At 47.9% G+C, this 102626-nt stretch overlaps 3 protein-coding genes across 16 annotated transcripts; 1 reads left to right on the forward strand and 2 right to left on the reverse strand.

Moving 5' to 3' along the window:
- Positions 1 to 3191: 3191 nt before the first annotated feature.
- Positions 3192 to 28807, reverse strand: EWSR1 (EWS RNA binding protein 1). Of its 4 annotated transcripts, none has more exons than XM_061602915.1 (18): positions 28620 to 28807; positions 23466 to 23502; positions 23211 to 23262; positions 21786 to 21909; positions 17524 to 17710; positions 16159 to 16323; positions 13962 to 14173; positions 12914 to 13091; positions 10031 to 10068; positions 9437 to 9469; positions 8736 to 8854; positions 8225 to 8354; positions 7589 to 7711; positions 7321 to 7495; positions 6780 to 6877; positions 6639 to 6701; positions 3848 to 4097; positions 3192 to 3620 (listed from the first exon to the last, which is right to left on the reverse strand). In XM_061602915.1, exons 1-18 carry the CDS (start codon positions 28630 to 28632, stop codon positions 3581 to 3583), a joined length of 2037 nt encoding a protein of 678 aa, XP_061458899.1. In that variant the 5' UTR covers positions 28633 to 28807; the 3' UTR covers positions 3192 to 3580. The 4 variants fall into 4 exon arrangements, with proteins under 4 accessions (XP_061458899.1, XP_061458897.1, XP_061458898.1 ...); XM_061602913.1 differs by having other exon boundaries at positions 10031 to 10065; positions 28620 to 28790; XM_061602914.1 differs by lacking the exon at positions 6639 to 6701 and having other exon boundaries at positions 28620 to 28787.
- On the forward strand, positions 28211 to 38877 carry RHBDD3 (rhomboid domain containing 3). 8 transcript variants are annotated; one of them, XM_061602926.1, is made up of 6 exons: positions 28211 to 28296; positions 32819 to 32980; positions 34633 to 35025; positions 35876 to 36044; positions 37302 to 37619; positions 38035 to 38855. In XM_061602926.1, exons 2-6 carry the CDS (start codon positions 32824 to 32826, stop codon positions 38189 to 38191), a joined length of 1194 nt encoding a protein of 397 aa, XP_061458910.1. In that variant the 5' UTR covers positions 28211 to 28296; positions 32819 to 32823; the 3' UTR covers positions 38192 to 38855. The 8 variants fall into 8 exon arrangements, with proteins under 8 accessions (XP_061458910.1, XP_061458911.1, XP_061458907.1 ...); XM_061602927.1 differs by lacking the exon at positions 28211 to 28296 and adding an exon at positions 28640 to 28847 and having other exon boundaries at positions 34633 to 34901; positions 38035 to 38871; XM_061602923.1 differs by lacking the exon at positions 28211 to 28296 and adding an exon at positions 28643 to 28847.
- Positions 38878 to 39184: 307 nt separating this feature from the next.
- EMID1 (EMI domain containing 1) lies at positions 39185 to 94122 on the reverse strand. Of its 4 annotated transcripts, none has more exons than XM_061602920.1 (16): positions 93371 to 93635; positions 80777 to 80890; positions 79615 to 79718; positions 70305 to 70391; positions 69289 to 69350; positions 68471 to 68615; positions 63766 to 63816; positions 62527 to 62634; positions 58812 to 58949; positions 58268 to 58348; positions 56217 to 56260; positions 55310 to 55372; positions 53572 to 53616; positions 51907 to 51951; positions 43611 to 43701; positions 39185 to 41789 (listed from the first exon to the last, which is right to left on the reverse strand). In XM_061602920.1, the coding sequence occupies exons 1-16, from the start codon at positions 93502 to 93504 to the stop codon at positions 41650 to 41652; spliced, it is 1452 nt and encodes a 483-aa protein (XP_061458904.1). In that variant the 5' UTR covers positions 93505 to 93635; the 3' UTR covers positions 39185 to 41649. The 4 variants fall into 4 exon arrangements, with proteins under 4 accessions (XP_061458904.1, XP_061458902.1, XP_061458901.1 ...); XM_061602917.1 differs by lacking the exon at positions 43611 to 43701 and adding an exon at positions 46771 to 46855 and having other exon boundaries at positions 39187 to 41789; positions 93371 to 94121; XM_061602919.1 differs by lacking the exon at positions 39185 to 41789 and adding an exon at positions 46771 to 46855 and having other exon boundaries at positions 43616 to 43701; positions 93371 to 94122.
- Between the last annotated feature and the right edge of the window lie 8504 nt (positions 94123 to 102626).

Below are 102626 nucleotides of genomic sequence, written 5' to 3' on the forward strand. Positions count from 1 at the left end.
TCCTTAGGTTCATTAATTTCAGTGGCTCTACTCTGGGTAGGACTTACTTGAATACAACCCATTGTGTTTGATTGTATTACAGTTGGTATTCCATAGAATTCAAACTGTGGTACAATATATAAAAATAAAAGAGGCAATAAAATGCAGTTAAAAGTCATATTGCACCTAGAGCAGCACATTGCAATTGCTACAACATGCAGAAAAATCATTAAGGGGTCCACCAAGACTCTTAGCAATTTTCAAGTGATCCACAGGGGGTGTGAAGGCTGGAGAACCACTGATGTAGAGTATCATCATCAACAAATTTCTGATTGTACAAATGGAGTTGTGGGTTGACAGCTTTTGTCAGCGCATAGGCCCAAGCTGGGCGGTTTCAAAATACACTGCTTGTGATCTTGCACGCCTCTCCCTCCGCATTTATTTTATTCCCTGCAGCTTGGGACGTAGTCCAAAACCGTGCATCAAGCCACGGTTTATTAAGCTTAACTGTGGTGTTTGTAGCTCTGAAGCCACCCGCAGGGCCACCAGCTATGGTTTGTTTGCGGCTTACCAACCAGAATACGAAACCATGGTTTAACAGGGCTTAACAAGTTGTGTTGCACAAGCCCAACAGGAGAAGTAATATTAAAAAGCTTGCACAGCTCTACGCAGCGCATACAGGGAGGTCTTTTGCACTGTCCCCAAGACATGCACCTAAGGTAGGCGAGAATTCGTTCCTGCCTCCTCTCTGTTTAACTGAGGGGCGGATGGGAGAGGAATAACATCACCACTTTGTTATGAAAGAACCATGTGCAACTCTTCAATTATTAAACAGTAACAGGGCCTTTCAATATCCAGCCCTCTCTCGAGCAATGGCAGAAATGCTCTTCATGCTAAAGCTGTTACAAGATGTGCGAGATGGAGGCACACAGGGGACTGAATTGATGTGTCGTGTGCTTTAGACTCTGGTTGTTATAACGTGGATAAAGTACTGCACAAAGTAAAAGATGCTGAAAATAGGTCTCTGCTGCAAAGAACTTACAATGTGCCTTTCAAATGGGGAAGGGAGAGACCCATAAAAAACAAGACATATGAGGGATAGGAAGCTGATTTAGACTGAATCACACCGATGGTCTATCTAGCTCAGTACTTCCAACACTGACTGGCAGCAGCTTTCCAGAGTTGCAGACAGGAGACATTCCCAGCTCTACCTGGAGATGCCACTGGGGATTGAATCTGGGACCTTCTGTGTGGAAAGATGCTCTACCCCTGAGATACAGCCCTTTCTTCAATGAATCTGCAAATGGATCTGGAAGATAGCATGACAAAAATATTGAAGGAAGGTACAGAGGGCTGGTGACAGGAACAAGGCCAGACAGATGTCTGGAGGGCATTTGGCTACTGGTCCTGAATTTCCATGCCCCCCCTTTGCATGCTTTTTCCTTTGTTGGGTGAAAGAGGTTGCACAAGGAGTGCTTAATTTCAGAGGGGCCTTCCATTCCACTGCAGTGTTTTTGGTTGAGCTTCTGTTGGATTTTGCTTTTTTCTTTCTGATCTTCTATGCTGTTCATGACATTTAAAGCAGCTTGACAGACTTACATTGGCCAAAGAGAAGGGGATAAAAATGTATTTTAAGGAAAAAAAACTATCAGGAAATCAGAGCGGAAAGGTTTAGGCACATACACACATGCTCCAACGCCACAGAAAGCTTTTTAAGAAATTTGTTCTGAACGGTTCTGTACTCTGTTACAAAAGTGTTTTGTAAATAGCTCTCATTTCTCCTTCAGTTCCAGGAAGGAAACATTTCATAATTAAGACAGAGTACTTGATCTAGCACAGATAGCACTTAAAATTAGGAAGCTACTTGGGGTTTTTGTAATGCAGAACAGTTTGCAGCCAGTTTAGATAGGAGAAATGGCATTGTTTACTGCGGACCTGCTGTCTCCCCACTGCATCGTAAGCTTTCCTGAACATTAAAGATCAGAGTAGGGGACCTCAGGCCTGGAGCCAAAGCGTGGCCCTCACACCCTTGAGTATTTCTGTCTGCCTGAGAAGTGTGCAGCCCAGAAGGAACGTGGCCCTCAGGCTGAAAAATGTTCCCAAGCAGATTAGTTCTCGGACAGGCCTCGTTTGGAGTCCCAGCGCAGTGAGAGCGCTTCAGCATTTGCAAACAACATTCTCAGGCATGTTTGGCAGTTTCTTAGACCTCCGTCACATGCAATCAGCTCTTACTGAACACGAGTGCCAAAGCCAATTAAGTCATGTGAAGGACATCAGAGCTGGAAGGGAAAGGTATCCTTTCCCATCCTTTACAGTCCTCTATGAATTCTTAGGCATGCAGGAGCACTGGGCAAAACCAGGCAGCCATTCTAAGCAATCAAAGCCCACAAATGGAAGCTTATTCCAATGCAGTTTCAAACCTGAGAATAAAGCTGCACTTCCAAATGACAAGCTGCCACCTGGTGGGCATCCCAACAAAAACTACCATAGTCACAGATGCTCCCTCTTCCAGGATCAGCAGTCTTTTAAAAAACGCAAAGCAACCCTGCTAGAATCCAAGGTGGTCCTTCCAGAACCACTTTCACTGCATCTTAAGAGACTGGCAGCTTTGAATTGGGATGACATGAAGTTGCCTTTATACAGACTCAGACCCTTGGGCCATCTGACTCAATGGAATCTACACCAACATTTCCCAACCTGTGGGCACCTGCCAAATGCAAGAAACCAAACACCTTCTTACAAATGGGTAGGGAACCGTTTTCAGCGTGAGGGCCACACGCTCTTCTGGGGCCCACATGCCAGTGGGGGTCCGGGCCAGAATAAGTTGGGCAACGGATGCAACTCTGACCTTTGTAAAGTAGGCAAGAGTCACAAAGACACGTTCCAGGGCAGTTGAGGAGGACACGAAGAAGGGCTAGTGAAAGGCACGGCCTGGGGAAGAGTGCCAAGGGTCAGAGAGACCTAAGGGGCCTGGGGTTCCCCACCCCTTCGACAAGAACCTCTGCCTATCATCATGAAGGTGCAGGCTGCACCTTACTTAGGAAGTACATTTCTAGTCCCTCTTCCATTTGCGGTGGCCTCAGGGCTTTGCAGACAACAGAGACACACCAAGCTATTTGGTGAACCCCAATGACCTCCACGCACCAGGGGAAACTGAAGGGCCGTTGCACACTCCTGCCGGAGCAGCTGTTGCGAAGACATGCTAAGAGGTGTTGCATTTATAAACATTTGGAAGTTTATTTAAAAAACATCACAACCATTAACAGTGTTACAGTCTTAAGTTTCCTTCCTCCTGGGTCTTCCACACAGATTTACTGAGCATGCTCACAACAATGGTTTTTCCTTATGGGTTTTTAAACAACCATTTTTAAAAAGGAAAAGAAAAAAAAAGGAAAAAAAGGAATAACTCGGCACACTACCATTTAACTTTGTTTTAATGTTTCTCCACAAATGGTGAAAAATACTAAGTACAGACAAGGAATCATCATAATGTTGTGGTCAACATTATAAATATGGAATTATAAATTTAAAACATTTTCTGGTTTAAAAAATAAATCTGGTAGTAAATGCAGTCCTGCAGGGGGAAGGGGGTCAGTTGCCACTAGTAGGGGCGGTCTCTGCGGTCTTGACGATGTTCTCCCCTGGCAAAACAAAAGAGATTGAGGGGGCGAGGGTCAGACTAGGAACAGCCTCCCAAACTAGGCAAAGGCCACCTGTCCCAGGAGAGGAGGAGGGGGGTTCAAACAACAGCAAATGGCTACCAGCACCCTCCCCCCTTTCTAGCTTCTGCTGCCCAGATCCCCTTCCCTCCAATCCCACCACTTCCCTTCTTTCTCAACGCCACAGCCCTTCTATCCCAGAGTCATACTTGTCCATTTTTCCTGGTCCTCCACGCCTGCCGCCTCTGCCTCCCATTTGCTCCATCAGAGGTCCAGGTGGGCCCCCGGGCCCTCCTCGCCGGCTCCCTCCAAAGCCACCTCGATCCATGCCCCGGCCTCCTCTGAATCCGCCTCTGTCTCCACCCCGGCCGCCTCGGAACATCCCTCCAGGGCCACCACGATCCATGAGGCCGCCTCGACCTCTCATGCCACCAGGGCCGCCCCTGCCACGGTCACCACCTAGTGCAGAAAGACAGCACCTGCTCAATCGAGGAAAAGGGTGTCCCAGAAGGGGGTAGGGGCAACACTAGGCAGGCTGCTGAATGCCTGCCTCAGAAGCGCAGGCAACAGGACTCAGTTACGGCACCAGCTCCAGACATGCTGGAGCCAACAAAAATGACCTAATGATGGATAAATGTGTGTGCGTGTTGTAAATGCATGCATGCGTCTATACCCTGCCACCTATTGTTTAGAACTATGGCACCTGTCCCTGTCACATGACAGAGCAGCAGCCACAGGAAAGGCTACAAACGAAATGTCATACACCAAACGCCGACCTTCCATGCCGCTCTCGCCTTTTCTGTAAGTCTCCAGAAGGAAGAGCCATCGGGAAGGATGGCCACATTTTAATGTGGTTTCCCACAACCTCTTGCTGATCATTCCTACTGGAAGCAACTGGCACGCTGAAGGGACTGTGTAGTCTCACTGACTCCCACAGTAACTGGAGGCTGAGCTTCTCCTGACGCAGTTCAATGTCAGGCCTCGGAAAAGGTTGGGTTTTTTAAACTGATCGTGGACTGTGTACAAGCGGGCTAGAAAACGGCATTCAGATCAAAGCTCGTAGGCCCCCAAAATATAGCTCAATGTCACCACCTCCCCCCCCCCAAATCAACCCCTCACGTGAAGTGTCAGGAAGTGGGCAACTGGCTTTGGGGTCAGGCTTGAAGCCAGGGGAAGCACATGAGAAGGCAGGCTGTGATTACAGGGAAAGAGGAACAATTTGCTTTACTCTGCTGGAAGGGAGTATGGAAAAAAACCTGTCACAAGCACCTCCCATCAAGACAGGGTAGGCAAAGCACAGACTGTATGGTGCAGCAGCAGTTAGGTCGCTTCACACCATACTCTAGGTCGCTTCACACCATACTCTAGATCAGCCTTTCCCAACCTTTGGGCGCCCCAGATGCTGTTGGACCACAGCTCCCATCAACCCCAGCCAGCGTGGCCAACCGTCAGGGATGATGGGAATTGTAATCCAGCAACATCTGGGGACCCAAGGTTGAGAAAGGCTGCTCTAGATCAGGCACGGGAGAACCTGTGGTCCTCCAGATGTTGCTGAATGATCACTAACAACTTCAGCCAGCATGGCCTATGGTTGGATGATGGGAACGGTGGTCCATCAACATCTGGAGGGCCACAGGTTCCCCCTGCCCCCCAGCTCTAGAGGATGTTTCAAGCAGTTCCCACTGAGAGCAGGGAGGCCCCATTTGTGCTCAAGGTTGGCACGTAAGGACCAAGGTGCCTGCAGGGATCAATGTGGCGCACACGGAGCACACACAGAGGGGCACCCACCAGATGGCACCATTTGCTGCTGGGCGATCATTACCTCAAAGGAGCTTGCAGCACCGCACCACACATGTCCTGCAACTGCCCTCCCAGTGTCTGCCATTTCGAGCTGAGCAGCACTTGCCCAAGTCCCTGCCCGCACTTTTCCCATCCTACAACCTTGAAACCTGCCCCGATTATTCCATCTAGTGGATCAAATCAACAGTTTCTTCATGGCTACACCAACTCCTGAACTGCCATGTTTTCAAACTGTGTGTGTGGGGGGGGGTGGATGGTTCCCCATAGCTGAGACCCCCCTCCAAGAAGCCAGGGTGGTGCCATTATTATGCTTGTGGTGTTATTTTAATGGACATTTTCATGCTTGTTATTTTAAGTGTGGTGTTTCAAAATGTCATCTCTGTCACTGACATGTATGCACCTCTCTCAGCATGGGGGGGGGGGAGCCATACAAGTGATGTTAACAAAGAAGCCCCACCCCCAGGCATTAATGTCCAGCACCTGCCAGCCTCATTACCCACCAAATCCAGCTTGGGAAGGTGAGCGAAACTGAAGCCATGTGAGAGAGATTGGTGATGGGAGCTGGGGAAAGGGGGGGGAGTGTGCCTGCTTAAGAAAACAACCTTTAACATTTCCCCCTCAGTGCTATCCACGAATCCTCACATGCAATGTGGCCGTACCCGGCTTTAAAAACTGAGTGTCACGTGTGCTCCCAGACAAGACTACTGCTGCAGTATACAAGAGATGAACATTACCATCATCAGAAATGGCCCCACACCACCAGCAGGAAGTTCCAGAGGTCAACAAGGATGGGCAATTCCCAAAGTGCCATCTTGGCATCACTTTCCCCTCCAAATGGGACCTGGCCAGGCCAGGTAACACGTGCGCTGCTTCTGGTCTGGCCAGGCCCACATGAGCCATGGGACAGGCCCCTGAAGACCCTCGGGCATACTACTCTCCATCAGCCCCCCCCAATAATTAATTCTGAGTGAATCCCTGCCCAAGGCCCCACCAAAACCAGGAGTTGGCGCCGATCCTAGCAGCATATCCAACGAACATGGCGTGACCCCCACCTCCAGCATAAACCTAGGCAGTGCTTCCAATTACCGACAGCGGCCATCTTTAGTAGTGGGCATCATGTGGCGTCAACTCCCCCATCCACTCTGCTGGAAGTGCATAGACAAACGAAGGAAAAACATACCACCTGTACAGGTCCCTTACCACTATTTGTCCCGTATATGAGCCCTCTAAGTGGCAGCGGCTTTCCAAGCAAGAATCCAGGACCTTGTGAACATCATATAAGCAGAGGTCAGTGTCAAATATTCCGAATCCCACCCCAGCTCGCTGACAAGAGGAACATACCTGGAGGGGGGAAAGGCGGGGGGAGGAAGCCTTCCGGTTTAGGAGCCTTGCACTGGTTGCACTCTGTTCTCCAGGCAAAATTCTGGTTTCCACATCCCCTAGAAAGGACCAGCATTTCAGTGAAGATGCCAAGTGCCTGTCACGGCTCGCCGTAAAAGAACCAAGGCAGCCCGGGGGGGGGGGGGGGGGAAGGAAGCGAGCAGCAAATTTATTTGGGCCAACTTCTATCTGCAGCGTTTGGTACTGTTGAGGATACTTTCCCACTCTGCCCCATTACTGATCCAGCCAAGTGGGGAGACCAAGAAAAAACATGGGTATATAAAAGCAAGGAATTCAATGGGCTGGGTTGGCAGCTGACAAAAAGGGTCTGGAAACTCTGTCTAGAGTCTTTTGTATTTCTACCCACAACGTAAAGGTTTACCCTAAATGAATTGCCCAACTGTATCCTGGGGTACCTACCAAATGAGAGCGCACCAGGGCTACGTGGACACTCGTGTGTTTGGGGGGGTGGGGTATCAGAGAATGAAGCACAGTGACTTACGGGTTGGGGCACTGCCAGTCTCCTGCTCTGTGCTGGACATTTCCTCCACCAGAAGGGTTTCCTCTAGATCCTCTTGGTCCTCTAGGGCCAAAGCCGCCTCCCCTGTCACCGCCTCGGCCTCCCATACGTCCCATTGGACCACCGGGACCGCCTGGCCCCCCAGGGCCTCCTGGGCCTGGGAAAAAAGAAGTCACCTGCTTAGTTAATGAACACACAAAACAGTGCCTCTCGGGGCCAAGCATGCAAGCTAGTGTTAACAAAGAGTTACCTCCACGGAGAGGTGGAGGCATGCCACGTGGCTCACGTGGGGGCATCCCTCCGCGCATGCTGTTCAGGGGCAGCTTCTTCCGAGCGAGAGAGACTTTGAGCTTGCTTCCCTGGAACTCTTTGCCTGAAACACACAAAGCAAAAAAATCTCTGTGATCAAGTCCTTCACTACTGCAGAGGAGGTGTTAAGTGTTGTCTACAGCTGAGGCAGGCAGATCCGAGCCACACTGCTCAGGTAAAGGCAGGCTCATCAGGTCTTTGGGGGGAGCAAGTCAACTTCAGGGCTTGCATGATTACGGCTAAAGTAAAGAGAGGAGCATGCAACACTCCTCCACCCCTCCGGCTTCTGAGATTTCAGCAGGCATTGTCCACACACTTCTACGCACCCCCCTGCAGCTGTAAGGGCAAAGCACTTATTTTAAAACAAATGAAAGTAGCTGAGATTTTACAAGGTTGAACTCTGCCCCAACCACGCTGCACCCCTGTGGAAATCACTGTGGTATAAGCCCACCTGCAACCCAAACGTGATGGAACAAGGCACGCAGTGCATTTGGTTTCACTACGTATACGTTAAGCTGAAACCCTGTAACCCCTCAACCTCTTGATCATCTAATCACCATATTTTAAATTTACTCACCATCCAGCCATTCTACAGCTGTTTTGGCAGTTGGTGGGTCATCATAACACACAGTAGCATCTCCCTTTGCCTTCCCGGTGTCCTTGTCAAGGTAGATTGTTATCATGGGCTGCCCGGTTCTTTTGTTCATCTAATATATCATAGAAAATAGAAAGTATTCACAGTACAGACAGGACTGAATTCCAAGCTGAAGCACCCCTCCCCCTCCACGTTCCATTCAATAAGATGTGTCAGTAAAAGTCCTAGAAAGACAAGATTTCTATGGTAATAACCAACCCTGAATTTCATGAAAACATCATCACACTGTGCTTTGCTACTATGTAGGAGGCCACGGCCATTTATGCCTTCCAAATTACTGAACAGAAGACAACCCTGGGACAATGAAAGATACATAGGAAAACTTGTAAGTCAAAATGCAAGTGGTATTGGTATTCACCCACCCAGGCCAGGTTTACCAAGTAGCATGAGGGGCTGCGTCTTAACAGAAATGCCCCCAGATTGTGTTACCTACCTTGACAACGCCACACTGTTTGAAGAAATCTGTCAGCTCCTCTAGGGTCACACTGTCAGTCAACCCCTGTACATACACTGAACTGTTGTCAGCGTCATCATCTAGGTCTATAGGTGGGCCTTTGGAGACAAAAAACCTTCATCACAACGACACCCTTATGGGCCCTGGAAGCAAGCACTGCCTCCTCCCTCTAACAGTTATTTCCCACTTTCCCCAAGAGCAAGAGATCCCAGCCAATCATAGCAATCAGGCTCTCTCAGTGCCAGAGGATCCAAGCAAGGAGTTGCATCAGCGGCAACCACAAATAGCAGCTGGCTACCAAGCCCAGCCAGTTTGTGGACTCTGAGCATCAAAGAATGCCATTTAATATAACTTCATAACTTCAGCCTGCATATGTGATGTCTAAAAATGCAGATTCAATGAAACACAGAAAAGGCAAGACAAGCTCCAGGCTTGTGAAGGCCCTCAGCCAAGGAGGCACACATACCTGTCTGTCCACCCAGACTAACCCAATGGAATAACCCAACATACCCTGGGCCCTGACAAGCGTCTGGCGCTGTCAATCTCCAGCACCAAAATGAACAAGTGGCATTTTAATACAAGCAAGAAGGCACGTGAGCAGACTGGAGAGATGACTGCAGTCTGCTGAGTAGAACTAATGATACAGGACCCCTTCCAGAGATTAAGTTATTTAAAGTTACCTAAATCAAGGTCTGGCCCTTCATCCATGTGTCCTGCCATCCAGGGAGAAAATCATAGAAGGCATTGTTAGTACACGCCTTGCAATCTATGCTACTGACAAACACACAACTACCTATTTACAACCGCCATTTGATGGCATGTGTTAAAACTCAAATTGACCGCACTGCAAAAAAACTTGCAATGCACACCCTTTATATGCATTTGCTGCCGAGACCAGCTTGCTATTTTAGCAGCTTTCTAAACCATCACCTGATGTTACACTTGGTTAAAGGGGCTTTCTTGGGCCAATCAGTGCTTGTTTAACCAATGTTACTTTATTAAAAAAAACCAAAGCCTCTTAAAATGATTCCTTCCCCAAATTAAAGAAGTAGTTCCTCTCCATACTTCCATCACCCTTCGTTTTACCCTTTGTTCTGTAACCACAGGTTAAAACCTTACAGACCCCTAGGCATTGCCGGCAGTACCCATTAAAAGTCTCGTTGCATATGGCATTTTAACCACTTATGAAACTAACAAAATATTATGGGCTTTTTTTATTTTCTGGTTGCATTTTTTTTAAAAACACTATCCCATTGTAATGCTCAAAAACTTACCACCAGGCTTATTGAAGCCACCTCGCTCTCCAGCGCTGCTGGGGGGATAAACGAAGAAATGAAGGCCTTTCCCTTTAAAAAGCCAGTACCGCTCGGAGCCTCTGGGGCTCACTGGGAAGAAGGGCACTGGCTAAACATATCCAAACAATGCATCTGTCTCTGTCTGTCTGTCTTTCTCTCTCTCTCATCTCGTCACTAGGCCTTTCTTCAGGGCAGCTTGTTCAAATCTCCTTTACACACGCAACCTTTGCTTGCCTGGGTTTGGATGCCTCACTTTGGCAGTTGGACCCTTTCGTTACTAATGGTATTAACTGTGCAATACTTGGCCCCCAAGAAATAAAAATGGAACTTTTCCATTTATTTGTTCGTTTATTTTTTTAAATAAACACCACACACCCAAAGATAGACCACTAGTCAACTCCCTCCTTATTTTGCATACATAAAGTTGCACCCTCAGCCTCCTGCGAATGGTAGAGCAAGCCAAACTCCTGGGCGGAAGACCTTTAACATTAACAAGATGGGAGAAAAAAAAGGAGAAATAACACAGCAAACCCTAGAACACAGTTTAGATGACAAGTCACTAAAACCATACATTCAGGTCACTACTGGATTTAACAGTCTCTGTGGAAGGAGAACTTACAGAATATACCAGGGTACTGTACACAGTACAAAGGTCCAAGGGTGCAACTTTGTGGATATAATACAAGGAATCAACACACAAAATATCAGTGTCTTAGCTTTTAACATGGGGGTAGCCACAAAATATAAGTTATGGGCAAAAATGTGCCCAGTTAGTAAAGTGCCACTAAAAATGGCTTTTTGGGGGGGCGTGGGGAAGAATTGTTTGGATGGAAGAAAGGAGGGAGAAGAACAACTAACTGTTAGCAAGTATTGCACCTTTAACCCATAAAAGATTTAATATACACAATTCCAAGCTGTTGCATGCAGCTTTGCTTCCTTTCCCAAAGTATATTTACCATATATGTAATGTCTCTCTTTTTTAACATGTTTTTTACACTTTAATGTTACACAATTCTAAAGTTATTACACTTCCCCTCTAGTTTCAATACCAAACATGAAGTACTATATGCAGTTACCAAAGTTACAGAAGGTTTCCATTTATACAATGAACACATTTGGTTAAAAATATTCTATGTATATTTTTTCCTCTCCATATGGACACCGTGTCTAGTCCCACTTTTCATTATGCTGCCGGCTGAGTACTGAGTACGGGTACTTTTTAAGTATTGAAGTGTATACAAGGCTCTCACTTTGTAACCTGTAGCATATAAATGCGACAAAGCATGTTAAAAAGTTTCCATGTTTAACAGCCAGTGAAAATATAAAAATATTGAGGCAATGAAAGAGGGCATGTTAAGAACATTGGGCTCCTTACCTGCAGGAGAGACACTGGAATGCATCACCACACCATGCCAAGGGGGCAGGGCTCCTCTGTCCTGGCCCCTTGGTGGCCAATCTAACTGCTTCATACAGCCACCCTGAGGATGTAGTATGTCTACTGCTTACAGCAGTTACACCTTCCCCTACCACTACCACCCCATGCTAAGTACATTATACATGAGCTTTTGATGACAGGTGTGAAACTGGAGAAAGCTGATTTCCCTACTTCCAAGAGAGCTAGAGGTGGGTTTGGGTGGTTTTTAAGGGGGGGGGGAAAGGTGTGGTGATACCCATTTCAAGTGTCTACATCTACTTTTAAAACACATCTAGGAACACCTAACAGGTGAAATCTTTATATAGAACTAAGGAGCCCTTTTCCATTCAAGCCAATCTGAAAGGGTTACTCTTCAACATGTTAAAATGGTTTGGTCATTAACTGAACAGCTCTGGAAGCAATAAAAGCAGTTGGACTTCAATAAAGATTTCAAACCATCTGGATTCATTTTAGTTATACTATGCAGAGTGTCTCTTCTGCTGGTCAAAATTGTTAAGACCGATGGAACTGGAACCTGGACAACCATGGCATCCTTTCCTGCCCCCCCTTAATCAAAATTTGTTCCCTTTTTGGGGGTGGCGGTGGGGAGATACTCTGCATAGCTTTATATACGCATGAGTGGAACACACACAAGAACGCCCTTCATTATCAAGTCTCTCGGTCAACCACCATCTTTTCAACCTTAAATAAACCTGTAGCAGAAAACAAGGAGCAACTAAACAGGCTTACCAAACCAGATTCTGCCATCAGTTAAAAATGGCCAAACGGACTTAGGAGACCTGAAAGCTCCCATATGGAGCTGTGCTCAGAATGGTGAGGGTTTCTTAAAAGTTGTTATTTTGCATCATGTTGGGGTTTCTCTGGAAATTCTAAAACCAACCTGCACACGTGTGGAACTGCTACACTAGAGCTCTGGGCTTTGTAGAGCAGTTTGACACCACCCATTCGGCTCTGACGTGAGCTCAAAGAGCTGCTGCCAAGAGCACACGCAGCTAGGGCAAGAGGGATGCCTTACAAAAGCAGCAGACACCATCGTACGTACCTGCAATATCAAACACCAGCAAGGAGGAAGGAATGGCATGCAGACCTCTCAGAAGGGGTGTGTGTTCAACCCAAAGGCTCTTAAACCCGCAGAGGATTTCCCCTCTGTTCGTTGTGGAAGGGAGCTGAAAGTTTCGCAATTTTAAACACCCAGAACCCCTCTAACCTCCCAAGCTCAACCAACTGCAGGTAAAATACATCCTGCCCCTAAGTCCCCCCTAAGAAAAAGCTTCCATGGATTAATTAAGCCGTATATGTACTTGCTCTTTATAATATAATCTCCATGGAAAAGTGGTTTGCATTGACATCTTTCAGCCCTTCTTTCCATTGTACACCTTATGGGGGAAAATCAAATTAGGTGAGAGGAAGAAAAGGTTTGCTCTTACCCCATTCCGCCGCGGCCTCCTCCTCCCCGCCCACCTCTGCTCACGCCTCCACGATCATATCCCCCTCTTCCCCTGCCCCGGTTATCGGGGCCACTCATGCTCCGGTTTTCTCCTGAAAAGCCTCCTGAGTCCTGGCCATACACACCCATGCTGCTAGGGTGGTCTTGACGGAATGAACCTAGGAAGCAATCAACACCACAAATTTAAGGGAAATTGCAAACTGCATCCACTTATTCCCAGACACTAGAAAGTTAACATGCAGCGGCCCTTGACAGCGGATTATGTTACCCATTGAGCTAGCCACAAGAAATGCAAAGTATCCACTGCAAAACGTTTCTGCAGTACTTTTCAGCTGACTTTTACACATTCCTGTATTCTGCAATCCCTACAGATCCAACTACTGTCCTCTTCTATTAATATCAAGTTCAAACAAGGCACACAGACACATCTTTTCTGGCTGCTTCACAATAATAAGATTCTCAATACCTTTTGGCAGACATATGGCCTTACGCCATATATTTATTACTTGTAAAGTGCCTTAAAAAAGCAAGAACTGTACTAAAAGCAAAAATAAATTGAGAAAACACAGCCAACAATATGATATACTTAAATACTCTCAAATTTGTTATTCGTTATATACTGCATTGTATCGTTCTGATGTTTGTACGCTGAAGACAGAATAAGAACATTTATACAAAAGAAATTTTAAACTGAAGGAGAACGAAAGCTTTCAAACAGGGTTGAGGCCCTCCAGATGTTGCTTGCCTCCAATTCCCATCACCCCAGCAAGCTTGGCCAATCGGCAGGGATGATGGGAGTCCAACAATCTTTGGAGGTCCAAAGGTTCCCCAGCCCAGCTTTCAAAAAATGTACAAGTATTAGGCATGGGCTAGCTGAAACACATAACCAGAAACATGCCACAGGTTCATTTTTTAAAATCTGGAAGCATCTCCCAATTCCTTATTTTTGTTTTGTTTAAACAGAATTCAAAGGCTCAGACAATCTCTGGGTTGAGAGACTCAGCTGGAGCCCCCTTGGTAAAACTCACTTGGTTGCCCATAGCTGCTGCTCTGCTGGCTATACTGGCTCGGGGCTTGGCTATAGGATCCAGTTGGAGGTGGGTAGCTAGTGGGGGGCTGCTGCCCATAGCTGCTTTGCTGCCCATAGGTACTCTGCTGTCCATAGCTGCCCTGCTGACCATAGCTGCTCTGCTGAGAGTAAGTGCTCTGATCATAACTGCTGGGCTGTGAAGAAGAATAACTGGAAAGACACGTGAAAGAGACAGGAAAACAGCGCTTAGTAACACACATGTATTTTTATCTATACAGGCACAAAAAATAAACACCACATCATTTGCTCTTGTCCAGGCGGATCTACTTGACAGTAATTCACTGGTTTTCTGTACAAGATGACACCCCACTGGCCTTCATAAAATCAATAGAGCTGCGACAAAAAAAAACCTGCCACGCTTCTGGTTTTGCTTTAGAGCATTTGCAGACTAGGAAAAATGCATACTCTTAGCAGTTTGCAACCACAGTTTTGCAACAATGTGGCAAATGCAAACACGACTGGTCTGGATTGTTTAAGACTGCTTTTTCGGTCATGTGGCATAGTAAATGGCAGCACAACTAACCAGGTGGCTTGTGGGGGGAGAAGCAGTGAAGCAACAAAGAGAAGCAGTCAAGTTGTGCTGTTTGCAGTAATCAGTAAAACCCTGATGGGTTTGCCCACTGCCTTCAAGGTCGCTCTGAGAAGCAGGGGTCACTAAAGCAAACCTTTACACGTGGTATTACAACAGATACAAAGAACCGTAATTGTTGTTCCTCAACATGCCAAAGTGATATAATCTGCTAAAAAGGGTTTGCAGTTTCTAACCATCCTCTTAAACATTCAGCCTGAGGCCTGAATTCCCTAGCGAGCAACCTTTTATGGGGGGCTGCATACCAGTGGTGGGAGGGGTCCAAGACTCAACTTTGTACCGTAGCCACATTCTAGCCACGCAAAAACTGGAAGTGTCCACACCCAAAGAAAAAAACTGGAAAAAATCAGCCGGGGGAGGGGGGGGAACGGAAACTGGTTTCCCCCCTAATTTCCCAGGATACTTTCTGGGGCTTCACATCTCTAACTCCTGGATGGGGTTGCACTCCCCCTAAAGGAGCAGGTTCGTAGCTTGGGGGTTCTCCTAGAATCATCTCTGTCACTTGAGGCTCAGGTAGCCTCGGTGGCACGGAGTGCCTTCTACCAACTTCGGTTGGTGGCCCAACTACTTCCCTATCTGGACAGGGATAACCTGGCTTCAGTTGTCCATGCTCTGGTAACCTCCAAATTAGATTACTGCAATGCACTGTACGTGGGGCTGCCTTTGAAGACGGTTCGGAAACTGCAGCTTGTGCAAAATGCAGCGGCCAGATTGGTAACAGGGACCAGACGGTCCGAACATATAAAACCGATTCTGGCCCGCTTGCACTGGCTGCCTTTACGTTTCCGAGCTCGATTCAAGGTGCTGCTTTTGACCTATAAAGCCTTACACAGCTTAGGACCACAATAACTGATGGAATGCCTCTCCCGAAACGAACCCACCCGTACACTACATTCAAGATCAAAGGCCCTCCTCCGGGTGCCTACTTCGTGGGAAGCTTGGGGAATAGCAACGAGGGAGAGGGCCTTCTCAGTGGTGGCCCCCAAATTATGGAATGATTTTTGTGACGAGGTGCGCCTGGCGCCAACACTGTTATCTTTTCGGCACCAGGTCATGTCTTTCCTCTTCTCCCAGGCATTTTAGCATGTTTTTTAAATTGTTTTTTTAAAGTGTTTTTAAATTCGTATATTTGTGTATTTGTTTTTAATGTTTTAATTGTTGTAAACCGCCCAGAGAGCTTCGGCTATGGGGCAGTATACAAATGTAATAAATAATAATAACAACAACAACAACTCCTCATACAGACATATCTCTCTCCGTCTAGGCAAGCAAGAGGCATTATCACAATTCAAAGACACACTCCAACCAGGAAAAAGCACTCAAGGAAGATACAGAACATGGCCAAGTGAGGGGTGTGGCCTTGGGAGAACCCTGAGAGTTAAATAGAGAGGCCTGTCCTCGGTCCCTGGCCCGGAGGTGTCCCCATAACTCTTGCTCTCAAGCATAATCCAATTGGGGGGGGGACGACGACACATATGACATTTCCCATCAAGGCAGACAGACCAAATACTTAGAGGAGATAAACTGATAACTCAGGTAAACTCACCTGGTGGGAGGATAGGATGGAGGTGCAGTAACTGGCTGCATAGGGTAACTGCCAGGAACCTGATAGCTGTAGTTACTCTGTCCATATCCTAGACTAGGCTGGCTGTAGCCTGTTGTACTTGATTGAGGCTGGCTAGTCTCTGCAGCCTTGGTGCCATCCTGAGGTCTAAAAATTAAATCCAGCAGTGAAGATAAATCTTATACAAGCCCCTGAATGTCTTTTCATGTCAGGCACTGGCAACTTCACGTACCTAGATGTAGGTGCAAATTACATTTCAGAAGATAACCCACGGCATAACCGGAGTAACTTCAAACCCTATGCCAAGGTTTGCGTTTGGCTAAAAACGTAAGACCACTGCTATTTGTTTTTTTATTTATACCCTCCACCTTCTTCATCACAGATGATCTCAGGACAGGTCACAACAATTCAAAATGCAATAAACCTATAAAAATGAACACTGAAGTACAATTAAAACCCTCAACACAACCCATCCACTGACTGCCAGGCAAGCCACAAAGGTGCTTCCTTAACACAAATGGGAAGAAGCCTACTTCAAATGCCAGTTAAATGTCTTACAAATCAAAGCACTGACAGCACACTGTAATGTGGTCTCCAAAGCAACGCCTCTCAAATGCTGGGTTTTAATAACATGTTTTGTTGCATTATATAATGTGGTGTCCAACTCACTGTTTTCATTAGTCATGCTTAGTAGACCCATTAAAATTTCAATGATTTAAATGGGTCTAGCCTAAGTATGACTAAGTCTGGATCCAACCCACGGGTTTTATGGTGCTTCAAGTGCCATTTCATCATTATGCTAGATCTTGCTGCCCTGGGCTCCTACTGTGAGGAAGGGCGGGATATAAATTAAACAATAAATAAATAAAATTGGATACTACACATTTTCTCTGGCAAGCACCAACACTGTATTCTTGCGCCTAGAAAAAATATTTTTACAGGCAGACACGTTTGCAGTTAGTACAAACTAGACATGTTTTGAGGCAATAGTGCCTTAGCTTTTTGACCCAGAGCGAAGAAGAGGACAAGGTTATTACTCCTCATGTGAGTTCTATTTCATTCAGGCATTACTTAGAGAAGAAGGGAATGGACTGGAGAAGAGGAGACAAAGTGATTAGGGACAAGCTTCCCTGTTTGGAAAGTACTTGCAAACCAGAAAAGTATCAAAATAATAGACAGGAGCACAGCGCTCTCAGTTATGTACCCAAGATATATACTCTACGATTCTATGTGGGCATGCTTTAATTTGGATTCCTGCACTGAACACAGGGTTGGACTTGATGGCCCTTCCAACTCTACAATTCCAAGAGCCCCTTCCAAGACCCACAAGTATGAGAATATTTTTACCTTGCAGGTGCAGTTGTTGCTGCCTGCTGCCCATAGGTGGGGTAAGCAGGCTGGGTGCCATAAGCAGATGGGGCAGCATAAGAAGCCTGGGTGGTGGTAACTGTGGCTGTGGTTGTGTCATAAGCAGCAGTGCCATATCCTTGGACAGGCTGGCTGTAAGCCTGGGGAGCAGCTGGTGTGGTATAGCCTGAAACAAAAGGAAGCCTTACTGAGAAGCTTACATAGCTGTGCTTCTCATCGCTTTTGATGACTGTATTTAAGCACACATATTAAGGCCCTGAAGTGTAACAGTTTCTGAAGTCAAGGAAACCTGAAAATAAATAGAACTTCTGCTTTTGGGAAGGGGTGGGTGCCTCACCCCCACTAAAAATACCAACCTAAAAAAAGACTAAATAATAGAAATCGATTTCAGTATGAACTTAAAGGGACCTACTTTCAGGACAACCACACATCAACAAACCATTTATATATCCAAAATATAGTTAGGTTATATTATAGCACCATTGCACTTCACAGGGGAAGGAAGCCCATCATATGCAACTGTCAGTGTACAAAGACTGAAGCCCTTGCAGATCTTAATCATTTCATGACACAAGATCCCAAGATCACAGAACAGACAGCTACTTTGTTAACTATTACACATCATAGCCTTTAAAGTCGTTAACTAAGTTGGGAATGCCAGCCTGACTGGATTTTCAAATGTAAATCAGTCGGCATATCAGTACTTTATGCTATCGAAAAATTTCCCATTTCTACAGGTGGGAAATAGACTGGAAACTATCAAGTTTTACTATGAAGCAGAACCATTTTACACACTGTGCAATACGATGTGCTAGTATCATTTCAGATTGCGGGGGGGGGGGATGTGTCACTCTTCTGAATCCTCCAGTACTGAATCCTCCAGTACAGAAATACCTTCACTTTGTGTACCAACCAACCAAATCAAGGAAAAAGGGGTTAGTGTAGGCCCCCATGCTTGATTGGCTAAACTTATTATGAGCAGGGAGATTTTGTAGGTGTGGGGCATTCAAAAATACAACCTCTTTACAAATATCCCTGCAGTCACTGCAGCCTGAATGCAAAGCAAAGGAGTGCAATTCCACCACCAGCACTAGGTTCTCAGACAAGAGAAAATGTTACATTCTCCTTCTCTGCTACTTTGACAAGACAGGTAGGAAACCACCATCATAATATTCCCTCCACAGGTGAGCTGGAATACAAAAGAATCCAAAACTGAACTGGCTAAAACTAGGTAAGGATCGTTAAACAGAGTGGAAAGCATTGTGCAATCAATAAACATTTTTAAATTTTAGACTGGCTTTCTGAATTAATTGCACAGGAAATTTTAAAAAGGCAACAAAAGATAAGACTAATCTCTCTCTGACACACACCAACTCCATATGCAGATCTTTGTAAAATTAAAAGATTATCACCAGTAGTCACGAATTCTATCAATGCATGCATACAGATGTTCAATTTCAGTTAACTGAGCTATAAAATGTCACTGGAAAAACAGATTTTGGGGGAAACTGAATTATGCAGTAACTGCTTTCACTGAACCCAACTTTACTATGACAAAAACACATACATGTTATAATTTATCATATGTAACTGTAGTAGTTTGCTATTTATCAAATATAATAGTATATTTTCTTTACTCAAATGATAATTAGTACACAGTGTTAGACAAGAAGAAACAAGTGGCTGCATCCTAACCATTTATTTTGCAGATTTGAAAAAACAAAAAGTTGGAGGAACTATTAACACGTGGAAACACATAACCTTTCTTTCAATTTTTTTTTCCAGCTTAGAAATGATGCCTGGGATTTGGAGAACCAGGCAACAAGCTCCATGCTCCTGAGGAGCTCTTAGGAAAACAGTAGCCTCTAAGGCTGAGAAGCAAACCTCTTTTTGAAATGGTGGAGACTCTCAATAGCAGCTTATAATGTGGCACAGCAATGTGCTACTCAAGGTTGGGGGGGGGGGAGGTCAGAAATCACACTGGGGACCAACCAAACCCTTGGGAATCCCTCAAGTAGCCACTATACAGCCTTAAAGAAATCATGCAGACCTATGTTTCTGAAGAAAAGCTCAAGACATAATTGTGTTCCACAGGAATATTAAGTGAGACCTTCGACAAAATGTTGCAACGTGGAGTGCAGCTATCCAGGACTTCAGTCACTCCATTATTCTGTTCCCCCCCATCTGACTGCATTCCTTGGCTCACTGAACACACTCAGTCTTCATTGAGCTAATCTGGGGTTCTCTCCCATAAAGTTTTTTTTTTTTTTAATTTACAATCCTTGGAGTTCCACCCAAGCCTGGTAGAGCCCTTCCTCTCCTGCGTGTGTCTGCACACACGCACCATTTTGGCTCCACAAGCAACAGCACTCACAGCCTGAATATCAGAAATAGATGGAATGATTGGGATTTTTCAGCCAAACTTTTTAACACTGGTGCACAGAATCTTTTGTACACAGTGGCAGACAAAGCTAGCCATTTCTAACATTAAATAACATTTCCCCAAAATTTTGGTTTTTCCATCTTGGGTCTCTGGACAAAGCCTTTCTCCAGATGTTTCCATTTCCTTCCAGAGTCTTCAGATCTCTGTGTAAACTCAGGACTAGACTAAATGAATGTCTTCTACATCCCTAAGCTACCAGCTTAATCATTAAAAAACAAAACTACAGGGCTGGTTTGCTGCTTATTGAGAAAGCCATAGTTCAAACGCATAGCTGATACATCAGCATGAGCATTCAGCCAGCTTGGTGTATGAGGACGGATTAGATCCTCTTCCTGCTAGGCCTGAGAGAGTTTAGGGAGCCTACTTTCTATTTCAGGTATCTACTTTGCTTGCACAAATGCAATCCCACCAGGCAACACCTTGTCCTCCATTTCTTCCCCTTGCTTGGCCTAATGTGGAACTGCAAGAAATATTGAGCTGAAGGGGGAACATTCTGTTCTGCTGGTTTAGATGCTTTGTCCTGCCTGAAGTTCACGACGCAGGAGTTCCATTCAAAAGGCCGAAACCAGGAACACAAATGACATCATGTGCCACTAGCACTGAACACATCTCTCTTCTCAATATTCTTAATGCAAAGGGGCCCCATCTTACAGTCTGCTCCATTTCCCGAAAAGCAGTAATGGTAGAAGTGAGATTTTTATACTAAAAACGTTGTAAGTATCAGCGTCACGAAAGTATTAAACGGCAAAATTAAAAACATTCTAACATATCTGAATTGTAAACTACACAGGTTTGGGTTCTTTTACTGGTTGATGTAAGCAGTCACTGCTCTTTTTGAAACCCTAATTTGCTACACAGTAGTTAGTTTTAAGTACAAGGGAAAAAACAGACCGTAGCAGGGATGCTTTTAGCAGTGTTTTTGCATGCATTTTAAATTCAAACCGTAGATCAAAGTGTTGCTGCACAACCTTTAAAGATGGTCTATTTTTCAGACATCAAAATAAAGTATTAGGATGAACAGAACTCCAGTTTTAACAGCACAAGCAAAAATAATTTACAGAGCATTTATGACAACACTGAAGTAGATGTCTGAAAGAGGAACCAACAACATGGAACATGCAGAGATGGTGGCTGCAACAGCTGGATGTGTCTAATCATGCTGTTCACCCTTTAGGAAACTGGGGAGACAGCTGAGTTCAGTTAACTTGAATCATCGTTGTTCATAGCTGTCATTTTAATACACAAGCTCTATCCATACAACACTGTAGCCAAAACAGGAGCTCAGGGATGGCACCCTTTATATAGCAGACATAAGGCTTCTAAGCGACGCGAGCAGCAAACGCTGAATGGCCCTGTGCTGACCATATTGCAAGTCTTGCTGCTAGACTAAAACCACCTAAAGGGTTAACACCATAAATTTAGACCAAATGAACAGCATTTCCCATGCAAAATTGAGCAGGATATTCAAACCTGTACTGGTCCCTTCTACTGTGGAAAGCACAAGACAAGAAGTAGAGGGCAGACCATCAGAACAGGCAGGCAGTCTTGTCAACTACTCATCCTCAAGCAACAGAAAGGTTTAGAGAATCTTAGTACTGGCACAAAAGACAAGAGTACCTCTTTCCCCAGGTCTGTTAGCATCTTGCTAGCAGCATTCTTCAGCAATGCCTCAATCTCCGTGTGAATCATAATATTAAAGTGCAATTTCATTTACAACACGTTCCCACCCTCATGTTATTTTAACGCCTGCAAACCATAATTTGGGGGGGGGGGGAATAAAAGACACAGTCGCACTTACCAGTTGGAGGCTGCGCATAAGAACTTGCATACGCAGTTTGCCCATAAGTGGCCGTTGTCTGAGCCTGGGTATAGCTGGCATCGGTGGGCTGCCCATAAGTTCCATAGCTTTGTTGCCCATAGGCCTGTTCCAGAGAGGAGAAAGGATTTATTTTGACTTTGCATTCTACACAAAGAGTAGATTTTAATGGTTTGATTTGGACCAAAAAGGTGGGAGAAATCCCACTTCCCATTTTATTTATTTATATATAGATACAGATATAGATAGATATAGATAGAGATATATAGATATATATAGATACAGATATATATAGATATAGATATAGATATACACTGCCCCATAGCCGAAGCTCTCTGGGCGGTTTACAACAATCAAAAACATTAAAACAAATATATAATTTAAAACACGTATTTTAAAAACAATTTAAAACACAATTTTAAATATCTTTGCTCAGGCAAACCAGGTCAACAAGCCCATGAGGATACAAAACCCACGAGATACCTGGGGCAGGGAGACAGGTGTATGGCAAGATTATCAGCTAAGAACTAATGAGTATTCTTGGCCATCCCATGAGTCCAATTCACCTGTTTTGTCATTCATGCTGTGTACTGACCAGCACCCAAGTGGTGGAGGAAGAGCGAAGTATTTGCATGCTAGCAGACAACAAACGTTACTAAAGCAAAACATTCTCGCTTCTAGCACCCAGCCAGAGGTTAACAAAATGAGAGGTCTTTGAGCCATCAATAGCTACCACTCAGTCCCCACACGTAAAAGGAGGATTATAATCTTCACCCTTCGTATATTCTGGATATGATGTGGCCCATGGAGAGGAGGCAATGGACTGACAAGGATCCTGTCTAATCCATGCAGAGGGAGGTGCTATCCCATAAGTTAGTAATGTCCTCCAGCATCATCTGGCAAATTTCATTTCTTTCCTGAAGTCCCTCAATACTGTAGCTTTTATCTTGCATGAGCTAGCATGTTGCAACTAGGGCTGGGTCTGGCAGCCATCATAGTGCCCTGTGCTTTGTTTCCATGGCTCAGAACTATGGTGGCTGCCCTTACAGTCTGTGGCATCTCCAGTGTCTTGATGCACTCCCCAGGGAGTCTTCAGAGCACTGAGCACCTAGGGAGGCAGAAGGGAGCTGCAGTGGCAGCATTAACAGGGTAGCAGCAACAGGACCGAACAGCCAGCATTCAGCTGCTTGCCCAAGAGCTATGGCTACTCACTCTAGGTGAGCAGCAGCCTCGTGATTGAATTGCAGTATACCTTGAATAAACACATATGGCGATAGAAACGTATTTTCAAGGAGATATTTTGAAAATTCACAGAAGAAAATATGGGGCAGATGCAATGTCATTTAACAATTTTTTGTAAATAGAAAGGCCATCGCTTCATTTCCATTCATGGAGGAAGTATTTTACCTGGGTGGTCTGCGCATATCCTTGAGCTGGCTGAGTGGCATATGCAGTGTAGCTGTAAGAAAAATGCAAGAAATGTGAAGATGTAGAATGCAATGGCTAATAAAGGCAATACCTACATGGATCACCTTTAAGATAGCAGAACTAAATCATTAAAACTCTGCAATATCCTCAAAACATGTAATACATTACAGGAATTCTAGAACAAGTCTTATTTGAATAATAGGCTATATCTATCGTCAGAAAAACATAACTTACCCCTGCTGGGCCGCTGCTTGGCTGTAGGTACTGTAATCTGCAGATGGTAAGAAGACAGGAAAAATCACTCTAAACATAAGCAGGAAATCTAAGTTACATCCCCCCTTCTGTTTTCCAAATTAAAACCTCCCCTGAGATTTATCAGTTTGTGCTCTCCTTTCACCAAGAGAAGCTGGACCAATTAGAAGCAACCTACTATAGACATAAAATGCAACTGGTTTTTTTTCTGTGCAAATCTGTGATGGAAGACTGAAATTGTTGTGTATTAAAATCCCAAACTAATATTTTGACAGCTTTTTCAACTACTCCACCCCATCCAAAATATTCCATGACCTCAAATACCATCTGGGTGGTGTAGTAACAATCTTATTTATTTATTTAATTTGTATCCTGCCCTTCCTCCCAGCGGGAGCCCAATCTTTTAGCCATACTCTGTGCAAAAGCTTTTTGATGATGAGTCAGATATACAATGGCTTTGCTTATCTCAAACCAAATGCCACTTCATTCATATTCTCAACTTCAATACGTCAAGAATCTCCTACTTTTATTTATATTGCTACCAAGACAGAAACAATGCAAAGCATGCTATATGTATTCCTATTGAAGTAGGGAATCACACTTTTGACCTGCTTGAAATACACACAAAAACTAAAGTTGTATTACTATAACAAAGTAAGAGAATCTGAAAGATGCTCGACTCGACAGATTTTACTCAAGACAAGGCCCAACCTGAATATCAGACATTCTATTTCATACTTTTTTGACATAACTGCATATCAACTAAGGCAATTCAAATGAATGACTTTTTTTCTCAGTGCAATAATTTAATCCCTGTCTTGTGATTCAAACCACATAAGTAGTCTGATTAAACATTGTGACACACTAACTGCTTTTGAAGGTGCAATTTGCACAAGATCTTTAATAACATGATTACCTATAAAAATCCAACCCTTTTGTAGTTCTTTAAAATAGGACTAAAAAGGCCAAATCCAACAGCCGGGGGGGGGGGGGGGATCCCAGGCTTCATTAAAATACCTCTCAAATCTAGGAAGGGGAGAATAGCACAATCACATGTGAATGAAAAAAATAAAGAAAACCTAAAAGCCACAACCTTCTGCTCATTTCATGACCAATTTAGATTTCATCAGCTCAGCCACACACAATGAGTTCTACTTCAAAAGCCACCACGTAACTGTGGCATTTAAAAAAATGAGGAACTTTGTGAGTAATTACTGACCTTCAGGCAAGAGCTTACACCCCGAATCAGACTGGGATTTTAAAGCGATCACTACTATGATTTGTACAACTTATGCAAAATCACATCAGCTAATAAAACTGAGGCCTACTTCTCAACATTACATAAGGGAACAGGCCAGCAAACATTACTTAAGAATGCCACGTAGGGCATTCATAAATGTAGACCACAAGTTCACTTATCCTGAGGGTAGGTTTCTACAAAGAGTGCATGCTCTGTACCACAAATTAAGAGAATTTGGCTTCCAGCAGGAATAAGAAAACACTTCATAGCATTAAAACAGCTCAAGCTTTCGTGTGACGCTCTTATTTAATAAATGAAATGGCTTTTGATACACATCCAATTTCAATGACACCATTAATGTGTAAGCTTATTCAACCAAACTGCACTACTTAAATAACTTGTTTTCTTAATAAGCCACCTTCTTTCATAAATGAATCCTTGCACTATTGAACCGGTTAAGACTGGGGGTTCTGCTCACATGCCCTAAAATCAAGCACTACCCAAATGGCCATGTACATTTTAAAGTTTACAATAAACTCTTGTCAGCATTTACGCAGCTACAATCAGGGCCCGGATTTTATGGTTACTACATAGCTGGCCTACCGTAACGTTCTAATATGCTGACAGCAGGTTTTCTCAGGGAGGCTAAGGGTCTGCCAGTTTGGTAACATGTTTCTAACTATGTGCTAGTTCAGTGACAAGCTCTCTTAAAAACACAATGCCAATTGTTATCAGTTGTATGAGTTCCTGGGTGCCCTTCTTTGGAAAAGCCCAACTGAGCATGACTTTCTAGTAAATGTGCTTAGGATCAGTCTGTAACTGCCCCAACTCTTGCCAGGTTGTTCCACCTCAAATTGTTGATTCCCCAATTACATCTGTCCTTAGTGGCCACAACCTAAATGGCCACCTGGAATAAGCAATATTATTAACACAAAAGCAAACTAGTCTACTCTTTCACTACTCTAAAGTAATTAACACTTGGTTAAGGTAATTATGGCATTACATGCCACTGAAGTTGAAACATGTTTGATCAGACAGTCAAATCTGCTAAATGAAGCCTGAGAGACACAAATATTTGGATAGCTAAGTGTGCCATGTGCTTCCAGGACAAGACACTTTGGATACAAAAAACACCACACACAGAATATGAATGGCAGCAAATTCCAGAGGCACAATCAACAAGTCCTCCCCCCTCTAACGCCTGATTCTCTTCCAAGAACACTGTTTCCTCCCCTTGGTCACTCCTGCATGACCTCCAGCCCTCCTCCTCCCTCATGCCAACAGAGGGGGCACCTTGCCTGGGCTAGGCCTTTCAAGTTTAGCATATTTTATGCCCACAGGAATGGGAGAGGAATTTGTTTTTTAAAGCAGTAATGGCACAGAAGTTTAATTTAAAACAAAACCCACAATCCAACTAGAGTCGGGAATGGTAAAGGGCTTTTTTTTAGGAGTGTGCATGGTAGGGAATAATACTAAGATGAGAGATTGGTGATTATTTTTCTTCTTTGTCTGGTGTGGCACCAAAAATGTCTTTATGTACTTTCATCCAAGTCTAAGATACATTTTCTAGATATATATTATTCCACTCCACTCCCCCCCCCTTAGACAAAACATATCCCAGGGTTTTTTTTGGTTTTCAGAAACAAAACTTAACACTGCTTCCCTGGATCAGTTTTGCTGCAAAATGTTTACCCTAACACATTGTAGGTTTACTTCTCACAAACTCTGCAATAAAAAGTGCACCCTGGAGTTAATTCCACCCCTCTTCATTGGCATAAGTTTTTAAAATTAAGAATTGTAACATGCTTTTGAAGATCCCCTAGCAAAAAAATCACACGGCATATAGCATTATTAATGTTTGTGAGTATATCCACACACATTTTGGAGACAGCCACTTACAATTCTTTGAACTCATTACAGATAGATGGCACAATCAAGTTACTTTAAAGTCCCATTGATTTCAGCGAGGAGAAGGAGCCAAGCAGGTGCTGAACTCTCCCACTGGAATCCACAGGCCACACAGCTTAAACTTATGCATCTTCACTCAGAAGGAAATCCAATGGAGTTATTCCCAAGCGCAAAAAACTGTCTGTAGAATTTGAATGTGCTTAATTCTGCTTATAATGTACCAAAAATGTTATCTCGGGAGAAAAGAGGCACGCTCATTTCCTATGCATCCACTAAGCATATACAGCAATTTCCAGCAGGGTAATCTGCTGCATTTAAAAAAACAAGTCTTGGGATACCTTAAAGCTAACAAAATTATTCCATTTGTGAAGTACAGTCCGCTTCATCTGAAGCACATGTAGCCAAAACACCTTGGGCACCAAAAACGATGAAAAGGCACAGAGAAAAAACACTTGCAATAAATATGGTCTGTCTTCCCTCCCCCCCTTTTTGCTGTAACTGAAAAGTGGATGAGTTTCAGTCTTTACGTGTGCCCTGCTCTGTTTTAATGGCTGCTTGGGGATCGCTTGATTCTGTTTTATGCTATTGTAGGCCTCTCTCTCTCTCTGTGTATGTGTAGTACGTACAGATGCATACATGGGGATGATGGGTAATGGAGAAGCACCAGACATAAGTTCATAACCACCATTAGTGTCATACAAATGCGGTTAAAAGGTTAGGGAGAGAAAGCAAATCAAAATCCACCCCACCCAACAATTTAAAATAAACAAATTATTAGCTGAGATAATGCCAAGGGCAAAGAATACAATGGCTCTATGATTAAGTAAAAAAAGTTGATGGGATCAGAAAAAGGAATAAATTATCCTAATAATAATTTTTATTATTGTTACTGGGTTGCCTCCGCTTAAGTCCTACTCAGAGTAGACCTACTGAAATCAATGGGCTCAAGTTACTCATGTCCATTAATTTTGCATACAAGTCATTACTATTATTATTGGCAAAAATGCCAGACATACAGAAGAATACATGTAACAACACCTTCAGAATTAAATAAAAAAGGGGAGGGGAAAAAGATTAAGGAAAGTAATTATGTCTAACACCCTTTTTCGGTTGAGGAGCAGAGTAAAATAAAAGGTTACATCCAATGTCAGTCCTACTTAAGAACAGACCCACTGAAATTAAAGGACCTAAACGAGTCCTGACCATTGACTTCAGTGGGTCTACTGTCGAGCAGAACCAGCACTGGATGCCACCCAAACGGGCTGCATCTAAAGCTAGCCCTCCTCAAGAGCTGACCCGCTGAAATCAACGGACCTAAGTGAGCCACGTCCACTGATTTCAACGGGCCCACTCAAGAGGGCGCCTACAAGGCTCTGCCTGCCTTTCTGGAGCCGCCCGCGCGACCAGCCGCATCTATTCAGCAAAGCGGGTCCCCTTCGTTGCCACTCCTTCCTTCCAGCGGTGTCCCGCCTGCCCTTCGCTACGAGGCCCCATGGCGGGCGGCACGCCACCAGGCCACCCCTACGCCCAGGGCAAGCGGACCCACTGAAGTCCGGGATCTGGGCCTTATCCGCTTCAGCGGGACTACTCTGAGTAGGGCCCAGCACTGGATGCACCGCACTGCACGCACCCCCGCCTCCCGCAAGGCCTGAAGTCATAAAAGAGGTTACAGTTGGGGGGGGAGTCTTGAGACTGAGCAGGGGCACCGCCAGCAATCGCCCCCTTACTCCCCCCCCGGTGAACGAGGCCTGGCCCGCGCCGCACGCGCTTCCCGCCGCCCCTCCCCCTCCACGCCGGGCCCTCAACGGCCGCCCGGCAACCATTCCCCTCCCCCCCACGTATACATCCGCGGGGGAACTTTCCAGAAAAGGCCTCCCCTCCCGCTCTCCCCCCACCGGCTTCTAATTCTCCTCATGTCGGGCTTCCCTCCGCCACTCCTTCCCCCTCTCCCGCCAGCGCCAGGCTAGGCCTCGCCCGGCTCTCCTCACCCGTCGACGCCATTTTCTTTCTCGCTCTTTCTTCCTCCTCCTGCGCTGCAGCCGACGCCTCCCGGTCTTTCTGCTTCGAGCCTCTGCGCAGGCGCGAAGCTTTTCCCAGCCCTCCCTCTCTCTCAGCTCGGGCTCGTGCCACAGTGCGCTGGCGGAGGGGGGGAGCCGCCCACTTCCTCTCGCTCCTCTCCCCTCACCCCGGTCCTCCTGTTTCTGGCAAATGTAGATGTAAGTTAGAGAAAGGAAAAGAGAGGGGAGGGCATATAGGGAGAGAGAATGACTGAGTGGTGGTATGGGTAAATGGGGGTGGAAGTGGTGACACCCCCCTCTTTTGCCGGAGAAAGAAGGATGGTTTCGTCCGGGAGGCTTTAGGGATCCTCGTGTAGGAGACGGCGTGTCTGAGAAACGTGGGGGGGGGTGAGTGACATTGGGGGAGGGAAGAAAGTGGTCGGTGTTGCAGGGACGATTTGCCCCAAAGCTGGCTTGGGAAGTAAGCCCTATTGAAATCAGTGCCACTTGTTTCTTTTATCTTCTTCGCTTAACGTGGCTTTTCCCCCACTCACTTTTTACCCTCACAACAACCTTGTGAGGTAGGTTAGGCTGTGAAATAGTAAGTGAAAATTTCTGAACATGGGTTTCTTCTGTCTTTCTCTGAAGTGCTAATCAACATTCCTCCAACCAGGTGCTAGGGTGTTATTGGACTCCCATCAGCCCTAGCCAGCAGGGCCAATTATCAGGGATGATGAGATTTGGAGTTCAATGACATCTGGAGGGCTGCAGTTTTCCCATCTGTGCATTCCCCCAAAGAATCCTGGGAACAGCAGTTTGTTAAGGGTACTGGGAATTATAGGTCCGTAAAGGGTAAACTCCAATTCCCAGGATTCTTTGGGGGAAGCCATGACTGTTAAAGTGCTTTAAATGTATGGGAATCAGGAGTTCCCAAACTGTGGTTCCTGAGCTTCATTCAGGTGGTATGTGACATGCCGCATTAAATATTCATACAGATTTTAATTGTGTTTTCATTGCTTCTTTTATTCTTATATTGCATTTTATTGAATTACTATTTGAAATCTATGCAGTACAAATTGTGGCACAATGAAATGCAATATACGAAATGAAAGACGCAATACAAATACAATTAAAACTTATTCAACCTCTAGCCCAGCGCATTGCAGTTCCTACTATAGGCAGAAAAATCATTAAGCAGTCTGCCAAAACCCTCAGCAATTTTCAAGTGGTCTGTGGGGCCCAGGCCCAGTGCCAGAGGGTGGCCAGGTTGGGCACTGGCTGAGAGCCCCTGGTGCTGAAAGGGCCCCCTACTGCTGGGGCTGGGTGGCTGTAGCTTCTGCTCCACGATCTGTGCTAGCATTGGGTCATGGGGTGTGCATCCTGTGACCCAATGCTAGCACGGATCGCGGAGCAACAGCCACCCTCCCAGGGGATACCCGCCTGCTGCCGGTGCAGACTGGCCATGCAACTTCCTGCAGCGGTGCAGTGGCACATCAGCATGCTGTGCACGCATGCTCACGATCACCCAAGACGGTGGCAGGGGCATCAATAACTCGGACAGATAGGCGACTAACAAATAAAAATTTATTTATTTATTTATTTGGGTGATAGGCGTGTGCACACAGCATGTTAATCTGCTCACGCGGCCCGGCCTTTTGAAGCTCATGGTGGCAGCGGCTACTGCCAGTGCTGCCAAGGACCCCTGCAGTCTGCTGCTGGCCCTGCGTGGGGAAATAGTCAAAAACACTGCTGGTCTAGATGTAATGCCCAGCTGTATGCACACTATATATTTAAAGCGCGTGGCTTCTCCCAAAGAAACCTGGGAAACCCGTAGTTTACCCCTCTGGAGCACCAATTCCCTGAGCACCCTTAACAAACTACACTTAACAAACTTGGGGGGAGCCATATGTTTTAAATCAGTGATCCCCAAACTCCCCCCCCTCCATCGATCACTTTAAAATCGCTGAGGGTCTTGCCTGGACCACTTAATGACATTTCTGCCTGTTGCAGCAATTGCAATGCGTCGTGCTAGAGGCTGTATGGTTTTTAACTATATTTTAACAGACACGCAACGGACCGCCTCAATGAAGCTCCTGGGTCACGAGGTGGCCCACGGACCACAGTTTGGGAATCCCACCTTTAAATGTGTGGTGCGGATTGATGGTACTAAACACTCTCAGCACTGAGCTGTGCATCAGGAACGGAAGAAAGTGAACAATCAACTCTCCCCAGAAGAAAAGAGATCTGGAACTCCCCTACCCACCCACCCACCCCCAAAAAACCCCATCCCTAGGAACTTTGGAGAAGCAAATGGGGACTTGAGTTCTAATTCTGTACTCATTTCCCCCAGTCTCTGGTCCCTCTTTAGCGACGCTCCCTTGCCTCTCCCAAACATGTGCCCAGGGCAAGCTCTAGCCTCCGAAGCGGGCCCTCAGCACAGCCAAAACGGCCGTGTCCAAAATGGCTGCACGTTGCTCCTCTCCAAGCCGATGCAGCCGCAGCCGCAGCCGCTTCTTGGAGGGATGCAGCAGCCATTCTTTGAGCTCGGGCAAAGGAACGTAGGAGGTCACCCCCTACTTTTCTCTCCAAGCCCTGCTGGTGCCCTGCGGGGGGGGCATTGCAAGCCCTGGACCCTCTGAGAGGCTGCCAAGCCAACGGGCGGAGAACGGAAGCGGGGAAGGCAAGAGAGCGGGCTGCTTCCTTTCCTGCAGCCGCGAGAGGTGCTGGGTTGCCGCTCCGCCTGGGAGCAAAAAATCGTCAGGATTGGAGCAGATCGAGTATGCAGGCTGCGCTTTAACACGGTTGTTAAAGGTGCAGGGATCCTCTCTCCCCCTTCGCATTTGGCCTCCCTAGTTATTTTACTTGGGGTCTCCAAAAAGAATTGCAGTGGTATGTTTTTGTTTGTTTCGTTTTAGAAGAAGCCATCTAAGCCACATCTTGTGGCAGTCAGTTCCAGCAGCGAACTGCGCATCACGTGAATTTTTCTTTGGGCTCACCTGAGCCAGCTGGAGATCACCTTCCTTGGGGCCAAATCTGCGTCCTTGCTTTGATAGGAACATAAGAAGCTGTCTTATACCAAATCAGACCCTTGGCCCATTTAGCTCAGCGTTGCCTACACTGACTGGCAGCCGCCCTCCAGGGATTCAAGCAGGACTCTCTCCCAGCCTTACCTGGAGATGCTGAGGATTGAACCCGGGACTCTCTGCATGCAAGTCAGATGCTCTGCCACTGAGCTACGGCCCTTCTCCGGGCCTTTAATCTCAGGATTGTGTTACGCCCAGTCCAGTCTTACGCAGAGGTGGGTGTACGTAAGCCAGCCTTCGCCAACCTGGTGCCTTCCAGATGTTTTGGACCACAGCTCCCAGCAGCCCCAGCCAGCAGCGTGGGAGTTGTGGTCCAAAACATCAGGGGGGGTACTAGGTTGCCTAAGCCTGATGGAAGCCCCCTGAAGTCAGTGGCAGTGTAGACACAAAGCCTACCCCTGCATGGGATTGGGCTGAAAACAACTTGCCATGGCTTAGTTGCTCAGTGGCCACCTTTTATGCCAAGCTCACAGTTACAGTCTCACAAATCTTACCTAGAGTCTTTACTAGGTATCAACTCCTCTGAGTAACGGATGATTAAAAGCTTTAGTAAATGGATGAATTGTGCCTTCAGGGAGTGCCGGATTTAGGCATAAGCTAAACAAGCTACATCTTAGGGCAGTGGTTCTCAAACCTTTTCAGTTCGCGGCGCACTGTAAAACATAAACATTTTCTGGCGCACTTCATTACAAAATTAAAAATATATTAATATATTTTAAACTATGAATAAAAATAACTTAAACTATAGAAAACTATTGCTTACCCTATACAAATGGGTTTCTTCTCATTTTTAAAATATACTTTCATAATATTTGAGGCACACCTAGCCACCTCTTAGGGCGCACCAGTGTGCCTGGGCGCACCGTTTGAGAATCACTGGCTTAGGGCCTCACAATCCGCAGGGGCCTCAAAAAATTTCAGAATTTTTTGGGGGGACTTTTAAAATTTTATGTGTACTGAATATATATATATATATATGGTGTAATTTTTTAACAAAGGGCCTCCAAGCTTTATATAGCTTAGGGCCACACCAAGTCTAAATCCGGCACTGCCTTCAGGTCAACATAACCATGACGCTTTCGCTCCCTCCCTTTTTCTTTCCCTTAGGGGGCATGCCGATCAAGAGGATTTTAACAAGGCGGTGGGGGTTGCCGGAGCCTCCCTTTGCTTCTGCCACCCTCATGGTGCTTCTGTGCCTATTCTGGTTGATGGGCGTAGGGGAAAGCTTAGCTTTAACTCCCACCCTCCTGCTCACCAGCCCCTTTCAAGGTACGTTATCTGTCTCCTGCAGATTGCCATTTTTGCCTTCGTAACCGCTGTGACATCCTTGGGGTTAGCTGGGCCCTTTGCAAGACAGGTTGTTTATGCAGTTTTTGCAACTGCAGGAATTTCCCGTCAGACACCCCACACTTAAAAAACAAACAACCCCCCACCCAAAGCTGAACAAACACAACACGTGTTTTGCTCCTTGCTTACTCCCTGTATCGGTGACAGTTTCTCTGTAGGAATTAGAAGTTCCTATTTACTAAACAGCGACGACTCATATATAAATCCACTTGAGTTCAGTAACAAATAGGTCCCAAAAGAGGAGAACTTTAAGGGTGTATTTTCAAGGATGCAATTAAGCATTACCTGCCTGAAGGTGAAGGAGGAGGGGTCTGGCCAAAAAAGAAGAATGTGTTTTAATATGCTTTGGGCAGTTTGTTTTAAGCGTGGAAACTGAGTGCATTATATAATTTGTGTACATGCTGTCCCTGGCCTTTAAGTGCTTTTTAAACACGTGTCTAATTCCAGCCCTCCCCCATTTTTCCACCTGCACCTTATCAGCGTTCCGAGTCCACAATCTTCTTTTCTATCGCTGTATTTTGTGGCCAACTGTGCACTAAAAACTTTTTTGCAAGGGACAAAAAGCGTTGCTGAGTGGCGTTAGGAGGGAGCAGAAATAAAGCACTCAGGCAAGCCGTTGACCCACCTGTGGCTCCTTCCCAGCGGCTTCTGTCCCCTTCCTAGCAAGAACGGTGTGTAATCTTGTATTTGAGATATTGGCCAAGATCCAGAGAGAGATCCATGGTTGTATACACAAATGCTTCCACGCATGCAATAAGTTGGGGGAAAGGTTGCTGATTCCACCCTCCCTTTTCAACAGCAGCCCCTTGTAGCTAAGAGAAAGCTGCTCTGAAGGGTCATTTGACCATCAGGGGTGGTTTTTGCAGAGTGGAGGGCTGTTGGAAGTGGGAGCTGAAAAAGCCTTTGTGCACAAACGGAAGAACCCCCACCCGTGGGTCTTGATTCATGGACATGGGAAGCTGCTTTTAAGTAAGAAGGTGATCCATCTGCATCGGTATTTATACCTGAAATGGGGAGCCTCAGACCTCGGGGGCTGAATGTGGCCCTCCAGACCTCCTTGTCTGACCCTTGGTACTCTCTCCAGGCCACGCCCCTCACTGGCCCTGTTTAATTTCACCCTCCTTGAGTGTTTTTGCCTGGCTGTTATCTGTCCCAAAACTCTTGCTTGCCTAGATGAAGGATAGAGAGCACGAGTGTGTGTAGAAACTAGCTAGCCTGCTGTACAAAGATAATGTTTGCACACCTTGCTCAAGCCACTTTTGCCTGTGGTCCAGCCTAGCACTGGCGTGTGGCCCCCCCAGAGGTTGCCCAGAATCCCATGTGTGTTTGTTTATTTAAGGCATTTTTATCCTCCTCTTCACCTCCAAAAAAGGCTTCCTGAGCCGTCGATAGATGTCAGTGATCACACAGTCCCTGCCTTCTGGCTTACAATCTACAAGGCACGACACAAAAGGAAAAAAGTTTGGGTGGGAGGAGGTGGAAAAACAAACAAATTCAGGTACAATGTCTTAGTTGCAGAACTCTTGGAATGATGGGCAGGAATGTTAACAACCCCATGCGTCTTCTCCTTGCAGCCTATCGCCTCCTGACCTACTGCCTGTACCCCACAGAAGCCCCCCTCTTCTTCTTCAGCCTGCTCCTCTTCCCACTGCTGGGCTGGCGTCAGGAGCTGCACTGGGGCACGCTGCGTTACCTCCATGCTTTGGCGCTTGGCGCCATCATCTCAGCCCTGCTGTACCTCCTCCTAACTGGGCTGGCGGGAGCTCAGCCCGGCTCTGCTGTCGGCGGCTACACACCTGTGCACCTGGCCTTGCTGGGATGGCACCAAAGACACCAGAGGCAGGTGGGTTCCTGGAGGTGCACTTTTCTGGCTCTGCAGGCCGGGCTACTGCTTGGGGTGACCCAGATGCTGTCCCCCAATTCTCCATTCCTCCTGCATCTGAGTGGGCTGCTGACTGGCTTGGCCTGTATCCTTTTTTGGAAAGATTTGAATCTCTAAGGTGGTGGTGAACTGCTGGTTTATGGTCCATCTGCATGCACGCACATACACCCCGAAGTAAATTTTAGTGCAGTCCTAGGGCCACATGTGACCCCTGGCCTGATTTCTGGCTGCCCGTTAGCTGCCGGGCTAAGTTCAAGGTTCTGGTTTTGGTATACAAAGCCCTATACAGCTTGGGACCAGGACACCTGAAAGATCATCTTACCCCTTATATATCCAGTTGATCACTGCGCTCTGCAGGTGAGGTCCTCCTGCAGATCCAATCTTATCAGGAGGTCCATTCCACACAACATAGGAAATGGACCTTTAGTGTGGCGGCACCTACCCTTTGGAATTCCCTTCCCTTAAATATAAGACAGGCGCCATCTCTGTTATCTTTTCGGCGCCTACTAAAGACCTTCCTTTTTCAACAAGCCTTTTAAGTAGAGACCTCATCCCAGTCTGCATCTGTGTTGGAATTGCTTTTTAAGACGTTTTTAAAGCTTTTTTAAAAAAGATGTTTTTAAAGATGTTGCATTTTAATATATTTTAATGTTTGTTTTTATGTTTTATAGGGTTTTTAATGTTTTTGCTTGGTGCCCTGGGCTCCTACCGGGAGGAAGGGCAGGATATAAATTTATTATTGTTGTTGCCTGCTGCATGGGGAGAAAAGTGAGTGTCAGACAGAGAGAGTGTTGTTGCAATTGGGGTCTGCATGTGGGCTTCCCATAATGGGCATCTGGTTGGCCACTGTGAGAACAGGAAGCTGGCTTAGATGAGCCACTGGTTGAATCCAATAGCTGGCTTTTCTGAGGTTCTTATTTCCCTTGACACCTCAGTCTGGGCTGGGACCTTCTCCCCGTTGGAACTGTCAGAGAGACGCCTGGAAAGGCTGCACGAGGGGGTCATCTGCAGAATCCTAAGGGTGAGAGGCCCTTTCCTCCACTTTGTCCGATCCCCAGCCTCTGAGATCCTGCCAACCTCTGACCCAGCAGCCAGAAGGGAAAGGTAATTTTGGAACCCAAATTTGGGGGGGGCAGGGGGAAAATGTTTGCATACTCTAAGGAACATTGCATAAAACTGGTAGTGCAATGGCACTAGTCCTCATGGAGGAACAAGGTCATGATGGATGGTGAGGGAGCATCAAATGCCAGTTTTGTGAAAAAAGGCTTTTTTACCACCTATCTGGTGGGAATGCTGGCAAGCAAATTAGTATTCGTTTAATGCAGAAGCATTATTTTCTACCCAAGGGCCACATTTCCTCATGGGCAACCTCCCAAGGGCCGCTTGCCAGTGGTGGGTGTGGCCAGAGGCAAAAGTGGGAGAAACAGAGAGGCTCTTACCGTGCAAAATTCAAATTTTTCTGTAGATGTTCACATGTTTCCATCCTCCACGCATGCTTGGAAGCAAAGGGCATCATCACAGGTTCAAGGCGCACATTGCAGCCAGGCAAAAGCGCTCAAAAGAGGGGATGGAGCAGGGCCAGTGAGGAGTAGAAAGTCCCATGGTCCAAATAAAGAGGTCTGGAGGGCTGCATTTAGTCCCTGCACTTGAGATTCTCCATCGACGGTCTACCGTTACCGCCGTTATTAAGAACGTTTTTTAAGTAGACATAGCCTGATGACCCACTTTTAAATTACACCCGCAGGGCAACAGAGCCACCACAAACTTCTAAACACAAGCTCTGTACCTAATTACATTTGCAAAGCTATTGTGTGTTTAATCTTGGAAGATAAACCATAAAACAAGCAAACGGAGTTTTGTCAGGAAACTAGGAATAGCTCGGAGGCCCAAAACTGGCAGTATGACAAAAACCAAGCAGCATCGGAATAAAATATTGAGTAACTCAACAGTAGCCTCGACCAGCCTGGTGCCCTCCAGCTGCTTTGGACTACACCTCCCATCAGCCCCAGCCAGCATGGCCGTATGATGCGAGGGTGATGGGAGTTGTAGTCCAAAGCAGCTGGGGAGCACTAAGTCAAGGAAGGCTGACGTACAGTCACAGTTTGAGCATCTCAAAAAGTAGCATGTGCATCCAAGTGCCGTAGGAATCTGCCTTGTATTGAGTCAAACCATTGGTCCACCTAGCTCTTTATTGCCTGCACTGACCGGCAGTGGCTCTCCAGGGTTTCAGGCAGGAGACGCCCCCCACTCTACCTGGAGACTCCAAGGGTTGAACCTCCTGCAGATGTTCTACCGCTGAGCCACAACCCACTTTGACTCAATTCACAGTCTTGACTGTCGTTTCCTCCCCCGGGATCCCAGGATTCCTCTTTCTCCAGAGTTCCATGCCCAGACGCTCTTTCCGAGGGATTTTCCCACTGAGCCGCTCCCTTCAGCTTCGCCACCTGCCTTTTACTGGAGTGAAAAAAGGGTAGGGCTGGGACAAGAATGTAGGCTCTTACTTGCATCCAGTCCCCTGCCCCCCTTCTCTGCTCATGGTGGGGCTTCAGACGTTCCTTTCTCGACTCTCCGGGAACCCCTGACAGATGAAGAGCTGCTGCAAGCTGGTATCCAAGCTTCTCTGCAGGACATGACAGAGGAAGAGGTGAAACTTTCCAAATCTTCAGTTTCTTCTCTCCGGTAAGGGCTTTGAGAGATATTGGAGGGGGAGGGGGCTGCCCAAGTTGCTGACAGAGAGAATCACTCCAGATCATGACAGGAAGCGTGCCAAAAGTGCATGTGACTAGGGAGGCTGGCTGGCGGTGCAACTTGCAATCACCAGGCATGCCTCGGGGTGACTTGGTGCCTCACTCACAATAACCTCCCAATTTTTGCGGTCCTGGAGAGGCTGCAAAAATGGGCTTTATTGAGGTTTACTGGGTTGCATTCAGACTTGACAGTTGGCACATTCTGCAGGTCAAGGGGGAGACAAGCATCCACACACCCCCAGGCTCTGTCCACAATATCATGCTCACCTGGTGGGGCCAAGCTTGCAATTTACTTGCCAGGCTTCTGACACTGTCCTCTCCCCGTTTGCTCCCCTCCCCGGTTTCAGGCTTCAGCAGCTCCAGAAAATGGGCTTCCCGACTGAGCAAGCAGTGGTGGCCCTGGCAGCCTCAGGCCACGTAGAGGGCGCAGTTTCCCTGCTGATCGGAGGCCACGTGGGAGACAAAGCCATGGTGACAGCGGACAGCCGATCAGCCCATCGCTAATGGTGTCCCTCAGGCACTGGTCAGCGAGTGAAACAAGAGTTGCAAGCCAGCCCCCGGATTTCTGACAGTGCTAAAGTGTCTGGGTGGAAAACTGGCCACGCACTGTGGAATGCGCAGTGGTTCGTCATGGATTTGACCGGTGAAGAGCAAAACTGGAAGACAGACAAGGCAGATAGTCGAACCTGGCACTTCAGTTTACTATGGGAAGTTTGCCATAAGGCACACCTGGGCTGGCTCAACATAAGGGAAAGGAGGCATCTGCTGTGGGCTGTCAATGTCCGGTCAATTGGGAAATCCCTCGCCTTCTTCCACCACACCCTAGAGAACCGTGGAAAAAAACAGAATCAGAGGTGTGGTGGCAATTGTGGGGCTGCCCCCCCCACTCCATAGTTTTTTCTGACTGCAGTTCTTTCCCCATCAAGGGTGTTTGTCCGTACATACCATCTCACTTGTTCAATAAATGTGCGAGGAGGTTGTGGAAACACTTGTGTGGACCTCAGCTGCAACCCACGTCCAAGCCCTCTGCAGCCACACATCAGGCGTGGGAAAGGGGCACCTCTGGAATGGCAAGCTCCATCCTTCGCCCACCGGGGGAGCATAACGCGGTCCTCATTCCAGGATTCAGAGGCTTGGCACAAAGCGTTAATAGCTCATGAGCTGGGCCTTCCATCTGCAGTAATTTTAGGTGGTTCCAGGGGACATTAATGTGCTTCTTCACCCCACGCGGAATAGGGTCGCACCCACACCGTACATTTAGAGCACACTAGTGCCACTTTAAACAGTCATGGCTTTCCCCCAAAAGAATCCTGGGAACTGTAGTTCGTTAAGGGTCTCGCCTAACTCTCAGCACCCTGGACAAACTACAGTTCCCAGGACTCTTTGGAGGAAAGCCACAACTGCTGAAAGCGTTGTGAGAGCGCTCTACAGGGATGGTGCAGATGTGACAGAACAGCATCCCCCAACCAGGTGCTGTCCAGATGTTTTGGACCATCTGTTGGGAGTTGTGGTCCAAAGCATCTGGAAGGCGCCAAGTAGAGCTAGGCGTTTAATAAACTGCAACAAAGGACATCAACAGAGAGCATCAACTTAGCTTGGGCTTAGAAGCGAGGCACATCACCCTCCCTGCGATTCAAACCGGAGGCCAGTGTTCAGTGAAGCTTTATTGAACTGTCAGATACCAGCCAAAAATCCCAAAGTGTACATACATTATATAGAGGCAGACATCACCACCCCCATCCCTCAGCTTCTGTGCCCTCTCCCCAGCCAATCCGCTTCACCCACATGGAAGCCACAAGGCTGTGCATTTACAGTAAGAACAGTCCGATAGTTTCCCACATGGGCTGGTCCTAAACCTAATGCCTCCTCCCTGGTGCCTCCGCTACAGCATGTTCAACTTCAGTCAATTATTTTTTCATTGCATTCGTAGCCCACTTGACAACTCTGATGCATAATCTCAATCCCATTCTTATAAAATGATAAACTTGACCCTGTGGATCCGATCACAAGGACTCCTGCGCGCAACCCTTTGCTGAATGGGCGCTGATGTGCTGTACAGCAATACCTGACCATCAATGCAACGGGAGCTATGCAGCTCAGTGCTCAATTTGCTTCAAGTAATTGAGCAGATAGTGGGTGACAGGCACCCCCTGAGCCTGGCACCCAAAGTGGCTGCCTCCTGCACATGTTGATCTTTTCCTCCCTCTTCTGTATCGGACAGCTGGCATAGAGTCCTGACTACCTCAGCTTTAAATGCAAACACGCTTCTAGTCCTCAGCATGGAGAGATATGCAAAGTGTCTCCAAAAGGAGAGAGAGTGGAGCTTCTGTAACCCTCTATAACTATCATGATTTTCTCACACCCATGGTTTAGCATCAAAACCCCAGGAGTATTGGGGGAGGGGCAGAGTCCGTGGCCCTCCAGATTTTGTTGGATTCCCAACTCCCATCAGCCCCAGTTGGCATGGCCAATGTACAAGGATGATAGGCAACATCCGGAGAGCCAAAGGTTCCCAGTCCCTGCTCTCTGTACATGACATGGGACGGCCGATGGGCATTCTTCATGGCCTACGCTAGTCTGTGTGGCCCTGTTTGCCAGTAGCATGCCTGCTACTAGAGGCTAAAACTACAGAGATGGACCAGGTAAGAGTAGAGGTCCTGGACTTGAGTGAGGAAGACACTGTTTCTGATCCCTGGAGTCTTGGGTGAGCTACTCTCTTCCACCCAGTAGCATAGTGGCAAATTCAGAAGTGCAGGGTCCCTTCATGTTACGCACAGCCACACCCCCTCCCCCTATTTTTGCTGCGGGGTTGAGAATGAGATCCTTGTGAATGCCTTTTCCCACAACAACAGACATTCCTAGGAGCCAATAAGCAGGAAAGAGTGTTAGCAACTGAGAATAGTCTTCTCCATGGCTGACTTGTCTCCTTTCACTCTGATTGTCTCCAAGCACCAGGAAAGAACAAGGAAGCATGTTAGAAGACTCTTTTCAGTGGCTAACTCCTCTTTCATGCCTATTGGCTAAGGACTATCCTGTTCAGGCCCTCCTTGTGGGCTTCCCGTTGAGGCCTCTGACTGGCCGCCAGGGAAAGCAGGAAACTGGTCTAGAGGGGCTTGCGGTCTGATGCAGAGCTTGGAAAAGTTACTTTTTAAACTACAACTCCCATCAGCCCCAGCCAGCATGGCCACTGGATTGGGCTGATGGGAGTTGTAGATCAAAAAAGTAACTTTTCCAAGCTCTGGTCTGATGTCAGCAGGGCTCTCCCTACGTAGGAAGAAGCAGGGTGGAAAAATATTCACCACAGCCCGCAAATAAATATTGCGACCTCCGCAAGGGGGTTCCTGCTTCCACAACCATGCAGGTGAAAAGAATTGGCTGGAAAAGCCAGTTTTCTCTTCCCCACACCTTTGCCAGGGCCAGGCTATGGAGGGAAGGAGCAATTCAGGAACAGTGGGGCAATTCAGTAGGAAACTCAAAACTCACGAGGATTCAGTATAGAGCTGCTGTGGTGTCTAGAGAAATCTGCAAGTTGATGTCCCAAGCGGCAAGCTACAGACCATTAAGGAGAGGGTACCATTGTAGGGCAGGACAGCAGGGCGGGGGAGATATCCCTATCAAATAGCACCAAGGGATAAACAGTCAGGCAACCACAAATCAGCATCCCCGGCTTAGCTGACAGTCAACAGGATGAGCGGGCGGGGCGCACCGCAGCATCTGTGACAGAAACAACAGGCACACACTTCCCCTTGCGCAAAAGGAGCAAATAAATATGGAAGCAAGGCTGTTAGCAAGCAAGCACCCCTCCTTGGCACACTGGCCACGCACCTCTCCACTGCTTCTCCGTGGGGACAGTCCAAAGCGGGAGGAAAAGCCTTGGGTGTCAAGTGCCTGAAGGAAGCCTCTGCGGCCGCAAAGATGCTCTTGGTCTGCATCTGCCCGTGGGGGCAGGCCAGTGTCCCTTTTCATTGCCTCTCGTCCTCACTCCTCTCTGAGAGGTGGCGGGAGATCATCTTGTACGCCGCCAGGCTTTCGTCGCGCTTCCCTCGCTCGTAGCCGGGCGTGTTCGTGGAGAAAGGGCCCAGGCCGGATCCCAGTTCTGGTTCTATCAACGGAGGAAAGATAAAGCAGAGTTAGAGCCAGGCTTCCTTCCACTTGCCATGGAATTTGGAAACCCAAGAATCTCAATTGTCATTTGTGCTTTTTTTTTTTTGGAAGTTTAAAAAAAGAAAGAAAGACAAGTTTCTGGTCCTCATGGTTTCAGAGGTGTGCAGATGTATTGGTGGTCCCTGGTGACCGTTCAGAAGCTTAAGGACAGGAGTGGGGACCTTACACCCATCCAGATGTTGGATTCCAACTCCCAGCACGGCCAACAGTCGAAGATGATGGGAGAGGTAATTCAAAAGCACCTGGAGGCCACAGGTTCCTCATCTCTGCTCGGGGAGAATTGGCAAGGCCTTTCCCTGCTGTGGGGCGCTGCTGAAGGATTCCAAGAATGCTCCCTGCATTCAAAGGTCGGCACCAATGTCCAAGGTCTTTCAGGAGCAAAATACTTCATTTGCCTTCCTTCCTTCAGACTACAAACTTTGGGTGGCTCCGAACAAGGAAGGTATGCAACGCTGAGCCTACTCAGAGTAGGCCTATCGACGTGAACAGACACAACTAATGTAGATTCATTAATTTCAGTGGGTCTACTTTGAGTCAGTGGAATGCAACCCAAATCCGCAAAGGAAAAGGGGTCAGCAGAATGGATCTCGCCTTCAAAGAGCCTCTCCCAACTTTGGGTTCTCCGGCCATCCTTGACCACTGGCTATGCTGGCTGGGGATGCTGGGAGTTGGAGTCCACCAACATCTGAGGATGGGGGGGGTCCATGGGAGAAAGCTGCCTTATTGGATCACTAGCCAATAACGATAGCTAAATGGAACCTCCCAGTACAGGGACATTCTATCTCTGAATGACAGGGAGAAAACAGCAGGGAGACACCATCCCCATCACATGTCCTGCTTGTGAGCTACCCAGAGATGGCTGTGGGAACCAAAAAGTTGCAAAGAGACAGCCATGGCCCTGATCCAGCCCGCGCTTCTCACTTTTTTCACTGGCGTTGGCCAGTTCTCAGTTGTGGTCAGCCGCTGACTTCCGCCCTAGCTCCCTGCTAACATTGTTCTCCGGAGGATCTGCGTATGCATACCCCTTTATACTCAACCCACAGGACAGAGCTGGAGAGCTGGTCGTGGATTGTGGAAATGCAGTTCAGCAACATCCAGGGGGTGCACTGGCTGGGGCTGGTGGGAACTGCAGTGCAAAATCATCTGAAGGGCCCTGGCTTGGCAAAGGATGGGGTAGGGCATTGCTAACGCAGCCTCCTCCAGGTAAGCTGCATCCCTCCACCTTGAGAGGAGAGGGCCACTGAGCACGTGCAGACTTCCAATCAAGAAGGCAGGTCCCTTTCCCCCCCCCGCCAACTCCACGCAGCTGGACACCCAGCAGCCCACTGCAGTTTAACCACCCTCGACCTGGCAGTGCCGCCACCCTTGCGTTTCACCTTTGAAGTGCATGCTGGGAGAAGGCGGCGAAAGGAAGAGGGGCAGCCCTTCTCCCCGCCCTGTGCTCAGGGGACGCGCCCTTTCCCCTTAAGCCTCCCTCTCCACCGCCTTTCCGGGAAGCAATGGGGCAAGAAAGGCCAACTCCCCAATAAAAGGGACTGTGACTCCAGCAGGGCTATGGACACACCAAGGGCCGGGGGGGGATGGGGACTGGACATTGAGGACTAGTGGCATGCAAAGTTTGGGGTGGAGTGATGGGGAAGGAGAGAAAGCCCATGTCTGCAAGGGGGAATCTCCTGGAAATGGGCTGTCTGCATCAGTGAATGCTGCATGCTGGGTAAAGGGGGGAGGGAGAGAGGGCAAGCCCCCCCTCGGTTGTTACCTGGCCAGATGATAGCTTCCAGCAAGGTGACCCTCCTAGACAGGAGTTCCAGCTGGGCTTGCTGCTCTAGGAAGCTTTGTAAGCTAATGGCCTAATGGAGATTGAGAAGAGCAGAGTGCAAATTCATTCACCCTTCATATGGGAAAAAGGAAGATTAGGGGGTGGGGCAGGGAGAGGAGAGAGGAAGGGGTCCAAACTGGGAATCAGGACACCAGGGCTCGGGGGGGGGTGATTCAGGCAGGGGGCTTGGAAGATCTCGAAGGGGACAGTCCCATGGTCATGGGGGAATGTGATACAGGGTGTTACGGAGCTTACTTTGGGGTTCAGGGAGCTATAAAGCATACACCTTTTTAAGGTTCTTGGATTGAGCTGTGTTTCATTTTGGAAAGAGGGAGAAAAAAATCAACACTCGCTTATCTGCAGGCCTCTGTTTTTCTCGGGGAGGGGGGAATGGTCCTCACCCACACTCCGGCCCTCTAGTTCTCTCCCTCCTTCACCGCTGTGGAATCTCCAAGGAGTTTTTTTCTTTTTCTTAGATTGCTCTCCCACCGCCCAAAGCGGGTTGATTTAGAACCAAGCAATTTGTAAAAGAATCACGGAGTTTCTCCATTCGTGCCCCTTGGGAAGATTCCCCCTTGGGGAAAAAGGCCATGAAAAGATGCTGCCCTCACCCCCACAACTCACACCAGTGGCTTACTAAAAGCCACTGAGTTCATTTGCGTAGGAGATAGATAGGACTGTTTGCAGCTAAATGGAGCCTCTACGTTCAGGGGCAGTCTAACTCTGAATACCTTATGCTCAGGACAAGCAACAGGGGGTGGCCTGCTTGTGAGTTTTCTTAAAGGCATCCAGCTGCCCACCCTTGGAAACAATTGGCTGCACTTTAGGTCCAATTCAGCAAGGTAATTCTTATACAATTTCCAGCATAGCTCAGTCTTGTGAACCAAAGGCTATTAAAATCTTTTTTCATGTTTGTGTGCATGCATGCACTCATTGGTCTGCGAAAGCGAAGCTCCTTGGAAAAATGTTGCCAGTGCAAGGAATAGGCATCACTGGAATCATTAAAGCATGCCCTAACTCTTCTATTGGCTCTAGAGGTGGCAAGGGCACGTTCTGCCATTTCCTCTCCCCCCCCCCCCGGCTCACTTTGCATGGAGAAGGCATAGATGGCTGGAGACGTATAAAATTAGGCACGGTGTGGAAAAAGTGGACAGAGATCAATTTCCTCCCTGTCCCACAGAACTAAAACTCTGGGCCATCCTATGAAGCCGAACGTTGGAAGATTCACGACAGACAACAAAGAAAGGACTTGTTCACAGGACTTATAGAGTTAAGCTATGGAATTCACTCCCACCAGAGGCAGCGATGGCCACCAACGTGGATGGCTTTAAAAGCGGATTGGACAAATACATGGAGGGTGAGGGTGTTCCACAGCTACTAGCCAGAACAGCGATGTTCTACCTCCACTGCGCTTCTGAACACCAGTTGCTGGAAACCACAGTGGGGGAGGGTGGTCTCCCTGCTTGCATCTGACTGGCCACTGTGAGGACAGGATGCTGGACTAGGTGGGCCTCTGGCCTGATCCAGCAGGCTCTTCTTATGTTCTTAATACAGGGATGCCCCATACTAAAACTATCAGACAGAAAACATCTCCCAACATTTTACGCACTCACAAATTACAGCAGCTCCAAGAGCTTTCTGCCCCCAGAATTTACACCGGGGCTCTTCTGATGGGAGGTACAAAACCGGAGTCTAAATTTGTATGCCTTTTCCAGGTCTTTCCTGAGAGCCCCCCCAATCCTGAAGACACCTCTGCTGTCCACCTTTCTAGATCCTCCTCCCCTGTGTCATCATCCCTGAAAGCTCCTTGGAGAGGGAAATGGGGGTTACAAATAGAATAAAGATGAGAAATGTGAGGTCTGTTAAAAAAAACGTAGACACAGCCTGACCAGAATAAAATAGTGGCCATGTTAAAATATCAGCTACATTGATCCAAGGCTGTTGGTATCAGCATTTAGACTGCAATCCTTTGCACACTTTCCTGGGAGTACCCCCAACTGAACATGATGGGAATTACTTCTGAGTAAATGTGCCTAGGATGGTTCACTCGCTGTCTGAAAGGGTACAAGCGACTGTCACTCGATGCTGCCACCAGAGGGCGCCCGGCTCCCACCTTATTGCAGGTGGAGCCTGTAAAAACCCACCACGTCAGTTTTCCCACTCTAATGCTACTGAGCATGCTCACTAGTGGCAACTGAAGCCCTGTGCCCACACTTGGAAGAGGATTTCACAACTTAAAATAGGACTAAATTGTGGAGTGGGGGAGTGAAGGGGTTTAACTGCTCTGTTTTATTATTTCAACTCAGGGCCTCAGTTTTCTGCCCCTTGTTTTACGTTATGCTTTAAATGTTTGTAAGTTCCAATCTTATATTCTGTCCTCCACATGTCCGCATCAATTTGCAAATTTTTCATTAAAAAAACCGTCCTGAAAATGCTCCAGCATTTTAACACATTTTTGCACAGAGCACTGACAAATCCACACACTTCCAAGACATTTCTGACTTATTTCCACTATTTATATGCACACTGCCTTAGTACATGCATTTTTGTCCATGCTGCTTTGCTGGAGACCTGTACTGCAACATTCAGAGAAATGCAAATCACAAAGGGTGGCTGCGTTTCGGTTCACGTGTGGTCTCGGAAAGTGCAAATTTGGTACGTTTGCTTTTAAATGCAAATAATTCAAATGCCTCCTCCAGCCCTTGCCACGGCTGATACACCCTCCATGCAGCGGAGACTGGTGGCGCCGATGTCAGTGGGGCAGGGAATCCGCTCCGGCTTTTAGCCCAAACTTTCAAGCTCTCAGAACGTTGGACAGCTCCTAGAAAGTTCAGACTAACACCCAGAGTGGATTCCCTGCCCCACTGGCATCGGCACCACCAGCCGCCAATGCACACATGCCCTAGAAGGTCAGCAGCCACGGCTGGTGGCCCCACCAGGGGCGCCCTCGAGCTCCTGCTTTTTGCTGGAGACTGCAGGAAATAGGAAGAAGCCCTGGCGGAGAGCGTTTGGCCTGGTGCCACCCCCGAGGCAGCCCCCTCTTTCCTGACCACGCCTGACCTGGGGGGAGGATTCTCTCCTTCTCTCTGTCTCTACTCACCATGCAGCCCAATCATTGTTTCCAAGATTAAAACCCTCTCAGCTAAAATCTTCAAAGCTTCTCGGAGCTGGTGTAAACCCTCCCCCTGCGGATGAAAGAGACAGACACAGCCGTGAAGGGAACGCACGCAGGGTGGGGGAGTGTGCATGCATGCAAAGGCCGGGAGGGGGAAGGAGGTTAGGGGAAATGGGGGGGGTGAGGCTTTGCCGCTACCATCTCCTCCTCCCACCTGTCTCCCCAGGCAGATACAAGGCTGTGCACAAAAGGGGCACCTGTGCAAACACAGCAAACAATCCTTGCAGGAAAAGTGCATCGGAGGTACATCATGCGCATTCAAGCTTTCCTGGGGCATTTGAGCATACAAGAGCATTCAAGCTGGCGGAGTGCGTGGAGAGGGAGCTCAACGCCCGGGGAAGAGTGAAAAGAGCATGCTGGTTGAACTTCTCTTCATTGCTGCAGGCTTCTCCTTGTGCGCAGAAAGGCCCTCCCTTTCGCTATGACCGGGGTGGGGAACCTCAGTTAGAGGGGCCAAATGCGGACCTCCGGGCCTCTCTTTCTGTCCCTCAAAACTCTCCCCAGGCCAGCCCTGCTTGAGTGCTTTTGCTTTGATCATGCTGCTTGCTTGCCTGGATGTATTTTGGTTGCTTTTTATCTATTTTATCATATTTTACTGTATTGCACTTTGCAGAATTCAAACTGCAAAGCAGTAAAACACAATATAATTTATTATTTATTCATTCATTCCATTTATATCCCCCCTTTCCTCCAAGGAGCTCAAGGTGGCATACAAACATAGTTCTCCCCCTCCCGATTTCATCCTCACAACCACCCTGTGAGGTAGGTTAGGCTGAGAGGCAATGGCTGACCCAAAGTCACCCTGTGAACTTCATGGATGAGCAGGGATTTGAAGCCTGCCCCCCCCCAGGTCCCAGTCCAACGCTCTGACCACTACACCAACCCTAGCTTTTATTTCAGCAACAAAAATGCAATTAAATGATTTTAGAAATGCAATTAAAATTAATAGGAACATTTAATGTTGATACGCCACAGACTGCCTGAATGAAGCTTGCAGACTATTGGTGGCCCATGGACCATAGTTTGGGAGCCCCTGTCATAGAGGAAACACAACGGCAGAGCACCCCAGAGATGGGGTCCTGGACAAAAGTGAGAAAGAAATGTTAGCTTGGCCTCGAAAGTCAGCAGCTAATGCAAGTCCAAGAACAGGAGGTGCGTGGACAGTTAGTAGCAAGGTGTGGTCCCAAATGCAGTGACTCAGTGAGTTGCATAGATGGGGGGGGGAAGAGAGAGAGAGAGAGAGAGATGGAATAACCAAATTTCCAGAGTGGTACCCAATCATACTCATACAAACATACATGGAGGGGAGACTGGCACATCCTTGTCAGGGCTTATTAAAACAGCAGCCCAAACCTGTAGGGGTGGAGGGAACATCTGAACATAAGGCAGGAACATCTCTCAAGGTTCTAGTTTTGACGTACAAAGCCCTACGCAGCTTGGAACCAGGATACCTGAAAGATCGTCTTGCCCCTTATATACCCAGTCGATCACTGCACTCTGCAGGTGAGGGCCTCCTGCAGATACCATCTTATCAGGAGGTCCGTTCTGCACAACACAGGAAGCGGACCTTTAGTGTGGCTCCACCTGCCCCTTGGAATTCCCTCCCCTTAAATATTAGACAGGAGCCATCTGTGTTATCTTTTCGGCGCCTGCTGAAGACCTTTCTCCTTCAACAAGCCTTTTAAGCAGAGACCTTATCCCAGTCTGCGTCTGTGCTGGGATTGCTTCTTAAGATGTTTTTAAAGCTTTTTTTAAAAGCGGTTTTGTTTTAATATGTTTTAAAGTATTTTGTTCTTGAGGTGTTTTAGAGCGCTTTTAGTGTTTTTGTATGCTGCCCTGGATGCCTTCTAGGAGGAAGGGCGGGATATAAATTTAATAAATAAACAAACATCTTGCCAGTTTCAAGTGTAGGCACATGGCTGAAAGCTGCCTTAAACTGTGAGTCAGACCGTTGGTCCATCTAGCTCAGGACTGCCGACACTGACTGGCAGGGGCACTCCATTCTCTCCTAGCCCTACCTGGAGATGTCAGCAACCGAACCTGGCACCTTTTGCAGCAAGGCGGGTGCTCTAGCACTGAGCTAAGGACCTTCCCAAGCGTGTGATTCCTTGCAAAAGGGCCAGTGTCCAGAGCCTCGGCGTACCACACAGGAGCTGGTACAACCAACTGAGACCTCAGAAGCACATCTTCCCATTAAAGGGAAGGAGCTGGATTTTTTTGGCCGGGAGTGGGGTGGGGTGGAGAAGAGGACACAGCAGGCCTCCTTCCAGCCCAGACCTCTCCAACCTGCTGCCCTCCACAGCCTTCAGACTACAACTCCCAGCCAGCACTGGATGAAATGCAAAGCAGGCTTTTCGTTTTGCGTCATGTGCAACAAATAGCACAGTGGCAAGAGGTCAAGATCCGTCCATCCCTCCCAATCAGGCCTAGAGAATGTCAGGCCCTGGGGCCAAATGTTGCCCTCAAGGCCTCTTTACCTGGCCCTTGGACTTTCCTCAAGCCATACCCTTCACTGGCCTTGCTTCACACCCTCCTTGAATGATTTTGCATGGCTGAGATGTGTCCTGGGACCCTGCTTATGCCTTTTGCTTGCTTGGATAGAGAGGAGTGTATGTAGAAACCAGCTACTGTACAAACAGGGGTGTAGTTGTCACGGGATTGTAGACCCCTTACTTTTTTGGGAGCAGGATTCCAGCCAAGTCCCTATGTACAAGCCAATCAGCATGAAAGGGGTGTGTGTTAGCCACTGAGAAGAGTCTTCTGATATGCTTCCTTGTCCTTTCCTGCTGATTGGAGCCCATCAGAGTGAAAGGAGGCGAGTCAGCCATTGAGAAGACTCTTCTCAGTGGCAAACACACGGCCTCCCCTTTCATGCTGATTGGCTCCTAGGGACATCTGTTATAGCGGAGCACAGCAAAGGGAGAAGAGGAAAAGGGAGAGTGGCCCGACTGTCACAAAGAAACCCTGCACTTTTGAATTTGCCACTGCACCACTGTGTACAAAAGGTAAAAGCTCACATTCATTGCTCCACCCAGTCTGGCCTCTGGCAAGCATGTGCCCCCCCAGAAGGGCAGAAGGGCCAGGTGCCAGCACACCAACCCCCTGGTGCAAAATGGGCTGGGGAATGGTTACAGCGAGGGGGAAAGGGCAGCCAGGGAGAGAGACAGACAGAGGGTCCACAGACAAGGCTACCCAGCTGCACGTTGCCATCTCAAGACTTGGAGGCGTATTTTGTGGGCTCCCCTTTAAACCACGGATGAATCACAGCCTTTGCTTCTGTGCAGCTTGGCACACGCCCTGCGCCGAAGGACAGTGTTGCTGGGCTTGCAATACGATCCTATATGTGTTTACTCAGATGTAAGCCCCACTACGTTCATTAGGGAGGAACGGATCTGTCCATTTTTATTCCTCTCATCTTCCCAGTTTCCCACTCTTTAAGCTCCTTTACCATGTTTTCACCTCATTTTGCAATTATTATTATTATTATTATAAGTCCACATGAAAATTCATCAGCAACTTAGGGTGCATTTCTCTTCATACACATTTTTGCATGCAGTTTTGCCTTATATACTCATTTTTGCAAGCAATTTCTCTCCAGTATTGTTTATTTTATTATTAAATGGAAATCCTGCCCTTCCAAAAGGAGCTACAGTTTGTCAGAGAGACAATTTCCAGAGTTCTCTGGGAAGAGGGATTTGACTGTTAAGCCCCCCCTGGGAATCGTAGCTCTGTGAGGGGAAACAGGAGGTCTCCCAACAGCACCTTTACTCAACTACAGTTCCCAGGACTCTTTGGGAAAGCCATGACTGTTTAAAATGGTATAAAAACACTGTGAATGCAAGGTGCGGATGGGTCCTCAGTGTCTGATGCTTGGAATGGTTGCATTTCAAGGGGCAGCAATAAAGCAGCGTGTGATCCAAGAGAGGTGCCCTCAAGGGGACCTTTGCAAGAGGATATTAGGGTTGCCAAATGGCCAGACAACTGGAGCTGTCCCCCCTGTTCTGTGCCTTCAACAGCTCATTGTTCTGCCGAAATCACCTCATGAAACTTTTTGCAGCATGGGTCCATGATTGGTTGCCAATGACTGCGCAGCACCTTCTTTTCAAAGGCAGAGCTACACCAGCTGGTTGAAAAGTTGGCAATCCTAACTGGGGGTCATGCTTGAGCATCCCCTCCTATGAAAGGTAGCCTCATATTTCTGATCCAGTCATCAGGCCGCGTTGGCCAGCAGCAAGGAGCCATGCGTACTTCTCCCATTGCACCATGCAAAGGGAGAATTTAGTATTTAGCATCTCCAAGCTTTCTTCTTTTTTAAAAAAAAAATCAAGTTTCTAGTCCATATGGCTATGAAAATAGGGTTGAAAGCACATGTGCAAAGACAACAAATGCAGACGCAAAGGGACTTCTCTCGCACAATCCATATAGGTCATCACATGTGGCTTTCCTTAGCACAAAATTTGGATTATTTTGGTGAAGAAACATTGGTGTGCACGCATGCAGGGCACACACAACTCCGAGCAATAAACTCTCTGGCAAAGTGGCTTCTGGTCCACGATGACTCGTGATGTCACTCGGCAAGCCTGTTAGCCTTCAAGGCAGCCATCCCATAAGCTGGCGCGCTTCAGATGCTCAGCCTCCCATCAGCCTCAGCTAGCATGGCCAGGTGATGGTGGGGCTGATGGGAAATCAGCCCTGCTGGTTGGAGCTGATGGGAACCAAGCAACGGCGTGGGGGACGGCCGCTTCAAAGGTGCCGCGAACGTCCTTGCTCTCTTCGCATAACAGACTGACGCAACTACCCCTCCGGAATGGCACTGGGAGATCTCAAGGAAAGCAGGAAAGGGGGGCATTTCCCCACACCCCTTGATGTGGCATCCCCTCTAAAGCCAGCCGGCCAGCCAGCCTCATGTCTGAGCAGGGGGAAGAGGCTCTGGGCCAGGGTGCTGGGTGTACATTTGGGCAGAATTTTGCAGGGCCAGCTGGTTCCAAAGACAGAGTTTGGGAATAGCTAGCCGGGGGGGGGAGAGAAAAGAAGGGTGCCAGCCCCCCCTCAAGAGCTTACCCAGGTGCCTTTCTCGCCTGGTTCACCTTTGGGTCCTGGCTCACCCTGAAACGAAACAAGGAAAGGCATTAGGAAAGAAGGTCGTTGGTCTGTGGCTGCCAGCATTTTAAAATTAAATTAAATTAAATTAAATATGAAATTCTGTCAGACCTTCTTTTGTTGTGGTAGGAAAGCTACCTTATACCAAGACAGGCCCTTGGTCCATCTAGCTCTGTATTGCCTACACTGGCTGGCAGCAGCTATCCATGTCTTCAGAGAGGGACTCTTTCCCCAGTCCTACCTGGAGACGCCAGGGACTGAACCGGGGACCTTCTGCACGTGAGGCAGATGCTCTGCCACCGAGCGACGGCCCTTCCCCCTTGTGCTACGCCCCTGGTTGAATTATGTAAAACACATCACGGCAAACAACCAAATTCAAGTGCTGTACATTATAACGGCAGCTAGAATCAAGAATCTGTTGCCTGAGCTTGCTTGTTCTCCTCTTCCTGCCTCATCCCTTTTTCCTTTTGTGTGGTGTCTTTTTAAGGCTATATGCACGAGGGCAGAACAGTGCTGTTTTGATCTGTAAGCCAGTCTGGGAGTTTTTCCACCTGAACAGTGGGGCACAAATGCTTTGAATCAAGGATGGGGAACCAGCCGCTTACCAGATGTCGCTGGACTCCAACTCCCATCATCCCTGACCATTGGCCAGGCTAGCTGGGGCTGATGGGAGGTGGAGTCCAGCAACATTGGAGGACCACGGGTTCCACATCCCTGCTTCAAAGGAATGCATGAATGAATGAATGAATAATTAAATGGAAAAGTAAGTCCCATAGGAAAACAGACCCCTAGAAGATTCTCCTGTACAAGCTACATTGAAAGTAACATTCCTCAAAATGTGCAGGAGAACTTCCCCGGAGGTAGGGAATTGCCACTAGGGATGGGATCCGTGGGCCAGTTCCTGTTCGAAAGCATTCTGCCAACCTAACAGGGTGGCATCGATTCAAGTTCGTTCTATATCCACTGCTTTTTGTCAATGCGTGTTTTCTCCTCTCTGAAAATATATTGATATTAGTATCAATATTTTAAAAGGAAATATCAATATTTCCTTTAAAAACATAAATATTTTGAAGGCTACATCGATATTTAAAAGGCAGCATCAACAAATTATCATTGTTACAATCAATGCTTTAGAGGCAGATATTTTTTTAAAGGCCTTTTTCAAATATAGCAGCAGAAATTCACGTCTTATTCAGATAGGGAAAAGATAACTATGCTTTTAATGGATGAATGTATTTACGTATCACTAGCGGTTGCCAATTTCGCTATGGCAGCACAAAAAATGAGAGATGCCTTTGCTAAGAGAACCTCCCCCATGAATGAGTCATCCAAAGAAATGTAAATTATAAAGTGATTCGTATCAGTGTATGTATGTATGTTTTGATATGTATTTTTGCACATGGCCTATGGCTAAGCATGCAATAAAGAATTGTAATATAGCAGCAGAAATTCACTACGTTACAATCCGATCCTCAGCTACTGAGAACAAGCGAATTTATGGAATATTCGGTACCAATTCCAAATTGGGTGGCATTGTAGCACATCCCTCATTGCCACCAGGTGTCAGAACGCCTTGCCCCCGCCCGGGCAGGATATTTCTCCCCACCGACCACCGTACCCACTTACGCGCTCTCCATCGAGACCTCGGCGGCCAGGATACCCTTGCAGTCCCTACAGAAGAGATGAAGAAGGAAAAGTGAGTCCACAGCTGTGGGCTTCGCTCTCCTCTGCTGGCCTCCCCTAAAACCCTTTTGCTCTCCAGCCCAGGGCAACCAAAGGGGTCCAGGGCGTGGAGCCACTCCTCTAGGAGACATGGTTGCAGCATTTGGGGCTCCTTAGTTTAGACTAAAAGCGAGTCAGAGGTGACATAATGGAAGTGTATCAAACTATGCATGGTGTAGAGAAAGAGGGCAGGGAAAAGTTTTTCTCCCTCTCTCATAACACTCAGGGACATCCAACGAAGCTGAATGTTGGAAAGTTTGGGACAGACAAAGAAAGGACTTGTTCATGCAGCGCAGTGGCATTCACTCCCACAAGAGGCAGCAACAGCTACCAACTTGGATGAGGATTAGAGAGATCCATGGAGAAGGCTATCGGGGGCTACTAGCCACAATGGCTACACTCTGCCTCCACGGTCAGAGGCAGCATGCTCCTGAGTACCAGTTGCTGGAAACCACAGGAGGGGAGAGTGCCTTGCGTCCCATAAGCTTCTGGTTGAGAACAGGATGCTGGCCTAGATGTTCGTCTTGGCACCATAATGCGCTAAAGCAACCAGCCAAGACCCGAATCCAGGTCCTCTGGCCGAGCACACAGACCTGAGCGCCCATCCCAATGTCTGATCCTAACCTGGAAGGAGGTGCCGGCTTCGTTAAACAGCTCTGGCTTAGGAAGAAATCCCACAGGGGAAGCTCCTCCTGTCCCAGTGCCATAGGAATTCTGGATGCTTCTACTAGCTGCAGCCACTGCGGCTCCTGTTCTGGGGGGTGGAGGGTTGCCATCTTCTCACAAGCCACTGTAGCTCTGCTTTTAAGAGCTCCTTTTCGTGAAGGCACCAGCAAGGGCGATAACCACTTTACAGCTTCGTGCCAGGGGAAACGTATCACCTGCTGATGTCTGCACGTCAAGCTACGGTTAAAGGCACAGGAGCAGACCAAGCCATTTCTTCTGGACAGTTGGCAATCTTGGGCAAGTGGAAGGGAGAAGAGTGCTGGCAGCTGAGTGTTACGACACCTGTGGACCTCTCAGAGAATGTCAGACAGCAACTCTCATCATCCCTGGTCACTGGCCAGGCTGGGTGGGGCTGATGGGAGTTGGCTTCCGCCAACATCTGGAGGACCACAAGTTCCCCATCCCCGCTGAATGGAGGAAATGCAAACGGCCGATCAGGGAAAAGCCGCAGCTCAGTGGTTAGAGCACCCGCTTTGCATGCAGAAGGTCCCAGGGTTCAATCCCCAATGGCATCTCCAGGTTGGGCTGGGAGAGAACCCTGCCTGAGACTCTGGAGAGATGCTGCCAGTCAGAGCAGAGCAGTACTGGGGTAGATGGACCAATGGTCTTACTTGGGATAAGGCAGCTTCCTGTGTTCCTATCTCCAGTTAGGGCTGGGAAAAGGCTCCTGCCTGAAACCCTGGAGAGCTGCTGCCAGTCAGTGTAGACAACACTGAGCTAGGTGGTTTAACGGTCTGATTCAGTATCAGGGAATTTTCTATGTACTTCTAAGAGAAGATGAATAGGGCTGGTCTGCACATTGCTACGTTATCTTACGCTTCCTTCGCAACTCAAAACCTTGAGTTTCTGGAAGTTTGGGCATAATTATCTGTTTATTTATGATGGCAAATTATGTTCCCGGGAGATAGATGCTCACCCTCTCGCCTTTCGCTCCAGGGGTACCAACTGCCCCGTCAGCACCCAGCGCTCCAGGGACCCCCTGAAAGAAAGCACCATCTCATGAACAAAGAAGGCCTTGCCAGTTCTCTAATCACCCCTCTTCCCATCCTCTTCAGCTGTAGGGTTGAGACTTTCCCCACCGTGGCTTGGTTTACTTCTCATCCAGATTTGTGCCCTCTGTGGCAAAACCCTCACCCAGACTGGCACACAGTGCCGGCTGGCAGCTCCATGTCAGTGGGGCAGCGGAATCCGCTCCGGGTTTTAGCCCAAGTTTCAAGGAGCGGCCCAAGGTTCTTAAAGCACCTCAGACAGTTCCTTGGAAGTTCAGACCAAAATCCCAGAGCGGATTCCACTGGCCCACTGACATGGAGCCGTCAGACCGCTGCTGCTTGCATGCCTCTCTTCCCAGCCAACTCCCAAGGACTGGATCCCACTCTCTTTACTTCCAAGAAACAACTGAAGGCATTTTTGTTTCAACAAGCTTTTCCCAGCTGGGTGCAAAGGCCTCAAATCGCAGGTGCTCATTTTGCGTTGTTGTCAAACCTACCTTCACCTGTGTTTTGTACTGTCTTTAAAAGTTTGGGTTTTTTTTACTATTTTTACAATGTGCCTGTAAAGTGGTTTGAGACATAGGTAAAAGGCAATTTATAATTTAAATAATGATAGTGATACAGTCAATTATTGGCAAGGGAACTCTTCCCCATCCCAAACTTAGGGGTAGCCTATAAGCATCCACAGTTCATTCCCCAAACACCAGTCCCTGGAAAAATGCCATCTCCCATCCAAAATGCAAGATCAATATGCAACATAGAGGTGGCTGCTGCAGCAAAAGTGCTGCCCTTCCCAGAGACCCCGTCTCCTCTCCAGAGATGTGGGATACTTACATCGCGTCCCGGTGGACCAGGCATTCCAGCTGGCCCTGGGGGACCTATAGGGAGACAGAAGTTTTACACCGCTGGTCAGCAACTATTTATGATGTTGGGCTGCTTTGAGAAGAGAGAGAGAGACAGACAGACAGACAGACAGACACAGAGAGAGATCACACTTGGGGGCCAAAGCCCTCCAACCCTCTGAGTTGGTTGTTGCGGTTGTCACATCACACCCCCAGGGGCTGGAGTTGGCCCAGGGAGGATTCCAGTTGCAGATCCCAGTTTGCAGCGTTCACCAACTGGCAATACAGCACAGAGGGCTCCCTCTTCTGGTTGGCCAGAGCATAACAAGAACATGCCCCAGGCAGGGTAGGATGATGCAACCAAGGTAAAAGAAAAAAACATAAGACTCCTGACATTTCTCAAGGGAGTTCCACCTATCTGTACACCTGACCCCTCCAAAAACCCCGGGGTCCACCAACAGCTTTCCTGGAAAGGAAACTGCAATGAACAAAATTGCCACCAGAGGCCAGCATAACCCCAGCTATCAAATAATGGATAATAGTTTACACTTACACACCACACACCTGCCTTGGCTCTCTCCTGCTCCCCCATCTCTGCCAGTCAAGGGCCATGAATCCTTACTGGGTTGCTTGAATCATCTTAGGGGTCCCTGAGGTGCACTCCCTCCCAGAACACTCAAAGAAAAGGAACGTGCGGTAAAAAGATTAAAAGGTGCTTCGCTGGACCCGACCAAAAGGGACACCTGTTTGAGCTGGCTGGAGCTGGTGGGAACTGTAGCATGCAGCATTTAGAGGGCACCAGGTTGGCAAAGTCTGGTCTTCACAGACAGGTGGGGGCTGATGGGAGCCCTAAAACCTCTAGAGCAGAAGCAGTTGGTGGCTCCGCATTACTGGGTCAGTGGACTCTCAAGAAACTTCCAAGGGAGCTGTCCAAGGTGCTTTAGTTCAGCGGGGCAGTGGAATCCGCTCCAGGTTTTAGTCCGAACTTTCAAGGAGCTGTCCAGCATGCACCTCGGACAGCTCTTTGAAAGTTCGGACTAAAACCCGGAGCAGATTCCCCTACCCCACAGACATAGAGCCACCAGCCGCCACTGGTTTAGAGGGCACCAAGTTGGGGAAGGCGGATCTAGTCCAACAGAGTCTCCTACAGCAGTCCCAGCCAGCAGCTCATGTGCAGAACAGGAGGGGAGCCACACAGGCTTCTTCTATGATTCACCCCCAGCATTCGGTAATCAGAGAATAAGATGAAGGCGCTACCACAGGACCTGTTCAAGGCAGAATTGCCAAACTTCATTCACTCACTTTTTCCAGTGCTATCATCCTGAATTTTTCCTACAGGTCTGTCTCCTCCCAGACTTTGGGGAAGAGCCACTGCTCAGTGGCTGTGCATCTGCAGCTTCCTGGCTCAATCTGTAGCATCTCCAGGTAGGGTTGGAAGAGGCCTCTGCCTGCAGGCCGGCACCAAAGGATGGTCAGGTTGGGACCTGGCTGAGGGTCCCTAAAGGGCCCCTCCTTAGGGTGTGGGAATAGCACTCCCCTTCTGCAATCCTCAGCAGGGTCAACTCCCAACCCTGCCGCAGACCGCAGAGACGGAGCTCCCAGCCCCTCCCCTACAGACTGTGCGGGCCCACAGTGCCCACCCGCTCCACCTGCCTCTCCTCCCTTTCTGTAAATGCCCTGCGTGCGCAGGTGCCATCAACCAAGATGGCAGCAGAGGCTTCTATAAGGGGCTGATGCCCCTACTGCCATCTTGATTGATCGCAGGCATGCGTGCACACGCAGCATAGCGCCCATGCGTGCCATCAGCGAAGACGGCGGCGGGGGCATCTTCATTGATGGCAGCGCCCAGGACATTCACAGAAAGAGAGAAGAAGTAGGTGGAGCAGCCCCACACAGTCAGGGGGGGCTAGGAGCAGGGGGCCCAGGGCAGGCTGGCACCCAAGAGCCCAGTCACACCTGGCATTGGCCCTGCCTGCCTGAATCCCTGGAGAGCCGCTGCCCATCATTCCTGGGTTAGGATATGAGTCGAAAAAAGAGACTTACCCATTGGTCCTGGAAGCCCGGGGGGTCCCATTGGCCCAGCAATACCCGTTTCCAGAAAGGTGTTGGACAGAAGTGGATCCCCTGAGACGCAGAAGCAAGCAAAGATCACAGAATCAGTGCCTATGCTTTGGAAACCAGCCAAGCCTGTGTTATTATTTATTATTATTTACATTCCACTTAGCACCAGAATAGGCTTCTAAAGGGCCATGTTCCCTTCTGGCCAGCCATCCAAGGGCTGGGCGGGGCCAGTGGCAAAAGTGGGTGGAGCAACACATGTGGATTTGTACAGTTGGCTACTTTCACACACACACACACACACACACACACACACCTCCCTGTCTTCCATCTAGGCAAGCAGGAGGCGCTTTCAGAGCTCCAGGCACATTCCAGCCAGGCAAAGACACTCGTGGAGGATGTGAAGCACAGCCAATGAGGGGCACGGCCTGGGGAGAGTTCCGAGGGCCAGAGAGAGAGGTCTAGAGGGCCTCATTCTTCCGGACCACTGTGCTAGGGGGGGAGCTCTCTTGGCCACAACATCACTTACTTTGATCTGGGATGGGCGATATCTTTGGCCCTACTGGGGCTGGGGGGCCTGGTGGCCCAGGAGGGCCCGGCAGACCCTTCTCTCCAGGGAAACCTCTTGTGCCGTCCCGCCCTGGGGGGCCTGGTGGCCCCGGAAGACCTGGATGGAAGGAAGAAAAACATACACAATGGTGAGATGTAAGAGGCGAGCCAGCAAAGGCGGCCTCTTCCAGCGCCACTTCAGCGTGCAGGAAGGCAAAAGGTGAACCGCACAAGCAGGGCTCTTCACGGACACAACAACAAGAGAGGATCCTACCTGGAGACCTACACCTGAGACCTTCTGCGTACAAGGCAGATGCTCTGCCCCTGAACTACAGCCCTTCTCATTAAGATCCCACCAAGACATCGTTAGTTCTGCTGCTTAAACATCTGGAGCTGGGCATGCTTAAACCTCTGCATAGGATCAGGCTATAGATTTTCCGGTATCCTAAATGGTTACGGGAATCTCTTGGTTATCTGAACATTGTATTCTCTATGTAGCCTTGTGTCTGCATGATCTGCATAATGTAGGAGCGGTTGGTTCGAGGGAGTGAATGATGGTAGTGGTTGCATGGACTAGATGGTGAATGGTTGTATTGTGCTACGTTATTTATATTATACTGCTTGTAACCCTCTGACTTTTATATTGTGTTTATGTACATGTATATTGTTCGTGTATTTTGCTTTGTAAATTAATTTGATATGGTTTTTATTGCAGAGCTTGGAAAAGTTACTTTTTTTGAACTACAACTCCCATCAGCCCCAGCCAGCATGGCCACTGGATTGGGCTGATGGGAGTTGTAGTTCAAAAAAGTAACTTTTCCAAGCTGTTTTATTGTACCTTGTGTATTCTATTGTAAACTGCTTTGAGATCTTTCAGATAGTGAGGCTTTGTAAATGGAAATATCATCATCATCATCATCATCATCTGGATGATGCCCTTTCTCAGAACATGGGGCGGCAGTGGAGGAAATAGACCCTTTAAAATTATGTGTTGTGACAGTATGAGTCAATAGCATTATAAAACTTAGCCCCCTCTGCAATTGCTCTGTGCATTTGGTTCCATCAAATTTGCAAATGAAGTGTGAGACACCCCCCGCCCCCACTTTGCTCCCTCATTCTTTTCGGGCAGGGGGGACAGCAGAATGGTAGAACAACTGCTTCACAGGCATGCCGGTCAGAGTAGAAAATATTGTTATTAATGATGCAGACGATAAAGAGGATGATTTGTGTTGGGGTCAGGCTGGATGCCCTCTCAGGATCCCCTCCAACCCTGGGATTCTATAGTTGTAACACTGGGGTCTGCAGAAAGGGAGGACTGCTGAAACTGGCAAGCCAGTTCCTTTTGTTAAGTAAATAGCCCTGGCCAGGTCTGCTGAGTACTCCCTTTTGTAATGTAAGCGAGGGGCAATACGTTGCCATGGGAACTAATTCGTTGGTGTATGGGAAAAAGAGGGCACAGGTTTTTCTTCTTCTTCCCCCTCCCCTGGCTAGAGGTGATCTTCTTGTGCTCTTGTAAAGCAGGGGTGGGGGTAACCTGTGGCCCTCCAGAGGTTGCCAAACTCTAAAGCAGGGCTTCATACCCTCCGGACTTTGTTGGACTCCAGCTCCCTTCAGCCCCAGCCAGCATGGCCAATGGTCAGAGACGACAGGAGTCCAACAATTTCTGGAGATTGCCACAGGCTCCCTATTCCCTGTCACAAGGGGTTCAGAGGCAGGATTTTGGCTCCAAGCGCCTTGCAGCTGAAGACCAGGAGCATGGGGAGGCGGGAGGGAAGGAGTGGGAAAGGAGGGAGGTAGGATTTTGGCAAAGGCAGCCCTTCCCACTCGCTCACTCCCCCCCCCCAACAACCCAAGGAGGTCGAGAACAAAGGAGAGAGAGAGGGAAACTAGGCCTGGGAGGTGGGGGGGAGGGAGGGAAGGGGGTGAATGGGATCCGTGCAGGATTGGGCTGGCTGGTTAATGTTTTAACTCCAAATGGCCAGCGGCAACGTTCACTGGGACGCCTTCCAAGCCCAATAAACATGAAGCAGACCCACAGAGATGGCAGACGGCCTGCTGCAGAGCCCCGCTTGCATGGGGAGGCCACCACATCTCCCTCCCTGCCCCCGCAAGAAAGCTACAAGGACTTCTCCCCAATTTAGTCTGGGCAGACAGTCAACTTCCGAAGACGTTCTGCGACTGTGGCATTTCCCCAAACTTCTGATCGCCAAGGCACACTTCCAAACATACACACCCCAAATTAAAATTGGAGGCACGCTTCACTCTTACATCCAAAAAGAGAGACCGAGGTGGGTTTTAGACTTGGAGAGAGGAAACCGCCCTCCAGAGGAGCCCAGCCGCTTCCATGTTTCTGCGCCATTCTCTGAAATTTCTAGGCCTCCCGATTCAATGGAAGAAAACCCACACAGAGACACAACGGGCATCCTCCTTCAAGGATAGATAATTCTCTTTCATCCTTGTACTGGACATGCCAGGACTCAAGAACCTAAGAAGAGCCTGGCTGCTGAATCAGGCCAAAGGGGGCCCACCTAGGCCAGCATCCTATTCTCACAGTGGCCAACCAAATGGCTTTCAGCCAGAAGTAGCCTTCACCTGGGTCAGACCACCGGGTCCATCTGCTAGCCCAACAGAGTATATTCATCGGCATTTATCTGCAGGCCATTTTTCCGTGGCAAGCCATACGCAGAGCACACCCACAACCGCAGAAAGCTGTACATAATTCACTAACAGTTACAAGACATAAACAAAGTTTACGTAGTCATGTAAACAAGGGACTGACGAGAACATCTCACAGCAATAAATACACAAGAAGATTAAACAATCCACTGATAATTCATAATAAGGTCCAATGACAAAAATGCAAGAACATAATCCAGAGAACAGCTAAGAGGATGCATCTCCAAAACTATATCCCCAGCAACAACCTTTCAGCTAGCCTTAGTCAATGTGGTGCTCTCCAGGTACTTTGGATTACGACTCCCATCAGCCCCAGCCTGCACCGCTGAGAGTTGCAGTCCAAAACACCTGGACGGCCTCAGGTTGGCCAAAGGTGCCTTTCAGGATGGGGCAGAAATTTGATTCAGTTCACATCTAAAGCCGAATCTTATTAAATTTGCACTTTCCGAAACAATCAGAGAACTGAAACATAGCCATCCTTTGCAACTTGCACTTACCCGATTTTTGCGACGCGTTTCTCTAACCAAGCAATGTTTATAACGACACATACGCTTGGGGAAAGCGTGCATAAAAATGAATATATTAATGAAAAGAACACCCCAAAATGCATCATATGAGGAGAAACGGCTTGCAAAAATGTGCACATTAGCCAAGACGGCATACAAAAGTGTGTTTTATTAGGAGAAATTTGCACTAAAGTGCTAAGCAATTTTCAAACGCCTGCAGAAATGTGGAGAACTGGATTTAAGATTGGGGAAATGAGCAACACAGAACCAAAATGGCCAGATCCATCCATCCTTCAGTGTCTTAAGCTATATGTCACCTTGATGGCTGAGGCATATTGAACAGCAGAAGAGGGTCTCCGGGTGACTCACTCCACAACAGGACTCCCCGGAGCCTTGGGAGGGGGGCATGCTAGCCAATTTTTTTTTAGCCAGAAAGGCCATGGACGGCACCTTCTCCGTGCAAGGAGGCAGTGGATCTGCACTGCAGGGCAACTCCCAGGGCCCAAAGCTTACCTTGAGGTCCAGCAGGGCCTTTGACACCAGGAATGCCGGATGGGCCCCGGATGCCAGCGTCTCCTTTGGGACCCACGGGGCCTGGGGGGCCTTGCAAGGCCAGTCTCCCTGAAACAAAAGGGTTAGGAAAGGGGAAGTGTGCAAGGTTTTAAAGTGACACATCCATGAGATCATGCCACGACAGCCACACAATGTGGGCCGGCTTCAGTTGAGGAATGAAGCGTCAAGGCTGGGAGTCATATTCCCCTTCCCACACACAGTGGATACTTGTGATCCCAAAGTCAGTGGGGCAGTGAATCCACTCCAGGTTTTAGTCCAAACTTTCAAGGAGCTGGACTAAAACCTGGAGTGGATTCACTGCCCCACTGACTTTGGGATCACAAGTATCCACTGTCTACACTCCCCCCCCCCCAGCTATGTTAAGGCACCAAGGATTTTATTTATTTCATTTTATTATTGTATCTATATCCCACCTTTTTTCTCGCCAAAGAGCTCAAGATGGCCTACATAGGTCTCCCCTCCCCTTTATCCTCACAACAACCCTGTAAGGTAGGTTAAGCAGAGAGACAGGGACTGGTCCAGGTCCTGGCCCTTCAACTCTCTGAATAAAGCTTCTGTCAATTTGCAGACATACTGCAACCTGTCGTTGAGGAACCTCAATAAAACTTTATCCTTCTCACCTAGACAATTATCACACAATTTATATACAAGCCTTTTCAGCAGAGACCTTATCCCAGTCTGCGTCTGTGTTGGAATTGCTTTTTAAGGTGTTTTGAAAGATTTTGTGTTTTAACATTCTTTTAAAGTCTGCTTTTAAACTTTTAGAGTGTTTGTAGTGTTTGGTTTGCTGCCCTGGTCTCCTTCTAGGAGGAAGGGCGGGATAGATATTTAACAAATAATATAGTATCAAACAGTCATGGCCTCCCCCAAAAGATCCTGGGAAGGGTAGTTTATTAAGGGTGCTGACAGTAGTTGGGAGACACCAATATTCCCCTCGCAGAGCTGCAATCCCCAGTGTAGTTTAACTAGCAACCCTTTCTTCCCTGGGAATTGTAGCTCGAGGGGGTGTCTCCTAACAACTCTCAGCACCCTTAACAAACTGCAGCTCCCAGGATCCTTCAGGGGAAGCCATGGCTGTTCAATATGGTATGACGCTGCTTGAAATGTATTGCGCAGACGTGTCCATAGCCTGACTCAGCATAGCCCATTGATGTTCAAGGAGCTCCATTGGGTACATACCATCTCGTCCTGGTACGGTCGTCCTTAGCCTCTCTCTGGGGCTGGGAGAACCTGTTGAACACAGAGAAGAGAGAGGTTAGCTGGAGCCCTTACAAGCAGAGCTGCGTTACGAGCTCACCACATGCACACCTACCTCTGTGCTTGTTGGAATGCTGCATCACAGTGGCCCATCTAGTTCAGCATCCGGTTCTCACAGTGGCCAACCCGAGGCCTCAATGGGAAGCCCCCAAACAGGACCTGAGCACAACAGCAACTCTCCCCACTTGTGATTCCCAGCAACTGGTATTTGGAAGCATGCTGCCTCCGACCGTGGAGGCGGAGCACAGCCGTCGTGGCTAGTAGCCATGGGCACCCTTATCCTCCGTGAATGTGTCTAGTCCTCTTTTGAAGCCATCCAACTTGGTGGCCATCGCTGCCTCCTGTGCAAGTGAATGCCATAGTTTAACCATGTGCTGCGTGAAGAACTCTTTTCTTCTGTCTGTCCTGAATCTTCCAACCTCCAGCTTCATTGGATGTTATGAGAGAGGGAGAAAAACCTTTCTCTGTCCGCTTTCTCCATGCCATACACAACTTTACACATTTCTATCATGTCGCCTCTTCCACGCCTTTTCTCTAAACTGAAAAGCCCCCAAAACATTGGACCTGAATTCACTCAGGGTAGAATTTACCACTGCGTTGCCAAGGTTAAAAGGCATGGTCTCGGATGCCCACCACCAGCCCCTACCCCGAGAAAACGTGGTCCACAAAGAAACAGTTTGCTACAGCCGTCCCGAGGATCCACAGAACACTGCATGTCATTTGGAAAAGAAAAATGGAAAATTGCGGGGAGGGGGGAAAGCAAAAGGTGCAGATGGAAAGTGAAACGGCTTGCTTGAGCCTCTAGCAGCTTGTCATATCCTGGAGAAAGACACAGTTGACTGCCTGGCACCCCGACTACAGGAGCACTCCTGTTCGGAGAGGAGAATACACTGCAACATTTTGTTGCAGGTCTTTTGGTAACCTTCCCTGAACCTGGTGACCTTCCAGATGTTTTGGACTACAGCTCCCATCAGCCCCAGCCTGCACAACCGGAACTGGAGCCCGAAACACTGGGAAGGCATCAGGTTGGCATAGGCTGACAAAAGGTACGAAGAATCACCTGGAACCTTTATCCAGGCTGCTCATGTTCTTCATCCCCAAAATACTGAATCGTCTTGTCATCACCATCTGCCAACATTCCCTTCTGCACCCCAGAACTGTGAGGATCGGAAACGTTGCCCTTTAATTTTTTTCCTTAAAGGCCAATTCCTATAGCTGCATTTCAACGGTCTCAGGGTTTTCCAGATGGAGGTGGCCATCCGTGATCATGACGCCACACCGCCAGCGGGTTGTCACAGCACAACAAGTTGTTGTACTAAAACATGGCCTTCTTTGCTCTGCAACCAACCGAAAGCAACTCTTGAGGTTTTTGTCATACCCACACACACGCCAAATTCTATTCAGGGACCCAAAATCCTGCACGCTGACACTTCGCATTTCCCCCATCCGCATGATGCACTGAAAGCAGGATCATGCAAAGTTAAACAGCCACGGCTCCCCTCAGAGAATCCTGGGAAGTGTAACTGGGGAAGGCGGCTGCGAGTTGCTAGGAGACTCCCTATTGCCCTCCCAGCACTACAATTCCCAGAGTGGTTTAATAATCCTTCCCGGGAACTCTGAGAACTGGAGCTCATCAGCGAGGGGATGAAGGGTCTCCTAACAGCTCTCAGCACCCTTCACAAACTACATTTCCCAGGATTCTTGGTGGGGAAGCCATGACTGTTTAACGTTGTACAACCCTGCTTTCAATGTGCAGATAAGGCTGTTCTGTGCAGGCAGGAATGCAACAGAGGAACAGCTTCTTCCTGCTCCCCCTGTTTGGGGTTCATCACACCTGCCCCGTTGGGTGTAAGGAATGGAAAAAGGACAGGATGGGGGAAGCCTTTTCACATCCCAAATGGACAAGAACATCTCCCTCTCTCCCATCCACAGCTGCCCCTGTTCTCCCCTTTTCAAACGGTGCAGAGAGGAGCAAAAAATAACATCATCAAGATAAAAAAAAAAATCAGGCTCTCTCCATCCTTAATAGCTCCCTCCTCACCCTCACACGCCAAACCAGAAACACATGTTCTGTGGGAGCAAGGGAAGGACCCATAAACCTTTCCAGCTGCAGAAAGGTTCAGCCAAAGCCGGGAGCTGCTGCCAGCCCCTGGGACGGTCTCCGGCAGCCAGCTGCTTTCAATTGCGGCCCCCTTGCCTGGTGTGCTTTTCCCCACCTCCCCGCCGATGCAGTGTTGGCAGTGGACTCATTAGGAAGGGGGGGCGGAGAGAGAGAAGAGGTGGGCAGTTGGAGCCCACAACCAAGGGAAAAAACCTCCAGTGACCCTGTCTCAAACCTGGGGAGATCGGACCCGTCTTAGGATGTTGCTGGCCAATTTGGGAAAACTTCACAGGGTGTTTGCTCGCCCTATACAGACTGGTATGCCCCCAGCCTGTGCTGAGGGTGGCATCTATGCTAAGATTCCACAGAAATTATTATTATTACTTTCATTTATTATGATTTTTATTATTATTGGATCTGTTAGTCACTTGGTACCCAAAGGTCTCCAAGCGACTTACAACATCGTTAAATACAAAAATAAATAGACCATAAAAACGAAACAACAAACCCTCCTCCCCCCACAGCCAGCGACAGCTTTGGCAGCGCACTAACAACAAACAATATCATCTTAGTCTATCAAATGCCTGGGGGGAAAGGTACATGTTTACCTGGCGCCAAAGAAATGTCCATGAAGGTGCCAGGCAGACCTGGCTGGGGAGCACAATTATGGATTGATTGTCTTTGTTTTGAACTGGTTTTAATATGCAGATATTATACAGATGTGTTTTCAGGTTTTATTTCTGTGTTTGTTTTAAGTGGTTTTAATTTAAGTTGCTTTGGGTCATTTTCGGAGGAAAAGTGACAAACAACAACAAATACAGAAACCCTTTTCCAGACACTTTTCCACTTAAGTAGCTGAGCGTTTTATTTATTTATTATTTTATTTGTCGCTTGATACCCAAAAGTCCCCAAGCAACTTACGCAATGTTAAAACGACAACAAATAAAAACATAACAATAAGCAATTGCTGGTTCACTCCCTAACATCATCTCCAAGCCAGGTTGGGAGAGTCACCCTGCCTGAAATCCTGGAGAGCTGCTGCCAGTCAGTGTAGGCAACGCTGTGTGAGCTCAGCCTTCCCCACCCTGGCACCTTCCAGATGTTTTGGACTACAACTCCCATCAGCCCCTGCCCACACAGCTGTATGGCGCTGAGCCTAGTGCTAGCTGGGGCTGATGGGAGCTGTTGTTATTAGATTTATTCATCGCTTCATACCCAAAGGTCCCCAAGAGACTTACACAACGTTAAAACAAAAACAAATAAAAACATAACAATAAGCAACAACAAAACAATAGCAATAAGCACCCCTACACAGCCACAGGAAGGTTTGGCAACATGCTAAAAACAAAACATCATCAGAGTCTATCAAATGCTTGGGAGAAAAGGTACATCTTTACTTGCGCCGAAAAGATGTCAATGACGGCGCCAGGTGGACCTCACTGGGGAGCATATTCCACAGACAGGGAGCCACCACTGAAAAGGCTCTCCCCCTTGCCACCACCCTCTGAGTCTCCCTCAGAAAGGGAACCAGGAGAAGGGCCTCAGATAAAGATCTAAGAGTCCGGGTAGATTCGTACCATAAAAAAACAAAACAACCCCCCCCATTCTTCTTCCTGAAAGTCTCCATTTCCCATATGCCGTCCTCATTTTTTTTAAAAAATCCAACTCGTAGAATCCTTGCTACATAGCAAGGTCAGACACCTTAAATGAGAGAAGCCCTGTAAGTGGGGGCACAGCCCCAATCCTAGCCCCAACTCATCCCTTTCGGCTCATTCAGGGATGAGGAAGGAAAGGGCAAAACGCAGCTTCCACAGGCTTTCCTCCAGTGCAGGGCCCGTGCCTCCTCATGCTCTCCAAACAGCTGGCTGCATCTTGTTCTTATTAATCCTTAAAATATTGGCATCCCGACTTCCTGTCCCAGAACAGGAACCGCAGCGTGGCCGATGACCCTCACGCAAGCACAAAACTGGAAAAAGGGCTCGCTAACAACACAGAACCAAAGCGGGAAAGTGCAGCGACACCCATCAGCCGCAGCAAATAAAGAGGGCCAAGGATTCACGGTGGCTTGAGCAGGCGCATCAAACGCACATCTAAACTGTCACCCATTTGCAGTGGGCCTGTAAACAGCAGTGTCTTCGCTTGGCGCCACAGCGGCAGCTGGTGCCCATCGGGGCCGGTAGGGAGGAAAGCGGGGGCGCCAACAGTAGGCAGAGCCAGAGCCAACGACTGGCACATCCAGAGCCAGTGAAGAAGGCAGGCAGACGGGGAGCTGGCTAAGGGCAGACTGAGGTTGGTGGGGCACAGCCCCATTCGCCCTAATGGATGAGCCTCCACTGCCTGGCAGAGCCTAAATACAAGAAGGAGGCATGGGAGCTAACTAGGCAAGGAATTCAAAAGCCAGGGGGGGCACCACTGAAAAGGCCTTATGTCCTGTGCCCATCCTGCCACACCTAGGATGACAACTGAAAGTCAAAACAGTTTGCCCCACCCCAAGCAAACCCAAAGCTTTCCTCCCTGCTCACTTACCTTTCATGCTTTCATCCCCAGGGCTCCCCTGAGCGGCCAGAGAGCCCCACAGAGCCACGGATTCAGGAGAGGCCCCTCCCTTAAGAGGAAGTCGTCCGCTGGGCACCAGAGAGGGTGCAGATTCAGCTGCCGAAAGGCTTGCCACCTGAGGACAAGGGGAACATCGCCGGAAAAGCAGGCAAAGGGCTTCACCCCTGCCAAGTGCGATGGGAAGGGAGACAGAGGTCCAGAAGTGGCATGGTGTGGTGGGTGCAAGGAAAGGGTGATTGTTGAGTGACTGAATAGGTGAGGGGTATGTGTTCTCAGAGCAGTTCTGCATAGGGTGAATGTGCATGCAAACTCTTTTGGTGATTGTATTATTAAATCGGAAGGCTTTTTTGGATTTTTTAATGAGATTTTTCCAGCTATATTGTTGGAAGTGTCCGGATGCAACTCAAGTTGGTTGGGGTTTGCATGGGTTTGAGCAGACAGAGAGAGGGGAACCTCCAAACTTCCTAGACTGTCTTTCTGCGGTTAGTTGTCACCAACTGTAAATGAGGCTGCGTCTTGATGCTGTGCCTTGATGTGTTTTGACACTTTGCCCAGACTTGCTTTTGTGCTTTTTATTCATTTCACTGGTTCACATTGTTTGAGATATTTATCGTTGCTTAAAATGTGGCATTTACTGGTATTGGTATTCTGGTTGGCCAGTTTGACCAGGAAGCCCTTGTGCATTTGATCTGAAGAGCAGGGGAGAGGTCCCAGACAAAGCATCCTAGGTTGAGACCTCCACTCCATCACCCCTTCCAAAACAATCAAAAGCAAGAGCAGACACTGACCTTGGCTTCCAACAAGTTGAGTCGCTCCAACACCTCTGCGAGTTTGCTGCAGTTTAAACAGCCTGAGGAATCAAATGAGACAGCGACCATGAACATGAGCTCCTATATCTTTAAGACAAGGATGGCTAAGCTTTTTATTGGCCTGGGGGCCACCTTCCACCTTGGCCAACACTTCAGGGGGACGCCCGGCCATCAGTGAGTGTGGCCACCCCCCTCCAACACACAGAAACTTCCCACCTCAGCTAATCCATGCAGACCAACCAAGGAGGAAATTATCACTACACTCAGCTCACCAAATTATTGATCAGATGGCCAAGCAGGAGGAGATTGATCGACTGATTTAACAAAATTTATATACGGCTTGATTGCTAGAAGAAACCCCTATGTGGTTTACTAAAAACATTGAAATTGTCGATAAAACAGTCAAAACAACCAATTCAAAACATTTTTGAAACAAAACATCAACAGACGAAAAAGATTAGCACACATCAAGATCCAACGTGCCTGGATAGGCTTGCCTAAACAAAAGTTTTAGGCAGGCGCCAAAAGGGATACAGTGAAGGCACCCGTCTGACGTCAATAGGCAGGGAGTTCCATAGAGTAAGTGCTGCCACACTGGGAGAACAATTTCTTACAAGTGCAGAACGAGTGTTATCCTCCCTGCAGAGTTCTGCAGGGGGCTACACAGACTGCAGAGGAGACAGGGGCGCCCCCTCGGCTGGTGGGAAGAAAGAAGCCAGGCCGGTGGGGGCTGGCTAAGGGCGGACTTAAGATGCTCGGGCCCTTCCCCATGCGCCCTAACAGATCAGCCTCCAATGGTGTGTGTGTGTGGGAGACAAAGATCTGTGGGCCACCTGCATATGCCTAGCACACCTGCGACTAGAATTTGTCATTTGTGCAACCTGACCGACATGCCACTACCAGGGAAGAGCAGAGGATGGGAAAGTGACCGTGCAATTTGGGAAGAAGAAACTTCCACCAATCCAAGGGCAGGGATGCTCTCAAAAAGCCCTCACCGGAATAGGCCGTAGGCCGGGCAGGCAGCCGGCGCAAAGGGGCCGTCCCGTGAGCGGCGTCCTGAGGATCCTGGAAGCCAACAGTCTCTGCAAAGGAAGAATCAAAACATGATCGTCATTTAGGGTAGTAGTGGGGAACCTATTTCAGCCTAAGAGGAGAGACGGAGGAATTTTAACTCCCCACCTTAGCACTAAGCACCACAGGGCTAAGATCAGAGATAAACCCTCCGCCTGCTCTTTAGAGAAAGATGCTCACCTTGCTGATCATATGACATCAGGTGGAATCCAGGGCAACTAAAGGAACCTCTTCTCTCCAATCTGAGAGTCAGTGTGGTGTAGTGGTTAAGGTGCTGGACTATGACCTGGGAGACCAGGGTTCAATTCCCCACACAGCCATGAAGCTCACTGGGTGACCTTGGGCCAGTCACTGCCTCTCGGCCTCAGGGGAAGGCAATGGGAAACCCCCTCTGAATACCACTTACCATGAAAACCCTACTCGTAGGGTCGCCATAAGTCGGAATCGACTTGAAGGCAGTACATACATTTCTCTCCAATCTAATCACAACAAGCACTTAAGACTGGAGAGGAACTCTCTCCGAGAGGAAAAGGCAAGAGAGAGATCTCTTATTTCCAGTCTAAGCACAGCAGCACTAAGATCAGCAGGCAGAAGGTTCATCTCCAGATTTTGCCAGTCTCAAATTCAGTTTGCCACATCTCTGCATCTGTTTGTGGTTTGGCAAAATTTGTATACATCTGACCGTCGCTAAGGTTAAAGGATGCAGCGGCAATTCCTAAGAGCGGAAACTGAGGAGGTGGATGTTTTCAAGGAAGGGGCTCAGGAGACCAAACCCAGGAATAGGCTGGCATGTTTGCGATTTTTTTTAAGGATGCCTGTAGGAATCCATTTCAGTGTTTTGGAGACACAGGCCCACTAAACTAAATTACTTCGGCAAGTTGAGAATTTGTTCTCCTTAATGAATTATCCAGTTCAGGTTGATAAAATACCAAAGAGTTACACACCACTCAATCTTATGCTCATTTACTCAGAGGTAAGCCCCGTTTGTTTCAATATGGCTTACTCTCAAGTCAGCATGCACAGGACTGCAGCCACGGTCTTCAAATGTAACTCCATTCGTCTGAATAGATATTTGTGCAAGCATATTTTAGCGTCATTCCTTCAAGCTTTTGGAAACAGATTTGGGAACCAATCACAGGCTCACCTTGCAAAGACATACATAGGACTGTAAGAAGTAGGAAAGCAAGAAACTACCTCACTCCAAATTAGACTGTTGGTCCATCTAGCTCAGTACTTCCTGCACTGACTGGCAGCAGCTCTCCAAGCTTTCAGGCGGGGGTCTTTTCTCAGCTCGATTTGGAGATGCCAGGGACTGAATGTGGGACCTTCTGCATGCAAAGATGATGCTCGACCACTGAGCTACAGCTATTTTTAAATACCCAGATGCAACCTGTGATCAGGCTTTAAGGGAATTTCCCAGTTCCCGACCAGACTAATTCCATGAAAGAATAAGGCAGAAGTTCTTTTCTCCCTGGGATTTAACATCTCCAAATGCCAAAAAGCTTTGTGGGGGGGGCAAACCTGAGCTTGGCTCAGAGAAGAATGACTGCAAACCTGTACCTTTCCCTGCCCCCCTGTGCCTGCCGGAAACCAGCCCTCTGGACCCACGTAGGAGACAGACCCCCATCTGGAGGAAACTGGCGCCTGCCGCAACTGTAGCCCTGGCTAATTCAGACAGCGGATTTCCTCAGAGACTCGACAGGCCAGCAGGCAGCTCATTCACTGAGTGGTGGGGCGGGGGAGGCAGGGAAGTGGAAAGATGAGAGATGGTGTCGCTTTGGAAAGGACGGCAAAGGATGCCTTGTGGTTGCAGCTGCAATCCTAACCCCATTTCCCTGGGAGTAAGCCCCATTGAATTCATTAATACAAACTTCTGAGTACATGCGGTTAGGATTGCCTTTTGAGCCATTCCAAACAGTGGCATGTAATGGCAATATGTGGTAATCGCCCCTAGCTTAGGACCAAACAACTCGACAACTCTGTGTATGCGCGCATCAGAAGTGCACTCAAACTAACAACATTGCCATCCCCATGTTTTCCAGTTCCTGCTCCTCCAAACAGTCAGTCAGCATTCTATGGCCACTGGACACGCTCATTCAGGTATTTTGGGTGGGGTTACACCTTTAGGACCCCCCCCAAATATATAAGCATATACACACACACACACTGCAAACCTCTGGCCTCCCTCAAGCCTCCTGACATCTCCCTATCCAGTGTGGGCGCTTCTGTCCTGCCTGCAAAAGCAACAGCACGAGGAAACTGGGGGTACAGCCTGTCAGATGCACATTTGTCTGCTCCTGTGAACAGCCGTGACTTGTCACCTGTCAGCAGCCATTCCATCAGGCTGTATCACAGAAGGGAAGATGAGGGGCGCAGGGCCACTCTATCGGCAGAGCAGGGAGGCAAGCAACTTTGCCTTTTCCACCCTGGTCGAACCACCTGCAATTAAGAACTTTAACCCGAGTTTGCTCATTTCCTCCTCCCTCCTGATCGATTTTCCATTTGTGTCATGTCTTCTCTTTTCTCTTTTTTTTTTTAGTCATTTGCTCTGGGAGCCTTTTTGTAGACTGAAAGAGTGTGATTTTTTAAAAAATGGTTGAAGATCATTAACCAGTTGTTATCTTCACCATCCTTGACAGAACCGCTTTTGCAGAGAGAAAAAATAAAATCCAGAAATCCTGGTAGATACTGGGAAACTTTTCTTCAAACTGACAGTACAGGCTTATTTGGGGGCATGCCGTTCAAGGTAGCTTGAGACTCCATTGTCACTACTCAGTTGGATCTGGGGTGGTCAGAGGGGTGTCACTGCCCCTTCCTTCTCCAGTCCAAGCCGAGAAGTGACCCTCAGTCCCTCAATTGCTCACACAGAGACCTCCCCACTCCCAATCTGAACTGGGATGCATTTCACAAACTCAGTGTAAATATTTGCTCTGAAAGGAGGGAACTGGAGGAGGGGGTGGAGGAGAGAGTGTGCTTATTCTGACCACAGGCATGAAGGGATGCAGCTGGCAAGAGAAAGGGGGGACAAAGACAAATCTCCACTCTTCTGGGGGCACCAGACCTCCAGGATTGGGGAGGGGGAGCATCCAAAGAGCCCTGCAGCTGAATTTGGAGGAATTGTAACCTTTTAGCTACCAAGTCCCCCCCATGCCCTCTTTATTTTTCACCCATTGTGTCACTCTTGGCGCTAGATTGGGCCATAGCTCAGGGGCAGAGCACCTGCTTTACATGCCGAAGGTCCCAGGTTCAGCCCTCTCCCACCGGCATCTCCAGGTAAGGCTGCGATAGACTCCCTTCCTCAAACCCTGGAGAGCTGCTGCCAGTCAGTGTAGACTACACTAAGTTAGATGGATCAGCGGCCTGACTCGGGAAAAGGCAGCTTCCTATGTACCAGGGACACAGAGGACTGAGAATTTATTATTATTATTATTATTATTATTATTATTATTATTATATCCCATCCCTCCCAGCAGGAGCCCAGGGCAGCAAACATTATTACAACTAAAAACATTAAAACATCAAAAAAACAAACTTTAAAACACATTAAAATGAAACATCCTCAAAAAGTTACTTCTAAAAAGCTATCAAAACATCTTTTAAGATTAAAAACATTTTTAAAAAGAAAGTTTAAGAACATATTAAAAAGCAGTGTTTCAGGTGGGCAGCGGGCGCCTCTTTCGACAGGCAATGCCTGCCTGATCAGGGTTCTGCTTGCCCGAGGCACCATGCCCGATTCTCCGTGACAGGATTTCTGTCATTCCCCTGAACCAGCCGCCCATGCAGGTGAAGGCTGCGGAAGCCACCCGTCCCTTCCTGTTTTATGCAGCGTCCCTGGCTGGGTCAACGTAGCTGCCCTCCTCCTAGAGCTCCGATTGCTCCACCCCATTTCCCTGCAACAGTCTTGCACTTGCTGTGGTCATCTCAGCCTGTTTCGTGGTGAAAGACACATCCGCATTCATAATGCGTTCTGGGAAGCGGGGCAGAGACTATTCACGCCAGCTCATGCTAGGAAGGACAGCTGCAGCGGGAAATGGGTAGGGAAGATTTCAGAGACATTCCATAGAACACCCATAGGGAACTTTTCCAGGCCCAAGGGCCACGTTCCCTTCCGGGCAACCTGCTGAGGGCCACATGCCAGTGGTGGGTGTGGCCAGAGGCAAAAAGTGGGTGGAGCAACGGACGTGAATTTTATCTTTTGAATAGTAGGCGGATTTCTACACACACGCACCTCTCTCTCCTCCATCCAGGCGAGCAAAATTCACGAACAGAGTTCGAGGACACCTCACCGTGCTCCCAACGCCCAGATTTAATACCACAAGACAGAACTCCTATCTGGCGCTAGCAGGTCTTTGCCCAGGTTAATTGATTCCTTTCCACCTATCTATCGTTATTTATTTATTTATCTAACTTGCATACCATTTTATATTTCCAAAAAAAATCTCAAAGAGGTTTACATTTCAACAAAAAATTAACAAATTCTACATTCAACACAACAGCCAATAATAAGAACAATAACGCACATTTTAAGTAACATAATTGAGCAACAAATCTCTAAACATTGTACATAAAATGACAACAAAGTGAATCACATGAAAACGGAAACGGACTGCCTTCAAGTCAGTTCCGACTTACGGCAACCCTACGAATAGGGTTTTCATGGCATGCGGTATTCAGAGGGGCAGTGCCGGATTTAGACTTGGTGAGGCCCTAAGCTACATAAAGCTTGGAGGCCCTTTGTTAAAAAATTACACCATATATATATATATATTCAGTACACATAAAATTTTAAAAGTCCCCCCAAAAAATTCTGAAATTTTTTGAGGCCCCTGCGGATTGTGAGGCCCTAAGCTGTAGCTTGTTTGGCTTATGCCTAAATCCGGCACTGCAGAGGGGTTTCACCATTGCCTTCCTCTGAGGCTGAGAGGCAGTGGTTGGCCCAAGGTCACCCAGTGAGCTTCATGGCTGTGTGGGGATTCAACAACAACAAAAAAGAATATAACAAATATTGTAAAATATATCTAAAAATTCACTTGAATATTACAAAAAAACTATTCTCACATCTAACACCTAGCCTCCACAATCATGAGGTCTAGAAACTTGAGCACTGAAAGAGAACAAAGCTGACAGTGAAGGAGGTGGGCAAGTATAAGTATATCCCCATGCATTTTATTAAGGTTAGGAGGTGCTTTGAGGACTAGTTGAAAAACAGGATACAGATCTACCCACTAATCAAGCACGCAAACAAATAATTAGAATGGGAAGCTACCGGCCTCATGTGTGTTCCAGTGCCATCTGGGAGCTAAATTTTCTTATTAGTTTAGGGGAAAAGGTGAGGAACTGGGGAGGGGGAGACACAATAGAGGTGTAAAAGTATTCATGGCGTGGAGTATGGATGGGAGGATCCGTCCATTCCGGTTCTCTCGGATTTCTCAGTTTTCCAATCTTAAATTCAGTTCTCCACATTTCTGCAATTTTTTCCCAAAATCCTCATGAAAATTCTTCAGTACTTCACTGCTGATTTCCCCAAAATACAATTTTGTGTACAGTTTTGCAAGCGATTCCTCCAATACCATGGATTTGCCTATGTTATTTTCACTAATATATTCACTTTTATACACATTGTCCCATAAAAATATACATTTTGGTAAACGTTGCTTGTTTAGAGAACTACATCGCAAAATCTGGGTTAAGTGAAGGATGGCTGTGTTTTGGTTGTCATATTGTTACAGAAAGTGCAGATTTGATAGATTCAGCTTCAAATGTGAACTAAATCTTGCCCATCCCAAAGCTGATAGAGATAAGTTTTCCTCCCTCTCCCACAAATAGAACCCAGCAGAATCATGCAATGAAGCTGAATGCTGGAAGATTCAGGACAGACAAAAGAAAGGACTTCTTCGACAGCACACAGATCAACTGTTAAATTCACTCCCCCAAGATGAAATGATGGCTCTTAGTCAAACTCATGGACAATAAGGCCATCAATGTCTACTAGCCACAGTGGCTATCTTCTTCCCTCCAATGTCAGCATGCCTCCGAATACCAGCTGCTGGAAATCACGGGAGGGGCGGAGGGAGAAGAGTGCTCTCACACTCAGATCCTACTTGTGGGCTTTCCGGAAGCAACTCCCTGGCCATTGTGAGAAAAGGATGCTGGACTGAATCTATTCCTCACTAATTAACGGACACAGCACTGAGACTGTGCTCAGCTCAGCACCCTGACAGGGATGCCAGTTGCCCTCTCCCCGGTTAAGAGCAGAGAGAGAGAAATAGCTCTCCTCCTCAACTAATCTCTGCACAGATCAGCTGAAGGGGGCTGCATCCAAGAGCGCGGGGTGGCCATACCCACTGCTGAATGTGCCCTCTCCAGCTGGCCAAAGATGAATGCGGCCCTGTAGATGGGGGGGGGGGAGATCAGCAGCCCCTGCTCTGTCAGGTAGCGTGTGCATTCAGTTTGCAAATGCCTTTTTGCCCAATTTCGCCCTGCATGAACAACAAAGATTTCTCTGGTGCATATAACCAGCATGAGAGACGCTGCTTGCTTGGGGGGTGCGTGAAAAGGCCCACAAGTTACTTTTTAACCTTCCACTTTCAGTTAATATCTCCTTTCCTTCTCCAACTTAGATCAAATCCGATCCATTCCTTTGTTTCTAGCCATCAGCCCGTTACAAAACAAAGTTTAACAACATAGGGAAGGCCACAGTAACAGAAATTAACGAGGGACACGAAGAAAGCATGACATAAACTTGGCCTGCTAGATTTCCCTCTCAAATCACCTTTTCAAATGGAAAGATCATTACCCCTGATAAATATTGAAAGGACTAAGACAAAATGAAATAGGTTATACAAATCTGAATTAAAATTAGGTTAAAACCCAGAATGAACGAAGGGCACAAAACAAACTTTAAAAGTCTCGCTCTCCCTAGCAAAACATTCTCTTTCAATTTTCTCCTGTCAATTACTGCAGATTAAAAAATGTGCAGTTTCAGAGTTGTCTCCCTCTAGGTTGGGCTTAGCTTCTCTCTCCCCCCTCCGAGCCTCTCTCATTCCTCCTGCAGCCTGCCAAGTTCAATAGGGGGAGAATCCATCTACGGGGTAGGATTTCACAATGATGGGGTTTCACACCAGGTGGCCGTTTCTTTTATTACGGACCAGTTCAGAGTTCCTGACTGCCTGCACAGCGGGATTTCTGGCCATGCTGGGAAGTGTGCAGCGGGGTTTAAGAGGAGCCCCCCCAATCTGTGGCATTCCCAGAGCCAGCCCTACCGTGAGACAGAGAGGGGCACGGGAAGACAGGAAGCTGTCTTATACCAAGTCAGACCTATTGCTTTATCTAGCTCAGCACTCTCTACACTGACCGGCAGCAGCTCTCCAAGGTTTCAGGCAGGAGTCTCTCCCAGCCCTACCTGGAGATGTCATTGGGGATTGAACCAGGGGCCTTCTGCATGCAAGGCAGTCAGTGCTGGTTGGTGTAGGCGTTGCTAAGCTAGGCAGACCAATGGCCTGATTTTAATTAATTTATTTAAAATATTTCTATCCCGCCCTTCTACCCTACAACAGGGCACTCAGGGCAGCTACAATAAAATAGCACACATATATAATAAAATACGCGATAAAAACACAAACATTACAGTAAATTAAAATACATAAAATTATAAAAAGCAGCTTCCCAGGAGTTTTTGTTTGTTTTACACAAACGGAGCTCCAAAGCCCTGGGCTTCGCCTCTCAGCTTTCCTTACAAACCTCCCAGGCTTTCACCCAGGCATTTCCCATCCCTTCTTTGCTGGGAGACCCAACGCCCAGCCAGCCAGCGTGCCTGGGCTCATCCCGGCCATCTGGGGCTCCTGGGTTCATCCTTCCTCACTGCAAAGGCAGGGGGGGAAATGGGACAGGGCAACTCAGGGTCATCCTGAGTCATTGCTTCCTTCAACCTAAACAAAGCGGACGCTGAACTTCCCCTGGCGCTGATAACGTCACCATTTGGGATTTGGGGCCGCCAGCTGGGCGTGGGCCGTCGGAGGGTTCTAAACTGCGCAGAGTTCTAAATCACACAGGGTTCTAAATCACACTGCTCCATGCTTCAGGTCTCAAATGCCCAATGCATGGAAGTCGGAGGGGGGGCTGAACGACAGGACAGAACGGAGGGGGTGGGGCCAGCAAGCACAGCCCTGGTCTCCCCTCCAATAGATGAGGGTGCACAGAACGCCTGGCTATGTTTACTTGGGTGGTGTCAAGGGCCTCTGCAAGGGACTGAAGCACCAGTTCCTATCCACTGGAAATTATGCTTAATGCTGAACAGGCACCCAGGTACTGAGATTGCATCAAGTAATCCCCATGAGGTTGTAAGAGCCAGAAAGAGGAGTGTAGAAAGCTGCCTTAAACCGAGTCAGACCACCGGTCCATCTAGCTCAGTACTGTCTACACTGACCGGCAGCGGCTGTCCAGGATGTCAGGCTGCAGTCGCTCCCAGCCCTAACTGGAGATGCTGCCAGGGATTGAACCCGGGACCTACAGCATGCACAGGAGATGCTCTGACACTGAGCTACGGCCCTTCCCCAAAATGTGCTCCCCCACCTCATCGTTTGAAACGGAAGCTGAGATTTTCTTGCAAAAATCTGAAAAGAGCTTGGGACAAATTGCTTTTGCCCTCCCAGCGCTGAACCTGTCTTGGGGCAGAGACCTGCGATTCACTTAAGCAACCCTGCAAAGCAGCAGAAACCGTCTAAATGCCATGCAAATGCCAGCTACCACATTGCAGGTGGAGAATCGGGGCAGGAACTGCTGCTAAGACCGTCGGTGGTTGAATCCGTTTGAGTGTCCTGCATTTGCTTGCTTGTTTTTAACCTATTTGTTAGACGTTTTTATGTTTGCCTTTGTAAATGTTGTTGTTTATTGGACCCGTTTAGATGACTTTGTAATTTTGGTATATTGCTTTTTCTCTGTTTATTACCTTGCTCCCCACTGTGGGACTGAAAATATTCAGTAAAGAGTAGGCTATACTATACTGCAAGTAAATAAAATAAAATAAAATTCTGCCCTTGCGTGATGCATGGAATGATACCAGGCTCTGTAGAGTCTATTCCTAGAAGCCCCCTTTACACACACACAGAATACAATCGCTGGAAGGAACTCAATTCTCGGCTCTTCCTACCCCACAGGTACATGTGCAAGTACATGATGCTCACAGCCAAGAGCCCCACACTTTCTTTGTGCTTGCCTCAGTCTATTGACCCATACCTGCCTCGCAGTTGGCCCCCGTGTGTCCCGGGCAACATTTCCACTCCAGAGCCGTGACAGTCTTGTACGCCTGCTTGTAGGTTGGCCTGACAATCGTTCTATAGCTGCGGGGGGAGGGGAAAAAAGAGTGACTTCAGGCAGCAGGAGCTGCGAGGGGATTTTGCAGGGTGCTGCTGTGGGGGCCCACACCTGAAAGGAGGCATGGGGTCATGCAGGGAAGAGCCGAGCGGGTGGGAAGCGGAAATCACCCCAGAGGATGTTTGGTTTATTAAATGCAGGTATCGTTTCCCACTAAAAAAAAAAGCCCTGAAGTGATTTACAAACTGGTAAAAAAAAAAAAAAAAACAGGTGACAAAAACATCAATATATTCTGTCTTCCCCTCCACTGCCCTGTAAGTGCATTAAGATTAGCAAATGGAACCTGGCTAGTTTTGCCACAGCTTCACAGTTATCAGCTTGTGGTAAGCTATTCCCCTGGCAGCACCAGTGTTGTGGAACAACCTCCCTGCTGAAATGCAAAGGGCCCCATCAATATAGGCATCAGCCCCCCCCCCCAGCTCTTGAAGACACCTTTGTTTAGGCAAGCATTCCCCCGATACAACTGTTTTAATCGTTACACTTTCTCACTGTATATTTTAAATATGGATGTTTTTAATGCTTTGACGGAATAGTGTTATTGCGTATTTTAATTATGAGCAGAGAAGCCATTTTGGCATGTAAGCAGTACACAAATGAAAAACAACAACAACAAAAGATTGAACAATACAGTATCATATCATCAGTGATACCCAAAAGCCCGGGCAAACAAAAATATCTTTGCTTGGTGCCAAAACGATGGCAAGGTTGGCGTCAGACGGGCCTCCCTGGGGAGAGTCCTCCGTAGGCAGGGAGCTACGACCAAAAAGGTCTCGTTGCCACCCTCCAGATCTTCCTCAGAGGTGGCATGCAGACAAGACCCGCAGACAAGACCCACCTACCAAACGTGAAACATGTTGGGTGGTCCCCTAAAGTCACATGAGCATGTTTGGAAAGGCGCTTGGGAGTCGAGGCAGGCAGAACTGGCAATCCAGAAATGGGTCCTCGCACTTGGGGGGTTGGGATGACTGACAGGCTGGAAAGGGTGCTGGGGGAGGATGTTAAAACCATCATTTAGCTCCCTCACCTGCCTCCTGTGCAAGTCGTGGGCCACCAGCAGCTCTGGAAGACTCTCTGGAGGTAGGTGCCATTCTGGATATGACAGGAAACGGTCCTAGTGACAGTGTAAGAACACCAATTTCTGACAGGGGCAAGAGAGAGAGAGAGAGACAAGAGACATCATCAGTGGCTGGGGAACAACAGCGGGAGACAGGCGTTGCTCTCGTATCCTGCATGCAGGCTTTCCAGAGCACCTCGTTGGCCACCTTGAAAAGCCAGCAAAGTGAACTCACTTTGGTTATCCATTGGTTATCCTGGGACATGTAGACCAGAACATCTGTTAAGTTACGTTAAAGTTTACTTCTCTGATGCCTTTTGGCCAAAAAAGGCCCCCAAGGGAAATGCAAAGGATAATCCTAGCCACACACGCACAACCCCCCCCCACAAATTACAAAAAAAAAAAAATTAAACCAAATCTTAACATCTGGAGGGTACCAGGTTGGAGAAGGCTGCATTAGGGGGTTGCGCCTATGGCTTCACAGAAAAAGGAAAGAGATAAACAGAAACGACTTCAGGGAAAAGAGTCAGTGAGGAGCAGTGGTTAGATAGGACCTGAGACCAGGGTTCAGATCCCCACTCGGTCACGACATTCGCCCTGTGTTGACTTTATTTTCTTTTTGCTGGGGGGCGCCTCAGCCGGCCCCTGGGGCTGGGCATTACTGACTCCTACAATACAGGTTTAACACCCTACTTAACCCTTTCCTCCTACACCATGGCTTGTATACAGGTAAGTCCTACTCAGAGTAGACTCATTGAAATTAATACGCCTAAGTGACTCATGTCCATTAACATCACTGGGTCTACTCTGGGTAGGGCTAGTGTTGAATACCACCCTTTGGTTCCCCCACCCCTGATGAAAGGAAATGCAGGGCAATGCCTCAAATGACCTTGAAGGGGGCAGCCCCACACCGCCCACACAAGCTGAAGCAGAAATATGCAGCCAAAACATGTGCTGCCCAACCCCAATTAGACCCCCACCACTGGCTTCCCCCCATTCCTGATTGACACCGTACTCGGTCCAAAAAAGACAAACACTCTAAAGGTTCCAGACACTCTGCTAGCACGGAGCTCAATGGTCTCTCCACATTCTGAGCAAGGAAGACGAGTGTGCATGCCTGTGTGTCTGTGTGTATTTATGTCATTGAACGCAAAAGACCAGGATGTCATATCCAATACGTACGAAAAACCAGAACTGACCTACACACATGCTTCAGAAACCACAAATCGGCAATCTTAACAAAAAAAGTGGAGCAACCAGTTGCAAAACATTTCAACATTGAGGGTCACAGCCTGTTGGACTTTGCTATAACAGCGATAGAGATGCCAGCAGATCCAGCAGCATTGACTAAAAGGGAGAACTTTTGGATTTACTCCCTGGACACATTGGCACCACGTGGCCTGAACCTGGAGGACAGTACAAACATTACTTCTGCAAAGGAAGCCCCTCTGAGCATTCCATCCTCAAAGCTCTATAACTGCCACCTTGGTAGCAGCATTTGTATGTTAGCAGCAGATGAAGGCGGAAGCCGAAACGTTTTGGTATTACAATAAAAACCTCTGTTTTGTTAATCACAGTTACGTGAATATATATTTTTAGGTGATGAACAGAATCCTTATAGGGATCCAGAGCAAGCTTGGGGGAAGTTCTGTTTGTTGCTTTCAAAACACTCTCTCTCTCTCTCTCTCTCTCTCTCTCTCTCTCTCTCTCTATATATATATATATGCATGCACATAATATGGGGGAGAGGCAAATAGACCTTGAAAAGGCTGGAAAAGGGTCCTGGAGAGGTGATGAAGCATTTTGGAGTGCAAAAAGGAAGGGAAATCCCCTCCAGCCCCAGGGGCTTGGTGCCAAGTCCTGCTCTTGAGAGGTCTGTAATTTTCCATGCCAGAGTAATAAATCCCTGACTGGCAGGACAGGAAAAGAAAATGCTCTCTAACCTTGTGGGGGGTTCACAAGGACCAGCAATGCTGCTCTCTTCCTCCCTCCATTTGGCACAATTATATATTTCTCCTGTATGTTAGTCCTTGGATTCCAGGCAGTGGCAAGGTCCTCCAAAATAAAGCTGATCAGGTAACAGGAGAGCCTGAAGTTGCCAAAACACATGCAACCTGGGGGTCTCATTTCAAGTCCTGCTCTCATCTAAATGGAGACCTTTTGGTAGGTCAACAGCCAGGCGTGCCTGAGAGGCTCATGACAATATGGCCAGATGCAATGAGGCATCGCTCCAATGAGTTCCTGTTTATCAAAAACTGTCCCAGTTTTGGGGTTACACACCCTTGTCAACCCCTGCTTGGTCCTTGCTTTTAAATTCTCAGAAGTTCCTAGGTTTGCATTTTTCAGGATTCAGTACCACCACAGTTCCTGGAAATTAAGGATACAATCCTAATAAAAACATTTACCTAGGAGTAAGCCCCACCCACATACAATAGGGTTTATGTCCGAGTAAGTGTGCATATTATATTCATTTATATCCTGCCTTTTCCCCACAATCAGGACTTGAGGCAGCTTACAACAATTTAAACAAATACAGTTTAAAACATATAAATAAAAGATGCAGAAGTTATAATTAAAGATTGCGGAAGTTATTATTTCTTAAATTTATATCCTGCCCTTCCTCCAGGTAGGAGCCCAGGGTGGCAAACAAACGCTAAAAACACTCTAAAACATTTTAACAGCAGACTTTAAACTATATTAAAACAAAACACCTTTAAAAACATATTAAAACAAAACATCTTTAAAAACACCTGTTTTTTAAAAAAGCGTTTAAAACATCTTAAAAAGCAATTCCAACATAGACACAGCCTGGGATAAGGTCTACTTATAATTTTAACCTTTAAGTATAAACCTTAAACTGTTTAAAACAAAGCAATTGGGGAAAAACACAAAATACAAATCAGTAAAAAAGCACCCTATTTAATTGTCCTTGCAGTCAGTTCCCAATAGCATGTCGGAACAGAAAAGTCTTCACCTGCTGGTGGAAGGACAGCAGGGAGTGAACCAGTCTAACCTCCCTAGGAAGGGAGTTCCAGAGCCTGGGGGCCGCCACCAAGAAGGATCTTTCCCGTGTTGCCACCAGACATGCCTGTGAGGGTGGTGGGACCGAGAGAAGGGCTTCCCCCGATCATCTCAGGGCTCAGACAGGCTCACATGGGAAGAAACGATCCTTCAGATAGCCTGGCCCTGAGCCGTACAGAGCTTTATAGGTCATAACCAGCAGTTTGAGTTGTATGGCTCCAATGGGGGCAACGGACACATCCGGCCTCTAGTGCATGTGCCTAAACCAAGGATGAGCATCCTGGGACCCAACTAAGGATGAGGAAGAAATCCAATTCAGTTCACATTTAAAAGCAAACGGACTAATTCACATTTTCTGAAATGATACAAGCACAGTCCTCCTTCGAAATTCTTGCCTCTGCATTTTGCAGTGCAATTCTCCACCCAAGTACTGTGCACAAAAACACATATACTGAAGTCGTGTGTGCATGGAAATGTATATATTACTAAGAATAACAGAAAAAAATGAATAATATTAGATGACGTTGCAAAAAAAAGAGTGTATATTAGGCAAGATTGCAGACAAACGTGTATATTAGATATCAGCACTAAAAGGCAGATGGATTTTCATGGAGACTTGAGAAAGAGCGATGCACAAACCGACATGGAATTGCAGAGAACCAAACTTCAGATTAGGGGGAAGAATGGGAAATGGAGAGAAAGCAAAATTCACAGGCCCACCCCACCCATAGGCCCTAAACAAAAAAATAAAGAAAATCAGGCATATTAAAATGTCTGCATGCATCTAACATCATGTCTAGTTTGACCCAGAGCACATGAAGCACAGCACATGAAAAGGGGGGAAAGCCACAGATCAGAAACCATGAGAAGAGGACTAAAACCTAGTCTGAACCAAGGCAGATTTTGAAAACCAGAATAGGATGACCTAGGACAGCCTTTGCCAACCTGGTGCCCTCCAGCTGTTTTGGACTACAACTCTCATCAGCCCCAGCCAGTGTGGCCATTTTGGGCTACAACCTCCATCAAACCTAGTATTGTGCTGGCTGGGGCTGATGGGAGTTGTAGTGCAACAGCTCTGGAGGGCACCAGGTTGGGGGATGCTGCTCTAATGGCACCACACTTATTTGGAGAGAGATAAGTCTCCCCCCCCCAAAAAAAATAACTGCAAAGAAACCGAATCCTAATACCCCAGTTAATAAAATAAAATAAAATACACTATTTCATTGACTTGACAAGATCTCTACATTTCTTAATAATAACAAAATTCTAAGTGGTTACATGGAAAATGGACTGCCTTCAAGTTGATCCCGACTTATGGCAACCCCATGAATAGGGTGTTCATGGTAAGCGGTATTCAGAGGCGGTTTCCCATGGCCTCCCTCTGAGGCTAGTCCTCCCCAGCTGGCTAAGGCCTGCTCAGCTTGCTACAGCTGACCAAGCCAGCCCCTTCCTTGTCCGCAACTGCCAGCTGGGGGGCAACTGGGTCCTTGGGACTATGCAGCTGGCCCACGGCTGCACAGGTGGCAGGGCACGTAACCCCTGAGCCACTCACTGTGGGGGTGATCTTTAGCTGGCCCTTGACACCCCAGAGACCCAAACAGGGATTTGAACTCACAGGCTCTGGACTCCCAGCCAGGCTCTCCTCCCCACTGTGCTATACCAGCTGTCAAGTGGTTACATAAAATAGGATAAAATATTCACAAGAAAATTGTTTCTCGGCTTACCAGAGCTAGGATGCTTGTGTTATATCACCAACAACTGGTTTGTGAATGGCCACGATTAATAACATAATTAACACTGTCCAGTGGCAGCCGGTGGCTCAATGTCAGTGGGGCAGTGGAATCCACTCCAGGGTTTCGTCTGAACTTTCAAGGAGCTGTCCAAAGTTCTGAAACCTTGGACGGCTCCTCGAAAGTTCAGACTAAAATGCAGAGCACTTTCTACTGCCCCACTGACACAGAGCCACCGGCCACCACTGACGCCACTAAAATTACATGCATTTGGGGAAGGTGCATGTTGCAGACACGCAGACACCCCTCTCCAGCCAACAAGGCCAGCAATCAGCCTGGGGAGCTGCCACTCCAACAACAGCATTGTAGTCACATCCATCAATTTCAATGGGTCTGCTCTTAGTAGCCCTAACATTGGCTACAAGACTAGCTAGGTTTCCTGCAATGCAACTCCCAATCTGGAGATTTCACTCAAACCAGTTAAGCTTCCTATAATTTTCCACCCTGTCCCAGAAAAAAAACACATTTGTACCAAATTCTGGCTTGTTATAGAATCATAAAATAGTAGAGTTGGAAGGGGCCTACAAGGCCATCAAGTCCAACCCCCTGCTCAATGCAGGAATCGAAATCAAAGCACTTGCATCTTTTTTTCTTTTTTGCTAGTTCATTATAAGGCAGCTTCCCAAGGGCTGGGATGTGTCCATTCCCCACCTCACCCACCCCCCAAAATCCTCCATAGCTCCATGTGTAATTCAACCCCAGAGGCTCAAGCCAGCATCCCAACAGAAGTTTAATTACACTGCAGGCTCATGGATGGAGCCAGATCAAAAGCAGCACTGCCACACAGACAAACACAAACCAAAGCCCCAGCCCCAGAGCTGAGCTCAAAGAACAGCCACAAAAACCCCTTCCGAGCCCCCTAGCACCATCCCTCTTTCCACATAGCATGAAAGGCAATGGCTGGTCTACCCAGCCTAGCGCCAGTCCTTAACCAAAGGAGGCCACCTACAGAAAGTGCTCCATTCATTTCTAAAACGAGGCAAGCCAGTTGCACGCCTGCTTAAAACCCCAAAATATATGTTATGGTTGCAACACAGGGATGAAGCAGCCAGTTACACAGTGCCAAAAAAAGAGATTTGCTAAATCAATCAATCATGCATACTCTAATTTATATGCACAGATGCAAATTTAGGAAATGATGACTACAGCTGAAATAGAAATACAATCAATCTCACCACGGCAGGGAAGATGTGGATGACATCCACACCATACATTTAAAGCGCAAAGAATCATACAACAGCAGAGCCACATACCACTTTTAACAGTGGTGGCTTCCCCCAAAGAATCCAGAGAACTGTCTTTCACCACTCACAGAGCTCCACTTCCTAGGACCCTTAAAGTACGACTGTTCCCAGGATTCTTTGAGGGAAGCCTTGTGCTTTAAATGTGTGGCGTGGATGTGACCAGGTGAGCTGTGTTCCTGCTCAGTCTGCTGTCCAGGTGGCAACTGTTCTCCTTGTTTGTGGTTCTTTATCTTCCTCCTGAAACCACCCTTGGACAGCATAGCCCTCCAAACAGAGGACTGTCCTCTGTAAAGCTGAGGACTCATATAGCCACCAAAACTATTTGTCTGTCTAGTGCAGTATTGTCTCCTCCGATAGGCAGCAGGTCTCCAGGGTCAGAGGTCAAGGAAGGTCTTTCCTGTCACTGGCTACCTGATCCTTTAATTGACTGAAGCTGGTGTTCTCCTCCCAAGCCAGGAACAGTCCTATTACCAGGGGTGTATTCTTCTGGGGTCTTAGACCCCGTACTTTTTTGAGAGCCAGGTCCCTATGTCTCCAGCATCCTACAAGCCAATCAGTATGAAAGCGGAGTGTGTTGGCCACTGAGACAAATCTCCTAACATGCTTCTTTGTGACTTCTTCCTGACTGGAGCCAAGAAGAGTGAAAGGTGGTGAGCCAGCCGCTGAGAAGACTCTTCTCAGTAGCTAACACACACTAACACAGTCCACTTTCATGCTGCTCAGCTGCTAGGGACATCTGTTGTTGTAGGAGAAGGCATGCAACGTAAGGACTGAGGTGTGTGGAGATGGCGACGAGAGCAAGCGAGTGAGCGAGGGGGCGTGGCTGTGAGGGGACGTGGCTGTGAGGGGGCGTGGCTGTGACTATCATGAAGGGGCCCTGAACTTCTGAATTTGCCACTATGTTACTGCCTATTACTGCTCCCTGCTTCCGTTACGCGGCCCCACCATAGGGCATGCAGAGCTACCATGCCCTGGGTTCCAATTTTCACAGCACTGTCCACCGCGACCCCAAGATTTTTCAACCGGTTCTAACCCCATTCAATGTAGATGAGTGCCGGGCCAAAAATCTGCCCTCCAATTTCTCAGAAAGTTTTCTTCCCCTGTGGAAAGAGGGTTCAATTTTTCTGCCACACACGCAGGACACCTTAGAAAGTATTTCAAATTTCAACGGCTGCAAGGTTTTGAGCTACCCCCTCTCTGTGTGGCGAGTATGATTTCATCCCCTGGGTTTTATTTGAAGCGCTGGCACCTGGGAAGGCTGCGGAGATGCTTTGTCCAATTAAAACAAAGGATACAAACGCCCCCCCAGTCCCCACAAAAGCAAGGTAAGCCCAACAAAAACTCTCCTCCCCACTCATGAGAACGTCACCAAGAATTTCTCTCTCCTTCGAGAATTTTCAAATGCAATTTCTTTTCTCATTAACTGATGGAGAATGGTGGGGGGGGGGGAAGATTGGCACAAACTAGCACTTATGTGAAGTTGGGACCCCTTATCCACTTTTAACCAGACAGTCCAGAGTGAGGGATGGATTAATCTGCCCATTTTGGTCTCTCATTTTTCTGCTCTTAAATTCAGTTCTCTACATTTCCACATCAGTTTGCAATTAAAAAAAAAAAAAAAAAGCCCTCATGAAAATTCAGCAGCATTTTAGGGCTCATTTCTCCAAACCGAAACATCTTTATATGCACAAGTTTGCCCAATGTATATATTCTTTGCAAAGGAATTTTCCTTCATATAACACATTCTTGTATACTATTTTCACTAATATATGCATTTTTGTCGACGGTGCTTAGCTGGAGAACCGCCCTCGAACATTTGGAGAAGGGCACATTTTGAAGGACGGCTGTTTCTCAGTTGGCACATCGTTTTGGAAAGTGCAGATGAGGTAGGTTCAAGCTATACACGTAAACCGAACCGAATTTCTCCTCTATCCAAGGTGCACCAGTATCCGTCCGCGTCAATTCAGTCTGGACAGTTGCTGGGTGCTTCGTTTACATGGATTGCAAAATTGGGAGGGTTCCAAGTACAGAATATTAGGACCCACGCAAGGGCCAAGGTCATGCCGCAATAACCCAAGCTGGTTTGCCATGCTAAAGGCTCCAGCCGTGGGGCAACTCTCCCACTTCTGAGATTCCTGCTGCATTCCTCTTCAGCACGATGCCAGCCCCTCTGCCCATCCTGGGGAAGCACCATGGCTCCTCCCCAGTAGCCCACCACAAAAGCTTCTTTATGTGTTGCTTTCCCCTTGAAAATCTTCCAGTCATGATGCTGCAGGCCTGCGGGTGGGTGGGCTGCTTTCCCCAGAACATCCGGCTAGGCCTCTTCCCAAGCATAAAAGGGATGCTCTGTGGAAGCGCCTGTCACTAGAGTTCATGGAATGTGAACACTCAGCATCAGGACCACCGAGGCCAAGATCCCAGCCCGCCAACAGGACGGGCGCCAGTAGCCAAGTGGAGTCAATGATCAGATCTTGCTAATCTTCTGTCTCCCTACCCCCTGCCCTCACTGGGCCCACCGCAAGGCAGCAAGCAGAATGGCTCTGCGGCTGTCACCTCCTCCACAATCCAGCTGCAAGGCCTCCCCAGACTGTTCCCATGACACTCAGGAGGCAAGCTGCCTAGACTTGGGAGTCACGTCATCTGGCAAGCCTCGCCGCCGAGGCTGAAACGGATGGCCTCCCTTGAAGGCAGGGCTTCCCAAACAGATCCCACGGAACAGGACAGGGCTCTGGGCAGGAACACCGGCGTACAAAAGCAGCAAAGCCAAGTTGGCGAGGCTCACTAAACGTCGACACGAAATTAGGCCTTCAGTGCCAATGGCCCAGTTCTCTGCTCTGCCAAGAGACGTTCGGCGGGCGCCTTCAGTGCCTGCTGAAAACCTTTGCTGTTCCACCAGGCAATTAAGAAGATACTTTTTTTGCAGCAGTTGACCTTGGTTTTTATTGCATTTCCAATGTTTTTATTCCACAGTTGTTGTTTTTAAAGTGTTGCAAACCGGTTTAATTTTTTTTTAACGAAAGAGCGATATCGAAATATTTGTATAAATACATAAATAAACGCACAGATGCAACATGCACCAAGATCACATCCATGCACCATGCATTTAAAGTGCATTGCTTCCCCCAAAGATTCCTGGGGACTGTCGTTGGTTAAGGGTGCTGGGAATGGTAGCTCTGTGTAGGGTAAACTACAGTTCCCAGGATTCTTTGAGGGAGGCCATGACTGTTAAAAGTGCTTTAAATGTATGGTGTGGATGTGACCCAGGAGGATATGCAAACTGCGCCACTTTATTAATGAATTAAAATGCTTATAGAATGCTCTTCATTTACAGAGAAAGTACTACCAAAGCGGTCCACACTGTGAAAAACACTCAATAAAAACCCAGCTCATCAAAGTAAAATAACTTCCCAGTAACCACGGCATCAGGACTTCAGGGGAAGGGCCATAGCCCAGTGGTAGAGCCCCTGCTTTGCATAGAGAAGGCCCCAGGTTCGACTCCCACCCTCTCCAGCTGGGAGATGTCCCCTGTTCTGAAACCATAGAGAGCTGCTGCCAGTCAGTGTAGACAATACACCAGATGGACCAATGGTTTGGCTTTGTATCGGGGAGATTCCTCTGCTAACTCTTCCTGTGGTCTTGCGAGTCCACACTCCACTACAACAGACATCCCTAGGAGCCAATCAGCATGAAAGGGGAGGGGTGTGTGCGTTACCTACTGAGAAGAGTCTTCTCAGGGGCTACATCACCTCCTTTCAGGCAGATTGTCTCCAACCAGCACGAAAGGATAAGGACTCTTCTCAGTGGTTAACATGCTCTCTTTTCATGCTGATTGGCTCGTACATAGGGACCTGGCTGGGGGCCCTGCTCCCAAAAAAGTAACGGGGCTACGACCCTCTACAACGCCGGCCGACTACACCCTTGCTCCTGTGTTCTATATACAGACTGGACCTTTCATCTCATTTCGGTACTGGCAACAGGGTAACATCCTCCACTGTACCAAAGGGAACCAGATTAGCCAAAAGGATGCAGGAGAGGCCACGTGGCAGACCCAGCTCTGTCCTCCAACAGAAGGATTCAGCCACAGAGCTCAGAAGGAACAGCTGGGGGGGGGGGCTATCCATGCTGCTGCCCAGCATTTGCCAGCTGAAGCGGTTGCTGCAGTCTGCCTAACGATCAGGCCGGCCCTGGTCCACAATCACCCACACACTCGGATCTTCTTCAGAGGCCCTGCCCTGCTTTGGCCGTTCTTGCCAGGTGAAGTGCAGCAGGTGGCTCTTGGGGACAGAGCCTTCTTGGGTGCAGCACAGGAAAGGGCTTTAGCTTAGTGGTTAGAGCACTGCTTTACATGCAGAAGGTCCCAGGTTCAATCCCTAATGGCATCTCCAGGTAGGGCTGGGAAGCCGCTGCCAGTCAGTGTAGAGAACACTAAGCTAGAGGCACTGATGGTCTGAGTCACTATAAGGTAGCCTCCTATATTCCTATAATTATGAAATACTCTCCTCCAGGAAACACTCCTAGCTCCTACTCTGATGTCATTTCAGCACCAGGTGAAAACATTTTCCTTTTTAAACGTTTCAGGGGCCTTTCCATTCAGTCCAAACTATTCTCTCTCTGTCTCTCTCTGCACACTGGCTCTGCTGTCTTTGTTGTGTGTATCAGGTTGCAACCTATATTAGTCCTGCTCAGAGTACACCCACTGAAAATAATAGGCATGACTAACAAGTCCAGTAATTTCAATGGGTTGTGTTCAGCTAAGTCATACTCAGAGAAGACCCATTGAAAATAATGGACCTACGTGAGGCATGACCATTAACTTATCCAAGTCTGCAACTGTGCTAGAATTGTTTTCAAATATGTTTTTACAATGTTTTAGGATGTTTTGTCTTTGAGTTTTTTTCAAAAAAGATACTTTGTTTTTAAATACGTTTTCAACGTTTTATCACTTGTTTGCCACCCTGGGCCCCTCCTGGGAGGAAGGGCCGGATAGAAATTTATTAAATAAATAACTTCAATGGGTCTGCTCTGAGGAGCACTAGCCTTGAACACCACCCAATGGGTTTGCTCCAAGCATAAATCAGCTGGATATACACAACACGTCGATTTGGCTGTTTTTAGCCAGTTTTTCCTCACTTGATTGGGAGGTTTTGCAATCTGCCCTGGGAACGTTTTGGAAGGGCGCAGCGGGAATCCCTTACAACAAAATAAGCAGAAACAAACATGTATGGCTGTGATGAGCTGCGTTCAGCTTGGCGGGTCAGAAAACTGTGCAGCCTTGACCAGGGGCTCTTGACTCTGCCCAATGACTCCTGTATTGGGATCGCAGACATGCCACTGCCCCAGAGGAGGCCACGATGGGCCACCCACTCACATACCTGCCCCTTATCCACCAGGGCAATGCCTATAATTAGCTGCAACCATTCAAAGAGTAGGAAATTCCATGTATTTCCTTTGTCACCGCCTCCTCCTTCCCTCTCCACCAGGTGTGGTAGACTTTATAAGCAGGGGAGGGGAACCTTTTTTCAGCCCAAGGGCCACATTCCCTCCTGGGCAACCAGGTTATGATGTGCTAACCAGTGTGCAACGCTGTTCATCCAACACCAGCATACAAGTTAAGGCTGAAAACAGCTATAGCAGGCAGAAATTCAGCCACTGAAGCATTTCCCAACAGTCTGTGTCAGGGACACCTTGTCTGAACTGAGGCCTTCTGCTAAACACCCAGCAAAAAACACAGAACAGACTGCATTCCCAATGATGCGCTCCAGACAAGGCAGTTGTTCACTGTGGGGTCCATTAATCCAGTATAGCTAGCATGGTATAGTTGTCAGAGTGTTGGACTGGGACCTAGGAGACCAGGGTTCAAAGACTCACTCAGTTGGCTGTGATCATGGGCCAGTTGCTGTCTCTCAGCCTAACCTACCTCACAGGGTTGTTGTGAGAATAAAATTGGGAGGGGAAAAATCATGCATGCCACCTTGAGCTCTGGATATAAAGGGAAAAATAGATAAAGTAGTTAATACCATATGATTTCACCCCCTACATATAGATTTGGATCAACCTACATTAAAAATCGGGGGGGGGAACAGGAGGAGGCCCCATCATTCCTTGATTACCATGACTGCAAGCATAAAAGTGTGGTTATTAAAGGACACATTCAGAACTAACCCCAAATTCAGAGCTGACAAAACATAATTAGCTTATGGAACTCACTGCCACCAGATCCATTGATGGCAAATAGTGCAGGTGGTTTCCAAACACTTGTGCAAATTTATATAGTATGGATGCATCCATTACTGTTTCCACGTGCAGGGGCAGCATATCCCTGACTAGGAGGCCTGGGGAACAAACAGGGCTTGCGGGCTTCCCAGCCACAAAGAGCCCGCCAGCCGCAAAGAGAAGGCTTGCCTGGACGACTGTAGTCCAACAAGCGCCGCGCCCCCAATGGCACAACCCGCCTTTTCCGCGGTAAGCCATCCGAGGTAACCCCGCCGTCCCTCCCTCGCCCTCCTTACCTCCGATTGGCGTACTGCAGCCCCGCGTGGCTCCAGGTGCCGCCGGCCGGCTCCGAGAAGGAGACACAGCAAAGCCACAGCGCGGCTCCAAGGCCGCCCGGCCACCGCCCGCCTCGCCTCCGGGCCGTCTCCATGAGGAGCCGCGGGGCAGCGCGAGCGCCTGTCCTTGCCCGCCAGCCAACCTCGCTCCGCTCACGCCGCCGAGCCCGGGAGACGGGGAAGAGAGACCCCCTTCCGCACCAACTCCCGCCCCGACGCGCCACGGGCTTCGCGGCTCAAGGCGTCTTCATTTGGCCAACGAGCCAAGGCAGTCGCAGGAGAGAGGAGAAGCCCCCGGGAGGCGTGTACGCGGAAAGGGGGTCGCTGGGTGGATGGATTGGTGACGGAGGGTCGGGCGCAGCCGGAATCAAGCCGGGCTGCCCGCCTGCTGCTGCCGACGAGCTGCCAACCCCAACTCAATAAATGGGATCCAGAGTTATGGAGGCATGAAAACACAAGTGGGAGGAAATGGAAGGCAGCCTCTGGCCCTCCCTCCTTGGATCGGCTGCGCGCAAAAGCGCGAGGGAGGCGGCTTGGCCAGATCAAAGGCGCGCAAAAAACCGGGGAACTCCCCCTTCGCCCTTTGCAAGCTGGAGGGCCGGGGTAGCGGGGCCAGCCTCCCACGGGCTGGGGTAGCTTCCAGCGAGGGGGAGCTCTGCTTTGCGCTCGCTCGCAGGGCGCAGGGCTTCTCTAGGCGCTCCGTCACCTGCGCCTCCCTTCGTCCCAATCTCAACGTTTTCGCTCGCGCTCTCTCTCCCCGCCCCGCTCGCTCGCTCGCTCCTCGAGGCACCCAAACAACCGAGAGAGGCTTTGCAAAGCGTCGCCCCCTCCCCCCGCCTGCTTTCAGGCTTGCATGCTCAAGGCTTGGGAAGGTTTTTCCCATTCACTCGTGGCCTTGTCGAGCAGAAAAAGGAAGACGCGGCAGGGGGGAGAGTGAATGTACTTAGATCGCACGCAAGGGCGGGTTTGGATTTTTTTCCCCCGCTTAAAGATCAAGCCAGGGTTGGCCACTGCGAGCACAGGAGTCTGGACCAGACGGGCCCCTTTTGGCCTGATCCCCCTTCAGGGCCCGTCTGAGGTCCTGTTGCTGATAGGTTGGGCTGCGAAGGAGACCTTTCCAAAGGAGAGAGGGGCAGCTTTGGGGCGTCATAAAGGGCCGCGGTGTGGGAAACAAAGAGGGGAGCCACAGGGGTGCCTGCGGATGAACAGGAACCGCGACAGAGCCGGCAAGGTAGCCCATGTGGAAGCTGTGTTTTTCCTCCTGGGGGAGGAAATGGAGTTTAGAGGAGGAAATCAGCCAGAAAAGGGTTAAGCACTTCCATCATCACCACCATCTTTTCTTCGCTTAAGTGACTGTGTCCATGAGGCTTGCGCAGGAAAACTTCTCAGAGATCAGCTTTCCCCAACCTGATGCCCTCCAGACGTTTTGGACTGTGACTCTCATCAGATTCAACCAGCACAATTACGGTGATGGGGCTGATGGGAGATATATTGTTGATGTTGTTATGTAATAATAATAATAATAATAATTTTATATCCCACCCTTCCTCTAAGAAGGAGCCCAGCCACCAATAAAACACTGAACACATCTTTAAAAACCTCTTAAAAACAAAGCACCTTTAAAACATTTTTTATTTTTTTAAATCTTAAAAACAATTCCAGTATAGATGCAAACTGGGATAAGGTTTCTACATAGAAGGCTTCTTGAAAGAAGGGCTTTGTAAAGCTGTAGTCGAAAACATCTGGAGGGCACCAGATTGGGGAAGGCTGGTGTAGGCAGCAGTACCAAGGGGTGACCCCTACACACACTTTTCCTAAGTGGTGTCTGCGTTAGATGGCCCAGGCTGTGGATATTTGGGGGTCTGGATCACAGACTGGCAACATTCAGGTTGCATAATTAAAGCTGATTTGGCACTCTGGTGCAACAAACACACTCCCCCCCCCGAGCTTTTTGCTATGAGGAAAGTGTAGGATATAATTTGCTTGATGTAGTCTAGCCTCCCCGCAGACAAATCAGAATGCATGCTCAGGAAACAGCCAACATTGTCTAATCTCCCTGCAAATGAATCAGGATGCATGCACAATGAACAGGTCTTCCGGAAGCGACCTGTGTCCTTCCCTTCCGTGTTGTGCCTGTTGCCTTGGATGCAGCACCATCTCACACTTTTTCTTAGGACACAACTTTTGAAATGGGTAGTCTGAGAACAGAGTGGTACCCCGATGCCCTCATTTGGGAGTGTAAAATGCCTCGGGCCGGCCCCTAACAGCGCATAGCCCAGGCACAGGGTGGACCAGGGATGGAGCATCATCCCAGCCTTAGAAGAATGTTTATGGGATGCCCCAGAGGTTCAAAGGACATAAGGCACAGGTGGGCATGGATGATACAACCTGCACGTTCTTTTTCCGGTCCGGAAACTTCAGCTGGTGCAGAATGCGGCGGCACGCTTGATTACACATAGCCGTCACCGGGAACACATCACCCCGGTGTTGATAGATCTTCACTGGCTACCAGTGGTTTACCGGGCCCAATTCAAGGTGTTGGTATTGACCTTTAAAACCCTATATGGTTTCGGCCCAGTTTATCTAAAGGACCGCCTCCAGTATCACCAATTGAGCCGCCTTACAAGATCAGCCACGCAGTATCTCCTCTCGGTCCCACCGGCCAAAACAGCTCGGCTGGTGCGGACCAGAGAGAGGGCGTTCTCAGTAGTGGCTCCCACCCTCTGGAATTCCCTCCCCTACGATCTTCGACATGCCTCCTCCCTGATGAGCTTTCCACGAGCGTTAAAGACCTGGCTCTTCAGGCAGGCCTACAGGAATTCGAGCTAGATTGGTTGTAATGTTTTAACTGATGTTTTGATGCTAGTTTTAAATTGATGGATATGGTTATTTATTGTAGCGTGTAATGTATTTATTGAATTGTATATTGTATTTGTTGCTGCTGTAAGTCGCCTAGAGTGTCCAAAAATTGGACAGATAGGCGACTAACAAATTAAAGTTTATTATTATTTATTATTATGGGACCCGCGCATGCAAAGCGGCATGACTTCGCCTAGGAAAGGCCTCTTCCTGAACAGCCTTAAAAGCCCACTTTGTCTGTTGCTCCTCCTGTCTTCATTCCCTCCTGCTAGGAACAAGAACATCTTTATCTTCAGGGGAGAGAAGCTGGCCAACACTATGTCACTGGAGGCTGCTAAGATGAGCCCCATTCATCACGCTGCCTTGCAACAGCTCCAAGAGCCTTCCTGTTCCATTCCCTAGCTGCCTCTGTATTCCCATCCGCCTACATCCGGGGAGGGTTAACTGCTATGGTTAAAATGCCTCGTACCCTGTATTAGTATTGCTTCTGCTGCTGTGTTATTGTATTATTGTGCATTATTATACTGTGTTTTAATTGTTTATATGTACGTCGCCTAGAGTGGCCATTGGCCAGATAGGCGACACATAAATTAAATTTTTTATTATTATTATTATTATTACATGTGGTGCACATGCACAGAAACACACACACACTTTTCATTTGATTTTTCAATTGTAACCTAACACACCCACAGCAAATAGATGCACGTGTGCACGCACACACAAACATATCCCAAGGTGCACATTAATTGCAAAAGGAGTTGGGTACCAGAAGAGAGAATATATCATCACATAAATTTTAGGAAAAGTCCCTCTCAACAGTGAAACTTAAGACCACAGATGCAGTGAAAGCCTCACCATTTACATTTATGTCGACTGCTCCTGTTTTACTATATTTGTATGCGTATGGGTGTGGGATGTTTTTTCAAAACAGTTTTAACTGTGATTTAAGATTGTTTTGATCTTATGTTAATGATGATTGCAAGCCATCCTAGGCTCCCATGGAAGGAAGGGGTGTAAATAAACAGAGGTGGAAATGTTGGTGAACTGAATTTAAGACCGGGAAAATGAGAAAGAGAGCGAAACTGACAGATGCGTCTATTCCTAACTGTAAGGCCAAGTTCACATAAGATTTAGTCCAGCAACATCTGGGCACACGAAGGTTGGGAAAGGCTGCACTACAGAGATCTTGAATGGGTACTCATCGCAAGAGAGATAGTGCCACCTAGTGGTTAATACAGGAAGCAGAGTCAGCCCGTGATGGAGGTCTCCATTTATGGGGGAGAGTCCCAAGAGTGGATCCACATGTGGGTTCCCTCACACCACCAAAACACTGCTTGCTCCATGTTTCCTAAAAGCAGGTTTGCCACACTTTCCCCGCAGGTGGATCCATACTATGCTGTGTTCCCAATAGACAGTGTGCAATTCTTGCCCGCATGGAAATGACATCAGACGTGGGACAGGCAGGAGTGGTTTGGGGGAAAACAGCCTCACGGGCCAAATTGGGGTCCCTAGCCTGGACCCCACCTTCATCTCAAGAGGTGCACCCCAAACCCTTGCGAGAATTGGCACTGAATTGAATGCTGTCTAAACCTGAGCCTCTCTAAGCAACCTTTGCGAACAAAAAAGGAATAAAAATGAACATAAGAACATAAGAAGAGCCTACTGGATCAGGCCAGTGGCCCATCTAGTCCAGCATCCTGTTCTCACATTGGCCAACCAGGTGCCTGGGGGAAGCCCGCAAGCAGGACCCGAGTGCAAGAACACTCTCCCCTCCTGAGGCTTCCGGCAACTGGTTTTCAGAAGCATGCTGCCTCTGACTAGGGTGGCAGAGCACAGCCATCATGGCTAGTAGCCATTGATAGCCCTGTCCTCCATGAATTTGTCTAATCTTTTAAAGCCGTCCAAGCTGGTGGCCATTACTGCATCTTGTGGGAGCAAGTTCCATAGTTTAACTATGCGCTGAGTAAAGAAGTACTTCCTTTTGTCTGTCCTGAATCTTCCAACATTCAGCTTCTTTGAATGTCCACGAGTTCTAGTATTATGAGAGAGGGAGAAGAACTTTTCTCTATCCACTTTCTCAATGCCATGCATAATTTTATACACTTCTATCATGTCTCCTCTGACCCGCCTTTTCTCTAAACTAAAAAGCCCCAAATGCTGCAACCGTTCCTCGTAAGGGAGTCGCTCCATCCCCTTGATCATTCTGGTTGCCCTCTTCTGAACCTTTTCCAACTCTATAATATCCTCTTAAATCCTCTATAATGGAGTGAATGAAGGCGAGATCGAGAGAGGGGTGTTTCCAATTAATGTGGGGGTGTGACTTACTCCCTCTGCTTTTCCGAGAGCCTCCTCCCTCTGCTGCCAGATCATGTGTACAGATAACAGGTGTTCCTCTGTGTCGTGAGGCCTCTGGCGTTGACCCTGGAACATCGCCGTTCTGTCTTTTGCACAGTGAGGGGTTGGGCTGCATCCAGAAGTAGCAGATTTGGGGACTAGGATTTGGCAACCGACTGGAAAAAAACAACACAAATGAGCATGCAGGAAACCACTTAATGGTACTAGATCAACTCTGCAAGTGATCTAAGGCACATTTGGGCCCCTTTCCACAGGGCTGCTGCAGGCTCCATCCCCTCCCCATGGACACTCGCCATGGGTTTCACACACAAACACATACAGTCCTACTGGCTGTGTGCCTGTCCTGTGCCGATTGCTGCAAGGCAGGCTAATATCCAACTGATGGAGCTTTCCCCACCTGTGTCCATTGTATTCCCACCTTTGGATAGCCTTGCCTGTGCTAGTTGCACATGTATCCTAGAGTACCATTATCATGATTGTTAAATTTATATCCCACCCTTCCAAAGGAGCCCAGGGCGGCAAACACGTTTGCAACAAAACATTTTAACAACAAGCATTCTAAAAAAAAAGTTAAAAACATTACGGTTAGAACACTCTAAAAAAAGTTGCAGATAAAAACATTCTTCTATCTAGTGGTCTCCGGGTTAATCACATTTTTTATCTGGCTGGGCTCCTGTGAATTTCCACTGCCTCCTGCTTCAGCTGCCCTGCCAAACAAGCCCAAATTCAACAGGTGCTGGATCTGGACGGTGGCCCATCTAGTCCAGCATCTCATAGTCGCCAGCCAGATGCCCCAATGGGAAGCCACAAGCAGTTCCTGAGCACAAAAAAGCTCTTTCCACTTGTGATTCCCAGCAACTGGCGTTCAGAGAGGCACAGTGGAGGCAGAACGCAGCCATTGGGGCTGTCGATAGCCTCTTCCTCCATTAATTTTAAAGCTGTCCAAGTTGGCGGCCATCCCCACATCCATCTGGAGCCAATTCCATCATTTCGCTATGTGCTGTGTGAAGACTTTCATAGGAACAAGCCACACAGGAAGCTGCGTTATACCGTCGGCCCATTTAGGTCAGTATTGTCGACACTGACTGGCAGCAGCTCTCCAGCGTTTCAGCCAGGGGATGTTCCCAACCCTACCTGGAAACGCCAGAGATTGAACTTGGGACCTTCTGCATGCAAAGCAGATGCTCTGCTCTTGCGCTACTGCCTGTCCCTTTCTTTTGTCTATCCTGAAACTTCAAACATTCAGCTTCATTGGATGTCCCCGAGTTCTGGTATTATGAGAGAGATCCTGTCCGCTTTCTCCACTTTCTGTCATGACCCACCTTACTTCTTAGAACAGCCTTCCCTAACCTGGTGCCCTCCAGATGTTTTGCACTACAACTGCCCATTTGCTACCGGACCATGTTCAAGGTTCTAGTCTTGGTGTACAAAGCCCTGTGCAACTTAGGACCAGGATACCTGAAAGACTGTCTTATCCCTTATATATGCAGCAGATCACTGCGCTCTGAAGGCAAGGGCCTCCTGCAGATACCATCGTATCAGGAGGTCCATTCTGCACAACTTAGGAAACGGACCTTTAGTGTGGTGGCACCAGCCCTGTGGAATTCCTAATATTAGACAGGTGCCATCTCTGTTATCTTTATGGTGTCTATTGAAGACCTTCCTCTTTCAACAAGCCTTTTAAGTTGAGACCTTATCCCAATCTGCTTCTGTGTTGGACTTGCTTTTTAATATGTTTGTAAAAATTTTTTAACAATAAGTTTTTAAACTTAAAAAAAAATGTCTTGAAAGCTTTTTAAAAAATGTTTTTAAAGATGTTTTCTTTTAATGTATTTTAAAGTTTGTTTCTACGATGTTTTAAAGCGTTTTTAGTGCTTTTATTTGCCACCCTGGGCTCCTGCTGGGAGGAAGAGCGGGATATAAATCAAATAATAAATAATAAATAAATACAACTCCCATCAGCCTCAGCTAGCAGAGGCGTAGTCCGAATCATCTGGAGATTACCAGGTTGGCAAAGGCTATCTTAGAAGGACATCCCCCAGTCATCCTCTGTGACAAATTACTTATCTTCTGTGGAATACAATGTAGAAAATAGCCTTCCAGGGCTGGGCCCTTCTTCACACTAAGGTTGCAGCCCATACGCACTTACCTGAGCGTAACCCTGTCAGACTTACTCCATGTATACAAACATAGGATTGGTCTGCATTTGGCCACTATCCTTGTATAGGAAAATATGGGCATGAATCAGCCAAATTTACAGTGCGGTAAATGCATCTTTACTCAAAAGAAAGTCGCTGTCTTCTTCAAAGGGCCTTACTCCAACGTAAGTCTGCTTGGGATAAGCACAAGGGTAACAGAGCCAGTGTGGCATAGTGGTTAGAGTGTTGGACTATGACCTGGAAGACCAGGGTTCAAATTCCCACAGCCATGATGCTCACTGGGTGACCTTGGTCACTGCCTCTCAGCCTCAGAGGAACCCCCTCTGAATACTGCTTACCATGAAAACCCTGTTCATAGGGTTGCCATAACTCGGAATTGACTTGAAGGCAGGCCATTTCCATTTTTCAACTCTCTTTTCCCTCAAAATTAAAAGGACTTGGCCATTTGATTCTTTATGAATTTTAAAAAAACTTTTTCCTTTTTGTTCCGCATTGAGAAGCACCTAGAAACAAATTCTCGCATGCCCTGCTGCAACAGAACTGAACTCCACCCATAGAACAAGGTGCGGCAGGATCAGAGAGTCAGTCCTTTTTATCTTTTTGTTGCGTCTCATACAAATCGGTTTAAAAGGCAAGAGAAAGCAGAGTGTTTATTATGGCCGGCTGGCTGGAAGCAGAGAAAAGATGGAGGCAGCGGGGGGGGGGGGGAGGGAGGGAGACAGAGAGAGAGAGAGGAGGCATACCCTGCACCATTGTGTTCCAAATTAGTTGCAGGCCAACGGCTGAGCTGTGACAAATTCCATATGCTGGCGAGGCGCATTGTTGCATGAGGGTGACAATTTATTGCCAGCGAGGAGCGTTAGAGAACTTTGGAGAGAGGAGTCAAAAGGACGCTTTCATGGGATTATGGCTGTAGTTTTTATGGATGGATGTGCATCAGATGTATTTTTGAGCTTAGCAGAGTTGACAATTCCTCCCAAAGATCAGCAGTAACAGCCGACAAAGTTTCAGCAACATCTGGAGGGCCAAAGGTTCCCCACGCCTGCTTTCCAAGCAATATAAAAATATTTCAAATAAACATATCCAACTTTGTTGAAAAATTACCACCACATGATGCAATAGCATTTGTGCATGTGCCGTTTGTGGAGTTGTGCATCTGAGACAAAAATGCGCTCTTCTCCCCCCTTCCAGCCATTCAAAATTTAACTTTTAGAGAGCCGCAAAGGGAGATTAACAGCTGAAGGACAACAATCTTAAATCCCAGCAAAGCTTTTGGTAAGACATCCCATAGCTTCCTTGAGGAGCAAGGCAAAGACAGTAATTGACCAGCGACACATACTAGGGAATTAAGATTGCCAATGGTAAACAGGGACAGTCAGATAAAGTGCAAGCAAGGCAGATGGGTGGGTTACAAGAAGACTCCATCCCTTACAGCCACACTATGGCAGAGACATGTGGGAACCATGCTTGGGCTCTGCTGCAAGGGTTGGTCTGGCATTTTCTGTCTCGTCAAAACATCATTTTGCAATTGTTAAGGTGTTCGTACTATTTGCTGTTACACACAGGTGTGTCTCCCAGAAGGCATGTTGGTGCACAGATAAAATATCTGCTTCAGATTTTTATCTTAAGTCTTCTTTCTAATTTGGAATGGGGGGGAGGAAGAACCTCATAACTTGCATTGGTGGGACCACATCCAAAAGGCCCAAGCAACCAGAGAATGGAGTGCATCTTTGGGGAGCTAAACTGGGAACCTTTGATCCACAGCTGTTGGCCACACACCTCAACTCTCTCACACACTGGAGGGCAAAAGGATTTCAGATGAAATATTTTGCATTAAACAT

Source organism: Rhineura floridana, chromosome 19, assembly GCF_030035675.1.
Source record: "Rhineura floridana isolate rRhiFlo1 chromosome 19, rRhiFlo1.hap2, whole genome shotgun sequence".
Classification (NCBI taxonomy): Eukaryota; Metazoa; Chordata; class Lepidosauria; order Squamata; family Rhineuridae; genus Rhineura; species Rhineura floridana.

Bases quoted from the DNA above. Each gene is read 5' to 3' on its own strand.
- EWSR1 (XM_061602915.1), bottom strand. The intron at 10,069-12,913 runs GTAAGAGCAAAC...TTATCCCCCCAG, and splicing joins GGAGGCCGCGGCGGAATGGG to CAGCGCTGGAGAGCGAGGTG. The intron at 6,878-7,320 runs GTAAGTCACTGT...GGTCCTTTCTAG, and splicing joins GACTGGCAGTGCCCCAACCC to GGGATGTGGAAACCAGAATT.
- RHBDD3 (XM_061602921.1), top strand. From the start codon at position 31,805: ATGCTGAGGATTGAACCCGGGACTCTCTGCATGCAAGTCAGATGCTCT. The intron at 32,981-34,632 runs GTACGTTATCTG...TTCTCCTTGCAG, and splicing joins GCTCACCAGCCCCTTTCAAG to CCTATCGCCTCCTGACCTAC. The intron at 36,045-37,301 runs GTAATTTTGGAA...CCGGGATCCCAG, and splicing joins CCAGCAGCCAGAAGGGAAAG to GATTCCTCTTTCTCCAGAGT.
- EMID1 (XM_061602920.1), bottom strand. From the start codon at position 93,504: ATGGAGACGGCCCGGAGGCGAGGCGGGCGGTGGCCGGGCGGCCTTGGA. The intron at 62,635-63,765 runs GTATGTACCCAA...CTTTTGTTTCAG, and splicing joins GACCGTACCAGGACGAGATG to GGAGACTGGCCTTGCAAGGC. The intron at 43,702-51,906 runs GTAAGCTCTTGA...AATCTCCATTAG, and splicing joins CAGGCGAGAAAGGCACCTGG to GCCATTAGCTTACAAAGCTT.